At 45.4% G+C, this 137225-nt stretch overlaps 3 protein-coding genes and 1 long non-coding RNA gene across 16 annotated transcripts in view; 3 read left to right on the top strand and 1 right to left on the bottom strand.

Annotated features, from left to right (window-relative positions):
• The window catches only part of CLNS1A (chloride nucleotide-sensitive channel 1A), an 11873-nt gene extending 533 nt beyond the window's left edge, over positions 1–11340 (top strand). Inside the window, exons 2-7 of the mRNA XM_075117303.1 lie at positions 2234–2370; positions 4641–4751; positions 5495–5605; positions 6046–6219; positions 8076–8160; positions 10730–11340. Of these exons, the coding sequence (XP_074973404.1) occupies positions 2234–2370; positions 4641–4751; positions 5495–5605; positions 6046–6219; positions 8076–8143 (601 nt within the window). The 3' untranslated portion in view covers positions 8144–8160; positions 10730–11340. The remainder of the gene's footprint in view (positions 1–2233; positions 2371–4640; positions 4752–5494; positions 5606–6045; positions 6220–8075; positions 8161–10729) is intronic.
• A 2870-nt stretch (positions 11341–14210) lies between these two features.
• On the bottom strand, positions 14211–31984 carry AQP11 (aquaporin 11). The gene is made up of 3 exons (XM_075117169.1): positions 30816–31984; positions 23977–24093; positions 14211–15618 (listed from the first exon to the last, which is right to left on the bottom strand). Exons 1-3 carry the CDS (start codon positions 31408–31410, stop codon positions 15566–15568), a joined length of 765 nt encoding a protein of 254 aa, XP_074973270.1. The 5' UTR covers positions 31411–31984; the 3' UTR covers positions 14211–15565.
• Positions 31985–53689: 21705 nt separating this feature from the next.
• Positions 53690–59407, top strand: LOC142052046 (uncharacterized). The gene is made up of 4 exons (XR_012658690.1): positions 53690–54922; positions 55956–56453; positions 57380–57452; positions 59152–59407. It is a non-coding gene; the product is annotated as an uncharacterized LOC142052046 (long non-coding RNA).
• A 497-nt stretch (positions 59408–59904) lies between these two features.
• On the top strand, positions 59905–136717 carry PAK1 (p21 (RAC1) activated kinase 1). 13 transcript variants are annotated; one of them, XM_075115839.1, is made up of 17 exons: positions 59911–60024; positions 60303–60448; positions 89706–89784; positions 104830–105040; positions 110792–110892; positions 112227–112374; positions 113511–113548; positions 115471–115587; positions 115919–116093; positions 119564–119627; positions 120552–120600; positions 123196–123308; positions 129181–129298; positions 129761–129860; positions 131647–131843; positions 133346–133483; positions 135364–136717. In XM_075115839.1, exons 4-17 carry the CDS (start codon positions 104851–104853, stop codon positions 135448–135450), a joined length of 1635 nt encoding a protein of 544 aa, XP_074971940.1. In that variant the 5' UTR covers positions 59911–60024; positions 60303–60448; positions 89706–89784; positions 104830–104850; the 3' UTR covers positions 135451–136717. The 13 variants fall into 13 exon arrangements, with proteins under 13 accessions (XP_074971874.1, XP_074971940.1, XP_074972504.1 ...); XM_075116324.1 differs by lacking the exon at positions 59911–60024 and adding an exon at positions 97218–97265 and having other exon boundaries at positions 60312–60448; XM_075116242.1 differs by lacking the exons at positions 59911–60024; positions 60303–60448 and adding exons at positions 60708–60751; positions 97218–97265.
• The last annotated feature ends 508 nt before the right edge of the window (positions 136718–137225 follow it).

The following is a 137225-nucleotide window of genomic DNA, read 5'->3' as shown; positions in this document are numbered from 1 at the left end:
CGCGCGTGGGTTACGGTTGTGGGTGTCCCGTGGGCCTCGGGGTGCGGGGGCTGCCCTGAGCGGTGGGGGACCGTCGGGTGGGGGCTGCCGCGGGAGGACCCTCCCTGAGGGGACTGCGTGGATGATCCTGAGAGGGACGAGCTATCCTCCCCTGCAACCCGTGGGGGCTGGCGGAGACCAGGCTCTGTGCGTAGGCCTGTCTCCTGAGGGATCTTCTCCCCCGGGCCGTGGGGGCTTACCTCCCCCAAGGGGGGGCTCCCCCTCCACGGAGCTTCCCCCAGGGGCTCCCCCCCGGGGCTCCCCACCCCCTCAAGGGTTCTCCCCTTCCCCCGCGGTGACTTTGGGGACCAGCCCCAAGGTGTTTATGGGGGTCTCGCATGAAGAGGGCCCATCGTGTGTGGGAGGCCCCCAAAGTGTGCTCCGAGGGGTCCGTGTTCCCCCACCCCACCCGTTATCCCTGCTCGAAACGGTGTTTTTACACACCGCAAGAGGGAAGAGCACAGCGAGGGAGCCCGGCTAGCCTGCACGTTACAAACACAGCACCTCTCCCACCGACGGGGCTGTTGGTTTTCCGCTGTTATTAGCCACCACGAAGTCACTCATGTCGTGTTCATCACATGGACGCCGTATGTTCTCATGAGGCAGAAATTGGTTTAGTTGTGGTGGAAGGTGTTATCTGAGCTCCTTACGATTTCCTTTAAATTCTCTCTGCGTTATGCAGTTCAAGAAGACAGCTCGCTGATGAAGGCAACATAATTTTCTTTGACTGTGGAGAATGACTCTAAATATGATGCATTGCTCTAGTGGAAGGGCGTTGTTAGAACAAAAACATCACCCAAAACATGCGCTAAGGACTGAGTTGTCTTTTAAAGTCTTTGCGCTCTGAAATGCTTCTAAAATGGGTAATATTTGAGGGGCTTTACCCCACCTGAACCTGTTAGCGATGTCATATTCCTCTTGGAGGGGAATCTGGAATTTCAGTTACTGTTTTGTTTAGTGGTTTGGTTGCAGGTACAAGGGCTTCTGTTCGTGCAGTGTCTGCTCTCGACGTGTATAATGTTGAGTTTCCTTCTAACTTGCTTTCAGTAGATTTCTGTTGAGGCACGTACAAGTCTGCCAGCTTCCTCCCAGTATGTCCCGAGTGTGTTGCAGAGATTTTACCACAGTCACTTGCTGGTGATGAATAGAAAATGCTAGCGTTTGCAGGAGTGTCGTGCTGTGGGAGAACCGGGAACCTGGGAGGACAATGTGGCTTTGGATCCACGTACGGACTCGATGTCCACAGCTGTAAACATTGAGAACCAGCTGATCGAGGCTAGGAAATAAATTCTTTGCTCCCACATTGCTAGCTCTTGCTCTCAGCCCTATTTCCCAAGGCAAGGAGTCTTCTGTGACCTTTTCGTTGGCTTTTGTTCCTCCACAAAACATTGCGAGTGCCGCATTTTGCGCATGGCAGAGATCTCACTTTCTGCCCCTCAGTATTTCACTTCACTGTGTGACCTCATTGATCACAGACACCTAAAACTAGCTTGGGTTTGATATCTTGGCTGCTGGAAGGACATTGATCTTTCTGATTTGAAGGAGGTGGCAGCCCAGTGGTGCCAACTCATGCTGCCTCTTGCTCTGGTCAGGGATGAGAGTGAAAACGGGGAAGCAGAGGTTACAGCACGCAAGTTGTGAGAGGGAAGAAGCCGCAACCTGGCTTTATTAGCTCTGCCGATCACGGAACTGGTTGTTCTTCTGCACACAGGCTATAGCCACATCAGATCTATAATCCTCCAGAAATAACCATTGTGACTCTCCTTTCATAGTGATCTCTTTATCTTGAAAATATACAGAACGTTTGAGGTCTAAATCACACTCTGGAACCTCTGTAGTTATCTTTGGGATGATAGAAAACTACAGGGAGGAGAAAATGAAGAGGAAGGGAGAGAAATTCAGGTTTTAGTGCAAATATGCTAAAACTGAAATGTGTGTAGGGTGCTCAGCTTCACATTCCTTAAGAAAAGGTTTCTTTTACCTCAGCCATCGATAGTTATGCTGTTGCCTGGACTTGTTAGGGTGGATCCAGGACTGTATTGGCAGAGAGTGGGGTAAGTGCCTTGCCCAGAATTACTCCCTTCATTGTGGTTGGTTTGCCTTTCTGCAGGTGTGGGTCAGATACCTCAGATTCTTCTGTTAGTTTCCAATTTGTCTATTTTTTTTTTTCTCCCCTCCCCTTCCTCCTTCCTAGTCGCCTGTCTTGGCTGGAAAACTCCGGAGCTGGCTTCTCCTTGGATTATCCCACCATAAGTTTACATGCCGTCTCCAGGGACCTGAACGCCTACCCGTGGGAGCACTTGTACGTCATGGTGAATGCCAAATTTGAAGGTATGCCCGGAGTGTTGCTTAGCGTTCCCACGTAGTCCTGAGCTGCGCGATTTCCTCTTCAAAAAATGTAAAATTTTGGTTTTAAAAATGATATGTTTCATTCAAGTCACAGCTTGTATTTTTGTTTTCATTTCCCTGAAGGATCATTATTTTAGTAGTATAGCTTTGCGCTTGCTTAGAGTCACTTCTGAACTGTTCTGCTCTCAGCATGTGAATACCTACAGCTGGAGCCACTGAAATTGCTTCTCTGCTCTCTTACGCTCATTTGAAGCAATTTCAGTTCCTCTGCAGTCTCCCTGCGATTCCAGCTTAGGTATTGTTTTTGCCTTATTGAATTTATGTTAATGTTGCTACCCTCTCCAGGCTTCATGAATTCCTGCTGTTGTCCATTAGCCTGCCAGCTTTCAGGCATTTTCTCCCACAGCTTGCTTAAAAAAAAAGAAAAAGACAATAGCTCATGTTACCAGGCTTAATGATTCTTTGTGGATTTCCCACAAAACCAACCTTTTGACCATTCTTGTTTTGACCTAGAAAACCAAACTTTCTATTTCATTACGTGAAGATTTTCTATGTTTCTGATGAATCGCTTTTTTTTCTTCTGGCAGACCTGGTGGTATTTTCAGTGTGTCATAAACTGCCACCTCAACTGAAGAGTAACGAGTGTTAACTCCTGAGCAGGTCTCCTTTCCCCTTCATGCCTAATAGTCCTTGTAGTTAAAGGTTAAAATCTGGTGTTTCCCTTTCCTTTAAGTATTCTATATAGTGACAGTACTGACAAGTCCTTGAGGAGGCAGAAGCGTATTTAAGCTATTAATACTCTCCATTATTTCCTTCTCTCCTGTTACTAATATTCTCTGACAGTCTGTTGCTACAAATAATAAGAGAACGTGTATGTACACCTCTTGGTTCATCTTCCTCGCTTTTCTTAAACTGTGCTTAATTCTGAAGTAAACCAAGCCTAGTCTGAAGAAAGATGTTTCCAGCTTTTAATTAATTCTAATAATGGCGTTTGAAAAAACTGATATCCTGTGGTAGCCCTTGTATATAAAGCCTTAACAGGCTGATCTTTGTGGGGTTTTTTTGTTTTTTAATATATGAACTCTGGCTACAGTAAATCTTCTACAGCAAATAGAATATTTGTTTAGTTATCAAGCCTATCCCTGGCCCGGGATTTTAACTGCTGAATAGCGTTAAACCCAAGCCTCTCCACTACTTTGGCTGCAAGAGTCACCATTTCTTAGTTGGGTAGAGTACATTTTGTTCTTCCTCTGAAAGTTTCTGCTGTGCTCTCGTGTGTATGTGCCTTAATCTCACCCTGTTTTTTAGAAAAAGGCGGTCAGAGGTTGACTGCATTGAAAACAAAGAGCTGGGCTCAGCGGTGACAAGCTGTGCCTGCGGGGGTCAGTTGGAAAAGGATTGGGTAGCTTCTTTGGACACTTCATTTTTTGGGGGCAGCTGGCTGGCAGCTTCTTGGCTTCTTCATGTTCTTGGTGGTGCCAGTTTTGTACATGATAAAAGCCACTCTCCGTGGAACAGCCTTAGCTGTATTCCTCTTTCCCTCTAGAATGTAATTATGCACTTCTGAAGCTGTCAGTGCAGTGGCCCCAGCCACAAAGCGATGAACTGTAGCCATCTCCTGTGTGGTTTTTATATTTACAGAAAGTAAAATGTCCCATTGTTGCTTGCTTAATCATGTACGTAGTGCAAAGAAATCAGGAAGCAGAGTTTTGCCCAGCTGTCATCGGCTCCTGGTGCACTTTCTACCTCCGACGTCTGTCTGTCTGGCGAGGAATGTCAGAAATCGAGTAAAGATCTTCTGTAAATGTCACGGTCCGCTGTGAGAGCGGGTTGATTTCGTGACAGTAGTGTTATGGATCCAGTAAATTAAATTGATTTAAAAAAATACAAATATAGCATTGTGCAAGCAAATGATGATTGTGAATTGTGGGGGGTTTTGAGTAGTTGTTTTTAATAAGAATCAGGCAGTGTTCCTGAAGTACCTGAACACACCAGGTGACTGTTATGGAAATCTGAAGTCCTAAAATTATAAATAGAAAAGTTTTTGTGTGTGTTGCAAGTGTTGTTGAGATGCTGCGAGAGGACCTCGTATATCCCTAATGTGGATGGGAGCGGGTTGGTTTGTGCCTCTCACCACTTGTGTCCTGATTTCTGAGTTGATTACGTGTGTGTTCCTGGAAGAATAAACAAACGTGACTTTTTTCGGACAAAATAAACATGTTTCTCTTAAATCTTTTGATTCCCTAAAAAAGAGGAGACAAAAGAGGCTCCCATGGCTGAAGGCGAGGAGGAGGAGGAAGACAGCGATGACGATGTTGAACCAATTGCGGAATTCAGATTTGTACCTAGCGACAAATCAGCCTGTAAGTGAAGAGGGAAATCATGTTTTAGCTTAGTCGTGGCTATATATGGAAGACAGTGGGGTACAGAGGTGTAAATGACATGATCCTTTAGTTTCCTTCTATAACTACTTGGTTTCTGTCAGCTGAGAAGAACAAAGCAAATTGTTTTTACCGTGTTAAAAGCCAGAGTATTTTGAGCAGCTGCTTCTCAAGGAAAATTCTAGTGCTGTAAAACTGAAACTTTTAAATATAAACATGTGACACAGACCATCTTATCTATATACATTTGCAGAGAACTTGTATGGGGAACGTCTTTTTTAATTACAAATTCAGTGATATTTGAGTCAGCAACAGTTTCATTAGGAACATGATAATGTCCAGACGCTACTGCTGGAAAGCAGTTGTGTCCCGTCCGATGCAGAGCTTACAGTTTGATCCAAGTTTTAAGAACCTTATATGTCTGGTGCTGCAAGGAATCCTGTAGCGGGTAACCACAGGCTGAATTGTCCAGAGATAAGCCTTTGTCATCAATGAAATAATGGGAAGGTGCTGTTGAGAGGATAAAGCACCAGGCTGGATCTAGGAAACCTGGTTTGGGGCTTGCATGGCTGCTTGGACAATGTTTTCAAATAGGAATTCAGTGGTTGTTCTGGTAAAGGAATGTTCTTGATCTCTCAGATCGCTCGGTCTGGGATTTCTTGCCTGTTGTTCTGGGGTATTGTTGGAGAAACGAGGCAGGTTTGTGTTCGCTTGTGTCCCTGCAGTGGAAGCCATGTTTTCGGCAATGTGTGAATGCCAAGCTCTGCACCCAGACCCAGACGATGAAGATTCAGACAATGATTACGAAGGGGAGGAGTACGATGTTGAGGCCCATGGTTCGTAAGGGTTGTTTCTTTTGAAATTCCTACCAGTACTTGGATACGTGGAACTTCTCCTACAGTATCTGTCATGAGAACGGTTAAGAAGTTCCTTGTCATCTCGCCTAAACATTCTTTATGCCACAGGCACAGTATAAAAACTCAGAAATCTGTAATTTACCTGTCACAAATTACTGGAATTCAGCAAAAACATTGTTCTCATTCTCAAAATAGCAGCCTGCCTTGCTCCCAGTGGATGTGCTAGCACAAGGTCAGTGCCCGTGCTGTGGTGTGGTCCATTCACATCACTCTGTACATGCTGTGGCTGATGCAAACAGCCTTTTCATCTCCGTCAGTTAATCTGAGCGCACCTCGCCTCGTTGCTGTCCTATTCCTCCACCCCTGCTTGATCCAGGCTTCTAAACTCAGGTCTGATAAACATCAACTTGTTTTTGCAGAGCTAGAACAAGGTGACATCCCGTCCTTTTACACTTACGAAGAAGGATTGTCGCATTTAACTGCAGAAGGTCAGGCCACCCTGGAGAGGTTAGAAGGCATGTTAGCCCAGTCTGTCAGCAGTCAGTACAACATGGCTGGAGTGAGAACAGAAGACTCGATAAGGGAGTTCGAAGGTAAAAATGCTTTTGTTTTATTAAAGAATGTATGAAAGCAGTGGTTCTCCGGTCAGGCTAATCCATAAACACCGGGACTGAGCAAGTATCACGCTGTGGGTGATACCTTACTGCCCTGTGCATGTCAACAGGCATTTTATCCTTGTTCACAACCACAGGTTATAAAAATGCCTGTGGCCCTACAGGCAGCATATTGCCTGCCGTGGATCGAGGGCTGCTGTGTTACAGCACAGTTAAAGTTAACTTCTCCCACATTACTAGTGATAGGACAAGAAGAATTGGCCCCAAGCTGCGACAGGGGAGGTTTAGGTTGGATGTGAGGGAAAATGCCTTCCCTGCCAGAGCGGTCAGGCCCTGGCACAGGCTGCCCAGAGAGGTGGGGGAGTCACCGTCCCTGGGGGGGTTCAAAAATGTGTAGCCGTGGGACTTGGGGCCATGGTTTAGGAGGCCTGGGGCTGTTGGGTTGGGGGTTGGACTTGATGATCCTAGAGGTCTTTGCCAACTTTCATGATTCTATGAACGAGTGAGGACTACTGCGTTAAGAATTCTTGATTCTTACTGGTGTGATTTCCTGGAATAGTGGTAGGTAGAAGTTGATTTAGGATTAAAAAAGAAAATTAAACTTGTCAGTCTATGCTGGGATTAGGAAGCAATTTCCACTCTAAACTGGTAATAGTATTTTTCTTGAAAATACCCTAAATCGTAGGTTAATAATTCTCTTTACAGAGTTCAGTGTGAATTCAGAATAATCTCTGGAACAGATTTAAAAAACCTGTTTTTCTGAAGGATGCTGTCTCTTAATGCTGTTTGTTTTTCAAACATGTATTTAAGGAGTAAGGTTTCGTTTTGTCAGGGGGAAAAAAACCCATTCTCTCAAATTTTGCCTTTTCTGCATGCTGGCTTCACTGGAGCAGTACATAACCTGGGAGAAGAACGAGGAAGTAGTTCAGGACTCTTGCGTCTTTTTTTACTATAAACCTCAGTGTTTTAGTATGGCCCGATGTTTTTGAAGGATGAAAAATGATGCCGCTGGTGTGGATTTCTAGCTGTCAGCTTGCCCAGAGTAGTCAACAGAATAATGACCAATCTGTTTGGATCCACATGGACGATTTTTCTAAGCTTTATTTGCTTTGTCAGTCAGTTGTTTACAGGTTCTCTTTGTTCCACAACTTTGAATAAATTTCTGTAACGTAAAGATAACCCAAGGTGATGTACTTGTGTTTTAGCAGTGCCCTTCATCTGAAAATTTTTTCAGGTTTCTGAACCCCAAAATTTTGAAAATTAAAATAAATTGGAACAGCAGGTACGTCACATGTCTCAAAGCCGTCTTCATCAGTTTTATTTGCCTTCCTAGTCTTATTTGTTACAGTACCGCTTCTTGATCTGCTACAATTATTAATATCCCCAGGGCTGCTCAGTTTCAGAATTATGATTTTTTTGACATTGTAGCATAGAGCAGTTGTTCCTTTTTTTCAACTTTATGATGCCGACAGCAGTCTCAGAACAGGATCCAGCCTCTTCCTGTTAGAGCGTAATTAAAGCTATTAAAAGGAATCATGCTGAAACTTCATTTAAAAAATGAAATCGTTTTAAATCCGGTATTTAAGCCTTTTAATAAGACAGAGTGAGACGGGTTGTAGGAGGTGGTGACATCTTTAAGGGACTGACTGAGAGAGCTGGAACAAACCCACGAACCTGTGAGCACATGTTTCCTTTGGCCGCTTTCACAAGGTTGGCAAAGGAGCTTTGTGCTCTGGCCATCTCCTGACAACAGAGGGCACTCGCTCTCTTCCCTGTGATAACAGCGTCTGCTTGCGAGCCTGTGGCGTTACATAGCGTTCGCGGTTGTTTTTCAGATGGGATGGAGGTGGACGTAGCACCGGTAGTTGCGGGGCAGTTCGAAGATGCAGAAGTCGATCACTGAGGAGGACCTATGCTGCTGTAAGTTCTTCCGTCTTCCAACACCAATGCTTTTCAGTCCTGCAGAGCCTTCTTCCTCTGTAGTTGTGTAATGCAAATGATCCCATATCTCCTACGGGAAGTATCTTGTGGTGTCAGGATGATGGTGGTTTAGGGAAGGAAAAGGCAGCTCTAGTTATCACAAATACGGAAGGATGTTCAGTTTTCTGACCAAAATTGCCTGTTGGCATAAACCATCACGCTGTGTGGGTAACCCACGTGGACGTGCCTGTCTGGAAGACAAGTCAGCCATTTGGTAAATTAAGAACTGTCTGACCTCAGAGGCTCAGAGATGCGGATGTACGAACACTGCAGCCATTGCTGGCAAGTCCTTAGTATCCGTTATTTCACCCTTAGCGTGCAAGATTTCCCTGGCCTTTCAAGGGGGCAGAACACTTCACAGCGCTGCAAGTCCACCTCTTCCTTCACTGTAAGTGGCGCAGGAACAGTCCCCGGTAAAGTTACCGAGCAATCCGGATGGGATTGTTGTCAGAAGTGCACAACTTAGAGCCAGCACCCTGCTTAGGTGGTTGTGCCAGCGTGCCCTGTTGCCTGTCATCACCTGTACTGCTTTTCTCCTGTCAGAGGCATTACAAGATGTGCCAGCGTTTCCTCGCTGGCGCTGGGTGGGAGAGGAAGAGCAGCTTATTCTGGGCCTGGGTTTGTGGGGACGCGCAGGCACAGCGGGGCTGTGGTTCACATGCTGCTCAAGCAGTGGCGCGTTGTCCTAGTTGTTCTGCCTCACTAGGAAGCGAGATCACCAGCTCTGCCTTAAAGCGAGCGCAGAACTATCCCTCTTGAAATGTCGGAGAAAACAGTTGTGGGGCAGACAGCTGAAAGCACGGGGGAGAAAAAAGGAAAAGGGCAGGGGAGGAAAAGGGCACAAAGAGGAAGAGGACAGGCTGAAAAAAATCAATGGAAACAGGTTAGGTGGCTAGGGATTACAGTGTCACTGAGGAAGAGGCTGCAGTCCCCCAGAAGGGCTGTTGCAGAGGGGCGGTGCACATCTGCTTTCCTCCTCCCTTGCTTGTTTTACTTTGTTGCTGTTAACACTCCTGCAGTTCTGAAAGTCTCTGAGCAGCCCTGTGTTCACTTACTGATCTCAGCTGCTGCCACTCGTCCTGAGTTAGTATTTGTTTGGTGTTAGAGCTCCAACTTTTCTTCAGTTGCTTTTCCTACCCTGGGAAAGACTTTGCAGTGCACAGAGTTCTTCCAAAATAATAATAAAAAAAAACATTCAGGATATGGGTTGCCCTGCCACTGGATGGTTATCTTATTTGATAAAAGACACATTTTAAAATGAAGGAAAACTCTTCAGGTGTAGATGGGGTGACTCAGTGAATGGAAAGCTTGGCTCTGACGACTCCATTTCCAAGATGATTTCAGTCCACGTTTTATAAAAAAAAAACAATTAGAAAAAAATTGTGTTGTTGAAAATTGAAATTTGCTATTGTCCTGGTTTAAAATGAGCAGGGTTAAGAAGAGTTAGTGGCCCGTAGCAGAACTCTAAGGAGCCTGAAAGTGCTGGTGGAAGTGGTGTTGACTGATCTATTAGCAAAGCACAAAATACATCCTGCAAGGAGTAGTTTTGGCCAGTGGAATTCTTCCTGCTGCTTAGTGCGTGCCTTCCACGGTGCGGCAGGTGGCTGCGGGAGACCAATGCTGTGAGAGGTGGCCAGACAGGGAGTCTGTCTGTCCTGCTTGTGCTGATCAGGACAGATGAAGTGATTTGTGCGTGCAGCGTCAAGTGTCTGGGCAGCGGTTTGGGAGCTGCGGGCGTGATGGGCCTTTTTAAAGTAACCACCAGCCTGAGGGTGGTGACATAACTTAAAGAGGTTCAAAAACCTAGGGTATACGGCAGCAATAAATAGCTGAAGGTGCGAAGTGACAAGAACAGCCCTTGCAGGCGTGTGCTAATCACCCCACTAGTGAGTTTAAGCATGGTTCTACACTGAATATCGGGGCAGAGAGGGAGTGTGCTGCCATCTTCTCGGTATTCTGCGGAGCGGCTCAGCCCTTTCAGCCTTCTGAACTGCAGAAGCCATCTACAAGAACATCTTGTTGGTGATCCTCTAGAGAGCAACGCGCTGCCCTGCCTTTAAAGTGATGCCCTTGTGGGATGCTCCTGTTGCATGTCACTGCTTGTTACCCAAACGAGATGCGACAGTTGCCCGCTGAAGCTCCTGGAAGACTTGCTGACAGCTGATATGGGACATTTCCACTGGTCCTGTAATAAGCGGCGTTTTTGTCTGTCACATCACGAGGTTGCAGGAATTGTTCCGAAGCAGTTGGTGTGTCTGTGTGTGGTGCTGCGACGGGGTCTGCCGGGGCACGGGCATACGACTGCGGATGGGAAGCGCATGCTGTCCTTAGCTGACCTGAGCTTAGAGCTGCTCGCGCAGGCAGATATGCTCAGCCCTTCTGAAAATTAGAGGGTTCGTGGTAAAGTGCTGTCCTCTGTGACTGCAAACGAGGGAGAGCTGCTACTTAGGAAAGATGACGTTTTTATTTTAATGCCAATTATGTAAACTTGGTGTCTTCTATCTTTCAGATTCTTCTTGTGGCACTTCCAGAATAAGCTGCAAAACGGAAGGCGTTGCAGTGACTATCGGGAGTTAACCTTTCCTTTAATGACCTAAGCTTAGCCATCCAGGTCTATAAATGCTTTTATAGATGTTTAAAACAGAGTGACATTTGTGACCACTATGGGGTTATTTAAAACAAAACAAAAAAAAAACAATAAACCCTCTCGCGTCTAACACTTGAATGGGGCTAATCAGGGGTCGTTTCAAAGAAGCCTTTGTAGGAATTCTAGGACTTCGGAAATAAAACTGTAAGTAGAACAGAATTTTAGATTGTCCTAGAATTCTCCATATTTTTGTACCTCTTCATTGTGTCGGTGGAGTAGGATGGGAATAGAAAAGTTATGAAGTTTGACCAAAAGGAAATAGTCAGCTATGGATTAAAAGCAAAGCTAAATTTAATGCCCCTCAAGTAACTGCTTTATCAGTTCAGTCCTATCCCATCATTTCTCTGAGAGCAGCTTGGGTGGTAGAGATGGAATAAAGCCTGTAAAGCCCTGAAAAAGAGAACTGTTTTGTGTCTTTGTATTAAATGTTAACAACATTGTTAAATAAACTAAATTTTTGTATCTCACGACCACCTCTGCGTCACAGCTCTCAGTCCTTTGCTTCAGCGAGCGGCTGGCAAACTGAGCGGGCGGCAAACTGAGCGGGCAGCCCTTGAGCTTTAGCGCTCCCTCCTCTAATAAAACAAGTGCAGCAAAGGCGCTTTCGTCATTTACCTGGATGGGAGAATAAAAGGGCAGAACGCTTGCAGAATTAGTCTGTGACTGATGTGACGTGCCAAACCCAGCTGCAGGCTGCCACGGGATTAGTCCTGCAGGAGCTTTTAGTTTCACCTCTCTGCGTGGGGGCGTCTTTGCCGTGGGGCCACGGCAGCAAATTTCAGGGTTTTATTTTTTACCCCAATATTCAAATGAAAGTCTGATACTAAACTTGTTCCACTTTCATTTGAGTTGAAGTTGACTTGTGAGGTTGTTTTTCAGTAGAATTATGTTGGTATATGACCAGTGTTCTTCACCAGTCCTGCACTCTTGGCATAGTACTGAGTGGTCCTGCCCCGCTTTGCACCTTGGGATGTGGTTTGGTTTCAAGGTACGTGAAAATTATAACCACTCTGTTGAATATTCATTAGAAATGCCAGTCAAATTAGTGATGAGTTAATAGCGAGCTATTGGCATTGCTGAATGCATGAAGTATTTAGGACGTTCTGCAACAAGACGTTGTACAAGAATGTCTTTCCTAGCCCCTTTATGGGCATTCGTCTGTAGATTTATGTAAACGTATGCATGCTTTTGTTAGGGATACGGAGTAACAAAGGAGGGTGCACAGTGATCCTTTAGATTTTCCCCTGGGATTTGGAGAATCCTCCCATGGCAAGGCTTTGGGATGACAAAGGAGTAAACTCGACCTAACACAATGGTTTAGAAGAGCAAGCTCAAGCAATTCTAAATCACTGTTCAGCCTTAAAACAGGTTTGATTTATTTTTTTTTTTTTTTTTTAGTGTAAATCTTAGTTGCTGGAGTGTGGCCTTTCTTTTGTTTTTCACATTAAACTGCAGACTACCTGGCATGTACCCGGGGAGATGGGCAGCTGGACTCAGCTCGGCCCCTCTCAGTACTCACGCTACATCCGAGCAGTAGGAAGCTCCAGAGAATTTGGTCTGTACTAATGCAGAGCTCCAGGAGTGGACATTTTATGATGCTTCCAGTCAAATCCATGGACCGAGATTAGTTTCGGTCAGGCAGAAACAAAGCTGGGTGAGTCCTGCAGGCAGTGCTGAGAAGCGTCTTGGGTGGATTTACAAGTTTTATTTTTAATAAAACTTTGTGTAAGTGTTCTGGGAACACACTTCCTAAGCTGTCACTACTTTGAATATAAAGTATAGATTTTTGTCTGGCTACCAAAACCACTTAAATTCTTCAGTTCCTAACGGTTTGTTTTCGTTCTGTCCACTACTGTTTTTTTGCCTTAGTTCAGTCAATTTAAGGCTTGACCATTTCATAGTAACTTTTTTAAAAAAAATTCTACTTCTAGTGGCTATAAATAGAGGAACTACTTGTTAATCACCCACAGAATCCCAGACTGGCAGGGGTTGGAAGGGCCCTCTGGAGCTCACCCCGTCCCACCCCTGCTGGAGCAGGCACACCCAGAGCAGGGGCACAGGACCACGTCCAGGCGGGGGGTGAATGTCTCCAGGGAAGGGACCCCACAGCCCCTCTGGGCAGCCTGTGCCCCTGCTCTGGCATCCCCACAGCAAAGGAGATTTTTCCCATATTGAGGTGGAACTTCCCGTGTTCCAGCTTGTGCCCATTGACCCTTGGCCTGGCGCTGGGCACCGCTGAAAAGAGCCCGGCCCCATCCTCCTGACACCCACCCTTCAGATATTTATAAGCATTGATGAGACCCCCCTCAGCCTTCTCTTCTCCAGGCTGAACAAGCCCAGGTGTCTCAGCCTTTCCTCATAAGGGAGATGCTCCAGTCCCCTGATCACCTTGGCAGCTCTCTGCTGGGCTTGCTCGAGCAGTTCCCTGCCCTTCTTGAACTGGGGGGCCCAGAACTGGGCACAGATTTGTACCATTTTTGTTTTCAACTATCTGTTATGCCGAAATATACAATGTAGACATGGAGAATTCAGATCTGACCTCTTTCCTTTATGGACTTTGCTTTTGCAGGCCATAGAAAATAATGTGGACTTAGGGCCTCTAATCTAACAAACCTTGGCTGCCTGCAGGGCTGTAGCTCTGCTTCCTCTTTTCCCTGGCTGCCTGTTTTTATGCTCTCTGACGTTTATTTTTGAGACCTTTACCCCGTGGGCCTCAAGGAGATGTGCAAATCAGTTCATTACGTGAGGCTTATTTCCATAAGACATGAGACTAAAAACTGGGCTTCAGTACATCAGTAAAGGCAAAGCCCCAGGGAGAGGAAAAAAAAATCTATAGGGTATGGCTCACTTTAAAACCAGGTAAAAGGGATAAAAAGCAGTAAAGCAAGAACGTGACCGGCAGAAGCCTCCCAAAGCATGTGTTTTAGAAGCAGTACATGGTATAAAAGTATGTGGTTTTCAGCGGTCTCATGGATGGGGTTTCTGCTCTGAGCAGCCCTCCGCAGCCAAGTTATAAATAAGCGGATAAATGTAAAACCAGCTGAAGGATCGCCTCTTAGAGCCTCACAGCGTGGCGGTGCGTAGTCCGTGCCGGCAACAGTTTTGCCAAAGAGAAGGTTCCTTTAGTAGTTTCCTGCTCAGTAGTAGTTCAGTAGTTTCCTACCCACACTATTATCAAAGAGCTGCTGACCAAAGTTCAAGCTCTCTTCAGACTATTGGCAGCCTCTGTTTTTTTTATTTTATTTTAAAGACTGAATACAGGGTCATGGATAAGACTCTTTTCTATGGAAAGCACGTTCGAACAGTTGATTTCATTTTGCAATCTTAAAGGTACCTTGGAAAATTAAAACAAGAAAAGATTTTATTGCAACAAGTAAGAAATTACATGAAAATGTTTACTTCCCGAAGTCTTGCAAAAAAGATAGCTGACACCAGTAGCTGTCGAAGGCTCGGTTCATGATTTTACTGTGGAAAAAAAACCCTGTCCGATTCCCTCCTCTTGGAATATGGCCTGCAGGGTGACTCGGGTAGTGAGTCGAGGGGCCTACTGCCGAGATCTTTGTAGAACTTGTCAATCAGCTCTCCTTTCAAACCTAATAACTATAAAGTGAAAACTTGAATTTGGTCTTAAATTTATCAATATATTTCGGTATATATAAAAATTGAGGCATCCAGGAGAAGAAACCTCATTCTACAAACAGCGCTTCAGAGGAAGGTACCTATTGGTGCTCTTCACCTCAGCTAATGCTATAAAGGGCGTTTGTGCCAGTTTGGGTTTGTAGCTTTCCTGTGGTTTTAGCTCTTTTGTTTATTCTCTTATATTGCAAATTCATTTATTTAAAGAAAAATATCTGATAAGAGTTACATAAAATCAAGTACAAATCAAGTTCCACATGACTCATTCCTATATACTGTGTCTATTTTACTATGTGAAGAGGCAGCAGTAATCTCAGGTAAAGCAGGTTGGGTGGTTTTTTTTGCCTAAAATGCACTTTTATGTGTGCGTCTACAGAATTTTACGGTACTTCGTTACCACTCTGGCCAACCACGACACTCCGCAGACTATAGCGAGACAGGATGGGGCAGAGCCTTCTGGAAAGGAAGCGAGGGGTTACTTACCTGCGCTGGGGTATTATTAAAACAGGGCTGGTCCTACTGACTTTGACTTTTGGTGTGGGGTACCTCTAGAACAGAGCTGTGGAGACTCTTCTAGGGAGTGGTGCGGCCTTTCTTCCTCTCGGAGGTACGTGTATTGCAAGTTAGGAATATGATGAGGCCACTATAAGAATGCAATCTTCAGCTCCTTTTTTGCAGGTGCCTTCTATGGGAAGAAATCCAATAAAATCAAACCTTGAAAGGACTGGGTATTTCTCGAAAATTAGTTTTGCATGCTGTTGTACTAAAGGTCAGCAAACGGCACTTATGGCTAAAGTGACAATGTTTCAATGTTTCAACAGTCCTTCGCGTTCGTATGGCTTAACTGAAGGTGTGGGCGGATATTCCCAAAATCCCAGTACGCTATTACAAAATAAGTATTCGGATACAAAGTTGTAAGTCAGATATTTCAAACGTGAAATCTGAAAATACAACTGAAAGGTGGTGTGGAAGTCCTTGTCAGCAGTTTTCTGAAAGCTCCATGTCTGCACACGTTGAAAGTATTTTTTAGTATAGTGCTGCTAGATTTCAGAATCTGACGTCTCAGGATATCCGAGGAAGGATTTCATCCCATATAAGAGCCACAAGTATTGTACCTGGAACGAGAAATTACAGAAAGGACCTTTATTCACATGTGTGTGAGAAGGACACGGTATTGGTATTGAAAATAAACATCATGTTCACGGATTTGAGTGTCTAATATGCAGTACAGCAGGGCTTGCAGAAAAACGGAATCTTCTGGTGAAAGGGCTGGAGCCCCGTCAGTGCTTTTTGCAAACACAATCTTCTTCACAAAGAAAGCTTCAACAGACTGTGCAAGTGAGCCTTACGAGTTAATAAGCTTGTTTGAATTCTCTGTGTAAGCCGAGCCCAAGGCAGAGCAGTTTGACCAGGCGAATCCAACATGTGCTCCTTCTAGCTGGATGTCGAAATGGCTCAACCAGCAACTAAACCTCCACTCCCTGGCCGATAGGGTAAGGCTGCGTTTGCTACTTGTGCCTGCTTTGATAACCATGGCAGGTTTAGGTGCTGCAAATGGGTATAAAAGAATGTTGGGGGAGTTGGTTTTTTGGGGGTTTTTGGTTTTTTTGAAGACCGTTCTAGTTAAGGGTTTATTCTGAAGCTGAAAAATGGTAAACCTAGGGATTGTAGATTCTTCATGACAAGGGCACCTGAATACAGTATTTTAAGACCATTTCTTTTTCCTCCTGGGAAAAAAACCCAGTATATTCTGTTTCAGGAACCGATTCTGGTTGAGAGCGCTTCTCAGCCATTGCTTGTATTTTTTGAAGCTTCGTAGATCACAAAAACACTTAGCGGAAGGGGTCTCCAGTCCAATCTCCCACTGACTGCAGGACTACTGCCCATGCTGGATAGGCCAGCGTCCTGAAAAACCTCCACAGATGGAGACGGTAGCACTTCTTGTTGGTTGCTGGACCTTTCTTCTGAAACCTTTCCTGCAGTCTCATCTGGACCTCCACACCACAACTTGTGGCTTTGCATTGTCTGCCAGCACCCAGAACAGTTAATCTCCATCATCCTTCTAAGTACTCTTCAAATAACCATTGACTGCTCTTAAGTCACCCTTCCGCCTAATTTTTGTCAGCTTAAACAAGTCCAGTTCCCTCATCTTCACCCTCTCCTCACAGATCAGGTAGTCCGGGACCCTTCACCATCTTGGTAGCCCTCCACTGGACCCTCTCTCTTCTCCACACTTCTCTTGAACTGGGGGTCTCTAGGCCACCTCACAAGCATTGAGTAGAGACAATAACGTCCCGTAGTCTGCTGGCCCCAATTTTCTAAATCGTGTGGTTTGTCTTACTTGCAGAGGGAACAAACCATCGTAACAAACCCACATTCAGGACACTGGCGGACATACTGAGGAATATCAACTCCAATACTGACACTAGGAAACTGCATGTTACCAGTCATCAATCAACCAGATGTCAACCCACTGATTAGTACACTTTGAAGTCAGTGGTTTGGCCAATTTTTATTCCATCTAACAGTCTTTTTGCGTGACCCCTACTCCACTATTGAAAAGAGCCTAGTCCCATCATCCTGACACCCACCCTTCAGATATTTATAGGCATTGATGAGACCCCCCTCAGCCTTCTCTTCTCCAGGCTGAACAAACCCAAGTCTCTCAGCCTTTCCTCATAAGGGAGATGCTCCAGCCCCTGATCACCTTGGCAGCTCTGCGCTGGCCTTGCTCCAGCAGTTCCACATCCTTCTTAAACTGCAGGGCCCAGAACTGGACGCAGCACACCACATGTGGTCTCACAGGGCAGAGCAGAGGGGGAGGGTAACCTCCCTTGCCCTGCTGGCCACACTCCTTTTAATGCACCCCAGGATACCACTGGGCTTCCTGGCCCCAAGGGCCCAGTGCTGGCTCAGGGTCACCTCGCTGCCCACCAGCACCCCCAGGGCCTTCTCAGCAGAGCCACTCTCCAGCAAGTCACCCCCAGCCTGTGCTGGTGCGGGGGGTTGTTCCTCCCCAGGGGCAGGACCCTGCACTTGCTCTTGTTGAATTCCCCGAGGTTCCCCTGGGCCCAGCTCTCCAGCCTGTCCAGGACTCGCTGGCTGACAGCACGGCCTTCTGGTGTATCAGCCGCTCCTCCCAGCTGGGTATCATCAGTGAACTTGCTGAGGTTACACCCTATCCCTTCCCCCAGGTCACTGAAGAATATGTTGACCAGGACAGGACCCAGCACAGATCCCTGGGGAACACCACCAGTGACAGGCCTCCAGCCAGGCTCTGCCCCGTTGATCACGACCCTCTCAGTTCTGTTGTTGAGCCAGTTCTCTGTCCACCTCACTGTCCACTCATCCCACCCACACTTCCTTAGCTTGCCTGTGAGGATGCTATGGGGGACAGTGTCGAATGCCTTACTGAAGTCAAGATAGACAACATCCACTGGTCTCCCTTCATCGACCCAGCCAGTCACGCCATCGTAGAAGGCCATCAGGTTGGTCAAGCATGATCTTCCCTTGGTGAATCCATGTTGACTGTTTTGGGTAGCCTTCTTGTCCTCTACCTGCCTGGAGATGACCTCCAAGATGAACTGCTCCATCCCCTTTCCAGGGATGGAGGTGAGGCTGACTGGCCTATAGTTTCCCAGGTCCTCCTTCTTGCCCTTTTTGAAGACTGGAGTGACATTTGCTGTCCTCCAGTCCTCGGGCACCTCTCCTGTCCTCCATGACCTTTCAAAGAAGATGGAGAGTGACTCAGCAAGAACATCCACCAGCTCCCTCAGCACTCATGGGTGCATCCCATTGGGGCCCATGGATTTGTGAGGATCCAGTTTGCATAGGTTATCTCCGAAGTTCCCTGGCTTCTCTTTCTCCTCCTCATCGTCCTTAAAAGCAGGCATAGTATTAGCACGTTTCCAAATGTCAGGAAGCTCCTCCAACTGCTGTAACCTCCCGTAAATGATGGACAACAATGATATCGGCCAACTCTGCCTGTATTTTCATGTGAATATCAGTAGAGCTAATGGATCTGTGTTCATCCAGCTTCCCTGTCGCTCCTGCCTTGTTGCTCCCTCACTATTTACTGCCTTCTTTCCAAAACCTTGCTGTTGTACTCAGAGGTTTGGGAGCAAACTCTGCTTGGGAACACTGGGGTGGGCAGAAGAGAAAGAGTACCCCAGCCTTTACCACGTCACCCATCACTAGGTTGTCTCCCAATCCACCCATGCACCTGCATTTTCTCTGGACTTTTTTTGTGATTAGTGTATTTGTAACCTGTAAGTCCCTAGCCTTAGTTCCAGCTGAGCTTTGACAGTCCTGATTTTGTTCCTAAGTATGTGTGCAAAGCTTTTATACTCCTCCTTTGCTGCCTGTCCCTGTTTCTACTCATTGCATGCTCTCCTCTGTTCACAGGGAACCTTCTTGTCTAGTCAGCAGGGAAAGGCTTTGCGTCAAAATTCTCAGTCTAACTACATGACAGATTGTTCCTGCAGACTAAGAACATGTTACTGAGCTCTCACTAAGCTTTTTTTGAAAAATCACCTTTCCATGGGACACTTCTGCGATTTGTGGCAGCTTCTGAGGGAATCCCTACTGACCTAGCAATTCCCTAAATAAGCAGAGCTTTGTTCTCCTGAAGTCCAAAGGCCAAACAGCTCTGCTATTTACCTTCCCAGTTTTCCTCTGGACACCGACCTCTGGTGACAACTACAACCCAAGTGGCCACACTCACCACCCATCCTTCCCTGTTAGTGAGCAGGTCAAGTACAGGATTACCACTCACTGGCCCTTTAGTATTTGAATTAGACTTGATTAGTGACAGTTTTCTAGGAACTCCCTGGATTGCATTCACTCACTGCGTAAGAGTTTTGCTCTGCCAGATGATGTCTGCATAGCTGAAAACCCCTAGCAGGCCCAGGATCTGGGAGTAGGAGGCTTCTGCTAGTTGTTTGTTGAAACCCTGTTTTGCTACCAAGTCCCTGCGATGCGGATCACTTCACTGCACATACACTTCCAATTCTGATTCCTTTGCTAGGCTCCATGCTTAAGTGTACTGAACCTGATGGAACCCCCCGAACACCCTCTCCTCTCAGCAGACAGGTGAAAGTTTCACCTGTAGTCTTCTCCCTAGCTTATCTCCTTCATTTACGTCTACTGCTAAGCAACTTTTGTGGCACTTATTTTCTGTCCTGATGGTGAAAGAACATTTTCTACTAAGGAACAGTATTAGTCTTTCTGGTAATACTGATCTATAGAAATGGGCATTGATTCTGGTTTTATAGTGTTAGAAACCTAGCAGGATGCTACGCTGGCACCTGGCCAGGAAAGAACATCCCCTTTTACTGCCCTCCCATCCAGTAGCTTGTCACGACCTCTTCCATTCATAGCTGCCATCTCCCTGGTACTGAAAAAGAAGGGTTAGCTAGGTCCCCATCATTAGTAACAGTATAATCGTGGCTGGACAATTAACATGAATTCCTTTGGCAGCAAAACAGAAACTACCTTTGTTCCACTGGTACTTACTGCTTCTGTGTTCACGGTGCAGAATGTAGGCCTGCCTATGCTAAGTCATAAACACCTGCTGACATCTATATTTACTACAGGAATTAGCTGTTTTAATGCTACTGGAAAATCACCTTCACCAAAACGTCAGTGAAGCCATTTTGAAAAATGAGTTCTTAACTACAGTTCCAAGATTATATTAATGGAAGATCATAAACCAGCAGCAGATTTGTTTATCCTAAAAGAAAACTTCTACTTCCTCCTCCTCTTGTGAAGGTGATAATCAATCTTCCTCTTGTTCTAAGCATCGCTTCTAAGAAAATTGTTTTAAAGTTGATGGTTAAGAACTTGCTTACAGCTAGATCAGGATATCTGTTATATACCAAATGTCCTTGTCCCCATGGGTATTTGCTATGCCCATAAATGAGATCATATTGCACTTTGCACAGGCGATTTGAAGTTCCACAGTACGCCTGTGTATGGTTCTGCATATGGTAGTTATTACAGCAGATGACAAAAAAGAATTCCCCCAAATAAGTACAAAGTAATTTAACCGTCTAAGATGCTGATGCTGGGAAAAGTGAGACATCAAATTAGCATATCGCTATGACTCTGCCAGTTTCTAGGAAGTGTGAAACAGTGAAGCAGTATTTCTGCTGACACATGGATTCTCAAAGTAATTTTTATGATTAAATCTAAAATATCCCTTCCCTCATCATCTACTTTTATGATTCTGCTTAGAGGTTCTTTTCACAAGATTTTTATCATCATCATAACAGGTCATTTTCTTAGATGCCTCACCATTTGGTCCAATTTTGGAAGAAAAAAAGATCCGATTCTTATTTTCAAAAGGTGTCAAGAAAATTAATTTCTTGTTAGATTTGTAGATCTGCACTCCTGTATTCATCAACTCAGTTTTCAAACATAAGTATCACCTCTATACTTCCACCTCAGACCCCTTACATTTGTTTACAACTCTTAGTTTATCTGTGAAGCACCCTTGTTTTGTAACGAGATATTTGAATTTCCAATAGACTACTCGGCCCTTCAGGTGATCCACAGACCTGAGATCTGTAACAAAATGGTTGGCTACAGTAGTGACACTGCACAAAAAGTGATGTGTCCTCAGTATTCTCATCTTTACAACTGCTTTGTCTGGAGTTCCTTTCCCTCATAAATTAAGGGACAGCATTCAATACATTCTGTATGCATTTTCTATATCTTAACTGACGATAAACCCCTGTTTATGGATTTCCACAGAAATGAAACGTAAGTCCCTAATCACATTCTAAATTCCTCAAGCCTCAGTTCCATTGGAGTTAACGTCTGCTGATTTTCTTACTCAAGTCGAAATCACCTGAAGGCTTTCCTTCTGCTGAGTAGTTCTGCAGGATGCATCTTGCTAAATAAGTAGAACATGGTGTTTCAGAATTCCTCCTCTCTCCCTAGGTCACTTGCTAAAACGTTAAATCTCAAGTACTTATAACCTGGAAAATCTCAAAACAGTTATCGGGTTGAAATTGGTTCATATACTGGAAAGCTAAACCCGAATTCTGAGAGATAGCATGTGTTCTGTTAGGACGCAGGTGATGCTCATGAGCTTTGCCTGAGACATTTCATTAGCTACTAACTGGAACGGTGCATGGGCTTTTATCAAGCTTCCTCTATTGTTCAGTCCTCCTGTTTGGATATCGGATTTAACAAAATCATATTACAGTGAATTTTAGTTAGACTAAAAAGTCTGTCTCCATTTCTCACTGACTGAGAGTCAATGCAAGTAGAACATGCACAGACATGAACTCAAACAAGAAAAAGAAGTTATTTGTTACAGCTGGAGCCCTTTGAGATGTTTTCTGTGTTTGTTTCACATACTGTTGTACCTTCAGCGCTGTTGTACCTTCTAATAGGATTAAGAGTCATGGGAGAACTCGGGATTAGCAGACTGCTGCTTTATATACCCTCTAAGCAGAGAGCTCAAGATTTGTAGGGACTAACTGTAAACAACCAGCAGCATGAAGTAATACGTGGAGCATTTTAATCTGCACACAACTAGAAGTTGTGTCACTAGCTTCCCAATTAAAAGCATAGTTTAAGTTAGAAAACTTCCAGTTACTAATATTCCTTATTCTTAAACTAAGAACAGATTATTTCCAACACTAATGGGGGGGGAGGGGGGGAAGAGGAGGGGAACATAGAATAGGAATTTCAAAGTTTAGACACTTATGGAGATAAAAAAGATTTGATATTATAATAGTCATAATTGAGAAAGCATGTATTAAGCACTTGTCCTAATACCTGTGGTTTTTTTTTTCTTTTTAAATTAATCATACCTATGTTCTTGCATACTGTCACAAAGCAAGACACAAACTGTATGCTAACCAGTATGTTTCTCTTTTTGAACTTAAATCGGGCTAATATTTACTTTCAGGTAGCCTCTTCTCCTTTCTGATATTCTGCTAGAATCTACCAGTGGGCCTTTGGCCAGTGCCAGAACATGCAGCATACCTCAAACAGGCTGGATTTTAATACCAAGGCATAAAGTCCCAAACAACAGGCAGCTTCAAAAAGCTCACGTTCCCGAGTTAACAGCTGTTGGTTTATAACGAACTAGTTAACCCTAACCTAACCAATTATATAACATAATATATTGGGTTTGTGTGGCAAGGTTTTGGTAGCTGGGGGGGGCGGGGCTACAGGGGTGGCTTCTGTGAGAAGTAGCTAGAACCTTCCCCCATGTCCAGTAGAGCCAACACCAGCTGGCTGCAAGATGGACCCGCTGCTGGCCAAGGCTGAACCCATCGGCAATGGTGGTAGCACCCCTGGGATAACAAAGTTAAGAAGGGGATGGGGGGAAACTGCGGAACTGCAGCTGGAGAAGGGGGTGACCTTATATGAGAGGAACAACCCTGCAGACACCAAGGTCAATGAAGAAGGAAAGGAAGGAGGTGCTCCAGGCACCAGAGCAGAGATTCCCCTGCAGCCTGTGGTGAAGACCATGGTGAGGAAGGCTGTCAGATATCCACCTGCAGCCTATGGAGGAGCCCATGCCAGAGCAGGTGGATGCCTGAGGAGGCTGTGACCCTGTAGGAAGCCCACACCAGAGCAGGCTCCTGGCAGGACCTGTGGCCCATGGAGACAGGAGCCCATGCTGGAGCAGGTTTGCTGGCAGGACTTGTGACCCCGTGGGGGACCCACGCTGGAGCAGTTCATGAAGAACTGCAGCCTGTGGGAAGGACCTGCGTTGGGGAAGTTCGTGGAGGGCTGTCTTCTGTGGGAGGGACCCCACGCTGGAGCAGGGGAAGGGTGTGAGGAGTCCTTCCCCTGAGGAAGAAGGAGCGTCAGAGACAATGTGTGATGAACTGACTGCTCAGGGGGAGAAGGTGGAGAAATTGGGAGTGAAGTTGAGCCTGGGAAAAAGCGAGGGGTGGGGGAAAGGTGTTTTTAAGATTTGGGTTTATTTCTTATTACCCTACTCTGATTCCACTGGTAATAAACCCATGAGCTTTTCATTGTATTTTCTCTCCCTGTTCTAGCTGAGGAGGGGGAGCAACAGAATGGCTTTGGTGGGACCCTGGGATCCAGTCAGGGTCAACCCCCCACACCTGACATGGGTGTTTCTTAAAATAAACTGATCAAAACAATATATGTTAATTTGTGTATAGAACTGGTGTATAAAACTCAGTATTAGATGCTTGATTCACAAAACAGAGTGTTACAGCTGCTTTATGTAGAGCATTAAAGGAGTTTAAAATACACAGCCTACAAATGCTGTGTACAAATGCTGTGTTTCATTTTGCACATCTGCAAAATGAAACCATGATTCCAAATTACTTCTACGCATAAGTTATAATTGACTACTTTCCAGATTTCATTTAAAGCAGAAAAGAAGCAGGCTATCAAATAAAGAATACCTATTTCCTGATTTCTGAACCACATACTAAATAACACTCTCCCAAATACATAAAGTATTAAGAACTTACCTAAGGATGGTGCTATCCAATATACTAGTGAGTAACTCAAGAATTTGTCATAGAAACAATTTGCATGTAATGAAAAAGCCAATGCTGGGTTAAATATTGCTCCTGTGAGATTGCCACCTGCAACAAAATGTAAACAACACAAAATCAAACCATCTTTCTTAATATTTATTTTAAATTGATATTGAAATGCAGATACAAATACTACAAGGAATGTACACCCTGCAATAAAATGAATTAGCAGAAAACATTTGAACAGATAAACTCTTCTGAAGTTGTTTACCCAATGATGTTTTAACCCTTTAGCTTTTCTAAAATGCTTTAAAATAACTGAAGTGTAGGCTATAACCTCCTTTATCTCTTTCCAGCAACTACTCTTTGAAGATGTGGGTTTGGCTAATGTTGAATGTTTCTATTGATAAAACTACAAGCTGTGCCACGAAGAGCCTGCAACATGCTTTTCGAAGAGAGAGAAATTACACAAATATTAGGAAACAAATACTGAGCTTTCATTACATCCCCATGTCGCATGTAACACACATGCAAGATAAAGGAAAAAACTGTCAAGCGCTGTTCTTGCTAAGCTGACCTCTCCACTTTCTTACTGCACACTAATAATATCATATCAATGTACAGAATGCTAAGATTATCATATGGTAAGAATTTGGGGAAAGGCTTTCACAATCATTCCATATGGTGTTTGAAGAAAATAAAAGCGAATGCTTAAAGAAGCCAAGCATCTTTGCTTGCCTCTGACTCACCTAAACATTCTCTAAATAACTTGATCTGAACATACTACATCATAGAGACCAGACTTTAATTACACTGCAGATGAAGCTGGACGTAACTGGTTTTAATTCTGACATATGTTGTTTCTCTCATTGCAATCCTGCAGAAAAAGCATTACTCATAACAAAATTATCTGTATTTCTGTACTATTAGTTGCTAACTACCCCATATTTATTTTATCTATTAATCTATTCCCATAAAATATAATTGTGTCTGTCTAGTTTCTTAAAGCTTATTCTTGATTTTCCCAAATAGGTTAGCGTGAGCTTCAAACTTCTTTATACAAAGACCATGCTGCTGTAATCCTCATTGGTTATGAGCATGCAATGATTTACCAAAAGTTTTAGCAGGGTCTTTGTCATTTTCTTGTATTTCTCTTTCTATATACTCATTATCTCTTTAACTGTGATTACAGTTCAGGAAGGTTTTAATCTTTGCTGACCTACTCAGTTTACTCTGGCTCCACACTTGCTCTCAAGTGCAACTCAGAGTTACGGTGCAGTCTGTTCTTCCGCACCTTGACACATTAACAGATTCCACCGTTGCCAGGAAGGCCATCTACAATAATTTACTTTGCTTTAATCCATTTATGAATTCACTGCTTCTGCTTTCATATCCACAAACACATATTTAAGAGTAGACTTTTGCTCTCAGGATGCAGTTGCTGTTTCTGAATGTTAAACATTAGACAGAGTTTTATCCCTCTATTTTTTCAATATTCATTACTAAAAACTACTGGAATAACAACCACAGGCCAGGGCCACTACTATAAACTTATGTTAAAATATTTATTAAACATCTCAGTCTGCATACCAGAAAAGATAAACAATTTTATGGCAAAAGTGTAACACCTTTGCAGTTGTACACATAAAAACTTCAAAAGGTGAAGTAATGTGTGCTCCACACAATGTGTGAGAAAGTAATTTTAACTTTTGAAATTACTAAAGGCAAAGCCAAAAGCAGGAAGTAACTTGGAATTAAAAATACATATGTCATTTTTACCTTGATATGTGAGGCTCAGAAATATCTAACCAATGTCATCACTGTAATATTGCCTGTAAATGAAAAAGCCCTCAAAAAGTGTATTTTTTCTTCCCCTAATTAAATATTTTCCCAAAAGAAATATACAAAGATATTCTTTACCAACGTGTGTACGGTCTGCTCTTTCGCTTCTGAGTCATTCCCTTAATGTGAAAAGACATAATATTCTCTTTTTCCTTCTATTCAGTAGAAGCAGCAGTGAATGAAATATTGGAGCTTTTGTGTACAGTATGCACTATTACAAAAATTTGGTCTGTGTTGATATGTGAAAAAAATCCAAATACTTTTAACGATGAAAATGTAGAAGAAAAACTAAAGGCACAGCTTGTGATTTTGAAAATACTTGCTGTACAATCTGATGTTATTTGTTGCAGTAAGTTGCATGACATACCAAAGCACTTTTAATGGGCTACACACAACAGTGACTTGTCAACATTTATTTTAACTTAATGTAGTCAACCATATAAATACTATTTAATGTTTTTGAGCCGCATATGTGCATCAGTGCACTTAGATGGGAGTAAGCCATGGGGATACGGCCATCCTTCAAAATTTTACGTAAACCAGATTTGATATCGAGTAAGAGACATTTCTTCTTGCAGTTCTTTTTTAGACTGCGATCATTCCTCTTATAGGATACAGCTATCAAACATATAGTAGAACATAATTCATGGAATGAAATATGATGTACTATGTATGATATAGATTTTCTAACATTTCTAGTTCATTCAGGACTGTAATATACCTGGATCCTGAAGACACGATTCAGTTTTTAAAACCAGGGTGTAAAAATAAATCATTAGCATGAATTTTATTTTGTAAATTTAATGCACCTTTCCAAGCTCCTAGCTAGAACACCGTCAAATTAAAGTTTGAAAAAATCATTATTCATACAATATTCTAAACTATTTGCTGTTTTTGTAGGAAAAAGGAAGAATGCTCCTGTTTGCCTAAATTAACATTGCTTTGTTAATTGGCACTGGTTGTCTAGCCCTTTGGTGCTGGGTGAGCAAGAAAGATCCATTCCTCTTAGAATCATAGAATAATTAAGGTTGAAAAAGACCTCTAAGATCATCAAGTCCAACCCCCAAACCAACACCCCCAGGCCTCCTAAACCATGTCCCCAAGTGCCACATCTACATGTTTTTTGAACATCCCCAGGGACGGTGACTCCCCCACCTCTCTGGGCAGCCTGTGCCAGGGCCTGACCACTCTTTCAGGGAAGATATTTTCCCTCATCTCCAACCTAAACCTCCCCTGACGCAGCTTGAGGCTGTTTCCTCTCGTCCTGTCACTGGTGACTTGGGAGCAGAGACCAACCCCCCCCTCACTCCAGCCCCTCTCAGGCAACTGCAGAGAGCGAGAAGGGCTCCCCTCAGCCTCCCCTTCTCCAGGCTAAACCCCCCCAGCTCCCTCAGCCGCCCCCCAGCACACTTGTGCTCCAGACCCTGCCCCAGCCCCGCTGCCCTTCTCTGGACACGCTCCAGCACCTCCAGGGCCTTCTTGTCCTGAGGGGCCCAAACCTGAGCCCAGCATTCGAGGTGGGGCCTCACCAGTGCCGAGCACAGGGGCCCCATCCCTGCCCGGCTCCTGCTGGCCACACCAGGGCTGACACAAGCCCGGGGGCTGGTGGCCTCCTTGGCCACCTGGGCACTGCTGGCTCATGCCCAGCCGGCTGTCAGCCAGCCCCCCCGGGGCCTTCTCCGCCGGGCACTTCCCAGCCCCTCTGCCCCAGGCCTGGAGCGTTGCCTGGGGTTGGTGTGACCCAAGGGCAGGACCCAGCACTTGGCCTTGTTAAACCTCATACAGCTGGCCTCGGCCCATCGGTCCAGCCCACCCAGGTCCCTCTGTAGAGCCTTCCTGCCCTCCAGCAGATCGACACTCCTGCCCAACTTGGTGTCATGTGCAAACTTACTGAGGGTGCACTCGATCCCCTCATCCAGATCATTGATAAAGATATTAAACAACACTGGCCTCAACACTGAGCCCTGGGGACACTGCTCATGACTGGCTGCCAGCTGGGTTTAGCTCCATTCACCACAACCCTCTGGGCTTGACCATCCAGGTAGCTTTTTACCCAGCAAAGGGTACACCCATCTAAGCCATGAGCAGCCACCTTCTCTAGGAGGATTCTGTGGGAGACAGTGTCAAAGGCTTCACTGAAGTCCAGGCAGACAATATCCACAGCCTTTCCCTCATCCACTAAGCGGGTCACCCTGTCATACAAGGAGATCACGTTGGTCAGGCAGGACCTGCCTTTCATGAAGCCATGCTGGCTGGGCCCGATCCCCTGGTTGTCCTGTACTTGCTCAGGGATCTTACTCAAGATGAATCACTCTATAACCTTCCCTGGTACAGAGGTCAAACTGACAGGCCTGTAGTTCCCCGGATCCCCCTTCTGGCCCTTCTTGTAGATGGGCGTCACATCAGCAAGCCTCCAGAAGACTGGGAACACTCTTACTACCAGACGTCTGGGAAAGCTCTTAGAGAAGCACTCAAGTTCCTTATAAATTGTTAACAAAGAGGCCCAGACGGTTTCCTGAGAATGATCCAGCCCAGTTAAGTTAAGCATCTGCCTATCTTCACGCCTACAGACACGAACTTGGCCTGCTGGAGGCCGCTATCTGTAATGCCTGATTCAGAGGTCACCCTTCCTACTGCATGTACGACACACCGAGAACAGACATGGCTAGGCCTACGCTACGAGACCCGCAGGATATACTGTGGGTCATATATATGCACCAGACGCAGGTCATGGCCACCTGCCAGGCCCTTCACTATGGCTGCAGCTACTTGGCATGTTGTCAGGAAGCTGTGCTGAGGGGCTGTGAGAAGGGGCTCCTCAGCAGCAGCCACGAAAACAGAGGGGGCAGGAGAATGGAGGATATCCTGGCGAACACGCGTGTGTGTGTAGATGTGGGCAGAGGGAAAGAGGCAGCAAGAAAGGTCTGGGAACCAGGAAGGTATCCTACGTGTATCTACCTAACCTTCCACTGAAAGAGGGATCTGTTACAGTGCAAGCCTGTGACTTCACCAAAGAAATTTATAGCAGCAGCCTGCTCCCACACTTGTTGTGTAATAGCTCCATGATAGGAATCTTGGGGTTTATGCCCTCCTCCACTTCAGGAGGCTTCAATCCACATCTTGGACAGTAAGCACCAGGCTCATGACATCTGCAGAGGGAGGATGGTACTTTTCACCTCTCCTTTTGAACCTGAGTGTACAGCAAAGAGTGCAAACCTTAGGAAGCTTGGAGCAGAGTGAACAAGAAAGCATTAGGTTTTCCAATAACGAAGAGATAAAACTAGGTTCAGAATCTGCTCTCTGGAATGTAAAAATGAGAAATGGAAAGAAATAGAAAGAAATATGTCCAGGCAGCACATGGTACAGCACAAATTGTGCATGCAAAAGAGGCCTGGGCACAGTAGGTCTGATGTTTCCTAGAAGTATGTGAAGATCGATTGCACTGGATAGTTGTAACAAGTCCAAGTTTATGACAAGGAAGGGGATTTCGTACACAGCCTTCTCCCACTAGGAAAGGATATGAGGCCAGCTCGGCCAATGACACTGGGCATGAATTCTTTGTATGAACCAGCAAAGAGAAAAGCAATGTGACACATGTTATTTTATACAACTATTTGCTAAGCAGGAAAAGAATGTTAAGAATCAGGAATCCAGCTTTCTATGCTTGTAGAAGAGGTAGGATAATCTTTGGCTACACTTACTGAGAAATTCAGAAATACATTTAATGTGCTAAAATGCATTGACACCTTGCCTCTGCCTTCAAAAATTAATTTTAGAAAGTAGTTCAAATTGCCAAGTTAATTGTCAAAATTCCCCATGGGCTGCTTTTAATCTTTCAGATATTAGCTAATTTCAGCTAAACATAATGAGCAAAGGTTTTTTCATTAGTGTATCTGAAAATTCAACTCTACTTTATACTAGTATATGGTATTCTGTTAGACAGCATAATACAGTTAAACCTTTTGGACAAGTTGCCAATCACATTCCAGATATTTGCAGATAAAAGAGTGATCTCCCTCTCTCATAAATGGATTTGATAATTTCCTAGGTGACTTCCTCTGTGGTGGGGGCTGTAGCACAAGCAAGGAGCTCCATAACCACCTCTCTCACCTCCCTGTACCCCACACTACAGAATCTCCTTCCCAGTACAACCCACTCCCTACAGGGCAGTCCTCAAGTGACGAGTGACACAAGTCTGGCACTTCACTGGGGACAACAGGGAGCATCAACCATCAGCAGAAAGAAGTTCAGACTGACTTCCCTCAACTCTTCCTCCCCGCTGGTCCAGAGAGGCTGTGCAGGTGACAGTGTCCCAGCCCGGGGAAGCAGGAGGTAACAGGCAGGGACAAGGACGTGGACACATAGAGCATTACAGACAGAAGCCTCTTGTAAATGCTGTGACACAACAGGCACCTGGGTATTTTTTCTTTTTTGCGTTTGGTTTCATGAGGTATTATTTGATAATTTCTGCATGCATTCTACAAATAACCATTCCTGCTTCTGATTTAAGGATTTAATGCAGTTAAACAAACTGCACTGATATGAATTATGCATTACTGAAACACCAAATTTCCATATTAGCGGTCTGTACCCCGCCGTTGTACAATCAGCATTTTTCTGATGCAGACACTATGCCACTTAGAAATCAGAGCACAGAGTAGGAAATCTCTCACGCTACATATAGTCGAATTATGAAACGATCCTTCACTGAGATACTTTAACAGTGTTAACTGAAACTCTTAATGTTATTTACTTGTAGATTTGACACAATTTTAAATTCTTAATTCATTTCATTCTTAACCCTATACCTGCCTGGAATCTAACCAGGCAAACTTTACATAAACTCCAAATGAACTCTGCATATGTAGTACCATGCATTTGTTTTGGAGTCTAAGAAAATAGTCTTAACACTTCTAAGAAAATGAAAAAAAGAACACCTTCTGTTACAGCTTTATTGCAGGAACGGAGAGAAAAAAAAACCCACTGACCTGCATAAACGAGCATGGTGATGAGAAGAGCAGTCAAATGGACTTTGTATTTGGGATTAACACTTTCCACTCGCAGGACGGTCAGCTGGAAAACAACAGAAAAGAGCAGCTCTATGCAAAACGCCTGCAGCTCTGTAGTCTGCATAGGGTTGCTGCAGCCCTTTGAGAGTGCTCCAAAATGTGGCTCTGCCATTTCCAGGCTCCAGATAAAGTGCATAAACGCTCTAGCAAGTGCTGCGGCCACGAACTGAGCAGCGATCTTGAGTCCACCCATCTTGACCGATATCCCACCTTCCCACATTGGCTGCAAGGTGCCACAGGGATTGCATGTGCTACCAGTCAGGGTCAGGCCGTGCAGGACGGTGAAACCGTAGGTGAGAGTCAGGGCGGTATGCTGCTTCAGCTCCACACTGCTGAGCAGGGACAGCTCGTTAGTGCAGGCGCAAATCTGGAAGGTGCTAAACATCTCCAGAAGAAAAGTGCAAAGGCGCCGGCGGTAGCGCAGCCGGCGGCGGGTCAATCTCCTGCACAGCCCCACTGCTACCATGATGCCGGCCATCATCAGGAGCGAGGTCCCGACCCCACCGACAGCCATAGCAGGAGTTTCACAGGCCGAAGGACTCGAAGGAAGAGTTCGCCCCGGTCCAGCCCCACCACCTATGGGGAGAAAGAAAGCGGGAAAGAGACGGAAAACGACCACCCTTTCGAGGTAGGAGCCAGCTTCTTTCCCCAGCTGCCAGCAGCCTGCGAGATGTCTGACTCAGCCTCCGCCTGACGGGGAGCAAAGGGCAGGGGAGCCCAGCCTGACAGGGCTGAAAGGGCAGCGGGATCCCTTCCCTTCCTCTCCCCGCCAGGGAAGGGTTCAGGAGAACGAAGGACTCTCGCTGCGGTAAGGAAGAGACATTTTGGGGAGGGAGAAGGGAGCAATGCCTTCCTTCAGCCCCTCGGCGCCGGGGCGGAGGGAGCTCCCCTCAGCCCGCCGGGGAAGGGGGGAGCCGCTCCCGCCCACGGGGGAACAGGAGACGAGCCAGTTTCTCGGTCGGGCGGATAGCGCGGCCTCTCAGCAGGCAGGCAGACGAAAGCGGTTAAAGAATAAGCTCCGTCCACCGCGGCGGGGTGAGGCGAGGCAAGCCAAAGCGAGATGCCGCCTCCTCCTCCTCCTCCTCCTCAGCCCGGCGCTGAGGGACCCAGCGCGGCCCCAGCCGCCAGCAGCGCAGGACAGAGCGGCGGGACTGCGCATGCGCGCGCGGCACCAGGCTCCCCGGGTGGGGGGGGTAGCGAGGTGTGCGTGCCCTGCCCTTTCCCGCGCGCGGGCCCTTGGTACTGAGGTGAAGTGAAGTGAGGAGTGGTCCCTGCCCTCCGGCTGGCAGGCAGGGAGGCAAGATCAAGGTGGTATCAGCAGCTGCTGCTGGCCTCAGCCTGGCTGAAGGGTTTTAGAGAGGTTTCCCTTGTTCGTGGGGACCTCGCTGCGCAAGGGCAGGTGTGGGGGTTAATGCAATCTTTTCCTCCCACTCACTTAGCTGGGAGAAAGGCATTTGACAGGGTGCCAGGAGGAGGCAGGTGGTGATTTTTTGGCTTTGCCGGTAGAAGTAATGCTAAAAATAGGTGTTGTCCTCATGCTGCAGAAGGTGGTAACATTGGCTTTTGTAGCAGGCCCCAAATGGCCTTGGGATGGCCCTGAAAAATAGGCATGGCCTCCTTTAGGATAATTTTTTTGCCTCATAACTGAGAAGAGTAAGTCCAGTGTGAAGTATTGGTGTAAATGTTTCCAGTCCTATTAGGCTTGGGCTGAGTTTTACCTCAGTCTCTACCTCAAGTGCTATTTTGCAGTTGTGCCTCTGGAAAAGACCCTCTGGAAAAGGTACCTCACTGTGAGTGTTTTGCAGGGGGATAGAGAGAAATAAAATGCGTGGGCTCTGTGTGAGGGATTTTAGATGATGGTCTGTGTAGGGCCACGATGGAAAAATCACAAGCCGAACAGAGCTGCGAGAACACAACCTTGAAGAAGGGAGCTGGGAGGATGGTTATTGAACAAGATGTTGTTGCAATCCGCGGGCTGCTGTTCGCCGGCAGAGCACACACCTGGCAGGCCTTGTTGCACACACTGGCTGTGCGTGCGGCAATGTCTAGTCACTACTTTTCCACTGAATCCGCTGAGGGTGTAAAAAAGCGCGGCTCAAAGCGGAGAGAGGGGCGAAGACACAGAGCACGCTTTATGAACCACAAGGGATGCCCTGAAGGTGCTGCACCTACCTCCCTTCTCCATGATGACCCTGCTAATGGTCACCCTCCTGCTCAGCGGTGTCTGGGGCGTAGTCGGGTTGGTAAGATTTTCATAAAGGGAAAACAATACACTAGTAACTGCTTATGCCAGGCTATAATAGAGCAATAAATACTGTTGTGCTTTTTTAAATGTTGCGTGTTGGGTGAACTTTGTGCATAGGAATCAAAGGTTAGACTAGATGGTCCCTGAGGTCCCTTCCAACCTGTGATTCTGGGAATCCTGCGAACCTGTTACAGGCTCTGAGCACAGAAATCGTTGTGCCATGTGTCCTTTGACCGTACCACTTTAGTTTTCCCCCTGTAGAAAGAATAAATGCATTTTGCAGTGCTTTCTCCTGCTTTCCATCCTCTCTGTCACTGACTGGTGCTGCATTTTTAGGAGTGCCAAAATCCTGGTTTTATGAACAGTAAAACTGAAGCGCCGCTGGCAGCGGTTACCTCTGTGCCGCAATTAAATCCACCTGCAAGGAGGGACAAATGTATTTCTAAGTTCCAGTGTTTTTGCCACAAGGTGGCATCAAAGCTGACAGTTGATCGGACCCAGCAGGACCGACTTTTTCCTGACCGAGGTCTGCAAGGTGTATCTCTTGCAAAGAGGCAATACACAACAATATTGCTTCCAAGCAATAAAAGCAAACCTTTACTTTAGGTGAAGGTCAGCCTACCATAAAGATCAAAGTTGCAAAACACAGAATCGTTTCTCTAGGAGGGAGTGTTATGAAAAGCTCTTCCTCATTTGCAGCAATGTAGGATCATTGAGACATCTGGTCTTGAGAAGTTTGGGGCTATTTGGAAAGCTCAGCTTCCATGAGGATCATTTGGCTATGAGAAATAGGGATGTTTTTAACAAGAGTGGGAAAAACCCAGTAATTGAATGGTGACAATGTAGAGAGAGGAAAGGAGAAAATGGCAGTGTGGTTAATATTTGGCTTTTATTGTTTGTACAAGATTAGATGTCAAGAAATGTGAGGCAAGGCAGAAGACAACTGTGTTAAGTCATTACGTAAGTCCCAGAGCACCTTCATGAAGACCCTGAATTGAAGCAATTGCTTTTTTCAGCAGCGATGTTCTGTAACTGTAATATGGAAGAAAAGAAAAACCAGTTACATCCTTTATGTGTTTAAGCTTTTGGATGGAATTAAGGAATGTCCTGCTAGAAGTAAGGGTCAGCATAAGAAAGCTGGCTTTTAATATGTATACATAGGCTCCTCTTTTTTCTTTTCCTCTCACCACAGCTTTATGCACTCTGTTTTGAATTAATTGGTGACGATGTACACAATTAGAGATGTGCGCAGCACTAACTTGGAAAAATTATCTATTTTTCTTTCCTACAGTGGTATTGTAGTTTTTATTAAGCACTTGTATTAAAGTGACATCTAGACAGTGGAGTCTGTTGGTCTAGGAGCTCTCTTGCAAGTGAATGTCAGTTCTGAAGAGCTTATTTTCCAGAAAGGTAAAGCAGAAAATTGCTGGTAATAGCTTTACGTTTCATTTGGGAATAATTTGGGAATATAGTATTGTGTTACTTCCTTTACTTACATAGCTGAGCACAGCCGTGTGTGTTGTTCCTATTCTTGCAGGTTGCCAGAGAACATAAAAATTATCGCCAGTCTGTTTCAGAGCCTCAGACAGTTCCTGGTGCTTACGAGCAGTCATGAAGGCGTCATTTTAAAACACAGACTAATAAGGTGGATATGTCATTTAACAGCACGGGCTCGAGGTGCGTTACTGAAGTGTGAATGGGAATTGACTGCATATTTTTTTTAAGTATAGTTGCTGCCAATGATGTGAATAGGGAATCAAACAAGCCATGGTTATCTGTACGGCCAGCTCCAAACGTTTTACCTTTCTGGTGTGCATATATCTGTATTTTTTGACCGCCAGAGGGTAGTGTCATTCCAAACAATTGCTGTTGGCGGGATCCTGGAGCAGCTTTATTTTGCGTTTTGCCACTGGTAGGTGAGAATGTAGATCTTCTAGACGCAGGTGCAAGCCCTTAATTTTGTAATTTGTAAAAACTAACAATCAAGCTTGGAATGTCTTTTAAAATTCATTTTACAACATACAGTTTCTTGAAACTGAACAAGTTGGGCTCATCAGTTTCTTCTTCCTTGTGGCACTGCTGGCTCCGTGTCTCGTTCCAGGTTGTCCTTGTGTCTGCTCCATGTGCCAGACGCCTTCATGCTCCTGCCTGTGCTATACGGGGATGTATATAGTTTCCCTTTTCTCTGATACTCGCACTTTCTTTCCTCACTTCAAAGCCCTTCCACATCTTTTTCTCCCATTTGCTCTACCATGCATGTTAGTGCTTGCATTTTCTTTCATATTTGTATGTGTTCCTACTTTCCTTCTCTGCCCAAGCCCTCATATTTCCTGCTTTTTCGGTAGCAGTTACGCAGTTAACTGTTCTTAGCTCTGTGTATGGTTTCAGCGCCCTTCCTTCCTAAAATTCCCTGATCTACTTCCTTTTCCTATGGGAGGCTGAGTCATTCGGAGGGTATCAGCATGCCAAGAATTCTTAGATGGGTTTTGCAGAGGTGAAATTGGACATTATCGTGCTGGAAGTAACTGGCAAACGCATCCAACCAGTTTAATGTTAATGAACAATTGCAGAGGGGTTGAATCTGTAGTGCCGCTGACTGTATAGCAGGGAATTAATGCGCTCCTGTTTCCTCTGTTGTGGTTTAGTTGGTTTTCCCCCAAATCAGTAGCTTTCCACTGACATTTAAAACTGGAAATGGATTAGATACAGAAACTAAAAGCAGGCATAGTGCCTCCAAACAGAAGAACCTTGTTAAGCACAGGCCCTGGCAAGCTCAGGCACAGCTTCAGCATAGCTTTTCTTAGCAAGCGGCTGCAGAGGTTTAGGACGTTACCCTTTTCTGGCGGCTTTTCACAGCAGCTGAAGGGCTTAGCACCAGAGGGCACTCAGAAGCAACGCTGCACCTACACTGCTATGCAGATGGAGGGAAGAGCCAGGGATGATGCCGTTAGGGGAATTGCTTGGTAAACATGAGTGTGAGCTTTTAGGCAATATATCTGAGAGTGCTTGATATCAGGGCAAGAAATGCCACCACTGCACACGCAGGCTATTGCTGTAAGGACCCGGTGAGGGTATTAGCACAGACAGAAGTTTGAAAAATGTACAGGCTCTTTTAAAGTTCTGCCAATACCAGCAAATTAAACAGCATCAGGATGTTCCTGAGCACTGGAGCTCAGTTGTTTCTACTGATTCTCATTAATTCTTCTGTGGTTTTAGCCTGGGCCAATAAGCAGCTTCCCAAAATATGTCAGGACACGGTTTAGGGGATACATCCTGCCATCCCCAATAGGCAGATTGTGTGCTTTCACTAACTTTTGGAGGCTTTAATAGAATGGACATTGGGAGTCCTGCGCCAGTTGGCTTCAGGGGCAGAGACTGGCCCCAGACTTGTTTAATTTACTAAGGTGGGTGTAATCACTGTGACTAGGCCCAGCCATTGGACTGAAAACTCAGATTTGCAAACCCTGTTGGGTTTAGGCAGCAGCAACTGGAAAGGGGTCACCCTGGTCTGTTCCCCTGCTCTGCTACCAAAGGTTGCAGCCTTGCACCAAGGCCCAGAAGTTTATTTGCTCTTCAGTCATGACTGGCCACCCTGTGCGGTAAATGGGTACTACCACTTATTTTTTGTTTTCTGCTCATGCTTTTAGCTTTGATGGGAAGCACTTTTTTCCTAAAAATATAACAAGCAATGCTATTTGATCATAGAATCATTAAGGTTGGAAAAGACCTCTAGGATCCTCTAGGATCATCAAGACCAACCATCAACCCAGCACCCCCATGGCCTCCTAAACCGTGTCCCCAAGTGCCCTCAAGGGTCAACGGGCACAAGTTGGAACACGGGAAGTTCCACCTCAGTATGAGGAGAAACCCCTTTGCTGTGCGGGTGCCAGAGCAGGGGCACAGGCTGCCCAGAGAGGCTGTGGGGTCCCTTCCCTGGAGACATTCACACCCCGCCTGGACGTGGTCCTGTGCCCCCTGCTCTGGGTGTGCCTGCTCAAGCAGGGGGTGGGACGGGATGATCTCCAGAGGCCCCTTCCAACCCCTGCCAGTCTGAGATTCTGTGAAGTGCCACGTCTACACGTTGTTTGAACATCCCCAGGGTTGGTGACTCCCCCACCTCTCTGGACAGCCTGTGCCAATGCCTGACCACTCTTGCAGTGAAGACATTTTTCCTAATAAATCATGGAGAATTGAAGTCTCTAAACTGCTTTGTGTTCATCGTCTCTGATGTAACAAGACATAAACAAATAAATGTAAATAAAATCATTATTCTGTAATAATAGACACAGCTTTCAATGTTATACAAAACCAGATATTTTGCTGTAGAATCCTACCTGTTATTACTGCTGTAGGCTGTGTAGACTCAGGATTTTAAAGAAAATTTTTAATACAACTGGAGCAAAACCATCATTTTTAAGTAAAGGAGGTTTTGAAGTAGGTCCTGTTGGCAAAAAGCCCTTGTGTTAACTGATGCTTGATTTTCTTATGAGTGCTACAGTATTTCTCCTACAGGAGGATCTAACTTTCCTGGTTTTGACGACAAGCTCACAGGCATAATCCAAAAGGCTAAAAGCTAAAACAAACGAAAAACTGAAGGCAGAGGAAAAAAGCTTCACATTTTTTAAAGGCTCTTGTTTTTTTAAGCCGATTTCTGGGTGGGGCTTTTGTTTCCCTCTGGGCTGTGTAACACAAAATCATCCTTAGCTTTTCCTTTCCTAAATGTTGCTGTTAGCTGCCACGGCCCTGCTCACAATACTAAAGTGACACTTGCTAACAAAAATTGTGCAGTGTGCGGTCCTTCAGCTTTTGTCCATATCGTGTTGCTTTCCATCTGTTTGAAGCTTGTTCCAGAATCGAATTGCTTGCCTTAAAACATGATCCTGTATTGAACAGGGAGTCCCGGAAGTGAATGCTTATTGTCCTAGTATAGCAGTTGCACCCAACTTTCAAAATACTTTTCCATAGAACCATATTTCTAAGAAATGTAAATGCTGAAAAACCAGTAGAAGGCCCTGAGGTGAAATGACTAGTTTTCAAGTGTATTTAGAACAACAGTATCCAAAACAACAAACTGAATTCTCTGCTTCTCTTTATTATGCGTAGTGCCATAGATCAACAGAGTTATCGTTGCTCTGTTATCTCTTTACCTGTGGGTGTTTCTGAGAAAAATAATTACATAAGAGCAAGACGCAATATTCTGCTGAACTTGTAAAGAAAGGGAGATTACTGAATTCCGGCTGCTGTCACTGCTAATTAGTTTTCTCTGACTCTGTGAAGTGCCATGGAACAAAACCAACAAATAACGTGGCACTGCAATTTACAGTGGCTCAAATTTAGTATTTTTGTACAAATCTGGTTTCAGGGCTAGAACGAACGTTAAGAGGGACTACATTGTCTCGCATAGCACTAAAATAGATTTAAATATGCATTTGTGTTCTGCTGGGCTGAGTTTGAGGCTTGGAGTCCAGCAGCCTTTTAGCACGCCATCTTGCTTTTATCAAAAGACTTAAACTCTGTGAAAACTTTTAACCTGGTTTAAAAAAGAAACCCTAAAGCTAGCTCATTTTTGGCTTTGTCCTTCACAGATCTGGGTTGTGAGTGGCATTCACTGCACCGTGTGAGCGGGAGGGCTTGTGCTCGTAGTGTTTCGTTTCACACTTGCTACCAAAGCAGTGTTTTGGCCCAGGCAAAGCAGCTCTTGAATTAAGGTTTAATTGTAGGTAAACAGTACATTCGAGTATAAATCATCCCACTGATGTCAGCATACACCTGCCAAGTGCCCTTCTGAACCTGCTATCAGCCATCACCTTTGCTTGACAAGTATGGAAGCCTTTATCAAAAAACGTATGTTAGCAAGCGTGCCAGAAACTTCTTTGTGGGAAAGAAGTGAGTTCTTTTGTTCTCCCTCCCTCAATTGTGAGCGGTAATGACTCATGCGTTGCTTGTAGCCCTGAAAATACAATAGCAGTAGTTCAGAAAGCAAATGGGAGCTCTGCTTTTCTTTATGAACAGGTGATGAAAGATTTTAAGAGAAGGAGGCAGCCCATCTTAGAAGGATTCAAATCAGACAGCTGCAGCAGCAAGCTTGACCAAAGGTGAGTGAAGAAGCCGATATAAAGGGAGTAATCACAAGCTTTATTTTGCTCTGATGTCATCTGCTTCCCATGCCAAAGGAAAGACTGCAGAACTGTGGAAAAGGAACATGACTATGATTTATGCCTGATTTTATATTTATGTGTTCCGTTTGAGCTGTACCGTGCCTGTGTCCTGTGTGGTTTCCTTCAGAGAGAGCATTTTGTAAGCTCATCTTTGCTGGAGTCCCTGTTGGTGAGGTGCATTTGTTCATTGTCTGCGTCTGGTGCCATGGAGCTGAAGCAAAGGAAGTCTTCAGCGTTAGACAGGAAGATCAATTTGAGTGAGTGGCTCCCTGTGGCAGAAGTTTATGTCAGTGAAGTTGTTGCTTCTAGCACCAGGAGACATCTCATGCCTGTTTATCATTGCATTCACGTAATTGCTTTGCAAGTTTAATAAGATTAAAGCTTTATTAACACAACTGTGTTTCCCCCATTTCACTCAAGCAGATGCAGTACTTTATCTATGGGGGGATTGCCAGGTCTTTTGTTTGCTTATATTTTATACTTTAATATATATTTTTGTCCAGTGTAAGAAGAGGTGTTGAGTGGACTACTTCTATATAGTGGTCCTAATTTAGTTGCGAGAGATAAGGTAATCTGGTAGCAAAGCTCTCTTTTTTTTTTTTTTTTAGCTTTTCTATGAAAAGCTAAAAAAGGTGAGGTGTGTTAGTCAAGAGAGATGCAGTCTAATCCTTTTTGCTTAATTACTTGTCTTATGGTCTTGATTTGATTCCTGTTCTGCTTGTCTGCATCCTTCTCCTTGTCAATTTACAGCATAAACACTTGGGTGTATGGATCATCATCGCAGTGTGGCATGCAGTCAGATCTCAGACAGGATCTCTAACCCTAATGTAATACAAAGAATTGGTAATAACAATGATCTCAGAATATTAGATGAACATTAGAAGTATGTTTCACAGCCCGTTACAAGGTGCAGTAGAAAATGACTCATTTTACTGGGTAAGTACATCAACAGACAGTTAAATGCCTTGCCCATGATGACAGGAAGGCTGTGGATTATATGGAGGAACTAAGCAGTACTTGACTCCCAAGTTTGTACCATGATCACAAAATCAGAGCAAAGTATGGATCCCCCCACCGCAATGCTCCCTCCAGCCACTGCAAGTTATTGGTAAACCTGCGAACTGCGCTATCAGAAAGCGTTACCCAGCTCGTGAACGGAGAGCGCACAGTCTGCGCTGAGGTGACTGGGTATTGTTGGTTGTTTTTTACCTTCAGCTCCTGCCACTTGGGTGTTTTTGGCCAAAAAAGTAAGCAATGGCTTTGCTGTTTGCTCTGGACATGCTGGGCCCAAGCTGAATCAGCTGGAGCTCTGAAAGTTTTCATGAGGGTAAAATGAGGGCACTGAGTGTAAAGAGACTTTCTTTCCTCAGTAGATGTTAGGCAACATCCTTCCAGACGGATAATAAAAGGTAACTTGAAGGACAACATCGAGACACCAGATCTTTGAAACAACTTCTGTGCCCAGCCTGCCACTTCTCAATTATTCTGTTTTCTACCTTTGTATGAGTTTTAGCCCGTTGCGAGGTGCCATGTTAAAGTCTCTGAAGCCTGAACTTCCATGTCACCTTTAAACAAAAATTGGTTTGGGGTCAGATTCAGCCAGCACATAAGTACAGACAATTGCTAATTTTCTGTGATGCCACTAATGTCCAATAATTGAAGCTTTTGTTATAAAGATCCATTTTCTCCCACCTGCTCTGATTTCTAGCCCTCAGGATTTCAGAAAACAATTCCGTACGTGACTGAAATGAGTCTTCAGAAATCTTGGGAAAAACAGTTCTGAGAAGCACGAACGGCTGCCTTTCTTGTGAGCAGATAGCATTTCTGAACTTAACAAATAAGATAATTTCACCATAGTTGGAATATCACAGAGGAATTGGACTGAAGTGCCATCACGATTTCCTAGTCTGCCTAGTGCCCAAGTAACCCTGAACAGCAACTTTAAAGCCGATAGAAGATCTTTGATGGAAAAAAGCGACAGGAGCAATAACTGCTGTGCTGCTTAAATAAACACTTTTTTTTGACGAGATCTATGTGGTTATAGGCTTGGCAGTGTTTATAGCGAAGCCAGAGAGCAGTAATACAATACAAACAAACCATATGAAAACAATAAATGAACAATATTTTCAGGGCTAATTTTCAGGCAAGACAGAATCTGCTAATTGAATTTACTGATGACATAAAATTGGAAGACAATATCAAAACAAAGGAAAACTGGAACATCATATAGGAAGCACTGCATAACCCTGAGGATCGGAGTAATAGAAATCAGGCAGAGTTTGATAGTATGAATCAAAAGTCGTGTACTGGGGACTAAGGGAAAAAAATGTGATAGAAGAGAGGAGATTTGCAGAAAGAGTAGAGGTAAAACATCTGGCTGCAGCTGCCAGCTGCTAGCGGACTGTGGACCCACACTAAGGCGTGCCAGATGAAGGCAAATAAAATCTTAAAACATCTCTGATCGCTGTTTCAGAATTCATGGAGCAAGCGAATGCTCTGCGGAGAGATGGCCTGTTAAATGTAAAAGACAATGTTGACACAAGAACAAATGGAAAGACGTAAGTGTAAAATAAAAAGTAGAAGATTTCTAACCAAAACCCAAACACATCTATTTTAAGCTTTGATTCCCATGCTTCTAGTAGCAGAGAACACGAATTCATGATTCTTTTCCAGTCATGTTACCAGCTACGTTCCCAGAATCTCAGCTAAAATGTGTGGGCTCATTTGCTGTCAGTAATGCTTTTCCCTGCTAAAATGTAGCAACCTCCAAGAGACCCGGGAAGCAATCTTAAAGAAAAGCCAAAGTCAAGTTACCAATTGTATTAGGGTTCACTAAGCGGTGCCAGAGCAAAACTGACCCAGCGTAATTTGTCTGAACAATAAATATAAGTGGGAAAAGTGGATTTTAATTAAGCTGAGGATCAGAGGATCTCAGAAATGCAATGCCTCTCCTAGTCTGCTTTTGGCAGAGCCTTCAGCCCAACCCCAGAAAGTAAGGATGTGGGAAAACTGACTTGCATGTTAGAGCAAAACTGAAACTGAAGGTCAGCAAAAGGAGAAAGATGTATGTTTTCTTTCAGAAGTAAATATACCTTAAAGAGACACAGCCTGAGCTTTTTTGTATGAGCTAGGACTTAAAAGAAATCCTGGTTTTGTGGGATTCTGCATCACTGTCTGCAAAAGTGCTCGCCCCAGTCCAATTCCACAATCTCAAACTGGTAAACCACCAATAACAAGGATAATAAATACTTAAGATTCCAAGACACGGACTTGTAGTGAACCACGGAACTAGACTTGGTAATACTACTCAGAAAATTAATCCTGCTGGTTCTGAGGAAGAGAGAACATGGAAAATAAATTTTAAAAGAAGTAGCCTTTGCATGCTGAAGGATGCAATGCATTCAAAACATACTTAAAACATCTTCAAAACATAATAATTAGCTGCGTGGATCCCCTTGAGTGAGGTATTCAGCAAAAGCATGTGCAAACTTAGTTCCTTCTCTTAGTGTTTAAAATCTGAGATTAATCTGATGTCAAGAGTCAGCAGACCATAACTTTGCAGATCTCTTCAGAAATGTGACTGATCTCTTAGCAGGGTTATCACAACTCCTATAGAGACCATGAAAAAGCATAATTTTAAAAAAAATATTTTCCTTTAACCAGTTGTAATGAGGTCTCTGATTGAAGCTACCTATTTAGTTTTAATTAACTCTAGTGTTTTTCAGCCAAGGGTCTGTCTGGGGCTGACTCATCCCCACTTCCCCTGAAATTTCAGCCAGAGCTGTTCAGTCTTTTCCCAGCATGAAAAGAGAAGAAGAGGTTGTTTTTCAGTTTTAAAACATCTTAGAAGCTCGGATGCTTTTGCGTTTTTTCCAGTTTGGCAAGAGAACGGACTGTGTGTTCAGGACCAGGCCTCTTGGGCCTGTGAAAATTGACCTAAATTTGGCCAAGTCAGAAGCCTTTGAAAAAGAATCTCACTTCTCATGTTCTGGGGGGACGTGCTGAGCTTCAACAGTAAAATAAAACAGTGGGTGGGAGAATGACAGAAACTGGGTGAGAAGATGGTGGGAGAGGGGACATGAACAGGAAACTAGGCCTGGCCTTACGAAGATGTTGGATCAGCCATGGGGGAGTGGAGACAGATTTACCTACACGGGCTGGTGTGCGTGCGGAGAAATATATTGGACAAACAAATGAGAAATGACAGTATGTATGGAAGTGAGAAACTGGGACTGAGCAAGAGCTGTTCCCTTAGGACTGGAGAGAATACTTCTCCCCCTTCTAGGGTGTTACAAAAATAAGAAAGAAATGCTGAGGTTCTGTTATGATGAAAATCATAGACAACTATAGAATAAACTAATGTTTTCTGTCTTCAGGTTTGGCCACCCTACAGTGGTATGGCGTTGGAACGTGCATGAAATAAGGAGGGAAGAAAGGAATCAAGATGCTTTTGCTTTAAAAGGTGAATTACTGCCACATCCCTGAGATACCTAAATTATGGTTTTGTACCTTCTTCATGGTAAGATCTGTATTTCAAAAGGAGATTCAGTTTACTTAAGACTCATACTACCTAAATTTGGTGCAGAAAGACAAATGGCACCCATCTCCCCCTGAGTGGGCGTTGTTCTTCTTGTGAACCAAATGAGGAATCAGGGAGCTGTGGAAAACCAGCACCAACTCAGATAATTAAAATCCATTATAAGGTATATATGCAAAGGGCATTAATTAAGGTGGTGCAGCTGACATTCGCTTTGGCATTTCGCGGCCTTCAAATGCTTAGATTTGCAAATTTCATTAGTGTTTCTTTAGCGTGCTTTTTGTGTGTTTAATTAATGTTGTGTGTTGTTTGTATAGAGGTTGAGCCTGGAAGCCCTGGGCAAGTATTGTACAGCTTTGCAGTCACTACACAGAATAGCTGTCAGAAGCCCAGATTTTTCAGTTACCTCTGACTTGGGCTACATTTGAAAAACACCTGAGACCTATGACCTTAGTTTTGGGAACATGAATAGCGGTGTGTAGCCCCTGACTTGCCTGTTTAGACTCCGTGCTTTTCAGTACAGGAGGCGTGTTATGTCTCTCCAATTTCTGCTATCATGTGTTACCACCTTTGGGCTCTAAATTCTGTGGTGATAAAGATGGTTGGTAATAATTTGTAATATAAAACCTTTTAAAATCATGACGCCTCACGGGTGCACGTCGGAACTCCCCTGCTGGATGTTGCAGGCTGAGCGCTGTTAACAGACAATACAGATTGTCATTTTGTTTCATTGTAAATGCTTGTGGTTTTGAAGAAATCCATTCTTCTCCTTCCCACAGAGCTCAGAGTGATTTTGGGCATGCAGTAGTGACCGGGAAAGTTTCTGGCTTCTATACATTTCTTACGGTATTAGATAAGCTGCTTGGTTTTGTAACACATGAAACAGCTAGAATTGTCTTCCCTGAAATCGCCTGAGTGACCGTCGCTCATCTCCTCAGGCAGACAGGCGGTCAAGGACAGTCTGGCTGTCTTGTTCTTCATCCTGCAGTCCCCTCTGACTGAGCTGGGAGAACAGGGCTTCCTCAGGTCAGGAAGCTTGTCTGCAGAGCTCGCTCCCTCTGGATGCCAGCCATCGTTCTGCTCCAGCTGTCTTCAGCTCTCCGGGTGCAGCTCTTCAAAGTCAAAACATTTTTGGCAGCTCTGCCTCCCCCTTCTTTAAATTTCTTTGGTATGTTTCATACAAGGAGGTTGTGATATCCACTGAAGTCTCTACCATATCCTAGAAGCCTGGATAAAAGATTTAGTTCAAAAAAAGAAAAGAGTAGGCTAAATTTGTCATGGTCTGATTGTGTGGAAGTCGGTAGAGTTACACCTGGCATGATTCTGGTGTCATGCATGTGGCAAACGTGTGACTGAGAGGAGAATTTGGCTCAGTTTGCAGGCGTGCGGATGGACTGCAGGATCAAAACTTTCCTTTCCAATTGGAAATAACAAGAAAAGTAATTTCGCGTGCTCAGATAAACTTTGGTTTCATCAGCTGCCTTCTTTTGATCTGCAGTAAGAACCAGCGATCACACTTTACATGATTATTTTGTTATATAAGGGAGAAGTGCTAGTGTAGATGTTCCTAATGACGCCTCCCCTCCCTGCCACAGAAGGTGACACCGCAGCAAACAAAAATAGTGGGCATAGCTAGCAAAACTGTTCTCTCGCCATCAAAATGTAAGTAACACTTCGACATTGAGACTCCCCTGCTATATAATGCTTTCTCTGGGACTGCATTGTAAGCAAAAAGGCAAATTACTTTAAAGAAAACCCAAATCTCTGTGGAGTAGAGGTCTCAAGCATGCTATTTCTTCGCTGGCCACCCTGCTTGGTTGCAGCGCAACCAGCAAACTGCAGCTTAGCCAGTAAATCTCTCAGCCCCACTAATCTGGCCTTGGAAGTGGAGGCTTTACAGCAAAGCTGGAGAATTTAGAGGCAAGTGGAGATCAGGTAAGAAGTAAAAGGAGATAACCAAAATAGTATCAGAACAAGGGTATGTATTTATTTTGTCAAATAACTGATTTTTGTCCAGAAAAATATGATCTCTTGGGACTTCAGTGAAGTAGTTGGTGTGTTGCTACGAAGTAAACTGAGCCAAACAGGCAAAAATGAGGATTATGGCGAGAATGGGGACGTAAACAGGCAAGTTCAAAGTTCCCTATTTGTTTGGGGTTTTTCATGGTTGTGTCCCATGGGCCCATTAAACTGGTTGTTTTGTGCCGCGTTATCTACGTCAGACTAACAGCTAGTGAAGGAAAGACTTATGGAAAACGTGCAGGTAAACAGCAAAGGGAGCAAACTACATCCCGGGTTTGCCAAGCTCCACCTGGGCTGCTGACTAACAGATGTCGGGATGTCGTCACTGCGTGTGTGTAGGTTGTGCAGGTTTTCTGAGGCCTGTGTGATTTGGATATGCTGAATTGTCAATGCTTGGATGAAGGGACTGAGTGCTTGACATGGTATGCTGGTAGGTCCTGGGCAAGGGCAAATTCCTCTCTCCATATAGTATCTATAAGTCTACAAAAGGTCATGTTTCTGGTATGATATGAAGTAGACTGAGACTTAAGTAGCCTGTTTGGGAAGTGGTTTGCAAACTGGACCTAAAAGGGAAATTTCTCTGTCAGTCTTGGTTTTATCTATCTGATTTGTATGCTTGTATCTAGATATGCTCAAAAAACCCCCTGGGAAGTAGACAGAAAAGCTGAGTTCCTTGTTTGGATTGGGTGAGCTCTCTCCCAGCCTTTGGAGTGGGTGAAGGGTAGGACAGGTAGGCTGAGACAGTCAGAAGGCAAAGGGTCAGTCTGGAAAGAGAGGTAAGTTTTGGCAGCAGCCCAACACGGTTTGTCAGGCAAAACAGCAGAGTCTTACATTTGACAGGCAGGAGACTTGGTCTGTAGTTGGAATCTGCTAGAAGCATTCCTCGCACCACGTAAAGCAGTGATTTCAGCTGCATTTCTGCTCACTCTGAACACCTGCAAATAACCGTGCTATTAAAAAAAAACCAAACAACCCTGGAAGGCTAAAGAGGAGAGAACACTTTGGAAATGGAGAGCTTCCTATACAGTTTCTGAGGACTGAGGTTGCTTGCTGAGCTGATTTATTTTTCTAAGGCACATGAGTTTATGAGTTTAAATTTATTTTTCCTTACAAAGTGGGCCTTATAACCTGCTGCTGTTTTGTGATCATCTTAGTCATCACATTGTCTTACAGGATTTGGGGAAGAAAACAGGGAAAAGATATAGCTGCTGGCAATCTGTGTTCTGAATTTGATCAATAATAGCATGCTGCTTACTTCTTTGTCATGTTTCCCCACAAATACTCTGTTTCACCTGCACTTACTACGCATGAGGACTGTCTGCTGAAGGAAACTTTGCTCTTGTAGCAGGAGGGAACTACAGGCAGTCCCTTACAAAGGTGAACAAAAGTGTAAGTGGACTTACTAGTGGTGTGAATATAGTAGCAGATACTCTGAAGTTGATTTTTGTAATAGCTCGGATTTGTGTATGTACATATGGTGCAGAACGAAATAGAGGTTAAAAAAGAGGTGGTGAATTCTTGCTCTCCTACTTTCTGTCATAACACAGAATCATAGAATGGTTTGGGTTGGAAAGGACCTTTAAAGGCCATCTTGTCCAAAGCCCCTGCCATGGGCAGGGACATCTTCCACTAGACCAGGTTGCTCAGAGCACCATCCAACCTGACCTGGAATGTTACCAGGGATGGGGCATCGATCACCTCTCTGGGCAACCTGGGCCAGGGTTTCACCACCCTCATAGTAAAAAACAATTTCCTTATCTACAGTCTAAATCTACCCGGCTTTAGTTTAAAACCATCACCCCTTGTCCTGTCGACAGGACATAAATGACTATGAAGGGTACTGAGCAGAGGACAATCAGGCCTGCTTAGCTTATTAGCTCTTTTTCCTGGGTAGATTTGTGATTCCTGTTCATTCCAGAGATTAGTCATATATTTGCAATGTTGTATGGTTTTCCTCCATTTGTACACAAGGATGTGCTGCTCTCAGTGGAAATAAACACAAAGTAACTTCCTCCTCCCTTTAGTACCAGTGGTCATCTGGGAAGGGGTGTGTCATGCTGGAGCTGCGAGTTTGGCTTGGCAAACTGTTATTAATCATAACTCCAATCTTCAAAAAGGGCAAGAAGGAGGACCTGGGGAACTCTAGGCCAGTCAGCCTCACCTCCATCCCTGGAAAGGGGATGGAGCAGTTCATCCTGGAGGTCATCTCCAGGCAGGTAGAGGACAAGAAGGTAATCAGAAACAGTCAACATGGATTCACCAAGGGAAGATCATGCTTAACCAACCTGATGGCCTTCTACGATGGCGTGACTGGCTGGGTCGATGAAGGGAGAGCAGTGGATGTTGTCTATCTTGACTTCAGTAAGGCATTTGACACTGTCCCCCATAGCCTCCTCACAGGCAAGCTAAGGCAGTGTGGGTGGGATGAGTGGACAGTGAGGTGGACAGAGAACTGGCTCAACAACAGAACTGAGAGGGTCGTGATCAACGGGGCAGAGCCTGGCTGGAGGTCTGTCACTGGTGGTGTTCCCCAGGGGTCTGTGTTGGGTCCTGTCCTGGTCAACACATTCATCAGTGACCTGGATGATGGGACAGAGCGTAACCTCAGCAAGTTCGCTGATGATCCCAAGCTGGGAGGGGCGGCTGATACACCAGCAGGCTGTGCTGCCATCCAGCGAGTCCTGGACAGGCTGGAGAGCTGGGCCCAGGGGAACCTCGGGGAATTCAACAAGAGCAAGTGCAGGGTCCTGCCCCTGGGGAGGAACAACCCCCCGCACCAGCACAGGCTGGGGGTGACCTGCTGGAGAGCGGCTCTGCTGAGAAGGCCCTGGGGGTGCTGGTGGGCAGCGAGGTGACCCTGAGCCAGCACCGGGCCCTTGGGGCCAAGAAGGCCAACTGTGTCCTGGGGTGCATTAAAAGGAGTGTGGCCAGCAGGGCAAGGGAGGTTACCCTCCCCCTCTGCTCTGCCCTGTGAGACCACATGTGGTGTGCTGCGTCCAGTTCTGGGCCCTGCAGTTTAAGAAGGATGTGGAACTGCTGGAGCAAGGCCAGAGCAGAGCTGCCAAGGTGATCAGGGGCTGGAGCATCTCCCTTATGAGGAAAGGCTGAGAGACCTGGGCTTGTTCAGCCTGGAGAAGAGAAGGCTGAGGGGGGGATCTCATCAATGCTTATCAATATCTGAAGGGTGGGTGTCAAGAGAATGGGGCCGAACTCTTTTCAATGGTGCCCAACGACAGGCCAAGGGGCAACGGGCACAAGTTGGAACACGTGAAGTTCCACCTCAATATGAGGAAAAACCCCTTTGCTGTGCAGGTGCCAGAGCAGGGGCACAGGCTGCCCAGAGAGGCTGTGGGGTCCCATCCCTGGAGACATTCACACCCCACCTGGACGCGGCCCTGTGCCCCTGCTCTGGGTGTGCCTGCTCCAGCAGGGGGTGGGACGGGCTGATCTCCAGAGGTCCCTTCCAACCCCTGCCATTCTGTGAAATAATTCTGTTATGGTGGTGCCTACAAGCTGTGGCCTTTGGGGGTACCTTGGCCTTTGGGGTACATCAGATGGAAATCTTGATCTTGGTCTGTGTCATACACATGTGGTTCAGGTATGATTTTTCACATAGGAGCATTTAACAGAACTTTAATGACTGTATGGCCTAGGCTAGGCACATGTTTTGTCTGCTTAGTTTTTAAGTCTGAAATGCATCAGCCAGAGACTTGCATCCCTTGTGACTATGCAGTGTATGCAGAGATTAAGAGAGAAAGGCTGATTCCTGTCTTTTTCTGTTCGTGAAGAGAGATAATACTATGAAAAATGATGATGATTAGTAAAATAAGCAGCATTTCCAGCAGACCAACTGCTTCCTTGTGGCTGAGCAGTAGGAAAGCATCATCCTTAACCCAGATTTTATTACGGTGGGAAGGAGGCTGCAGTGTTGTTCTTATGGATTTTCTTAAGTTCTTCCTGTTGAAGGACAGTATGGGAGAAAACATCAGGGTGTTTGAGGGAGTTCCAGCTTGATGAATAATAAACAGTGATACCTGGCAGACCGTCTTCCCCTGTTGCTCTAGATATTATGCCCAGCCTAAGGGCATTCAGTGAAGGTGCAGATGCTGCAGCTGCTAGAGGGCTGTGTCTTTGATCTGCTTGAACAAGCAAATGTGAGCACCAGCCCGCAGTGATTCTCTTTCTGTGACTGTAACTTATGTAATTTATTTGTTCCAGTGGTGTTCCCTAACAGGAACATCTAAGGATCAAAATATTTAATTTTAAGAATGATACTACTGGAGTTTAGCTTTGCAGGTTCACAAGCACAGTCCTCCAAAATCACCAGCCAAGTGATTTATTTCTGGCTGGCAAAGTTTCTTGCACTCAGAATTCTGCACATCAGGCTGGATGCTGTCTTGGCAAGCAGTCCGGCTCCTGTATTGCTTTTAGCCCTACCCAGGATCCTCAGAGTAGGCATTCCTTTCTGTCCACTGAGGGTTGCGGTCTGGAAGATGTGCTCCAGGCACACCTGCCTCACAGGGGATAGCGCTGAACTGAACAGAGTCACTTACATTGGGGAAACAAGTAAATAACCAAGGATGCAGCAGAATTGTAATTAAGTAGTCGAGAGAACTTGCACCAAGACTAGCTCTCCTTTTCCCCTGGGGTGTGCTCTAACCCTTAGGCTCCTTCTTTTTGGCCTAGTAATTCCTAAATTCTTTGTTACTCTGTGACAAAAATCTAGTAGAAGTTTTCTTATCCTTATTTCCCTGGGCGTTTTCATGTTCATTTTCAATTCTACTTTCGTCTTAACTTCAGGCATTGATTGATACACTCCGGTAAGTATCGCCATGGCAGTTTAAGACGTGACTGTTCTGCCCCTCTGGTGTGGGTTAGTGCTTCACATCAGAGGTGTCAGAACAAACACGTGCTGGGGCTTCTACCTGACGACAAAGCCGAGCTCGTAGATAGATGATAAAGATGCATCTGAGTTAAGGCGCTGGATTTCAGAGAGGAGCAGGCAAAATGTAGGCACATGTTTCCTTCTGCTGACTTTGCTAGAGGGATGGGAGCTCCAGCCCTAGGTGACAGCTAGCAGCTGCAGAATGGAGACATCTTAAACTGATGCAGCTGTTGCTAAGTGACTGAGCCAAATTTAGCATTTTAATTTAGCAAATTTAACAAATTAGTTTAGCATCCAGGTGTTAATTTATTATCTTAACTATAAATACATTTATGTTCCTTTTTTCCTCTTTGCATTTGAGACTGCCTGGCAATAACAGGAGAAAATTAATTTGAATCCCTAATATTGTCATCCCTAATATTGTCTGGTTTCACCATTCTTTCCTAGCTGATCCTGTGATATGATTTATATCTTGCCATCTGATTCCTTAATTGCAATTTGCAATGAAGAAAACCATATAATGCTTGAGCTGCAAGCTAGTCTGTTAGAAGCAAATGAAATAATTATTTGGAAAACCAATCAGGAAGCATTCAAATCTTCCTTGGTGACATGCCTAGCTTCCTTCTAGATCGCAAACATCAGCGTTAAGATTAGCCTAGCATTGTGAAAGCGCTTACTCAACATTTCATCATCAGGATGAGTACTGCTGGATTTTGTGATAACTGCTCCTCTGCCAATGTCAAACGGATTTGGGCATAGCAGCGCTCACGTGCTCATGCTGAAACCTGGTCCGTCCTGAAACAGCATGTTAAAACAAGAGCTTTCAGTTGGATGCACTTTGCTTTGGGGATTGGCTGAGAATTCAGAGACTGATATGGATACCTTGCAACTGGATACCCATGAGAATAAAAGAGCTGAACTGAAAGAGATTAAGCAGCTTTTTGTACGTTCTCCACTGTGAAGTGTAAAGAACTGAGAGCTTCATTGTTTTATAACCACTTAAAAATTAAAGGGGAAACCCAATTACTTCAGCACGGTCCTCTTGAATATGGTTTTATTAAATGTGCTCTTCCCAGAAATCTAGGCATACGTGCAAAAAATAAGACATCCTCCATACACAGATTTCACAACAGAGCATTGTCCATCATGGAACTTAAATGTTCCCAACCCCACTTCCCCGTGAGCAAGTAGCTTTCCCACACTGTTTCAAACACAGTCTGCATACATCAGCAGTTGGCTCGCTTGCTGCACTCTTTGAAAATTATTTACCTTACGCCTCTAGGCCCTTTTTCTCTATACAGCCATTTACATCTTCCTGTCTGGGTCGGATAAAGGCCGCCATCAACAGAAAATAAGTTTCAGTATTGTGTTTTTCTGCAAGGCTGCTGTCTGCTAACACCAAGCCTTTGGACAGAGGCTGCCAATCTGATGGAGACGGCAATATTAAATGTTTCTTCACAATAGTTCACCTGCCTGCTGAAGATTAGTTCTCTGTATGACTGCACTGAGTCAGGTCTGCTCCACTAGGTTTGTATCTGCTGTAACTGGAAGCATCCAGAGGCAGTTTAAAGGATTGAGCTAGTCCAGGAACAGAACTGGGAGACAGGAGCGCCTGAATTCAGGAAGCATAATTGCAGTGGTTTTGCTGCACAGCCTGAGGCTACTGGTTGAGCTCTTACCTCATTTTCCCCATCTGCAACACTGCTCATAGGATGGTTTGGTGATTAATTTAATGCTGATGAAGATAATTATTTGGTAAGAATTGAATAATTTGATAAGCATCTCTACATATCCCAGAAAATGTGGCAAAAAGGAAAAGAAAATAGCCAGCCCCAAATCTGTTAATTAACAAACCCAGACAAGATGGTGAGATTCAGGACCAAAACCTCATCAGAGAGATTATTGCCAGTTACAGTGGTGCCTTTTGTCTAAATTGAAGATCCTAGATGAAGTTACTCTTCCATGACTAGTGCAACTTGACGTTCCTCTGGTTCCAGAGGCAGCTTGACAGGAATGTAAAATTAGAGGATGGCATGTTCCCGAAACCTCAATTTTATCCTGGCGGTTTTGGAAGATCTATAGTATGCTGAAGTAGCCAGTGAAAAAGCTCAGGGGGGTTGTATGTTATTTTGCAGTTCCTGCAGGTATATACGAGGAAGTAATTGGAAAAGATTATGCAATAAGATTAATTTATTCAGATTTCCTGTGTCCTGCAGAACAATCCGTGACTCATCAGCGATTTGGAGAGCACCGAGATGTACATCATATCAAAGGAATTCTGCAGGACTGGCTCTCTCGGCAGGCCTCAGGTGTGATCTGTATCTACAGTGTAACTCTGGTTTTAGTGTGACCAACCAGTATAATTAAATTACTGGTGTCACTGTCCTCAGCCAAATTGCCCTTGAGCTTTTATAGCTCCCTCTATTGGATTAACTATCAAAGCTGCTCTTTACCTGGCAAATGGGTGCTCCATCTCTCCAGCCTTTTGATGAGTTAATGTTGCTCCACAAATCTGAATTATCTTGCTGTTTTTATGACACTTTGCGTGCTCTGAGCCAGTACAGATGATGTTGCTGAAGACCTTTACGTTGCACTTTAATAGAATTTAACTGCACTGATATTAGAATCTGCCATGAAATATCTCAAATTCAGTGAAATTTTCCCCCAAACATCTGAAGTCAGCTGCTCCATAATCTTTGTGTTATGATCCACTTAGTCCATCTCGAACACAATGCAAATAGGTAGAAATGAAGGCTGGTGGGTTTGTATTTTCACAGCTTGTGAAGCATCTGAAATGCCCAGAGACTCCCTGGCTGTCAGCGCTCTGCAGTTTTTGGTTGCTATTCATGTAACCCAGTGAGGCGGAATAGCAGAGATAAGGGAGAGAACAGGGGAAGATTTCTCTCTGCAGTTTATTCTCCAGGGTTTTGTTCAGTCCAGTTTTAAATGGCTCAAGCTACTGAAGTGGTTCAAACTATGACATTTTGGCAGGGTGTGAAACAAAATCTGGCAGAGGTGCTATGACTGAAGGGCTGGTTTTGTTCTCTCTGAAGTGTGCGGCAAATCTCTCGCTGGCTTCAGTCAGAACAGGATCGGGTCCTCCGAGTCACTCAGTTTGAATAAGCTCAGCAAAACCAGGAAGAGAATCTGGGTTTGTTACACCATTACACTGTTACAATCTCTTTCAGGCTCACCCTCCTCTGTTTACAGTGTCCTCCAATGCAGCCAAGACTTTCTGTGTAGAAAAATGAGCTGCTTTTGTTAGGTTTTGAGTAATAAATAGCCCTGGATTAGTAGTCCCTGTCTGATGTCTCATTCAGACCGTCTGTTGCATTACCTAGCCTTTTTTTTTTTTTTTAGATCCTGATACTGGAAGCAGAAGCTCTCCAGAGGCCTACTTTAAAAAAATCAATAAAGAGAGGAAAAGCTAATGGATTTTAAAATTATTTTTATTATTATTTTCTTTATAAGGTAGCCCATTAAACTTGGGCAGTCCCTAATGAAAGGTAAGTTCACTGAAGTCTGTTTTACCACGCTTTCAAAGTCATCTCCCTTGTTGCCTTGATGTTATACCTTTCTTTTTTATTTCTCCCCACTTATAGGTAAGGGGACATTTTAAGAAATAACATAGTTCAGGATAATTTGGATTAATTTCACTTTTGGAAGTGTTTTTCTGGATTTCTTACTGGTTCGGCGGGAGTTGCTGAGCTCAAGTTACGCGTAAATCCATTTCTACTGTGTCTTCCACGTGCTTACAGACAAGGATTTATCTCATTACAGGTCTAGAGTAAAACAGACAGAATAAAATGAGTAGAAAATTATAGGACAGAAAGGTGGTTCCGAGTGTGTGTTATAGAACCATCGCAACTCTGTAAGCTGAATCGTGGAAGGAAAACCTGTCACAGAGTTGTCTGCTGGAAACACTGTTCTGGGCAGCAAATTTACATTTTGGGCAACATGGTGCTATTTTTTTTTTTCTGAATTCTTTGTATTGCAGTGAGAAGATGTGAGTCATGGTTCTGGGCCAGTCCAGAGAACCTGTTCACACCTGAGGCCAGGACAGTCACCCATACCGATCTCAGAAGGCTCTGACACACAATGTTGCAGGCCAGGGCCGCTTGCGTATACTGGCAGCTGGGCAAGAGGCAGCAACCGGAGCTCGTTCTGCGATTTCTGCAGGTATTTTGCCAGTCTGAAGATGTGCTCTCATGTGTTTGGGATGTTTGCCTTTACCACACTGCTTTCCACACTTCCTGCCCTGTCAGCAAGTTCCTTCATGCTCCAAAGGCCCAAGTGAATAAGCGGTATTTATGACCTCCCCCTTTCCCCCCCCCACCTCTCAGTGGTGCCCCTTTAGCTCTCCCTGGGTGCCTCATTCTTCGTCTGCAGCACTGCTGTAAAATACTGCCTGTATTTTACAAGGCAGAGATGCTGCCATAATTTCCAGTCAAGATGGAAAGCTGATCACTAAAGGAGTATCTAGACTAGATGCCTAGCCTTGCCTTAGGCTGGCTGGGTGGGATCAGGAAGGGAAAGGACTTTTGAAGATGAGGGGAACGATTCAGTAAGGATGGGGTGATGGAGGGAAGGGGGAACAGGAGGAACAGGAGGAAGCAGGACTAGAAACACCTGGGAAGAGTAGGGACAAGGATGGATAGAGGCTTTTTGGACTGCAGGCAGAGGGAAGTTCTGACACAGGGAGTATAGTTGAGAGATTAAAAAGAGGAAATTCTGACTCTGGCTTCATGCCTGCTTTTGGAGCACGTCAATACTGGTTTTTAATACCTGAAAGCAGGCTTTTCTGCTGTGGCGCTCATCTCCACAGATTCTTGCACAACCTAGGATTAAAATGCAAAATCATCAGTCAGGTTCTGGTGTGAATTCGCGTAGCTCCGGTGGCTGACCCAATGTGTTTGAAGCTTATGCCCCACCACCCACAAAAAAGCTTATGGCAATTGAATATGTTTTTTTACGTAAGATTACCAGTGGCTAGTCATATTTTTTCAATAAAAAAACCTCTTCAGATCACTGAGAAAACATACAAAATTTAAGTCAAAACCAGGATCCAGTACAGCTCCCCAGAAACTTACAGTCTGAGTTAGCAGCATGGCTCAAAACTGTGATATGTGTGCTTAGATTCAGCTGTTAGCTAATGAATCAAAGACTGACCTCATTGTTAAGCCATTACCCATCTGTATTTTATGACTTCCAGAGATACACAAGGCTTCCAGAATCAAATAGTCACTTGTGGCTTCCCTAGTATTCACCCCGACTTGCTGACTGCTCACCAAAGCACTGAGTGCTCTTAGCTGTCTCTCTGCAATTTCCTGGCTAAAGGAGATCTGGAATGTAAAAACGTATTCATCACCAGAGGTTTTGCCAGATTCCAGGACTTCAGTGAAGCAGCAAGAGATGTTTTAAAATTGGAATGGCATGAAGATTCCTCTGAGTTTTCAATCAAGTATAGGGTAACTTAACCAAGAAGAAAGTAACCCTTAAGGAGAACCTGAATGATTTGGGGTTTCAGCACCAAAGAATTGTACCAGGTTGTGATTACTGTTATACCTGTCCCAGACAGACCCTGACTCTTTACTGCAAGCCTCTTGCTACAGAAATGAAGGACCAAGTAGCAAGTGGGAACACGTCCAGTATGACGCCCTATCCAGAATGCAACAACTGGATATAGCCAAATACTGAGAAATGGAAGTGTGTAAGCTGGATTTTCAGTTTCAATTGATAAAACTGCAGACAGTGCTAAGATCAAACAAGTGTAATCCAGAGCCATCTTGCCTAAAATGGCGGCCGTGGTTCTTAGCCCTGTGTTTGAACTGATTCTAGGCAGAGAAATCTTAGCAAACCTGTCTCCAGGATGGCAGGAAATGCATGTCCATGTTAAATACGCACCCGATGCAATGCGCTGCTTCCATACTGATTCTAGAATCTGGAACTGATTCTAGCTTCCTTTGCGATGGGTATTACACACCATCTGACATCGGGATGTGTAAGATGGGAACTGGGGGCTGCTTCCCACCAGCCAGGTGTTCTGGCCCTTTTGTTATTTTGCTGCTTTGCTTTTCTGGCACTAGAACACCCTGCAGCTTACTGAGGAAATGAAAGATTGTTGCTGATGTGCTCTCGTGTGTTTCTTTAGAGAAAATGTTTACTCTTGAGCTTCATAGATTTGTATCCAGAAACACATTCCCCATTGCTTTAATCTGTTACCTGGACAAAGTAGAATGAAAAGGACATAGTTCTGATTTGGAAGTGTTTCATGTACATTTTGCAGAGCTGAACAAGCTTATACGATATGTAGGGCAGCGACAAATCACGGTCTGTCTTCTTCATCGCTTCACACCACTATAACAACATTATTTTGCTGGATTGACTTCTGATTTACAGGGTGAAAAACCTCCAGGCAGTAGTGTGTTGACCCACCATCACCTTCAGTTTTGCTTGCCAGTGCTTGCTGTTTCTACATTTTGCAGTGAGATCTTTGGCTGAGGAACTTCGTAATTGTGTATTGTACAAGACTCCATTTTTCTTTTTGTCTTTTTCCAATCCTTACCTGGCTACTAAGACTTAAAAACTTGTAATTAGTTTTCAAGTCATTCATGAACTCTGGTTTCTTCCTTGTAGGCTGAGGCAAATTTGTCTCCAATTGCTAGAGCAGATTAAAGGAGTGTACAGAAGATTGCAGGGGACTGAGTTGGTAGGTCATAACAAGTTGCTGTCCCTCAGCAGAGATTTAGCTTCTGTGATTTCACATGCTCTTGCATTCCCCCTGTGTTGTGTCAGCCAAGGTACTTGGGGATTTGATGTGGCTGAAAAACACCCGGGAAAAATATTAGGTGGACCAGTTCCTTGATCCCTTCCATTACATATAGCTGCCCAAATAGCTGTGCTGGCACAGTGCGGGGAGTAGCTCAGGCGCAGGGTAAGAACTATCAATACTGGTACTGCTGACAAAACCAAATCATCGGGCTGTGCCCTACGGCAGCTGGACTGCTCATTCTGCCATACGTCTGAAGGGAAGGAAAATGCGGTTCTTACATGATCACTGTAAAATCAATTGTTCAAAAGCGCTGGTCTTTGAGGCTGGGGCCTGGTGCCAGGCTTCTTCCCACAGAACACAAGAGACCCTTTTGAGGTGCAAGAAATCCCCTTTTCCCCTTGGTACTGGAAAGGGGCCATCTGACTTCACCCTGAGTAAAAGGCAAGATGGATCCTTTCCCTGAAAACCCCCTGAGCGCCTTCTGTGCTCTGAGTGCTTAGAACGCAAATAAAATGATCTACATTTCACTCATTCCTTTCTCAAGTACCAAATTCTGGTTTGCAGCGGCAGCTCTGTGTCCCGTTCCAATGCTGTTCGTGGATATCCCAAGTTCCTCTCCCACCTTTTGTTTGGGAACTCCCTCTGAAATATCCAGCAGTAGTTTCAGACAAAAGAGTCTTAAAATTTGGGTAAATTCATAAAACTATAAATATCGTAATCCCAGGATATCCCCTCAGGGGATCTCTAGGATTCCGCATTACTACAGAGTAGGATAATAATTAAATGCAAGAATAGAGTTCTGAACGTTTTGCTGAGATCCCTTGGCAGTGAAGATCTGAAGATTTAGTTGAAACAATTTCTGAACTGAGTTAACCTGCGTGTAGATGAAGTCTTTTTTCATCCTGAAGTGGCTTTAAAAGCACCTATAATTAAAGTCCTGGTTATTTCATGCTGCTTTAAGTACCTTTATACAGATATAAATACAGCGATAGCAGGGGCTGTTAGAGCAATACACCAGTTGTACGGGGCTTTAGGGCAACCCCTGCTGTTACCTTACACAGCCATTCTCCAAGTGGTTGAATGAACATATTTGCTAAAGTATCTTGTCAAACAAGGCATGTTTATGAGTATTTTGAACCAATCTCTTGCCTGGCTTCAAGATTTATTTTTCAGACTATCAGGGAGCATCCGTGACTCCAGGGCTGGAGCCCCTCTGCTGTGAGGCCGGGCTGGGAGAGTTGGGGTTGTTCAGCCTGGGGAAGAGAAGGCTGTGGGGAGACATTATTGCGGCCTCCCAGTGCTTAAAGGGGGGCTGTAGGAAGGATGGGGGTGATCTCTTTAGCAAGGCCTGTTGTGACAGGCCAAGGGGGGATGGTTTTACACTAAAGGAGGGGAGATTTAGACAGGATATAAGGAAAAAAATTTTTACAGCAAGGGTGGTGAAACCCTGGCCCAGGTTTCCCAGAGAGGTGGTCGATGCCCCATCCCTGGAAGTGTTCGAGGTGAGGCTGGACTGGGCTCTGAGTGACCTGATCTAGCGGAAGATGTCCCTGCCCATGGCAGGGTGGTTGGACTGGATGGCCTCTGAAGGTCCCTTCCCACCCTAAACCATTCTATGATTCCGTGTTTCTTAAAGGACTTTGTGATTTTGAGCGTGGTACAAAATGAAGTTACTCTTCAGGTCTGAAGGGCAACTGGTCAGTTTTAACTCCAGCTTTGTGGATCCCACGCCCAAGCTGAGCCACACAGTTTTTCTCCTCCTGCAGCGATCATGTATGCACAGCTCCCACGTAACTGGGGGATTCTTGATACGGGCTGATCGCGGCCGCCTTTGCAGCGAAGCGACCGACACGCTGCCCTGTACCCACATAAGCACCGTTACGTTGCAGCCAGACTGCAGACTGCGGCCGGGCCGTGCTGTGTGGTTCGGAATCCAATTTTCAATGTATCCAACAGAGGGAAGTAATTCTAAGCGTGCGGTTCCACAACAGGTTAAGCTGATCGAAATCAGCTCTGCTACAGCCCCGCTCTCCCTACCAGCCCCAGCCTCGTGTTCTCACTTCCTCCATTTGTTTATTTTTACGGGGTTAATTTTCTGCTGGTTTAGCTCCCAGACAAACTTATCAGGGGAACTGATAAAGGTTGGTACAAGGGGGAAGGGCAAGACTGTGGCAGCGCTGTCTTAATCTGTCGTTTATGGACAAGCTGCGTGGGTATAAAAGGCAGGTCTGGGGTGGTGACCTGCCTCCCTTTTGCCTGTATCTACCTGCTTCGCTTAACATTTTACTTTTGTATGTCTCGACAGCACATTCCAAGCACGCAACCCCAGCGTGCCCATGCTCTGTTCTTGCGAGCGGTGCAGCTGTACGCCTGTGCAATCAAATCCCTCCTCTTTCTCCCTCAGCAGAGCACGAGCGCTGAGCCGAAAACTCCTCTTAACCAGGGCGACAAGTTTCCAGCGAGCGTTGGATCACAGGGAGAGCAAACACCCGTATCCCCACGATGTAAGGTACAGACGTCTCGCCTCGTGCAGCGCAGAAGCAGGGCAGAGCCCATTTTATTCTCGCCTTTTTTGGATCTGCATGCACACGGTCCCTAGCACAATGGAGCCGGCTCTGCGATAGCACGGGCTGCTGCAAATAACAGAAATAAAGTCACTACGGTGTTGCATGCCAAGGGTGTAATTGCCGGTGACCCACTCCCGCGTTGTTGCCCCGTCGATGGCGTGATCACCCATGACTTTTACGTCCCAGGCCAACGCCGCTCCCTCCCTCTGCCCTCCAAAAGGTGCCGGATACGGCCCGCAGCTCCCAGGTGCGGGGCTCCGGGTAGCAGCCTGCAGCTGCAGCACGGCTGGAGCACAGCCCACGGATTTCCCGAAGCAGCGCAGAGGGGAAACAAACTGCGGGTTCCAGATCTGCTGCACCGGGAAGGTAACAGCCCCCCCCCAAACTTTTCACCCTGGGCCACTCGGCCGCGATGCTGCGCCCCAGCGGCGGCTCCCCACGCCCGGAGGAGGTGGTGGTGGCGGGGGGTGTCCTGCCTCTCCCCCCGGCTCCTGCCCCGTCGAACCCGGCTGCCCACCTTGGGGGGCGGCGGGGGGGGCCCCCCCGAGCCAATGGCAGCGGCTGGGGCGGGGAGGGAGGGGGGAGGCGGTGCCCGGCCGACAATAGGGGCGGCTGGAGGGCGGTGTGGGGAGCGGGGAGGGCCGGGCAGCACCTTGCGGCGGGCGGAAGGTGAGTCCCGCCGGGCTGGGGAAGGGGATTTCCTCGCTTCTTCTTTTGTAGCCGAGAAGTTTGCAAAGGGATCGAGCGGCCGGGTTTTTTTTTTTCCCTTTTTGTTCTTTTTTTTTTTTTAATCCCCCTTTTCTTTTGGGGGGGGGGTACCGAACCTGCCTCCCTCCTCCTGCCTCCCTCCTCCTGCCTTCCCGGCTCATTCATTTAACAAAGGGAGTTGTTCTTCAGCCCCCGGGCTTTGCAAGCGGGGAGCCGTTTGGGGCCGCATGCTTGGGGTCCCGGGCAGAGCTTGGGGTGGGAATCGGGGCTTAGCCTAGAGTTTCTCCTGAGCACCCGGTCCTGGCTTCGGTTGGAGGGCCGGGTGCTTTGGGCACACACAAAGAATTGAGGAGCTGGACCCTTGCTGGGCGGTGGGGAGATGCAGCCCGGGGCTTTGTGTGGCTGGTGCGCAGGGATGGAGAGGTGGGAGCGCGTCTTGTAACCCCCCCGCCCCCTCATTCCCTGCCAGTGTGCGTATGAAACCGTGGCTTTTTGCTATTAAAGTACTCAAAAGCAAAGCTGAACTTAGGATCGTGAGATCATTCAGATTGGAAGGGACCTCAGGAGGTCTCTAGTCCAGCCTCCTGCTCAAAGCAGGGGCTTCTGCCTGGGGAGTGGGTGGCAGTGAAGGGACATCGTGAGATGGGTGGCAACTCTGGGTGCTCTTTCCACTGTGCGTGAAAATGCCCCGATCCACAGCTCTCCCATGCCTGCAGCCCCTGCTCTTGCCGCTTTTGTTATCCAGCGGGCTTAAAATTCATGATTGGTGGGAATAGCTGGCTCCATCCGTGTGTGTGTCGTGGTGCATCTGCTCCTGCTGAGCACTGCTTGATCCTTAGTCCGAGATTACCCCCAGGAATTTTTTCTTCAGGAACAAGATTTGTAAATAGATGTCAAAACGTGGCTCTTTGCTGGGGACCTGTTACCGGCTGTAAGGCATATACACTTTGTGTGGTGATTAAGTAGTTTTTATGTATCTGTCTATATATATGTACAAACAACTGGAAAAGCTGTTTAGTTAGCCAAGGTTTTCAAAGTGAAAGCGGGTATTGTAGTTGGGTGAAATGGCTGTGTCGGGCACGGGAGGAAGAGTGTTCTCTCTGCTTGCGATTACTCTTTGTACAGTGACTCATGGATGCCTTTCACTGAACTACCTCCCCCTTCTCCATACCTGGAGTTTCCTGGTGTTGCACACATTACCTGACAAAGCAGGGAGCATCTTCCCCTCCGCTGTTTTAACATCTCGTAGTGTGGGTGTGTTCATCTTGCTCGCAGCTTTTTAGGATAAGGCTGGGAAAAGTCCTCCTTGTGGAACAGTTTGTGTGTGTGCATCACCACTGAATGCTTAGAAATTGCTTTTCCCTGCACGTTTTCTGTGGATAAGTCAGAGGAGTAAAGCTCATCTCTGCGCGGAGAACAGAAGGTACGGTGGAAATTTAAATAAATCTATTAAACTGTGGATTGCCTCTGTCTTGTGCCATGGGACAAAATTTGTTCTTAGCTGTACTGTGTAACAAAGCTGGAGTTCAAGAATTGGGACTGATAAGCGGGGTGGGTATTTAGTCTGTCTGAGTCCTGTGGGGAGGGACCAGCTTCTTTAAAAAGGGTGATATGACTACTGTTCTTTGACTTGGAAAGGAAAGCCGAAAATAAAATTGAAGAGGAAAATGCTTTTGTAGCATGACAGCAGGAATGCTTTGACTGATTTTAAGGAATATTGTGTGCTCTGGGTGTTGCTCAGAAGAGTAGGGAAATGTAAGGCTTTTGGTTCACGCTTTTCCATGCATCACGGGGATATTGGAAGAAACGTGTGACAAGTCCAGCATAACTTCCACAAGTGAAAATATATTGCCTGTTTATTGTGTTTCTGACTGCCTTGCTTGCACTGGATTAAAACCTGATGCTAGACCTCTTTTTGCCCAAGAGCTCAAAGAACCGTTTGGTTACTGCTGATACCTGCGTATCCTTTTCCAGGTCTGTGCAGACCTTTTCTCTCAACTTTGACTACAAGTGCATGAATTTCTCCTAGTTTGCTAATTAGTGTTTTTGGGTTTTTTTTAAAAATGAGTGAGCTGCAGTGTAGCTTCATTCCTTCTTTCTCCCTTCTGTGCACCTGTCTCGCTTCCTCAGCGTGGGAAGTTTTGTAATTTCAAAAGCCAGTTGTTATGGTCCAGTTCTCTTGTATTTTTAAGAATGTACAGAACCATCTAGAGCTGAAACAGATTTTTCTTAGTAGCAATATATAGAAACGATCCAGAGCTCCACCCTTAAAGTGGTCTGGGTTTACAGTTCATCCTGTCAACAGCAGATAACAGAAGTAAATAGACTTTGTAAAGGATCTGAAAAACAACCACCCTTGTGTGAGGAGGTACTAGAAGCAGACTGAAACCAGGCGACTAAAACGAGAAGTCATATTTCTTTAAACCCTAGTCCATCGTTAACCCTTTGACAGGTACAAGAACATCTCTTGTTGGCTTTTACCTCTATGAGAAAGCAAGAGAGTATTGTGTGCCAGAATTGTATTGTGAAAAGTGCCTTTTTCTGTGCCTGGCAGGGAGCTGAACTCATTTTCTCAGCCTGATGTCTTGGCCTGTATAGGAACTGGGGAGGACATAGACATGTTCTGCTTGATACCGAGGGCTGGCTCTTACAGAGAAAATAATTTGTCTAGTGTGTGGCTTTTCTTATGCACTTGCACAGCTCTGACCTGAGGGGGGGGAACTGCTTTGCACCCGTGTTCCCAGAGATGGGAGTGGCTGGGTCCTTCCCCTTTGGCAGCACAACTGGGACTGTCAGCAGATGCTCACTCATGCGGCACATAAGTCACTGTGATCAGTTCTTCCCTTCTAAGCATAAGGCATATGATGCTCTTTAGGAATTAATAGCTTAAAAATGTCTGATGCTGCTTTTGCTAACCAGGTTTTTACTCAAACTTAAGTCCAAGCTTGAAATTCCCGCCCTTGGGTGTGGCTGTGCACGGCACGTGTAGACGTGGACGTTGTGGACGTTATGGCCGTGAGGGGTAACGCTCAGTGCTGCCACTGGTGATGCCTGCTCCTGGCTTTGTGCAGGGGAGGCAGCTTCCTTTTGTCCTCTTCCTCCTCAGGCACATCCTCAGAGCTACAGACAAGTCATGGGGTCCTCCCACGTTCTGCCTCCTTTTCAGCACGTGGCAATGGGGCGTTTGTCACAGTTTCAGGGCCCTTCGTGGGATTCACTTGATGAAAACATAGGTGCTCAGAGCTGAAAGCGTAGATGCTCAGGGCTGAACAAGTCTCTCCAGGGTCCCAGTATGATCAGTAGAGAGGAAAAGGCCCTTCTAGGGTGTGGTCTGTATCATCCTCCAGTATGTGTTTAAAAATAGGTCAGAGAGTTGCACTCTAAAAATGCTGATTCTTTTTTGTAGTCACACCGGTCTCCTTTATCTCCCCTGTGTTGTCTTGTACGCGGCAGCAGGTAGCTTAGAGGAGTTTCACTTATTTCTCCCGCTTTGGGAATGCAGGCAGGCAGCATTGCTAACAAATCCACTGACAAAAGTACTGTAGGAGCACAGCTTTCACGAGTTCCCTTCATTTTAGCGCTTGTTTGTTGGGGTGGGGGAAGGGGAAACAAAAAGCCCCCATCTGATTAAGTGCATTTCCAGGGGAATTTGAAGCAAAAGTGGAAGTGTTCAGTTCTGGTTTGTGTACTGATAAAGTTCTGGTAAATTGTCCAGGCTCTAGAATAGCTGTTCAAACTGGCAACCCAGGTGTCCCGGCCTCCAGTTGTATCGCTAATGATGGCCTTTCTCTGACTCTTGTGTCTAGTCGGAGATGCAGGTTAAACAATAACTTTCTTTCCCTGATTTCTTTCCTCCTTGCACTCTTGTGCTCTTTGGACCTGCTGTATAGCTAGTTCACTTCACTCCTAAGCTGATATAACTGCCTTAAAGTCATTCTACTTCCTACTTCCTGTCTAGAAACAGTGAAGTAAAGTGGTGGCGAATCAGGCATCCTTTTATCATCTTAGTTTTAAAAAAAGGAGGAGAAAAGAAAGTTAATGGGATCGAAGAAAGGTCCTAATCTGGGAAAATCAGGCCAGAAGACTGCAGAAGTAGTAACCAAATGTACTTTCTGAAAATAAATAATTTCTACAGTAGCCTTTTGTGATCCCGGTTACCACGTGAGAGGCAATGCGCGCAGTGTATTGTGACTACCTTGAAGTGTATGACGTCTAGCTGCAAACATCTCCTTGATCTAGGTGGGCCTGTAGCTGTGGGACTACAAGCAAGTCAAGCGGCAAGTACGTGCTGTGTGCAAGTGGGGCATAAAACCGTGTTTCATGCCTTTTGTTCTCTTCTTTTTCCAGAAAGTCAATCAATACCTGTAATCTAAATGGAGAATGGGGGAGGAAAAGAATCGCTATTCATATTGTGTGTGTTTCTGGGGGCGGGGGAAGTCGTCCAAGTTTACCCTAAGGCTTTGTCTCCTGCTCTCAAGACCTTGATGCATGTAGTTACAGCGTGCCTGTAGTTACTGCGGATGGCATCTGATGACTTTACAGATGGCAGCGGAGAGAAGGAAAATCAAATGCAAAAGGTTAGGGCGCAGTTTGACAGACTGGCTTGCTGAGGTGTCACAGCACTGCTTTGGGACTTTGAGTTACTTTCTCTAAGCATCAGTAGGGCTTCGAACTGTCAGTCCTCTTAGTGACTCTAAGTGGCACACAAGTATTTCAGGTGATGCCTCTCTTACAAGATGAAGCCCATTTCTCAGGGCTTATGTTCTATTCAGGAAATAGGAGCTGGGGTGAGAAATACTGTTATTTGAACTGGTGCCTTGCTTCATGTGGTTTTTCTCCTCATTTATATGTAGAAAGCTTAGTGTAATGTGAAATACCTTATCATTTCTTTAGCATAAAGAATTTCCAGTGTGGATTATTTTCTGCACCTACATATTCCCAAATGTGCATTCTCTGCTGATCTTAAAATATGAGTGGCTTGGCCACTTAACCCAAACTCCTCTGTAGAAAGAGTAGAGAAGCGGTTCCTTTTGTAAAACTTGAGTTTAATTTCCCCAGTATCTGTAAGTGAACATTCTGCAGTTTCACCGACAAGTTCAACTTAAGGGCTTTGTGCCAGGATGAATCTATCATTTGCCTTTAGTAGGTATTTCAAGAATGTCTGATTTCAGTTGTGCCTTTGAGAGGCTAGAAGTCACACCTGAACGTAGAATTCATGGGCCTCCATAGTTCAGACTTGTTTGGGATGAAGAAAAAGCTGATCTCCTTCAGCAGCAGCAGGGAGAAATATTCCAGCCCCGCCTTTCCCAATCCTGTCTATGCTACTGAAGCTGCTGGATTCGTTTCCGCTCAAGGCCCGGTTCTAACCTCTGTGTAAGGTGCAGCATGTGTTTGAGACCGTTACTGACCTCTGTAACCCCAGCGTGGGGGGGGGGGAATAAAATGAGACCAGGCTCGTAATGTATTCTTTGCTTTTCTAGTTCAGTAAACTGCTCACCTGAGTCTGAACTCTGGTGTCCCTTCCTAACAGGAGGTAGATTTAACAGTCAGGTAACAGCTGCAAAGACCACAGCACAAAAAGGAATTAGCAGCAAATGCAAAAGCATCAGCATTTGAAATGCAATATTGATTAGCTCATTAAAATTAATAAGACACTCAATTAGAGAACTCCCATTACATTTTGCAGTTCTGGAAACAGAACAATTTATATGTTCTTATCCTTTTAGGAATACTTCACTCAAGACAAACTTTAATGTCATTTCCTTTGCAAACCACAGAATGTGTTAATTGTTAGCGGAGCCCAAGTTTGTGTTTTATTTAGTAAAACATTGTTTTTAGTAGAGTGGAAGGCTTATTCACAGTATTATGTACTAAAAGTTGCTCTAACTGAAAGTGATCCAAATTGGTGTATAATTGGGCTAATGGCACTGTAGTTAGGGTCAAAAGCCCAAAGGCAGACAGTCGTATACTGGCTTACTGGCTCGTTTTCAGCAAATCAGACAACTCTGTTTCAAACCAAAGCACACAGAGGGGAAACCCTTTGATTCAAGCTCAAGGAACATGTTTGTGAAAGGGAACGTTGGTTTGTAAAAAGGAGAATTGTCACATTTTCCCTAATCCTTAAGAAATATGTATATGGCCTGCATAATACAGAAACGTGATTTTCAGGCTACAGATTTAATTGCCTTGTGGAACCTTAAATGACTTAAAGCTGGATTTCCAACCTGAATCTCTATGCTTTCCTAAGTATTGTACTTTGTTAAACAATATCTTTAATAAAGGGTTTGCTTTAGAGGGTTCGAGCCACTTGACTCAGGGCACTTCTTGCTGAAATGAGAAATTGCTCTAGGAGTACTCGGTTCCCGTGCAAGAGGTGGGCTGGAGGAAGATTAAGGTGTAAAACGAAGATCCTGGAATGATTTCTAAGTGGCTGGCACTTGTCACGGATGCAGCCACTGCTGATTCTCTTTTCCACAGGAGTTTGATTGAATTCTCTTGCCACGCTGCCCAGGAGAGCTAACTCTTCTGCTTAACCACAAAACATTAACGGCAAGCTTACGGTTCACATCCCTGTTTTGCCCTGCCATCGTGCTCATCTTCAGTTCCACTGTGGAATAAGGTGCGAGTTTAATTTCCGTGTTGCTTCTCTGGCAACGTGATCGCAGCAGATCACAGATGGTAACAGAAAAGCTTTGGGAGCTGAACTCAAAGTGGTGGCCTAGAAATGAATGGTGATAATGCCGCATAGCCCTTCATCGAAACCACCCCTTTTCTGATAGCCAAAGTAATTGGTAAGGTTCTTTGGTAAAATGTATGCATGTTGTGGGTGTGTGCTAAGGTGTTTGATGCTTTCTGTTAAGCTCCGAGATTCTGGAGATGTGAAAGCTATGCAAAAATCTGTGTCATATAAAAGAGACTTCTCCCACTCCTCTCTGCAGAGAGAAATGACAGAATTTGATCCAAGTGTGCCTTAAAGACTTAGATAATGAAAGTTAAGCACACAGAGGCTTTGGTTTGAGCCTCCAGTTCCTAATTTCGTGGGGGGAAGTGAGGGTATCTACTGTATCTTAACAGTAAGTTGTTAATATTATAACTGAATTCTCCAAAATCAGTGAAAGCTTCACGGGGTAGCCTTACAGAAAGCCAGAGGAGTTGTGAGGGGAGGAAGGAGGGGGAACTGCAGCACCAGCGACAAGTATTGTGTCACCGTTATGTTGAGCTAATTAAAAAAAAAAAATCTTTCTTTTAATTTCTGGCTCATCAAATTTCTTCTTGTTGCATCAGTCTGTATGTCTCTGTAATAAGGCATCTGGTAAAAATTGCAGTCTCTTACATTTGTATGTCTTATAAATTCTTCTACACAGTTTTGACTCCCTTGGCAGCAGAGAGAATGATTAAAAAGGCTGTACCAAATTTACAAAAAGCAGCAGGAGTCTCGTCCACTACCAGGCCAGTGCCAACAGAGTCTGAAAGAGTGGGACTAGTACTACTTTTCCAGGCCTGCTTTAATCCCTTAGTTATGTTCCTAAACCAGATTTTGAAGCGTATGAACAAAATGAAACTGATGCTGTATCTTGATGAAGCTGTCACCTCTAATGTCAGACTAGCGTCTCTCTGCCCGTAGCTGGGAGCCCTGACAGTCATACTGAGCTTAACTTGCAGCACGTATGTGGGAACTAACCTCTGTATTCTTCCTGTTTGGTTGGTTTCTTTTCCCTGTCTCCGTTCCTTCCTTACATCTCTTAAAGCCTTTTTTGGTTGTTTTGTTTGTTTGTTTTCCTTTTGCCTTTCTACAGAAACATTGTTCATCTCCTGCCTATCTTTACTTTCCCTGGCCACCTCTAAGACTGATGAGAAACAGAGTTCTCGTACATCTGTGATCCTGAAGATACCAGGCAAGCACAGATGAACGGCAGGGAGGTTAAGGTATTTTGTCCTCCACCCCAGTAAGAAGCAGCCTCTTCAGGGCTTGGGAGGAGGATGAAGACTGGATAGGGGATGAAGCCTTAGGTTCATTCATTGCCTTCCTCTAGCGAGCAGGCAGTGCTGCTGCTGACGTACCTGGAAATATTTAAATGTGTAGATTTCATTTAGAAAGGCTGAGGGGGTGAGGGTAGGGAATGGCAAAAGCAGGACTTTTTTTCAAGAAGAAAAGGCAAAAAATTTAGATTGCTTCCAGGCTCTCCTGAAAGCCGGAAAGTAGAATGCAACCAGTATATCCTTCTGTACAGGGAGACGGTCTTAAAGAAGGATATGGTATATTCTTCTTTATATATAGTATAACCTTCTTTATATAAAAAATATCCTTCTTGAATGGAGGCAGACGGTCACAGGCAGCGTTTGAATTCTAGGTTCAATAAACGCATATCCTTCAGTTAGGCAAGGCAAAACAGTGTCATTTGTTAGAATTCAAAACCAGTATCTAAATGCCTCAACGACTTGTCATCCAGTGACTCACTGCTCTGTCATAGTAGGACTTCTGGCTTTCCCATGAAAGTTATACTTGCTGAAACAGCGTCCTGCCAGCTCATATTAACGGTCCCCAGCTCCCAGGCTCATCTCCAGTTTACTCATGGTGAAGAGGGGTTTTGGGGGGGACAGGGCAGGAGAAGGAGGCAAGGGTAGGTTCAATGGTCAGAAATGTCATTGCCTCTTCCTTGTAGACTTCTGAGTGCCGGCTCTTTCGTTTGTTCCGTGCCTCTTTCGCTTGTGTTGCAAAAGAAAAACATTCAGAAGTGATGAGCTGGCCATACTTGTAAGAATTTAGTCATTTACTTGGTCCAACCAAAAATGTCTTTTCTTGTGTGCTGTGTCTTCTTTTAAAATTATTGGCTACTTTAAAAAAATACCAGTGTTGAAATGGTCTCAGCTTGATTTCCTTCATCTCCTGCAGCTGATTAGGGGATCATCAGGCTCATGGGATTTTTTTCTTTTCATTCACATCATCAATTTTATTTTAGATGCTCTTTGCTTTTTTTTTTTTTTAAGAGCTGTTCCTATCTAATACTAGGTACATCCTGCAAGAGCCCTTCCTGCCTTCTGATCCAATACTTATTCATCCTGGGACCTAGTCCAGATGCCACCAACAGTGCTTGTGTGGGCTTTTCTTGTTCGTTTCAAAAACATTTGATCACATGCCGACATGTGGCCGCATTAGATGCACCGTTGTGCAGTACAGGAGGTGATGGTCATGGAGACTAAAAGAATCTCACCTGAACAGCAAGTGACTTTCTGCTCTTAACGTCGTACCTATTTCTGTCACCAAGCTTTAATTTCAGTATTACAGTGGATGTCTGTCATATCTGATAATGTTCCGTTTGTCTTTGAATCCCACCCTGTTATTTTGGCTCAGCATCGAGGAGCAGTGATTTCAACAAAGTGACCTCATCTGACGCGTGGTGTAGTTTTGTTTGGTTTTGAAGCTGTGAGATTCTGTTCCAACTGCACTTCCTGTAGCTGTAGGTAAATCATCGAAATCCAGTAGGATGAGCATGTGTGATCTCTGTGGTCCGCCTGCCTCCTTCCTCGTGAATTCACACGCTTTGCTTCTGCGGTGGGGCTCTTGTTAGCGATGTATTTCTTTTCACTGGGATGGGAATGGGGCGAGCGGTAAAAGGTTTCTGTATAACGCGTGACCTGTGCTGGTTTCAGCATAAAGACTCTTTGACCTCTGTGAGGGCTCTGATCCTAAATTCCTAATGAGCTACCTACAAATTTGGAAGAAAAGAGCCTGTGGTTGCCTTTGCATTCTTCTTAACTAACAGATGAGAAGCTTGTGTTTGCTTTTTTCCAAAAAAACATCCCTCCCACCCCCCAATCACAAAACTATAAAGCAAGGACGTGGCTGTTAGCAGCTGTTTTCCTTTTGATGTGGTCAACTCAAAATTAATATTAAAAGTGTAATTCTGAACTTGCGTTTTCTTGGAGACCGAATGCATGATGAAAGGACGGGAGGGTTCTCTCTCCGCCTGCTGGGAGCGTGCTCTTCGCTTGAGTTTTTCTGGGAGGCTGGATCAGAGGGTGAAGCTCGACACAGCTGAGCTCATCGTGGCACGCAGCCATCCGAAGGCAAGGGTGCTTTTCCCTTTCAGCGCTCGGCTGTGAGCTGACCTGGCAGAAAACTTCACAGAGCAACATGAGCGAATGTAGCTGTGGTGTAGTATTAAAGATCCTGGAGATCTCTGGAGGTTTGAAACCTGGGTGTAAGGACCGTTAGACGTATGGCTAGATCTGGTGGAGTTTAGCTTCACAAGTAAGTGCCTTTTTACTCTTGAAAGATCTGTCTGTCATTGTGGTACCCGCCGTACACGGCTTTTTATTTTGGTTATTTTGTTCTTACCTTCCTCTGTCCCCAAGCTCTCTGAACCTTTAGGCCCTGCCCAGTCAGCTCCTGCTGGTCCTGCTGGACCTGAAAGTCCTTGCTACAAAATGGATTTTGATTCCTCTCTAACTGGTTCTCTGTCTTTAATAAATGTCTTTGGGAGAGAGAGCCTGACGGGACATCACAACTGGATCATGTATATCTCCTCGCTCCCGTTGCTGTGTTGTTCCGGCTCCTCCTTTGATTCGGTGTGGAAGCATAACGCTTGTAATCCCTGCTGTGCTGTAGGGACTCCCATGCTTTGCCCAGTGGGTTCATTTTTAGTGTAGCAGAGCACTTTGGGGGTTTTCCCATCACCTACCTGCATAATGTCTTGCGTCCTGTAAGTGTTATATATCTTCCTGTAATCTTGAAAAGACGATTCAGAATTGAAAGGATGTTTTCCCCAGGAGGTTATAAGATGGGCCCAAACTTCTTGCTGGTGTCCAGCTTGAACTATAATTTTAATCCAAGACAGAATTAGGTTGTTAATACTGTTGCCAGTCACACTAACTAACATTTTTAAGTAATCCTACTGTTTTGTTTTGCTCCTTCTACCTCGCAGTCCTTCAGCTCCTAGTCAAAGCGCTATAGTTCAGGAGTCATCTCTTGTACAAGTGCTCCTGGCTTATTCAGGGAGATGCTGAGATTCCTTATCACCTTCCACCTACATACATACTGCACATAAAAGCTCCTAGTGAGCATAAAAACAAGACTATGCTGGAGAAGTAATATGCTTTCTTCTGTCATTAAGGTGGAAAGGGCAAGCACAGAAGCGGCAGGCACAGGGAGGAACAGGAAACCACATTTCTGGTATAGCACGATGTTGCTTTATCTCTGAATCCCCCGAAATATGTATAGAAAGACTTCGGCAACACTTGTGCCTCAGAATTCATAGTCAAGATGAAAACAAGACGAGAAACTTTCATGTTGTCAGGAACTGTGCAGCCGGTATTCAGTAAGATCGTGAGGCTGGGCTTGAAGGAACAAAAAGAAGTTGTGGGGTTTTTTTTCCTTCATTTTTCTTTTTTTTTTTTTTTGTGTTACCTGGGGACATAACTCTCCCAGTAGCCTGTGGGTTTCAGTGGGAACATTCAGGCACTGTCTTTGCAGCACTTAGGGAGCCTAACCTTGAGAACAAAAGTAGTGTGTTTCATGTGGTTGCATACTAAAAGAAGTGGGTAGGCATCTAGTGGGAATCCAGAAAGCGCGTGGGCGCTCGATTCCCTCGGAAACTGTTGGGATTTGGCACCTAAGCTGGTAAAGTATTTTTAAAAACTCTTCAAAATCTTTCTGAAAATTGGGTCTGATGTTGCTAATCAGTGTGAGGGGTAGGGGGATTTTTTTTCTGAAGTAATTGCGGCCTTTGATCCTTGTTACTTTCTAGCAGATAAACAGGAGGGAAATGAAGAAAAGCAACAGAAATTACTTTGGGGCTGGAGGGATTGACGCAAAAGGAAGATAAAAGAGTTATATACTTGTGTAGTTTTATAAAATGAGGAGGAGGGCAGGACTGTTTATGGGTTTCTGGAGAGTGTAAATGCCAAGAAATGGAGGGTGTGGAAGAAGGAAACTGTTTTGGTCTGCACTCTGCAAGTGCCTGTGCAGGCAGGTAGCTTCACACACAGCCTCATCCGAAAGGACCATTTTCCTCGAACTTGTGAGTGTTACAGGGACGTGCTGGTGAGGAACAGAAACACTTTGCGTGGCAGCAAGGAAAGTGCCTGCTTTAGTACTTCAGTCAGGGTAAGACATGTAAATCTGCAGTCGTTTGCACCTCGGATTGCCTGGCATCTCTCCGTGCCATCGCACTGCACAGAAGTTACCTTCCTTTTGCGTCAGCCTTCTGGATCAGGAGCCCAGACAGAAACCCCACTTCGGGCCCCGATAGCTCCTGTCCCAAACTTGCATTGTTAGGCTGGGATCTCCACCCTGTGTTAGAGCGGAGCTGGTTACCATGGTGACCCAGTTTAATCTCACCGGCCTCTCAGTGGTATCTGAAACCTCCTCCAGAAAGGAAAGGAGGGTGACAGCCGTGCCAGGACACAGGTTGGTATGAGGGGGAGAGCAGGGACAGCAGGCAGGCAACACAGTCTGTCTTGGGACTGCTTTTCTGAGATGTTAGGACTTTGCTTTTTATATCCATTAGGGCATAAATGTTATATACGTTAGGATATAATCCATTAGGATTAGGGCAGTTTGGGGAGTGCTTGATGAACAAAGGTGTAAAAGGGTTGCTTGGAGTTGGTAAAGCCATAGCAGAGAATATCAAGTCTATGAAGGATATATCATATTCTATGAGGAATATCAAGAATAGGAAGGTGTTAGAGACATCCCCCCACCAAGTGCACTTTTTGTAGCCAGTAGATCAGAGAAATTAATTTGAGATAAATACAAAAGGAGAAATTAGACCTAATAGATAAGTTAGACATTAATAAGTCACCGGGGCTGGACAGCGTTCAGCCAAGGGTCCTGAGGAACTTGAATGTGAAACTACTGAACTACTGGCCAAGCTGTATAATTTATCACCACAGATGGCTGCTGTGCCAGAGGACTGGGGAGTTGCCAATGTAATTCCTAGCTATAAAAAGGGCTCTAGAGGGGATCCTGGGAACAGCACACCAGAGAATCACACTATCAGGAATGGAAAGGTCTGTAAGAAGGATCTCGGAATCCATAGATGAATGTTAACTGTTGGGAAAGAGTCGGCATGGCTGCTGAAAATGAAAATCTTGCTGCCCTACCCCATGAAGTTCCGTGGGGTGTCAGTAAGAAGGAGTTAAAGTGGATGCAATATATTTGGATTTTCAGAAAACTTCTCTCAAGATCTTGAGCTCCTACAAGTTTGGAGGAAAGGTTATTTTTATAGTTTGAAAGCTGCATGAATAATAGGAAGTAAAAAATTGGGGATGATTTCACTTTTCAGGATGGAGAGGGAAATATCACTGCAGTAGCAACCAAAAAAAGCTGCCATCCTCATCAGGAAGGAGTTGAAGGGTATTGTTTTGCTTCTGTATAAATACCTGATGCACCTCCATCTTGTGCGTGAAGTGCAGTTCTGGTCTCCACATCTCCAGAAGGACACAGTGGCGTTGCAGAAAGGCACCTAAAAGGGTCAAAGAGATGGGCTGCCTGCCAAGGGGAAGTTAAAATGGCTGGGGCTCCTCTGCTTGGGAAGGAGGAGAGGAACATGGGTGAGGTTTAATCAGCAGGGAGAGCTGAATATTGTAGAATCATAGAATCGTTAAGGTTGGAAAAGACCCACTGCTAACCTATCACTGCCAAGCCCACCACTAAACCGTATCCTCAAGCACCACGTCTACCCTTCTTTTAAATACCTCCAAGGGATGGAGGCTTAACCACCTCCCTGGGAATATGAAACATCCATCAGCTCCCATGCTATTACAACCAGGGAACTTTTGACCAAACCAGATGGTATTTGATTTTAAAATAGATGAAAGAGGTTACTAGTGCAGTGGAGGAATTGGCACTTGTGGCCTCAGAATAGGTGGAATTTGGTGGTGGGGTTTGCAGCTCTCACCCATGCAGGGCAAATCCACCTGCATTGCCTTTGCAAGAGAGTCTGCATGACCCTTCCTTTCCTTCCTTTCCCCAGGGCTCTCTTCTGCAGCTTTTCATAGGAAGTGATTATCCAGGTGGCTGGCAAGCGTTCGACACTCCCTTGTGTGCATGCTGAGGGTTTTTTTTTTTTTCAATTATAAGTGACTTATCCTTCATAGAAGTGATTTTTTTTTTTTTTTAAATGCTTCCTTCAGCAGGGTGTGCATGTGAACTTTATTTTAATTAAGGGTGAGGAATCTGTTTTACATAACTATATCCCAGATTCTCATGAGAGAGTGAAAACAGCCCGGAGGGACTGATGAAGAGGCCAGTGAAATCAGTTGCCTCACCAATGGAAGGCCTGATTCCAATCTGTCTTAGGTCCTCTCTACCCGTGGGACTTGCTCTGGGCTGGCTGACAGCCAGAGGGCCTGGACTGATGGAAAGGGACTGACTCCTCATAGCTTTATTTTGGGTCACTAATTTGTGGTTCTGGGCAGATACAGGGGTGGCACTTGCAGGTCTGCCTGGGGGTCTTGTCCCTGTGGTGGGAATAGCCAAACGGGATGTGAATCTGCTGCCAAGCCCTTTCAGCTATGGCTTGATGCTAGCTCAGACAACTTCTGCGCCATGCCCAGTGCCAGGGTATTGCATTACAACGCTCGGTTCCCCCAACTCCTTAGAACAGGAGCGCCTGTTCGATCCCAGTCCCCAGCAGCCGGTTGGGTCGTGTCAGATTTAATAGCGGTGCTAGCAGGATTGGGTCAAGGTGGTTCTTTGAATGCAGACAAACAGCACTGGAAGTCACAAGCGAATCTTTTAGGGGTGGTTGTGTATTTCTTGGGTTTTTGTTTTGTTTGTTTTTTTTTTTTAAATGCTGTCAACTAAAATTTGGTTTTAGTTGTAAAGCCTGAAAGGGACAGGGAGCAGATGAGTAAAATGCTTCTGTACCATTAAGGAGGGAGAACCCAGGGTGTCTGCGTGGTCTTTTTTTTGTTTGTTTTTTCTTCTCATAAGAAGAAAGAAGCAATAAAGGTGTTAAAACACAATTGTTGCAGTACTGGAGGTAGGGCATGTAAATAAAAGAGGATCTCTCTCTGTGCGCAAAGAGAAATATGAAAAACAAACCACAAACTCTGTAAAGATGCTAATGGATTCTGTGAGTCAAACCTGGCATGTAGTTAGCGTCTGCTGCTTGTTTACAGTGGCTGAAGTGAGCATCCCTTTCAGAAAGCCTTGCGTACTGGAGGTAGTTTTACTACCCTGTTATCAAAATCTCACTGCGGTGGTTGAAGAAGCTAAACTGTTGATAGACCGCACAGTTGCAACCTCGTGGTGTCCTGCTGAACCCAGTGGTGGCTGGCAATTACTTTTTCTGAAGCAAAAGCCCTGGAGAGGTTGGGCATGTCTGTTTATTGCATCCCGCGATATAAAGGGTAGATACCTCTCCTTGTACCGGGATTAACACAGCCAAAAACATGGATGCCGTTGAGAGAGGTCCCTGTTGCTTTTGTTACACCTGTTCTCTGCCCCAGGAGCCATCTCTAGAGAGTGCCTAGAAATGTGGGGTTCTCTTGTCCAAAATAGTCATCTTACATAAACCAAAGGAGGGTTTTGATGCTCAACTCTTCCATTTTATTGACGTGGCAGTTCATGCCATTGATCCTAAAAGTGTTTAAGGCTTAAAATGGGTGGGCAGTAACTGGTGATGCCGGGGCTTTGTAGTTGTACACAGCTGATGGGCCTCTGCCGTCCGTCTCCTGTGAAAGGAGGAAACATTTTGGAGGAGCAGATCAGCGAGGAGGTGGGGCAAAGATAAGCTGGTCAAAATAGATGGATGTTTTTCAGCTGTTCAGCAGCGCAATGTAAACGAGCCCACTTCAGACAAAAGGAATCTGATGGTCGGGTCACAGCTTGGATGTGCTTTGCTGTGGGGTGAGTTGGAGGTTGGAGCATGTGCTTCTAGTGGAGGTCAACAGAGATTCACCCTGGTGTCAGATGGGGGAAGTGGGGAACAAGGTCAGTGTCAGTTGTGTAAATCTGAGAGGATGTGCCAAGGGCTTTAAGCACCAGATCCCCGGTCTGTGCCTTGCTCTGGAGTTGCCTGCAAAATTAGCATGGGGTTGGAGGGTAGAAACAGAAGACCCAGAACCAGAGCAGGATCAGAGTCTGGATACCCACGTGGTGTTCCTCCTCTGCTGTAAACTTGTGTGACCTTTCCCAACTCACTTAAACTATGTCCTCATTTGAGAACTATTGTACGCTTTCAGGTATTCTGTGTTACCTGGCAGAAGTTGTTCCTTCACCTGTATTAGTAACATTTTGTAACCAAGTAGTGTGTTATGGAGGGATGGTTTTCTGTTCGTGGCTTAAAATTTAGAAAAGGATCCTGAAATTTTATGAGCCTCTAGTGTAGGCAAGAAGGAGTTGACCAAGGGGCTGGGGTAGGAGTATTGTCCTTTTCTGCAGAAACTCTTGCTCATTTTCTCTTCCAAAGCTATTTCAGGGTATTTCTTTATTCCAAGCATTTGTTGATTCATTGTGCAGTGAAACAACAGATAGTTGGTTCTTTTTGAAAGCTGCACAGATTAGAATATGAATTAGAAATATTGAATATTGAATGCGTAAGCCAGAAGTGAAGAATAAGAACATCCTAAGGAATAATATGAAGTGTGATGTTTTCTGGACTGCTGAAGAGTTGTAAAGTGATGGTGAAGTGAGATTTTGCCTGCACAGATCTCTTAAACCTCAGTACTTTGAGCTTTGCTTCATTTTCTTTGGCTCAGAGACAGCCAGTGTCTGGAACTGAGGCACTCCGGTACTTCGCTTAGTGTCCCCAAAAGACCTGCAAACTTAGCCAAGCTTTTGGGCTTGAAAGAGATGAGCTTGAATTGCAACTGGGTGCCTCTAGTTCTGGGAGGCTGTAATGACTGCGACCTTTTGAAACCTTGTTGAAACTGGTTTTGTTGCACTCAGACAGGAATGTTACATTCTTTGTTCCACCTCCTAAAAGGCAAGCCTTTTTGTATAAGCTGCTTGCAGCTTTTACAGCTTGATATATATGGGTCAGGGGAGGAAGCAGGCATAGTCTGTTAGATGTTTTCAAGTGGCTGAAAAAGTCCTTCTGAGTGTGTGAAGGAGGTTTTAAGATCCCAGCTGAATTTTTGCAAATAACCTCTGTCTTGATTAGGAACAGAAATAAGCCCCCAAATTTGAATTGCTTCCAACTTCTGTGCACACAAGCAAGTGGGCCGACTCTACAGACAGACAGGCTTGTGTGGTAAAGGGTTCCATGTTTAATTCATAGAATCACAGAATGGTTTGGGTTGGAAGGGACCTTCAGAGGCCATCTAGTCCAACCCCCCTGCCATGGGCAGGGACATCTTCAACTCGATCAGGTCGCTCAGAGCCCGTCCAACCTGACCTGGAATGTGTCCAGGGATGGGGCATCGACCACCTCTCCGGGGAACCTGGGCCAGTGTGTCACCACCCTCATTGTAAAAAAGTCTTCCTTATACCTAGCCTGAATCTCCCCTCTTTTAGTTTAAAACCGTTAGCCCTTGTCCCACCACAACAGGCCGTGCTAAAAAGTCTGTCCCCATCTTTCTTACAAGCCCCCTTTAAGCCCTGGGAGGCCGCAATAATGTCTCCCCACAGCCTTCTCTTCCCCAGGCTGAACAACCCCAGCTCTCCCAGCCCGGCCTCGCAGCAGAGGGGCTCCAGCCCTCGGAGCATTTCTGTGCCCCCTCTGGCCCCACTCCAACAGCCCCGTGTCTGTCCCGTGCTGAGGAGCCCCGAGCTGGAGGCGGCGCTGCAGGGGGGTCTCACAGAGCGGGGCAGAGGGGCAGCACCCCCTCCCTCGCCCGGCTGCCCACACATGATCTTCCCAGGCACAGAGGTGAGGCTGACGGGTTGGTAGTTCCCAACTACCAACTACCTCATGAAAAGTGGCTTGGCAACTACACCAGCCAATTCCCTCAGGACTCTGGGATGCATCTCATCAGGTCCCATGGACTTGTGTATCTTCAGGTCCCTCAGGTGGTCACAGACCTGATCTGCTCTTACGGTGGGAGGGACTTTGCTCCCCCAGTCCCTGCCCTGCCATCCCTCCACTCGGGAGGTGTGGGAAGAGAAGCTGCCAGTGAAGGCTGAGGCAAAGCAGCTGTTGAGTACCTCAGCCTCCTCCTTGTCCATTGTTACCAGTTTGCCAGTCTTGCTCATCAGGCTTTCTTTGACCTTCCTTTTCTGGCTGACCTTCCTGTAGAAGCGCTTCTTATTACCCCTTGCACCCCTTGCCAAGTTCAGCTCCATCCACGCCTCGGCCCTCCTGACCCCATCCCTACACAACCGGGCAGCGTCCCTATACTCTTCCCAGGATACCCGTCCCAGCTTCCGCTGCCTGTGCATTTCCTCTGCCCTTCAGTTTGACCAGCAGGTCTCAACTCAGCCATGCTGGTCTCTGGCCTTCGTTTCCTGATTTCTTACACCTGGGGATCGAGAGCTCTTGTGCTCTATGGAAAGCGTCCTTAAAGACCTGCCAGCCCCGTTCTGCTCCCTTGTCCCTGAGGGCAGTTGCCCAGGGGGCCCGATGGACTGACTCCTTGAAGAGCTGGAAGTTTGCTTTCCTAAAATTCAGGGTCCTGACTTTGCTCTTTGCCTGACCCACATCCCTCAGGTCTGCGAACGCCACCAGTGAGTGACCACCGCAGCCCAGCTGCCTCCAATCTTGACATCATCAGCTAGCTCACTTCTGAACTTTTCCTTCCCCTGGAAGAAAGCATCCAGCATCTCCAGTTACCATTACTGAAATGTCATTGTTTTTCAAACAGAACAGAAATGTCCGTTTGGTGATTACAAATAAGGTAAAGATTTGCACTGCCTTTTGAAACCATTGGAAGTGCTCTTCTCTATGCCTGGACGCGTTAAGGTACATGTTTCACAGAATCAAACTGATTGAGGGTGGAAGAGATGTCTGGAGGTCATCTGGTCCAACACCCCTGTGTTCAAGCAGGGCCATTCAGAACCAGTTGCCCAGGACTGTGTCCAGACAGCTTTTGAATATCTCCATACGTTCAGAAGGTGGAGACTCCACAACCTCTCTGGGCAACCTGTGCCAGTGCTCAGTCACCCTCATATTGAAAAAGTGTTTCCTGATGTTCAGAGGGACCCTCCCGTGTTTCAGTTTGTGCCCACGGCCTCTGGTCCTGGCACTGGGCACCACTGACAAGATCCTGACTCCATCTTCTTGGCACTTTCCCTTCAGGTATTATTTATATAAATACCTTAATATAATATATATAATAAAATAAATACATTGATGAGATCCCCCTGAGCCTTCTGTTCCCTACGCTGAACAGTCCCAGCTCTGTCAACCTTTCATCATAGGAGGGATGCTCCAGTTCCTTCAGCGTCTTTGTGGCCCTTTGCTGGATTCTCTCCAGTACGTCCATGTCTCTCTTGTACTGGGGAGCCCAGAACTAGACCCAGTACTCCCAAGTGTGGCCTCACCAGTGCTGAGTAGAGGGGATCAATCACCTCCCTTGACCTGCTGGCAATACTTTACCTAATGCAACCCTGGATACCATTTCCCTTGTTTGTAATAAGAGCCCATTGCTGGCTCGTCTTCAACGTGGTGTCCACCAGGGCCCACAGGTCCTGTTCTGCCAAGGTGCTTTCCAGCTGGATGGTGTCACGATCCACTGTTGGGTTGCACAATTTGGCAGAAGTTGAGCCCCCTTGCTTTCTAACCAACCTCAGATAATTCTGGGTGGCTAGGGGCAGCTGGGCTTAACTTTGGAGTGATGTTCAATTGGATGTGTTATAGTGACCAGGTTTGTTGTATTCTCGGGAACAGAATTAAGACTCAAAACGGAGTCAAGTGCCAAGTCACTTTATTTGGCCGCCAACAAGTACGCGAGAGAAAAGGAAAGAAAGAGGAAAGAAAACGGAAAAAGAGAAACAGAGAGTTACAATAGCTACCACCACGGATCTGCGGCGTCCCGTCAGTCCGATGTATCTTCAGTCCGGTGGGGGAACGTTCCAACTGGTCTCCGCTGGTTCTACCTTTTATAGCACTGCCCCGTTGCATAGTCAATGAGCGGGTTTGCATAGTCACACCTCCCACTCGGCAGTGGGGTGCATGCGCAGTATTGTCACTAGAGAGTGCTCAACGGTTCCAGAGGGTTCCAGGGGGTCCAAGCCCCCCTCCCATCTGTTGTAAGATGACCCTGAGGCCAGGCGCATGTGCAGAGGACTGGGCCTATGTGCTCTGAGACAACAAGATATATAGATATATATGTTCCTGCTGGGTAGAACTTCCTTCAGTTGCCGTCGTGGTGAAGCCTTGGTAGTCAAGCCATTCTGCCGACAATGTTGAGACAAGTTTCTAGTCCCTTACAGATGGCCACCAGCGGGTATTGGTGCCTGTGCTTCTTCCTCCCCAGGTGTGTAGGGCTTCGCCCTTCTTGTTGAACTTCATGACTTTCTATCAGCCCATTTCTCCAGCTAGTCAAGGTCCCTCTGGTCCCAGCCACTCCTCCCAGCTTTGTGTCATCTTAAACTGGCTAAGGGTACACTGCCCCATCATCTAGATCATTAATGAAGACATTAAGCAGGACTGGACCCAGCACTGATCCCCAGGGTGCACCTCTAGTGGCTGGCCTCCAACTAGACTTTGTGCCACTGATCCCCACCCCCCAGGCCTGATCATTCAGCTAGTTTTTAGTCCACCACACTGTCTGTTCATCCCGGCCTGTACATCAGCAGCTTCTCTATGAGGATCTCATGGGAGGCAGCATGAAAGGCCTTCTTGAAGTCCAGGTAGACAACATCCACTGCTCTCCCCAAGTCTACCAGGCCAGTCACTTCACTGTAGAAGTTTATCGAGTCGGTCAGGCATGGCTTCCTCTTGATAAAGCCATGATGACTGCTACTGCTGATTTTTCTTGTCCTTATTGTGCCTGGAAATCGTATCCAGAATTAGCTGCTCCATCACCTTTCCCAGCGATGGTGAGGCTGGCCAACCTATAGTTTCCTGGGTCCTCCTTCTTGAAGATTAGGAGTGACATCTGCTTTCCTCCAGTCTATGGGCACTTCTCCCAGTCACCATGATTGATTAAAAAGTATCAAGACTGGCCTCGCAATGACATCTGCCAGCTCGCTCAGCACTTGTGGGTGCATCCCATCAGGGCCCAGGGATGTATTTTGAGTCTCAATATGTAGGTGTGAACAGAAACTTCTGGAGCAGGACCAAGGCCTTAAAAAAATAAGCCTGTTCCTCAGTCCTCCTTCTACCCCTTCTCTTCCTCTTTCCTTTGCCTGCTGACCTCAGCACTCAATTCCTGCAAAAGGCACTACACTTGCATGGCAAGGCAACTGTGGGTTTGGCCTTAGCTTTAAAGCCTGCCAGTAATGTGGCTTTAAAGCCAGGACACCCCTTTTGCAAAGGTTCTCCTGGTGCGTGGAGCTTCTCCTGGGGTGGCGGTGTCATGCACACATACGGTTTGGTGTGCGTAGCCCGCGCGATGCGTTTCCTGCTGTGCCTGGCTGAGGACGTCAGTCTGCCACCAGGACCGACTGTGCAACTTTGGCTCAGACTGCCTCGACTCATGCTGTTTGCTTTGGAAATTATAGTTTCAATTGCTGCTGATAACCCAGCTGATTGTTGTGTTATACATTTAGCAGTGTCTTTTTTTAGTTCTTTCCTTAATTACTTATGTAAACAATTTTAGAAGACTTAGCATTAATTTTGGGGAAGCTGGCATATCAAAGGCTGTGAGGCTAGCAGCAGGTGCTGTAAGTAATCACTCTTCTAAATTAAGCAACACTTTCCAAGGCAGTAGGTTAATTTCTGGGTAAGCAGCCTGCATACAGATTCTTCGAATCACCTGGGATGTGACCCAGCAAGTGACTTAGGGCTGTGTGTAGCTTTAATCTCATAAGTTGTCTTCCTGAAGCCTTCAATTTTTAGTGGAAACTGGGGCTGTGCTTGAGCTTCTGTTGAAATAGCGCTATCACATTGAAATCTCTGTCACCGAGAATCACAGAATGTCCTGAGTTGGAAGGGACCCACAAGGACCATCGAGTCCAGCTCCTGTCCCTGCACAGGACAACCCCAAATTCACACCATGTCTCTGAGGGCCTTGTCCAAGCGCTTCTGGAATATCGCCAGGCTGGTGCTGTGGTGCCTCCCTGGGGAGCCTGTTCCAGGGCTCCACCACCCTCTGGGGGAAGAGCCTTTTCTTAATACCCAGCCTCACCCTCCCCTGGCACATCTCCGGGCCATTCCCTCGGGTCCTGGCATTGGTCACCAGGGAGAAGAGATTGCCTGGCTCCGTGCTTGTCTTTGTAGCTCGGTCTGCCCTGCATTCGGAGGTGTATTTGCAGCACAAGCAGGAATGTCACGCCCTGGAGTCCAGGGTATGTATGTGAGTGACTAATGTTTATGCTGAAGTCTGTGCTGCTGTGGATTTTCTGTACAAGAGCAAGCAAAGTAGCGTTTGTGAGCTTTGTGCCATTTCCACCTTTTCTGTGTGCAAGTGGATTTCTACAAATATATTTCCTCTAATATCTCTAGTGGAGATCTCTTGGGATCCATAAGCAGTAACGGTTGTCCTGCGGGGCAGATTCTGCTCAAGTGATGCCGTCGTTAGCCTCTCACTGTTGCATTGTCACAGCTCCGGCCAGCAGTGTTCTTGCTCAAGGCTAGGAGGTCACCCGCAGAAGTGTGGCTTGCTCTTCGAAACCACTCCAAGCCCACGAGGCTGATGGGGTTGGTGGTGGTTGTGACTCGATCACTGCGTGATTTTCATAGACTCTACGGGGCTCTGAGGAAGTTGGTAAGATCTTTACTTCTGTCATTACACAGAGCGTGTCTTTGTCTCACTGGTGGAGTAGGAAGTTGCAGTTCTTACAGACTCAAGCTCCCTTTAGAATATATCATCCTGCATGGAGATTGTTCCAAAAAAAAAGGGGAAAGGGGGAATTTGTACTTCAAAAGGAATCCCATGCAAAGTGGAATAAAGCTGAAATAATGTGTTTCTTCCAGGGACTCAAGAGAGCAAAAAATGGATTTTTGGTGCCTCCACGTGACTGTAGACTGGGACTTGTCCCTCCTCTGGCTTAGAGTTGGTGCCTCTTGTGTCTCTGGATGCTCAACTTAGTTATCAATCTGCTGCTTGGAATCATACAACTAGTGAATAGATCTAAAGCCACTTTTCACACTCAGCTTGATTTTTGCTATGGGCAGTCATCTTCAGAAATGCTCTTAGGCTTGAAGCTCAGTGTTGGGATAGAGCCCTTTCAGGTTTAAAAAATAATAATCTGGATGACAGGCTTCTGAATGTTGAGCTCAATTCTTATGGACAATGTTACAGAATGGCGTGGATTTTGTATTTGGCTTAGGGGTCTGTAATCTCTTTAAATAAATCTCTTTTATCTTCTTGCTTTCTAGATTAAAACTTTACTGATCTGTTGGCTCTGAAGTCTTGAAGACGGGCAGTTCAGATCCTAGTGCAGTCTAACAATCCAAATGTTAATTCTACTAAACCAGAATCTTGCAGTATGAGCAAAAATATTCTTTCAGTCTCTGTTCCTAGAGGTGGTTGCTTCTATTTAAACAAACACCTTGAACAAATGAAGAGTAGGGGTTGATTCCTCCGGTCATGTCTGTCAGGTAGTGGCAGGTTCTAACTCTATGTTCAGGAAGCCTTGTCTGGTGGAGAAGGTCCTTTCCTCCAGCTTGAAGAACCCGATTGAGTTTCCCGCTCCATAATGGAAACAAGACGGATAAGTGACTTGGTTTTTCAACAGCTCAGCTTTACTCTGAAACCTGAAATCTCTGAAATCTCAAAGTCGTCTTGAAGTGACATTCCAATTCTGTGGCAATTGGGACCAAAATATCTTTTAAAAGAAATAGTGAAGAGAGCACCGTACTTGCTGCTTAACACTGACTCCGCGCTGTAGGGATCTTCTGACAGTGATTGCCCTGTGGGTTTAACACACTGGCCGAATGCATCTTGATGCACTCAGATTGTCTGAGTGTTCTCTGTGAAGCTGTGAGATGCCTGCAAGACTTAGAGAGTTGCGGGCTGAGTTGCAAGTCAACCCAGAGAGCTGGGCGGACGGTCGTTTGGTGATGGGAGCATAGAAACATGCTCATCCTACACAAGTTTTCTGGGCAGCCTTTTCAAAAGGGGTCAAAATTTGATCTCTTTTAAATACTGTGGGGTCAGAGGCAGCAAAATCCGGTTTCTCAGATGCTTGGACTCTGCGTGGGTTGCAAGAATTGAAAGCGTTGGGTAATGCAGTCACCAGATACTTAGCAAATTTCTTTCAGGCTGGCTTGCTGAATGGACTTGTGGAAGAGAAAGCAGAGAACCGCACATCATCTGCTCCTCTGCATCTTTCTTACTAAGAACTGCCTTAAACTCAGTCTATCCACATCTTTTTTCCAAGCTGCATGAAGAATTTGTAATACTTTCTGTTATCAAAAGCAGAACTTGAAGAAGAAATCCCATCCCTGACAAAGATACGAATGCTGCATCAAGAGACTTGGACACATTAATAACAACAAAATATTACTCCACCAGTCTGTCCTCTGAAATAAAACATCAAGCAAATTGCTGTAACATTAGACTGAAACTTGGCAATTACGTTTGTGTGGCAATTTGATTCTGTTCTCCTAAAATACCCCTGGACAAGGTCCAACTGTAGCTCTGCTCTGATCTCAAGACTACCCTGTGAATGCCCTGAACGCTCACACGCACATATTAAGCAGCAAGCTCCGACGGCGTGGTCTGCAGAGTTGTTAGAAAGCTTCAAAATCTGGCTTGCTCTCCAAGGGCTTTCCATTTGGGAAAGAGGAGCTGATACCACCTCAATTTTAACTCTGGAAAAGGAAGGGAAAATGAAAAGCTTCAGAGAACCAAGGTTTTGCCTAGGCTGTGGAGCCGGCCGGGTGTCTTGTTCTGGCTTGCCAGCCTGCCTTCTCATTTGGGGCTCCTTCTGAGCCGTCAACGACTGCATTCCTGCCGTGAAAATAAAACCGCTTTCGGTGTAGCCTGTGAACCCTGGTCCCCCACGACCATCCTCAGTCACAGTTGTCGCGATGAGTGCCTCACTGACCAATATAAATGCACAATCTCCTCTCTTTGTCCTTTCACAGTCATTGCTTGAAAAGCTTTCCGCTGCTTTTCCTTAAAAATTACTTTTGAAGGTAAGGGTCCCTTTTGTTTTATGGACTATAAAGCGTGCATGAGAATTACAGGACAATTGCTGTGTTAGTTGAAATACTGCAGGCTTTCTGGAGGACAAAACCCTGCTCCAAGCAGGAGCAGTTCAACTTCACTCACTCAAACTCCAGGGGCCAGGGACGAGGAGTTTTCTCGGTTTTCCTTTCAGCGGTGACAGTGGTATCTGTGTGGCTGCTGTTTATTACTCTGTAAGTAATAGTTTAATGGACTTGCATGCAATAAATTGCTATTTCGTGTTGTTATGTGGTTTTCAATAGTATGTCAGAGAATTACTTATGCCTTTTAATTTGCATCATTCAAGAAGGCAATATTTTAAAAATGTGATTATATCAAGGGTTCGTCAAGGGGAGGGCAGGCAGGCTTTTGCTTGCTCCAGAGATTTCCTGTGTAGAGAATGTAAGTCATGACAACTATGGGAATCTTTTTTTGCGGCCCCTCCTCTCCTTTTTTATTTCTTTTTATTTTCTTTTATTTTTTTCTTTGAGTCAGTGTTCTTTCCTACTCCTGCACTCAGATCATCTTGAAAAATGACTAGTTTCAGGGTAAAATGCAAGCATACCAGCTAATCTGTGGAAGTCTCGTCATTTCATAACTAAGTGCTGCTTTTAAATTGGAACCTGTCTTGTCTCTCAGCAGCTCGTGCACTTCATTTGACTCTTGCTCCAAAATGAGTCACGTCTCAATTCCTGAAAGACCCACTGCCCCTTGGCTATCTCTTAAACTTCTTTTGTTTTGTTTGGGGTTTTTTCTGGTGGTTGTTGCTGGGGTGCTGCTGTGACAGCTAAAGAGTCTGTACCAAACCCTTACATACTCTGTCCCAGTTGCTGCACTGATTATGTACAAGGGTACAATCTGGCTTGCACCGTAGGTGTTGATCCAGTCACGTGCAAGCCCCTGCTGCCTCCAGGGATCCAAATAAAGGATCCATTTAAGAATTAGATGCCACAGACCCTATGCTGTTGTCAGCGAAATCAGTGCCTTCAGTCTGGGCAGGATCCAGGCCCCCCGTTCAGAGCAGCGATACTGAACGAAGCCCTTGGCTCATGGAACACATGGTAGTTGCTTGGCTTACTACAAAATAAAGGTCGTATTGGGTTGAACAGGGCTGATAGCCACATTTCCCTCAGGGGAAATGTTCAACACGGGCATATTGTTAACTAAAGAAATATTGACTGGATAAGAGTGTGGAACAGGGATGGGAAAGACTGTCAACCAGTAGCCGACTGGTTTCCCGAGCACCCATGCTGTTAGATCTGGGTGCAAAGGCACCGTGTGGGCAGCAATTGGCTGTTGGACCTCAATGCCTGGCTGTAAACCCATCCACCTCGTGCCAGGTCACGCTGGGGGTGGCAGTAGTTATTCTGGGGCTGTTCTGGAGGTATCTGTGGGAGATGACGACAATTTGGGAGGTGGTGCTGGGAAAGAGGTTCTAGAAAAGCGTCTGTGTTGTTGGCGTTACTTATCTAATCGCTAATAACGGCGGGGAACCAAACGTGGGGGTTATTGCACAAGTTCAGTGATGTCCTGGATGCAACTGCTTTGTGGGTGTTTTTGCTTTTAAGAGTCTGGTTTGTTTGGCATTGAGTAGCTTTTGGAGATGCGTTTTTAGACACTGCACTTTTGAAGTCAGTGTGCTGAAAACCCTGTTAAGGTGGAATTGCGAGAATACCTGCGTATGCAGACACGTGTTGGTTGAATTCAATTGTTACAAAATACACCCTTGGAAGCCTCATCTCGGATGTTGTTGGCACGTCCTTCACATTTTGCCAATTTTCAGAAGCTGTCAGGTAGTACTGTGTGGGAAGTGCTACAGGGCATGATGGGATAAATCCTGAAATTCTAATTTGGGCCAGACTCCCACTGTTTCCAGTGGGTGGCTTGCTGGCGTTAAGGCCAAGTCCCCCTTAGCTATCACAGATGACCTTTCTGTCTTTCTGAAGTCAAGGAGGCTGAGAACTGGTGCCTGTACCTTGTATTACAGATCAAACTGCAGGATTGCAGCCCTTAACATTTATACATGCGCTTGGATTTATGAACAAGAAGTTGGTTAAATAAAAACATTTCCAGTAACTGTTCTTGAGATTCTCAGTAATGCTGGTGAAATGCCAGAGATCTGGAAACAGAAATTAGCTGGTGATTTAGAGCAGTGCATAAAAACCCCTCTCATTCTGTAGGGCAAACGCCGACGTTCTGAAGAATGTACTTTTCACAGAGGGAGAAAATATAACCGCTTTTATTTTAAAATGATAACTTTAAGTTCTTTCAAAATATCAGCAGAAATGTATTGAAACACTGTTCAGATAACTGATGGGTTTTTTTAAAAAAATGTTTCTATGAAATGCCTGCAACTCTTGTCAGAATATTGCTTTCCAGTAGGACATACTGAATTGCATAAGTTTTAGAAGTTAATAGTTTGGAAGTAGGTACCTGAAGGTCCTGTCTGTCACCAAATAGTTGAGATCGTATGTTGGTCTGGCCTGTTCTGTTTCCGCAAGAAAGAGGAAAGTGTTGCGTTTGTGTTGGCAACACTCTAAAAACCAAAACAATATCCCAACAGTAAAAAAAATGATTAACAGGTTTTTGGCCTTTTTTTTAAAAACCATTGCTGTGCAAGCCTTGCCTGGCAGGAGGTGTTCCCAGCTGAAGTAAGAGCTCCTTTACTTCGCTCCTGTGGAGCATCATCATTAAAGTCTGCCTGAACCCATCTTGGTGTCAGCCTTGGGTGTTGTGCAAGGGCAGCCTGAGAACTTGCTCAGCTGCAGTTGAAGCTCTGAAGCCCACACTCTATTTTCTTCCTTCCCCACTTCCCCCTAGGTGGTCTCTGCCTGTTTGTACTCCAAGCTCTGGAGGGCTCTTCTGTCCCATCACCTGGGCCCCAAGGGGGCAGAAGGGTTTTCCCATCCCTCCATGCCCCCTTTACCCTCTGCCGTTGAGTTCCCCATCCGGATTGCATAGGCAGTTCTCTCTTTTTTTTTTTTTTTAACTGAGAATGTGTTTCTTGTGGTAACTGAAGTTGCAGAAGCACCTGGAAGGGATTTTTTTCATGCTGTGTGCTCTGTAACTACCTGAAGTGCCTTTCCTTTAAAGAGGTGATTGACTGATCGGAGGAGGGCAGAGCAAACAAGAAGTACTCGCCCTTTCCACCCCCCGCCCCTCGTGCCTCCGAGATCACAGACGAGGTCTGTGTGAGAACTGGGACAAGGGCTTGCATCTCCCAAGTACCAGGACTGTACTCCACATGTTAAAACTCAAAATAAGGGTGTTGTAGTACTGATTCCAACTCTTTTACTGATTTTCTGCACAAGGTTGTCACTTATCACCCCTTTTAATTTGTCTTCAACACTAAACTGGGCCCTTGGATGCAGTTGACTAGAAACACTTTCTTCAGATAAGTAGTCTGAATGATGATCTCGCCTTTAGAGCCTCCCCGCCACTTTTTGTGGCTTGTAATTGCAGAATTAGTGAGGTTGGCAGGAACCTCTGAGGATAGTTTAGTCCAACCCCACGCTTAAAGTGGCAGCTGGAAAAGTTTGTTCAGGGGCACGTCCAGTGGGCTTTTGAGCACCCCCAAGGATGGAAACTCCATGATATTTCTGGGCAACCTGTTTTGTGGTTTGGTTCCCCTCCCAGGAGAAAAGCTTTGGGTTTTGGTTTTGTTTTTTTGGGTTTTTTTTGCTTTGGGGTTTGGTTCCTCCCCCTGCCCTCTCCTTCTTACATTTCAATGGAATTTCCTGTATTTCAGTTTCTGCCCATTGCCTCTTGTCCGGTTGCTGGATACCACCAAGAAGAGCCTGGTTCCGCCTTCTTTACACCTTCATCAGGTATTTATGCACATTGATAAGATCCCTCTGAGCTTTTCCGTCTCCACACTGAACAGTCCCAGCTTTCTCAGCCTCTCCTCGTATGTCCGATGCTCCAGTCCCTTCATCATCTTCGTGGTACTTTGCCGGACTCTCTCCAGTATATCCATGTCTCTGTTGTACTGGGGAGGCAAGCACTTGACCCAGCGCTCCAAGATGTGTCTTCCCAGCCCTGAGCAGAGGGGAAGGATCACCTCTCTTGACCTGTTGGCGGTGTCCTTCCTAATGCAGCCCAGATGCAGCAAGAAAGGTCAACAGCAAAGGTGCTTTGGAGCCTCGTGGTCAACTTGATGTCCACTAGGACTCCCAGGTCATTCTCTGCACAGCTGCTTTTCTGCCAGTTGGCTCCCAGTCTGTGCTGGTGCCCGGGCTTATTCCTGCCAAGCGGCAGGGCTTTGCATTTTCCTTAGCTGAACTTCACAAGGTTGGTGTTGGCCCGATTCTCCAGCCTGTCCATATCCCCCTGAGTGGTAGCACCCCCAGCTGGTCTGTCAGCCAGCCCTCCCGCTCTGCGCCATCACCCATAATCTTTCCTTTACGAAGAATCCAGAGCCCTATGTGAAGTGTTTTAATGAATCAAATCTCTCGACAGTTCTTGAAAAGTATATAGTCTGATTTTTCCCCAGTGAGCAGCAGAGATGAGGTGACTTCCCTAGCACTAGAAGACCATTAAATACTGCACCTTGTAGTGAAGGACTTCATCATTATTATTTAAGACTTTAATTCCTTGAATCTCTGCTACTTCCTGCAATACCAGCTCATGCCCTATGCTAACGCCATAGCAACCTGCTGAAAGTGTCACTATGTAATGTTGCTTGTTGGCCAAAAGCTGGACGAGGAATGCTTTCTAGGGTAAGAAATCCATGGGGTGGGTAGTAAAGTGCAGCAGAATGTAAGAAAAATGCTATTGTAAATTAATAGTATTGCAAAGTGATTTTTTTTTCCCCCTAAACTGTGCCCCAGAGGAAATAGGGGCATCAACTGAAATTTTCTCAATGCTTTATCTATACGCCCCTCCCCCAAAACCTACACCCTAAGCACAGTCTAAACCTCTGGGCTAACAGATGGTGTTGAGAGGGGGAGGGAGGGGGAACAATTTGCATCTAAATAGCTGACATAAAAAAGGGTCATGTCCCACAGACCAGCCCCACTCACCTGCTGTTTAAATCCCCCTGAGAAACAGGCAAATGCGCTTGTGTTTTTTTAAACGTCTGCTTTGGCTGTACTTACCCTCTGAAGCATTCTGTCCTAGAAAAGCTGCGAGCCCATGTATTTTCCTGGATGGGGACTGTGTTCTGGCCCCAAAATGATGAACTCTTAAGGATTTGGTTCTTTGAATGCAGTTGACAGCTGTGCCACTTTTGTTCAGCCCTCCCATCAGAGTGACTGCTGTTGGCTGTCGTAATTAGTGCAGGTGCTAATGGTATAGAAAAATTTCAAACCAAAAACTACGTCTTCCCTCAGCTTCATACTCGCGTGGCTGCATGAGTCAGACACGCTCTTGCCATGTGGTCCCGTGGCCCAGTACCGCAATATTCTGCGCTGGTTTTGTGTGTGTAGGTGAGGTGGGCTTTGGCCCTAGTGTCCCCCAGGCTGCAGCACGGCGGCGATCCTGATCCTGCGGCGGCGATCCTGATCCTGCGGGACGGTTCGGTGTTGGACGGCCGTGCTTAATCCTGCATACGTGCAAAGCCAAGTTGCTCCGGCTTTCTGACTGCGTACTGTGAAAATTTGCTAGGTTAAAACTAAGACCATGCTGCTTTGTAATGATTTTTTCCTTGAGTGTAAAGGTCTAAAAGTTGCCCTGGCTGTTGTTCTTTTGGGGGTGGGGAGGGGAAAAGAAACACTCACCCACCGCTTCTGCATAGTCATGGAGGCTGCTCTGGGTCTACCCCCTGTCCTAGCAGCAGGCAGTGAGCTTTTGTCTCTTCAGGCAGACTTCCTCAAAGTTTAAGCCTGTAATAAGGAAAATCTTCCTACTTCACCATAATCACGTGCACTGTTGACACACTGAAACCATCCTACCTGATTTCCCACTGGTAGTTGAGGGACGCAGGCAGTGGAGGAGGCAAGAGGGCTTCACAGCTGGAGTTTAGTCTCACTACTAAATACCAGGATGAGCGAAACCTGTTTCTACCCACAAGTTCCTTGGAATTCTGCACTCAAATGTTAGAAATAAGTAACATGAAGATATTCCAAGTGGTTCAGGAGCTTTGTTAGTTACATCTGTTGGCATCTTCTCCACCTCCCGATAAGCCAGGGGCATTCGGAGATTGAGTGTGGCAGACCTGAGGGCTCAACCGGACACAGAGCGGTGAAGGAGATGGCTGGGGACCCACCACTGTCTTCTGTGCGGTGACCTGGTAGAACAAAACTTCTGCAGAGGAGGATTTCTATTTCTGGAACTGAAAGTCCTTGAATGCCTTCTTTCTTCAGCACAAGCCTAAAGGGAAATCATGAGGTTATCCTTTTCTGAGCTGCCTGGCCCTTCCTCCCACAAGTGTCTTGGAAGAGGAAACGGACTCAAGAAGTGCCTTCATTTTCTTTTCTCTTTTGATGATTTCGATGGAGTGAGTGGTAGTGGCTGAATAACTTGTATGCATGAGGTCAGCATGGATTTGGGCAACAACCTTGTTTATATGCCTCTGGGGAGTCGGTTTATTTTTTTAAATTAATACGGATTCCATTTAGTTGAAACAAGATCCGGTGTGTGCATGCTTACAGAGGTGACTAGCCAATGCGTAATACCAAATTAGATGAATTCAGAGCTGTGTATTGTACTTTATAACTTTTTATAGCCTTTTTTTGTTGTTGTTGTTAGTACTTTATATCACTTGAGGATAATTATGTTTTATAAACAGTCATATGACGCATACTCCCTGTCTGGGAGCAAACAAAATAGGTGAGTTACTTGCGCAGGGCAAGTTACACACAGAGACATGCGCACATACACCCCTGTGTTCTATGTACGTGTATATACATATGTTTATACATGCACACGCTCTACCGTGCTACATACTCTGCCTCTGCCCTGCTCCTGCCGCCTTCCTTGGGACCCCAGGTCAGTGACGCATGCAGGTAACTGGCTCTGGCGGCTGTGCTGGCTGGTGGTGCTGTCTCCTATGGAAAAAATGCCTGTTATGCAGCAGAGCTGTACAGAGCATGTGAGAGCAAATCCAGAAATGGAAGATGATTTTTGAAACATTTCTTTTCTCTCTCTCTCTTTTTTTTTTTTTTTAAATAAAATCAGGTAAACTGCAGCTGTAGAAGAGGCACGTGTTACTTTTTGACAAAGGAGGCAAAGGGTGGAAATAAGAGGAAATAAGAGGCGCCCTTTGAGTTGGTATTTGCAGGAAGTGGGGTGAAGAACAGGAAAATTGTATTTGTTGGCCTGAGGTGTACACTTATTTTACTGTTTTTTCTTTTAATTTCTTTTCTTAAGTGGCTTAGCAAGTGGCTGACTGACATTGGAACATTTATTTCTCTGTCTTCCTGGGCTTTGCAACTGGGAGAGGAACTTGTACAGAAAGGACCATTCTGGTAGTTTTCAGTGGGTTGTTTTTTTTTTTTTCCAATCACTTTCTGGTCGTGGAACTAAAAGATGAAAAAAAGATGTGCTGGGTTGGGACCACGCCTAAAGCAATCCTCGGGATAATGGGATTATTTGACTGATTTTTTACCTAAAATAGAATTCTAACTAGATTGTTTTGAGCATACATTCAGCTCTGGTTTGTTGTTATTGGTCTAATTGCCTCCTAAACTAGAGATACCAATATTCTAATTCACTGTCTTCCTCTGAGGACACTGACATTAAGACGTGCTATGTAAATGGTATACAGGCATGCAGGATAGAAAACAGTTTTAAAGGCATTAGCCAAAACTTAGTTTTTCTCTTTACCTGCAGTGTCTTGACAGAGAGAATGATGAATTGATATTGTTCTGTATTTATTTATTTCTCTGTCCTGACAGGTCTCTTTAAATGCTTAGAAATGTAGTCTGAGAAAAATGCCAATAATCACAGCCTTTGAGGAAGGAGCAGTTAATGAATCTCCAAGGAAATACCCAGAATACGGATACTCTGTGGGGGAGAGAAGGTTAGGAGCCAGCAGAGCAGGGGCTGGAGACTGTAAATCATCTCAGATCTAAGATAGAAGCTGTCTGCTGATAACATAAGATATTAAAATGAGAGCCTTGCGGGCTGATTTGCTCAGGGCTGCTTTTTGAGAGCCCATTTCAAAAAGTCGTGATTTGGGATTCGTCCACTTCTATTTGAGATATCTTGGTTCAGCTTTGTCAGAACAAAAGCATTAGGTTTTTGCAGATTCTTAATTGTGTTAAGGATTGAAACCCTCGGGGGAAGTTTCACCTATGGGGATGTAAATTCAAACCATGCTAGACATTTAAAGAATATATCTTAGGCTCAAATCCAATTTTTATTTTTAAGGCTAAAAGGGACTTAGCACAATGGCAGGCCACAGATTTGGATGTCTCTTTTTATAACATTTGACTAGAGACACAGAGGCTTTCAAAACTTTGAGGCTTTAGTTACAGTAGAATATTTAGGCTGCTCAGATAAAACTAGATATACACTGAAGAGCATTCATAGAAAAACGACAGTTATTTCCAGCCTGAAGTGACTTTTCTTAGAAATAAAAGCAGCCAAACAAGCGTATCTTGGGAGGCTGTGAATCAGCACCTGTGAATACCAGCAGTACGAGAATAACCAGGAGTGGAGGAAAACTCAGCTCAGAGGAAACTACTGGAAAGAAAGAGTGGCAGGAGCACCCTCAAACTTGCAAAGGAGACAGTTCACTTAAGCCATCAGGTCATCCCCTGTTCTGGATTGATTTGCAGGATCTCCTTTCCCACAGCCCACGTATTTCACTTCACCGCATCCCTCTGCGAGGAGCGTAGGAACAGGAAAGGAGGAGTTAGCGCAGGTTGTGCCGCAGTGGGTGTACGAACGCGAGCTTCAGTGAAGAGGCAGGATGTAAATGACATAAAGTGGATGGAGCAAAATTGGTTTGGGAAGTGCAGCCCCATGCATTCCTCCTGCGTATGCTGGGGACCAGTGCTGAGGTTTCTTGCGGGCTGTGAAATAGCTGTTTCCAAAATTCACTGTCCTGTTTGTGCTGAGTTTTATAGCGAACAGAGCTGTTGCTGTAAAGCTGAGCAGTGAAATTGTAGTGTGCTACCTACAGAATTTAAAATATCTCATTTTACACTCTCTTGCCTTGGATTTACAATAGGAGAGAGAGGGAGTGCGGGCAGGTAGCCTCGGGGGGATGCTGAAATGAGAATTGGTTTGAGTGCCTGACCACCAAGGAAGCGTTAGGGTTATGGGTAGGTAGCAGGAACCTCTATGAGAGTGTGCTGGTAGCAAACATCCTTGAATCTTAATTATCGGAATTAAGGAAGGATGATCAGAAAACTCTGCATCTCGATCTGCTGCATGGTGTGCTCTCGTAGGGAGGCTAATTCACACGCTGATGACCTTAGCGGGAAGTAGCTGTGGGACTTGAGCTGGGTGACTTACAGCGATGGGAGGGGATGCTCCTACTGACAAAATGCCTTGGCTCATATGCCTTCCTAGAACATCGCTCTTCGGTTGTCGTCAATTTGGAAATCTGGTGAGTTTTGGCTAGCACTTAGAAGAGGTACAACAAACCCTGTCTGAGGAGCTTCTTGGCTGCTCAGTAGTGACCGTAAACCAATTTTTTGCATTTTAAGTACAGAGGGGAGATGCAACCAACCAGACAAAGCAGTCTTGAGATGAATAAAACATGCACGCTGGCAATCCATCCATCAGTGAAATCCAAATTCTGCTGAATTTGCAGTTCTTACTGTTACTAATTTTATGATGTAGATGCTCGCCCACTGGGAATTGGATTGAAAGAAGCAAGTCACTTGCTGCAGATGCTGACAGGGCTGCGTACAGGAGCTCGATCAGTCTCTGCTGGATTGAGTTTTGTGGCTGCAGCCGATGTCACCGCTTCGTGAGAGAGAATGAGTTTTAAATAGGTAGCAGCGAAGGTCCGTTCGTCCTATGTAAAGCTACTTGGGTAATTGTAGCAAGAACACAGGATAAGGTCATCTGTGCCCCAGAAAGTCTTGCACAAAGATATTGAGGAAAACCTTGCCTACTGTTTCTGGTCCTTTTATTAACTCCTAATTACACAGCGCCTTAGAACGGGCCTGCTGCTGTAATAAGTGATGTTCTTATATTTTCTTTTATTCAACGCAGTAAAAATAGTTCACTCGTCTCATGGGCCTTATTTAACTGAGCGCTAATGCAGAGTTGTGTTGTAATATATTGCAGAAACAGCAGTTCCTTTGTACCAGTCTGATAGAGCTTTCTTTTCTCTACTGACATACAGTAAGTATGACTGGGATCTGAGTAAATGATGTGATAAAAGGCCTGATGGTACCTCCTTAAAACAAATGGCTGCTCATTAAATTAAACGATGATGATTCTAAATGGACTAGCGAATGCTCTGCAGTCCATTTGGTGCAAGTGAGGAGGTCTAGGAACACGAGACCTTGCCATGGTATCCTCACTACGCTTACTTCTGTACGTACTGGGATTATAAAGTAGGTACAATGGGGCGTTTTGCTAGATGGCTTATAATTATCAACACAGAGCTGATGCTCTGCCGACAAAGGAGGCTCTACTGTGAAAGCTCAATCAGATGGAAACACTAATCTACCTTAGGCTTTTTCATTTTGCCTTTTAAATGAACTGCTTTTAGAGCATTACGTGTATCATAATTGAAGGAGCAATCATTGCAAACTTGAAGCAGATTTATGTGCAGTTCTCTAGTTTTTTGTCTTTACTGATGCTAAAATAGCTCTTTCTGGGTATTTGACCGTGCTTTCCTTGTCTCTTAATTCAGTTCATCTACAAATAGCTCGTGTTTGATGCAGAGCTCATTCTGTCTTGGGAGAATTATTCATTCTTCCGCTTTCCCCAGCTTTGAAGGAGAACCAAAACTTCAACGAAGCAATGTGAAACTGAAGCGATCTTATAGATTTTGTTTTTTTTTTTTTTTTAATTGAAAACTACTGCCAGTATGAAAATCCTGGCTGGCAATTAAGAGAATGTGGCAGCTTTGCCAGTCGTTACATAAATACTGCAGAGCACAGGGCTTCCTACTGTCATTAGCTGCAGTACACACAATGGAGCCATACACAGGAGCCAGCGCTACTCCGATGATAAATGTTTGCATTTCCAATTAGCGCTGAACTGTTGCGGCATTTCCCTCTCAGTCTAATTGAGGCTCTTGGATGCCTTCATCAGCTAACGATGCTCGTGTCGTCGTCTTGCTCTTTAGTCTCCCAGTGAGAAAGGAGTTGGACGAGTTTTGCTCTTAAGAACATCTGTTTTCTCTTTGCAGGTCTCTGTCTTGGTGTCTCTTCTCTTCAGAAAGACTCACATTTTGCAGGTTAATGCAAACTTTCTGCTATTTACATACCCTGGCTTTTTGCGAACCGCTGAGTTACGGCGTCGTCCGCACGTGTGGGATGTTGTTGACTTGACCTGACCATGTTCCAGTTTTCTGACATACTTCTTACCCCTGTCCCCATTGCTAAGTGGCAAACGCCAAATCTCTGTGTTTAACAAGGTGCGTGCCTACATGCTGCGCTTTTGCAAATGCTTACATGTATTTAAAACGTGAATACCTGGTGCTGGGAATTATTCCATGTTAAGGGATAGTGGGGCTGAATTCTGAGCCCTGTGCTCTATGTTCTTCTTCTGAATTGGAAACTTTTGAATGGAAAAATGATGAATGATTGGGCTGCTTTTAGTTGCTGTTTCTGCTAACGTGCGGTTTGGACTTAGAGCCAAGTAACTTAGGTGGAGAGTAGTGGGGGGGTGTTTAACTGCATGTGTTTAATATATTTTCTTTATGCTGCATCTAGTCATTTCCTCTGGAACACAGATTTCCTCCAGGAAACCTGCTTATATGGGCTTTGGGTATGCTTTAACATAAGAGGCCTTGATTTTTCCCACCCTGCTTAGCAAGCTCTGACTCCAGTGGCTACTTTTGACTTGTGCGGTTAATGCCCTGCCTTCCTGTGAGCAAAAGTGGAACCAGGGCCAAGGCCGCCCCGGACCGTGCTGGAAAATGGAGCCTGTACTGACATCTGCAACAGCAAACTTGCTTGTTCAGGCATGTAGCTGGGGGAGGGGAGACAGCACTTCTGGAGATGAGGAAATACGGAGTGTGATTTGTGGGCTGAGAAGTTTTAAAAATGATACTCTTGGTTCCTTCTGCCTCAGCTTGGATTTTCTTTTTTTTTTTTTTTTTTTTTAAATATGGATGTAATTTATTTCTCTCGGGCTGTTGAAAAGCACTGTTAGAACAGGGGAAGTGCTTGGTCAAAGTGAGCAGGCTGCTGCCCGGGGATGGGAACAACTGGAGCTGGTCTCTGCAGCTCTCAAAGCCTGAGCTACCCAACTGGAGCACAAGTAAGGCGAGCTCATCGTGTACTCCTGGTACTCGGGCACAGCAGGCCTTGGCTGCAAAATGGTTATTGTTTGACACAGCTGGCTATTCGTGAAACAGCCAAAGCTAAGTCAGAGCGTGCCAATTTAAGCTGGCCTTGCCTCTGCAGTTTTGGACTCCAGCCTAATCTGGTGGAAAGGGCTTGACCTGCCACAGCACTACTGAAACCTCCCGTGTGTCTGGGTTGCTGCCACAGCGGTCACGCGTGGGCCCGCACCGCCGAGGCTGGCAAAAGCTGGGCCTTGAGATTTAAAACAAAACAGAAAGAAGCATCCTTAACTTTCCTGAAAGGAGAACTCCGCTCTGTTGCTAGGAATCGAGCGGTTATAATTAGGCTGTTCTTCTTTAGAAGCATCTCTATGCAGAACGATGGGTTAGCAAGTGTATCTGCCCAGGGAAAGGTTTTGCAACTCTCCTGCCCACAAGTAGTGCCCGTTGCGGTGGTGTCCATGTCCTCCTGCAAAATACAGGCTGGGGAATCCCACCTGGCAGGTCTTGCATTTAGCCCAAACAGTTGGGGTTGGATTAAAGTGGGTTTTTTTTGTGTTGTGTTTTTTTTTTTTTTCAAAAGGACCCTTCTGGCTTTTAAAATTCCAAGCCGTGGAGTCCTCCAGCATTCCTGTTGGGCTGTAACTGGTCAGTCATCCTTTACGTCTAGCACTATGGAAATAATGCTGGCACTGGAGCAAGACTGCAACCCGTTGGCCAGCTGCCACGAGAGAGTGTCTCCCTTCCCCCTCCCCACGCCCCCCACCCTGGCTGTAGCAGTGGATGCATTCTCTTCCAAATGTGTGCTTATTTTTACTGATGATTGTTTCATTTAATTTAGTGGTTTCATCTGCACCTCTGGGTGTTGGCAGCACCTGCAGGGACCTAACAGGTAAATTCTAAAGATAGAAGAGCAAACTCTGCTGTTTTATAATTCTTTCTTAATTAGAACTTTATGAAAACCTGGGGTTTTGGTTGTTTTTTTTTTTTTAAATTCACATGTAAATGTTGGGTCTGGGCTGATGCACTGATGGCCCTTGACACTTTTTTGTTTAATTGGCACACTTGCACAGCACTCAGACAGGCAGTAGCTGGCTGGGGAGACAGCTAGATGCTACAGTTACTGGGGAGGTTTTTTTAATCACCTCTAAATGTGACGATCAGTCTGTCCTCCCTCAGGGTATGTGTATTGCTGCTGCCCTTTTGAGTGATAGCACGTCCCTCACATCCCATCCTCTGTCCGGTGGAGGAAAAGGACACCTCTGGCCTCTTTTTCAGGTGGAACATGTGTGGGGTGCCTTTCCTTCAACGTGAGACTGTGTTTGAAACTTAGTCCCACATAAAGTGATAAAGAAAAAAATGATGAATGTCTTTTCATCCTCGAAACCCAGCTGGCAAACTGTGCCGTTCGTTTTCTGCTGGGATTTGGATGAAAGTGTGGCACACGGGGAGGGAATCTGCTGCTTGCAGTGTGTTTGAACAGGGCAGGGGATGGCCCCTGCTCCTTCCCACCAGGGCAGTGCAAGGAGATTTTAACTGCGTGTGTGCACGAGCAGACTCTAGCCATGGTGCGGAAGGGTGCAGGGATACTGGTGCAGAGGTAAAACGCTTGTTCTGATTGGGATGAACTCAATTAAAAGACAAGACTCCTTCTGCCTTTTTTGTGGGCCGGACACCCTTTCCTCACCCTGGCAACAACAGAAAAATACCATCTTGGAAAAATGTGAGGTTTCCTTCTGGTAGTAGACAGAGAGGGGAAAACAGTTGCTGAGCATCTCCCTCCCCCCTTTCTTGTTTAATATAGTTTATTCATCTGTAAGTTGTAGTGAGTAACTTACAACTACTGCCTTGCCAGACTGCATGAATTATAGATGGCTCTTTTATGAGTTTTCGTGTTGACTCCAGCAATTAGTATGCGTTGGACATAGTTATCTTTATGGCATCTACTGTAGCGTAGGTTTCAGCTCCTCTGACTTTTTAATTGCTTTCTGTTTGAGCGATCAGTCATCTGCCTGTCTTGCTGAGGAATGCAAAGAAAATACAGTCAGCTTGATAGAAACTTATAGTTCAGTGTAGAGCATCAGGTTTGAAATGATGTGGTTTACCAGAAGGAAAAATGACATAAATAGAGGATCTTTGTTCTCTTTTTTTTTTTTTGTCCTTTCGTGTGCCTGTGTGTTACACACAGTAGCACCAGAAGGCTCCACATATGTTGGGGTCCCACTCTGCTAGATGAATGGTTCAGGAGCCTGTGCCTGTATTACAGGAAAACTACAGCCATAAACTTCATGATTTTTAGGCCGTATCTACAGTCCTGTGCGGATCTTCACACGTCTGTGCGCTCCGAACTCTTGGTCGCCGCTGTTGGCACCTGTGGGTGCCGTACTTTTGTACGGAGCCGCCTGCTCCGTCTTGAGCTGCGAAGTGGTTTCCTGAGGCTCCTCTCCCCTGTGCGTGGTTGCCTGTCGCTCCTTCCTGTCTGCAGCAGTGTTCTGTAGGTGTGAAAGGAGAGTTTGTCAGGCCTGCTGTTCAACTCTGCTGAGGCTGGGGTAATCTAATTTAGCTAACGGGCTTCAAAAGTTGATGGGCAGGGGCAGGGAGCATTTGAAGGCCGCCATAACTTGACTTACGGCAGTCACAGGTTGCAGTATGTAATAAAACTTTTAAGTACTCTGTGCTGAAACAACTCAAACTCTCAGTGCTCTCAAATTGCTGCAGAAGCATAGTCCTACATCACGGCTCTGCCTTCCTAGGGGTGTCTATGGGGTTTGGTTCGAGCGCTGCTATTTGAACATATATAGTAGTTGAGGGTAATTGTGTCTGCAGCTAAAACATGTTCCCTCATCTGACTCCGGTTGAAGAGTTCACGTGCTGTTTCATTGGTTCCGCTGTTGGCTTCATCACTCTGAGTTTCTCAGAGCAGAGTCGTGCCAGTGCGAAGAGGTGGCTCGGACCAGTGGCCGCTTGGCATTCCTGCCAGGACGGATCGCGCCGAGCAGGGTGACTCCCTTCCGTGGCGTAGCGCTGATGTTATGCCGGCCGGTGAAGCAATTGCCGCGTGCTCTGAATCTGAGCAGGGTCTACGCGAGAGGGGGTTGTTTAAAGCCTGCTTACGTGTGAATTGGCAGGAGATTATTTTAGGAAGAAGAGAATTTGCACAGTCAGCTGGGCTATGGTGGCCGCCTCTGCAACAGCTCGGCATGGCTCCGGGCTCTCAGCTGTGCTGTAAAGCCCTGGAGAGGCGGGTGTAATTCTGTCAGGACAGGGTTTCATCCACATACTTTGAGGCCAACAGAAGTTTGAAGTATAACAGTGTTGATTTTGGGGATAGACCGTGTCTCTGAATCACAGTGGGAGGACCCATGTATGCAGGTTTTTGGTTTTCCCTTCAAATCTCTAGTGGGAAAAGGTTTTGGGGAAACCTTTACGATAGTATTGGTATTACAGGGGATCTCTCTCACCCCCCATTTCCAATCAGATTAAATAGTTCTTGTAACTCTAAACATAGGACTTTGATGAGGAGAAAGGTCTTGAGTGATGGGGAAGAAAGGAGAGGGTGTAGGCTTTGTCCACATAAAAGTTGTGGTTATCAAATAGGTGTAAAACAATATTGTTAAACTATGTAACTATGTAACATAGTATATGTCACATAGTATATGTAACAAACTATGTTTGTTAAACTATGTAACTTCTCAGCAGTTACTTGCTCATTCAGGGAATAATGTAAGATAAACAAGAGCTTGTAACTGCCAGTGTTTCTAGCCCTGGTAAAACAGTGATTCACTTGTGCTCTATCCTTTCCGACTGAACGATTTTGAAAAACCCTCTTATATTGAAGAAACTCTGAGTAGATGCCCCTGGGGTTTTGCACTGGTGGAACTGAGAGTGAGGATGCTTGACATCTAGAGGTTTTTATTATGTTTTCATGGTTGGTTTTGTTTTTTGGTTTTGCTTTTTTTTTTTGTTTTATTTTGCTTCTGTTCTTTTTTCCTTCCCCCAGCACTAGGCCAGCCTCTGCCTGTAACTGGGGGGGGGTGTTACTTCCTCGTCTCACTTCTTTTTCTCCAGCCTGGAGCCACACGCTGATGTATTCTCTTCCTTGTACCGCCCTTCAGCCTGATGTTGCATCTGTTCCCCAGTGCAGTAAACTTTGTTCTATCCCCTGCTTAGTCCCACATCTCTGACAGCAGGTAGCAAGCACCGATTCTCACCTACTCACCTCGCTGCTTGGTGAGAGGGGGACCCAGCAATGAGGCAGTCTCCCTGCCGTCTCAGTCATGCCTGCAGCTCCAGCCAGGCTGGCCGGTGGGGGAATCTTTGGATGCACCTTTACTCAAACCCCTGGGGGGCTAAACCAGGGTGTCACAGCAGCAAATGTGGTGCCTGCTCCTGGGGAGGGCCGTTTGGCAAGCACAGAGCTGCTAACATTTGTTTTCCTTCTGCTTCCCTATTTGCAGCTTATCCTATCACCCTCCCAGCAATTTGCTTTTTCCAGGTTAAATAAGCATCAATGCAAAGAACGCAGCTTTTACATGGCCCTTCTGCTTGTGTCATTTCAAATGCTTTACTTGTGCCAGTTCAGTACCAACCACCGATGCTGCGATGTGCAAAGCCCGTCAGTGAGGCATCAGTGTCTTCATGTTGCACAAGATATGCATGCAGCAGTGGCTGCCAAATTTACCAGCTGGGTTTTAGTTTAGACTTTTTTTCCACTGCTTAGATGGGGAGGGTAGTCATTTGCACCACTTCGTGGCTGGCACTCCAGCTCTCACTTAGTTCTGCTCTGTTTTATACTGCAAACCAGCATGAGGCTGAACGTGAGTGACGGGAGATGCGCAGGACACGTGCCAAAACACGCCCAGACAAAAGCACAGCTGATTTCCCCCCACCCCTCCAAAACACCAAAATCATTAAAATCAGTACCCCAAGTGCTAGTCTGTCATATAAAATTCCATTGCACAGTTGTGTCGGGAGGAAGCGGGGCTGGGGGCAAACCTCTATGAAGCTCCCTGTATGTGAAGGCTTGTCCAAAGCCTTACGGTCTGCACAGTACTGCCAGCCCGCCCGTTTAACAGCAAGTGAGAAGAAACCAGGAGCCAAAAAAGTGGGAGGAGAAGGTGGTGCTGCAGACCAGCCACGGCTTGGTAGGCAACAGCTAGGGGGCTGCTGCTTTCAGCAAAGTCTAATGTTGCCCCTGAGTGCCTTCCGTGGGCCTTTCTTAACTCCCTGCAGCTGTGAGAGCAGAGTGCCCTGGGTCCAAATCTCTCCAGTTAACGCTGAGCATCAGTAGCTTGGCCAAAGAAGACTTTGAAGACTGGCGGGGCGGCGTTGTGTGGTCGTAGGTCTGTCGTGTGGTTGTGGGATCTGTTTGGAGTGTGAGCCAGTGTGGTTCCGCTGAGTCCAGCCTACGGAAAAGCAGTTCCCTGGAAGCCAGCAGCGATGTCGGCGTTGAAACCGGACTTCTCACTTGCGGAGAGCAAACCGCTTTTGACTTTCTGCCACCCAATAATTCTCCCTGGGTGAAACACCTTCCCTTACTGCTTGTGAAATTCTTAAGGCTGTTGAACTGCCTTTTCCACCCAGACAAACGGTTCCTGCTTTGGTCTTTGTTCTGCAGTTAACTCCCAACTTTCTTTTGAGAACATAATGCGGACAAATTCCAGTTTCCAGAAGGATCTCGCTGCAGCCAGGCTGTGTCTGGAGTAACGCTGATCTCATTTGGGTGGAACAAGCTAGTTGTTGCAGAATAATCTATTACCCTGTTCCAAAGCTTCCGTCTTTAAATCCTCACAGCAGGGATTATTTACTTAAGGATTTATGTGTGTGTTGGGGATCTAGTTTTGTTTGACCCTTCCAACAGAACAAAATGCAGTCAACTTTCCGGCAGTTCGATTTGCAGCTGGAGCGTGGTGCTACCGCAGGAGGGCCAGGGCCGGCTTGGGACCGTGGCCCTGCGTCTCCGTGGGTACAGCTCTGCCGCTTTCCTGCCGTCCCTGCCTCTGAACCAGTTCAGCAGCTTTTTAGCAAAGGAGCCTGAGCGGCTGTGTTGAAATTCTTTGAGTGCAAATTTCAGTCTTTCTGCATCGCGCTGTGCTGGAGGCAGATACAAACTTTTTGACATAGTTTTTAGTGGAACCAGCACGGACCTGAGAGGTCTTAGGAGCTCGGCAGCTTGTTGGCTCCTCTTGGGTGTCCCTGCTCTTTGCTACCTTGTATTTACCACTCTGCCTCCCCACCCAACGTTTCTGCTCCGTGGTTTGCTTGAGAATTGGCTGTATCCTGAAACAGGCTTTTCTTGATGACTAATAACTCCTATGTTTGAACATAGTCTTGTTAACAGAGAAAATTTGGTGCTCGAGTAGAATTTGTTGCGCTGACACTTGGTCTGTGTTGCTCTGAGGTTACAGGCTAGCCTGCAAATACCTTCGTGTGTTTTAATTGACAGCGTGTGATTCTAGTTCTTGAAAAATAAATTATTTCTTTTTATTTCTTTTCTTTTTCCTATTCCTAGTAACGGCCTTCCCAACTGAAGATGTCGAACAATGGAGTTGAAACAGAAGACAAACCACCTGCTCCTCCGATGAGAAATACCAGCACTATGATTGGATCGGGAAGCAAAGACGCTGGGACTTTAAACCATGGCTCAAAACCTTTGCCTCCCAACCCAGAAGAAAAGAAAAGGAAGGACCGATTTTACCGATCCATTTTACCAGGAGATAAAAGTACAGTATCTTGCCTCTTCTGATAAACCTCCTGTCTGAAGGACCTTAGTTAAGCGCCTGATGCTTAGTAGCGGTTTAGGTTTTAGAAAACTTTGTGTGTTTGTTTCCTGCACAACTGTCTCGGTCATTTTGGGGTACATAAAGTGCTGGCTGCAGATCTGTTTTTCTTCCTAATGATTAATCCTGCCACATTTAATCCATCCCACTTACTCTGTTTTGTGCCTTTTTTTCCCCTTATATCATTAGAGCAGCATCCCTGAATACCGGGACTAGCTCTGCCACTTCCCAGCCTGACTTTGTCCTTAATGGTCTCAAAAAACATGCATTTTTGTACCAATTACAAGCTAGCCCTTTAAAGCTGGCATTGGCAATCTCTTTGGTGGGGAGTGGGGAGAGGTTTTATGCTTGTTCATCATTTTAAACAGCAAATAATTTGAGCTAAGCATGACTAACAGGCCGTCTCCTGCCAGGCCTGTCATACGTTACTGCATGCTCACTTGCTCTGTTCTAGTGTTTGGGTCAGGCATTGTCTATTCGCTCATAAGAATAATCTGCTACTGCAAATTCTTGCATGTTTCTTGCAAACTGAATTTTTGTCCTGTTATCGGGAGCGCAACAGATGGAAATGGAGATAGGAACTGTGAACTGTACGTGAAATTCTAATTTTTAAGATCAGGATATTTTAAAAAACTTTTTCTCTCTTATATGAATCTTTTGAAATGATGTAAGGAAAAAATCTCCATACGCTAATATGAGCTGGTTTCTTTTATATCTGGCCTATTTTTTGGAGTTCCTCTTTCTAATACATCAGGTTTTTTGCAAAGTCTGCATTGCAATGGTATCTGGACACTGGATAACAAAGGCAAGCCTAGGTATCTTCAAGTTCCTGGGCTTCAGGAGGGAGGCTGCCTCCTTAATTTTTGTTGGCGAAAAGTCTAGTTGGAGTGATACTTCCGCTAATTGAAATAAGCAAGATCTAGGATCCTTTTCTACAAAATATTGCAACATTTATAATAATAATAATAGTAGTTATTATTATATACCTTCAGCAACTTTGGATTATTTTAGAAACATGGATTTTTGATTCTGCAATCCAGAAACCCGTGAACTCTGTGTTAAAAGTTTTGCTGGATTCGGTTAGAACTTGCCATTATGCGTATTAATCCTAAAGAGCTGCAGGATTTTTCTGTCGCCTTACTTAAGGGAGTGGGGTTTTTAAACCTCTAGGCTCAGCAGTTGCAGAGAACAAAAAAATCAGCTGAAATTTGTAAGAGAGTAAAAGAAATACAACCTGAAATGGTGGCTTGAACTGGAGTTTAAAGGACAGCTGCAGTGAAAGGTTCAGGTAAAATCAGGGACATGCTGCCACTGATTTGAAGATGCGTGCATTTACTGAAGATTGGCCAACGTGGCAGATGCTTCGAGACATGAGAGATTTTTGCGTAGCCAAGCCCAGCAGAGCCTTCTGTTGCAATACACCTGCCCAATCGAGAATGGTTGCGTCTGTCCTCTATTTCCTGTCGAGCAAAAAAATACCTTTAACACTGTCACCTTCACTTCAGATCGATTGATTGATTTTCGTCTTATGAAAACTTCTTCTAATCTCGTGATGACAATTAAATTCCCAGTGCCTCCTGCAGCTTAAAATTAAATTCCCAGGTGTTAAGATAGTCTCTTTTGTCTGTGCCTGAAATAATGTGGGGGTTGTTTGTTATTTGGGCTGGACTAAATGGGGAGTTGGTCACCATTCAGTTAGAGGAATGTAGTTTTGGGCAAATCCATGATCTTGGATCCTAACCCGGGGAAGCCAGTGATTTGTGTTTAACCTCTGCTGGGGTTGCGAAGAGCCTGCGAAGAGCCTGCAAAGATCTGAAATGCTCAGCAGTTAATTTTGCTAGCAAAAGTGGACATGGGCTTTTATGTTGCAGCCTGAGAGCTGCTGAAGTCGATGCTGTCAATCCTTTCAGAGAAGTGGTAGCTCTTTACGCTGGCGAGGGAACAGTTCTGGAGCTGGCACTTTATGAAGGATAGGTGGGAAGGATGGGTTGTGCTTTATGCAAAGGTGCAGCTCAAACACGTGGAGTCCTGCTGTGGAGCAGGCAACAGACCTGCTGAGAGCTTGTGCGTCCAGATCAGAGGGGAAGCCAACAAGGGGGCACATCCTGAGGGCGTCTTTTACAGGTCACTGGGTCAAGAAGGGCAGTTCTAGCTGAAGGCACTTTGGAAAGGGTCTTTTCCAGTGCGCTACCCCTGTGCATGAACAGAGCCGTGGTGTAAAGGACACATGGGGCTTAAATCCTGGGCCTCATACATGTTTGCATGCTTCCGTTGAGCAACATCCCCTTGCCAGGGTGCTCTGGACATAGTTTAGGATGTAATTTATAGTCCTGATTTCCTCTGTCCCAGCCTAATCCCCCAAACCAGTATTTAAAAAAAACCTGTCAGCTTAATACTAGGTGGGTCCTATCCAAACGGATGCAGAGCTTGTGTGACTTGTTGGTTTCAAGAGGAGTTGAGAACATCTGAAGTTTCTTGGGCTCAGGGCTCATCAGTGTCCTAGTTGGGGGTATGAATTTGGTTTGAATGCGGCACATTTAGCTCTTCTGAGCTTTGTTGACCTTGGCTGCAGCTTCGCACAGAGGCAGGGTTTCACCCACAAGGTGACAGTTTGCAGCGGCTGGGAGCCCTTTCTGTGGTGACAGGAGGAGTGCTTTACCCAACCTTACCAGTGGAGAAGACCTTTCTCACCTCAGTGTGCTTCAGGATGGGCTCACAGGCTTGCTTCTCAGTGGGACGTTGTGCTTCCTAGCTGCAGCTCAGAGCATCATAAGGAAATTCAATGGGTGGCTCCTGTAACAGCATCAAATGTGTGAGGTTTTGAGTGAGACGGTGATAAGGTGTTGTGGGAATAAAGCGCTTGGTGGTAGGTAGGACTTCTTAATCAGATATATGATTCCTTTTTTTTTTTTATTTAAGATTCTTCAAGGCTTTTGACTCATTGCAAGGATAATATAATCACTGTAGAACATGGATTAAGTGTTTAGCAAGATTGGGAGTGCCCATCTCTTTAATTCTTTTTGTCTTATACCTCCCGCTATGACATAAATATCTGCTGCAAAAAGCAATTATGTTAATAATGTTTAATATATTTAAGCTTTTAGATCTGTCAGATTTTGGATCAAAAGCTTCTGAAGTCCATTGTCCTCCGAGACTGCTGGAGGAAAATCTCTGAATTCGTGTGCCAGCTTCATGTGTGTTCACATGGTGGTGAATTCAGTCTGGGCGCTGTAAAACCCTGAGTGTGGCAGGCAGATTTAAAGGAGTCTACAGGGCAATTATGGTTTCACCTGCTGCAACGTCATTGCTAAGGCAAAGTGGTTTCAGCGTGATTTCTGGTGTCTGTCCCAAAGAGTTGTTGAGAGTCAGGGAAAATGTGAAGGACTGAGAAGTGTAGGAAATGGTTGCAGGAAACTAAGATATTTGGGAGAATATTAACTTCTTCGGTGGGGTATGAAAACAACATAAGCCATAAATGCAGAAATATCTCTTCCTGTTTCTATATTGCATTTGTAGCCCTACTGAAACTCTCTACCTATGTGTTGAAGAGAGAGCTGGAGTGTTGATGTGACAGAGGCCATTACATTATTTAATCAGTCCCTCCGGAACTGTTTGTACTGCTCTGTGTAGCTGAGGCTCGTTCAGGCCATCGCCTCCTGCGTTGGATGAGTTAGCAGTCAGCAGTCATCTCGGTTTGCCGGTTGAATGGATACTGGAACGGTTGGTTGCAGAGAAGGTTGTTGGGATTTGGGTGTGCAGCAGGGAGCTCAGGCTGGCTGAATGTAGAAGTTGAAAAAAAGACTTAAGTGTATTGACTTCGGGGTAGCAACTTAATACCTTTTGGCTTTTTTGGGGATATGTTCGTATCTACTATGGCGGCCGTCCGGGACCATACGTGGGTGTGTGTCACCCATGCAGCACTCCTGCACAGTGGTGCTCATACAGGTGCCCTCTCCTTCCTCACTTGCGTGTTGGGCTTCTAGGCTGAGCAGACACCTTACTCTTTGGACTGGAGAAATCACAGAATCACAGGTTGGAAGGGACCTCAGGGATCACCTAGTCCAACCTTTAATGGACTGGTCCTGTAGACAGGCCTATAGAATTTGGTGCTTCTGATGGCTCTCTCTGCATCTCTTTTTCTCTTGCTTTCCATCCACCCCTAGTGCATGCAGCTTTTTCTGTGTACCTGCTGGATGCAGCTGCTTGTTCCTTCTTTGGCAGGCCTCCGTGCTGCAGATGCTCACCATCTGCTAACCAGCAGCTGCTTCTGACTCCTTCTATCTCCCCCCTCTGTGATGGCTCCTCCAGCATGGCAGCTTTCTCTCCTCCTTCCCCCTGGCAACTCTGTCGCTCTTCTGCAATGCAGCTTCCCCCGTCCCCTTTGTTTAAAAGAGGAATCGAAAACAATCTGTTCCATCTTTGTGTCCCAAATGGAGCATCTGATCCTTTACTTTCTCCAAAATTACTCTGTGCAACGGTAACTCTGTAATGACGCAGAGAACAGTGCCAGAGCTGGCACGGAAGGAAGCAGGATTCGGTCCTTTGGGGCAAGCTCTGACCATCTCTACACGACTGACCACCAGCAGTGTCTTAAATAATTGCAGTATTGAGCACTAGCCTCGCAAGTTTCTGAAATACCTGGGGTTTGGTGTTCATGTTGCCAAAAACACACTGGGGAATGTCAGCCATGAAACAATTTCTATTTGGCTTTAGATACAAAAGGTAGCAGCTGGGAAACGTAAGTGGTTTAGTCACCTTCTGCTGGCTCTGCTTATTTTATAACCGCAAGCAGCAGCGGCAAATCAGAGTAGAACGTCGCTCTTCCTTAAACTGATCTCAATTTCTTCAATACAGGAAATATTAAAAGGAAGGTGGAGTCCTTAATATGTCATGAATGTGGATTAACTTAATCCAATGTATAATGATAATCTTTTTTGAAGACCTGACTTGAAAATTTGCAGGGTGCTTCTGCTTTGATTTATTTCCTTTCCTGTTTCTTCATGACTTCTGCTCATCGCTTCTGACAGATTCTGCCCTCTTGCTCTGTGTCTTCAAAGCTTGTTATTAAAACCACGTTTAGTTCATTTTGTGAGCAGGAAAATATAAACGGTTTTGCTCGTAGAAGATTTTGTAGCAGAAGCGCACGTCGTATTTGGTTTTCTTCATCAACTCTGTTTTGAGGATGCAGGATGAAGGAAGCGACTTATAAGCAGTATTTGTAGTTAATTTTGTCCCTGTCAAAATATGGGGGGGTGAATGTAGATTTAACAGCACGTTTTTTTAGAAGTTGCTTAAAACAACGAACAAAAAATTGTGTTCAAAACTGCAGGGCTCCAAATTTCTGCCACTTGTGGTGCTTTTGACGCTGCCCTGTATAAGTTTGAGTGAATATTTTAGGTAAATAGCTCTTGTGCTCTTGAGTCTAGCCCTACCGGTTGATACTTGACATACCCAAAATATCAGTTTCCTTGTCTTATGCTTGTCCCATGTTACAGAACTTTGATTTTTTGTTGTCCCCTCACTGTGGATTCTCTTAAATGAGGCAACAAAGTTTTAAAACTTGCTGTTTGTCTGCCCCAGATCAAACTCCTATCGCTAGCAAAAGGGGGGTGTGTTTGGGTAGGTAAATTGGAAGCTGTTGGGGAGATTTCAATTCTTGATGGATTTATGGAATTTTGTTGTTGTTTCTTCCAGCCAATAAAAAGAAAGAGAAAGAGCGGCCGGAGATCTCCCTCCCTTCAGACTTTGAACACACAATTCATGTGGGGTTTGATGCAGTCACAGGAGAATTCACAGTAAGTGAATCTGGAGGAAAGGAGAACTATGTGGTTTGGCTTATGGCTAGGAGGAGCCAGGACCCATTAATCTTTTATATAGTAATGCTGGAAGGGCTATTACCATCATCTAGTCTGATCTCCTTTGAAACACATCTGCAGAGGTTACCCACTAATTCCCACTGAGAGACTGTTTGTCAGGCTTGGCACATCTCAGGAGCTCAGGCTGCCAGCAAACTTTTCCTTTCCTGTTTTTGTGGCTGATGTGGACAGCAAAGCATGGTATATCTCTCCTCCCTTCCCCTCCCCTCCTCTTCTAGAGCTGGATTAGGTCTACAGCATATTCTGTGTCAGCCAAACGGGGCTCCGAGAGTTCCCCTTTAGGGGAGACCCTGCCTATGACAGAATGTGGATGTGCTGTCCTAAGGCTAAATGGCAGATGCTTTTATGAGTTGCTTTTTTTATTGACACGCAAAATGCTAGGAAGGCAGAGTTGTCTTTCATCATATTATTCTTCTGAATTTGATTATGAGATAGTATTCAATAACAGTAGAAGTCGTTTGTGAGCAAGCTTTGCTCCCCTAGCCTGAATCGTGTGTACAGTTGTGTTCTGCATGTCAGCCTCTAGGCTTGCCCAAGTTAACCTGGATGTACCAGTGGGGCATTACCTGCGTGGTGTATCCAGCCACCCTTTTGAACAGGGAGGGTAACCTCATCGATAAAGGATCCCAGTCACTCACCACTTCGTCTGTACAAACAGTTATTCTTGCTGGTGGCGAAAAGCACAAGTCACTTGTACTCCAGATGTATCTATTTTCTGACTGAAATGATGTCCCTGTAATGAAATTCAGAGCTTCATATGGGAAGTTAACATCTCTGCTTTCCCAGCTCTGGTTACAACAGACACCAAACCGCTATTTTAACTCTAGTGCTACAAGAAGACCCAAGTGAACGTTGCATATTCATTGTCCTAAATGCTATACAGCGTGTGTTACTTCTGTAGTCTTTCTTGGATGTGTGTAAATATGTGTATACCTGTGCATAAAGGTTTTTTTTTTTCCCTTAAGGCTCCATTCTGTCTTTTGAGTTTTGGCCTCCAAAGGAGCTGGGACTCACCCAGAGCCCTGTGAGCAGAGTGCCTTTGCATGTCCATGTAAGGAACATGTGACCTCTAACACAGGCAGTGGCTGGGAAGGCATCGATCCACTGCCTCTTTTCCTTTCCTCTCCTCTTTTCTCCCCGTTTCCCTCACAGCACTGAGTAACCCCAGAAACTGTGGCAGAACTGTGGTGGCGGGGGCGTGCTGTGAACCACATTAGGCTGACTGTGAGCTGATGAGGTGTATCTCCCCACAGGGAATGCCCGAGCAATGGGCGCGTTTACTGCAGACTTCCAACATCACCAAGTCGGAGCAGAAGAAGAACCCCCAGGCAGTGCTGGACGTGTTGGAGTTTTACAACTCGAAGAAGATCTCCAACAGCCAGAAGTACATGAGTTTCACAGGTACACGGTGATCGTCTCGTATGGCTGATTTCTCCAGCTTACCATTAGTCGCTGCGTGTGCAGTTTCTTGTGTTTAATCAACAAGTAGATCTGTCTTTTCAAGGAAAATATGAATGAGACTCTCTGGCTGCTCAAGCACCCCTCTTCCTTTAAATTGCGGTTCTGTTAATCCTGATGCCCAGCATAGCTGCAAAAGAGGAGGTCAGTCAACTGGCTAAATCCCCAAAACACATAGGTGTTCTGACGCTTACAGCCAGCATCTGGAAGGCAGATCCTGGAGGGCTGGTGTTGGGTTCCTGGTGACGGAAATCCCTGGAGAAAACAGGTGGCTAAATTTTGCACCAGTTTCCGTTTCTGGCGTGGGTGTGGGTGTTGCTTAGTGCATGCCTGGGGAGAGGGTCTCTCTGCTCCTGTGTGCTTTATTTGAGGAATACACCTCGGCTGCTAGGTGCTTGACAACAGTTGGCTGGATTCCTCTAAAAATCAAAGCTGCCAAGGTTTTGTGCCTTCTTTGTATATGTTACCTGTTCACCGGAGGACTCCTGCAAGCAGCACTCCTTTTCCCTTTGAACTCTAACTCCTTCCCTTTCTAAATATTAATCCCTGCTTTGGCTCTTTTTAAGAGTTTAGAGCCATGTCACCAAAACTGGTATTAATTAGGAGGGCTCCAGGCAGGTATAAAAGCACAAATCTTCCCCATGTATGCCTGGAGAGTCAAACAAGAAGCCCACCAGTTGACTTGTGGGGTTCTCTCTTGCTATTCCATGAAGTTTAGGTGGCTGAGACTGGACACCCTGCAGGCCTTGGGCTCACCGCAGTGCCTCTGCTGGTGATTTAGCTCATTGATGTTATGTCGTGTAAATGGATGGAGGACAGTATTCCTTCAGGTGTTGCCCGGGGAAATTCCGCCCTCCTGCAGCAGGGATTTGGGGCCATTGCATTTATCTGCAGAATCTTTTCTCCTCTCTTCCCATATCTCCAGGTGTCAGCTTGTTCTGGGGAGCTAAAGTAATGCCTAGGTTTGGGAGCAGCCTTTTTTCCTGCTCCTTCCGAAGGGAGCTCGTCCCTTTCTCCTCTCCCCACTGCTGCTGCATTTACAACTCATTTATAACGGCATTACTATCTGTCTCTTTCAGATAAATCAACAGAGGATTACAATTCATCGAATACGTTGGTAAGCCTTATACGTTCTGTCTCAAGTTTGGGGATTTAAAAGCTTGTGTTAAGTAGTTAACTGCAGGTAAACTTTTAGTTTGCTTAGTGTTTTAAAATCAGAACTATATATTTGTATAGTGAATGCATTTTTGTAAAAACAGGTATGCTCCTTCCACATTTTTTTCAACTGGGGGAGAATCAAGTAGCCAGAAGTAGCTTTTAGTGAATTAGTGAATAGAAATAGTTCTGTTTTCATAGAATTCCATCTGTTCCTGTACCTAGAATTTGATAACCGTTCTGCTTTCAGGTTTTATATGTCTCTATAAACATCTGTGATATAACAAAGTTTAATTACTAACCTGCAAGGTCTGATTGACCAAAACTAATGGAGGTGAGTGTCGATTAACCAAACTAATCTCCAGCAGAAAAGGAAATAAAAGGTTCTCCTCCTCTTTGCTTGACCTTTACTCTGGCCGTACCAGGGCAGGAACCGCTCCTGTTTGCTTTGTTAGGAGACACAATATGTTTCTGTATGTTCACGTGGGATGGAAGAAACAAAACTTTCAATTTAAGATGATTCATAAAAACCCACAATTCCCTCATCTCTTGTTTTCTCACTGCCATGCCATTATCAAGAGTTGGCTTGTTCTGCTCCCTTTCAGAGGCAGCGTGTGCAGATCTGGCTGTTTAGGATTCTCCGCAAAGAGAAAAGGAGACTGTTTCTGCCGTTGTTCGCTATTACATGTACGCCAGTCCTCGGGAGTTTAGAATATCTGAGGCAGTTGGATTTTAAAGTAAATCCTGGAAAAAGTAATAGTTACCAGTCTACTGAGATAGCCTGATGTTTCTGGAAGACACTGGGTAACCTTTAGTTTTGGGGATATCCAGGAAATCCCCAGTACATAGGTGGTTTTACTTGTCGTTTTTAACAGGCTAAGCTTTTGTGTTAAGGCAAGGGCACTTCAGCAAGTATATGTCAGGATATGTTAGGACTTTGAGTATTTTAGGTTCAGTGAAATACTACGTCGTTTTCCCCCCCTCTCAAAAAGAACTTAAATACTTTTTCCCCTGCCACTCTTAGGGAACTGATGATGCATAAGCAGAACTGGTCTAGTGGGTTGAGGATCTCGCCAAGTTTATTTTGAAATGTTTACAGTGTAAAGGATGCCATGAACTTCAAATCCAGTTTCAAATTTAAAAAGTTAAAAGTGACTTTGATTTCTAATCAGTCATGCAAAAATTCCAGATAATTTTTTTAACCACTTATGAAACTTTTTTTACAAACAAAAAACTTTAAAAAAATCATTGTTCCTATTTTTCATAAAATTTTCTTTTAGAAAGGAATTTTAAAAGGGATTTGAAAAGATTTTACCTGATTCTGCTTCCAAAATCTTTTATTACTGAGTTCTCAGTCACAATACCAAAGCTCATGTTAACTTGACCACCCAACTTTTAAAGAAAGCATTAAGATTTTGATGCAGATTATAACATTTGAAGACTGAAATCTCCAATCTGCGTGACTGGGATTTGAAGCAAGCAGCAAAACAAAAGAGGCAACATAAATAAGGGCAGATACTTCCAATGGCAGAAGTTGTCCCCAGAGTTGCTGGGTCTGCCGTGTGGGTGTCGGGAAGGCAGTGAGAGAGCCCGGGTGGGTTTGGGTCCTTGGGAAGAGGATTGCCGTCACACAGGCAGATGACGAGCTCGGTGTGAACCGTTGCGTCAGGCAGTGCTGGACTGCCCCTCCATTTCCCACGAAGGCTCAGGATCTTTGGGGTTTTGAATTTTTCCGGATATTGTAACTTGTTAACCTGTTCTGATTATTATTTTTCTGCGCTTGCTTCAATGCAGTCTCTGTTAGGAGCTTAGTCCAATATTTGCGAATTTGTTTACTACAAGCAATTGGGTTTTTATTTTTGCCATTTGTGTAACCACATGCAGAATGTGAAGGCTGTCTCTGAGACCCCTGCAGTGCCCTCAGTGTCTGAAGATGAAGATGATGAAGATGACGCAGCTCCACCCCCTGTGATAGCTCCACGACCTGAACACACAAAATCTGTGAGCAGGAACGCTTCCTTCAGCCCCTGCCACCGTAGTGACGGTTGGGTCTTGACGGTGGCTCCTCATCCACGCTGCGTGGCATGGTGCTGAGCCCTTCTGGGGAGCAGGAGGGAGGAGGTGGGAGCCACTCCTGCCAGCGCACCTTCATATTATCACGTGCCTGGTTGGGGCGGGGAGGACAAGAGAGTCCTTGCTTAGTGACATTAGCTGTTAACAAAGTAGCTGTAGAAATGCGTCCCCGACAACAAGAACAATAATGAAATTAACAGAAGTGTTTAAGTCTTCATCAGATTTGTATTAATATGTATGTTTTTCTCAACAAAATTAGATATACACCCGCTCTGTGATAGACCCCCTTCCTCCTCCTACCAGAGATGTGGCGACTTCTCCTATTTCTTCTCCCTTGGAAAACAGCACAACGGTGCCTGACATGCTGGTCAGGAACACAGAGAAACAAAAGAAAAAGCCAAAAATGTCAGATGAAGAGATCTTGGAAAAATTAAGTATGTCATTTTTGTTTTGTTTTGTAGGGTTTTTTGATTGATTTAAAAAAAAAAAATTAAATTCCAGATCCTGCTGTGTTGATTTCTCAAAATCTTAATCAGCTGAAATGTTTTGACATTCCCATTTTGAGATCCTTTACCGAAGACATTGCATTGTGACTGTGTGCCAAAACTGGGAGCAGATGTAAGGGGGGAGCGCAAATGTAAGCTGAGCACCGGTGATGCCAGCTGAAGACCCCAGGGAGTTACAGACCCTCAGGCTCCGCAGAACATGTGCTGAATAAGAAACATCTACTTAACTATGAAGTCTGAGGTTGTTCCACATCCTGATACTCCGTAGCTCTGGAGCGGGGTTGATTATATTGAAATGTTAGATGTAAGGTGAGCAGAGCTTCCTACTGTGTCTTAAAGATGGACAGAAAATTAATGCATCCCCCCAAGTTCACCTTCCACGATACCACGATATAAAGCGACTTGGTTATTTTTAAGTGCCCTGACATCGTGTGGGTACCCAAATTAGTAGTTGTTTCTGATAAACATGTCCCTCTGTTGTGTCCTGGTGTCTTTAACAGTCCCTGCCTTCAGTTCATGGGTCTTCTAAAGTGCTCCTCTGCTGCCTGGTGTTCTTGGTGTTCTGTGGCATATCCAACAGCTGAACCAGCTCTTCTGGGCAGCTGGTTGTTATCCCGAGCCTGGGGCCTGTTTTTATTAGGGTAGAGCATTTCTAATTCTTTGAACCACTAATCCTGTATTAATTACATACATGCCTTGCTTGTCAGTCGATGTAAATTGTGTTAGCACCCCTACAGTCAGGCTGGTCTCTTCAGTTGAGGGTATAAGCCTAAAGGTCAGTATTTTATGAAGCAAAGACTAGTAGCTAGATGAAGGAAAATTTAATCTGAGGGTATAACTTAAAAAAAAATGGCATCTGGGTACCTCATTCCTCTGAATAAAGCCTAAATTGAATTGATGGCATGTTAACTGGAACTGCTTGCTATTGGAAAACTCATACCCATTGTTTCAAAGCAGCGACTTCACTCACTTAATTATCAGGACCTTTGTATCATTAAAGATTCAAGCCATTTGTGTGACCAGGTAGGGCAAGCAGGGACTGTGCCAGGAAAAAGGTGCTATTTTAATACCAACACCCTGACTTCTGTAATGAAGAGAAATGGAAGTGCCACTCTTAGGAGTGGCGGGTGTCAGATGTGCCTTCTTGGCTTGCTCCAGCAAGTAGTGTTCAGTGCTGAACTGACTCTTCAGCATTGAAATGTTTTGTTATAAATATACGGGTGTGTGAAGTTCAGCGGCTGCTCTTGGGTGTCACCTTCTAGATGTGGGATGGTCAGAAATATACGATGAAGTTTAATGCTGTTGTAAATTGGTGTTTTTCCACTGAGGGCAGTGGAGTTGTACTTATGCGAAGACTTATTACCCTTTCATGTTTTGGTTTGACATGTGAATGAAATGACTAAAATCTAAAAGCATATATATGTTTACACATACTGAAGATAGACAAAGGTTAAAAGGAAGCTGATAAATCTCCCCCTCTTAGCATTAACACAGCATCGAGGCAACCATTAATGAATCCTCGGCTGGCTTTTTGGGAGGTAGGAAACACTGCCGCGTTTTACAGATGACACCGTTAAACAGGGTAAGATTGGCAACTGCCTTTTGTCACTGCGGCACTGTCCTGTCGCTGCCGCAGGGAAGCATTTGCCCCTCTCACAGTCTGAACTTGTAGCCTGTGCTAGGCTTTGAGGGAAACTTTACAAATGTTTGTTCAGGAATGCTTGTCCTCAGGGCTGACAGCACTGCTTCCATAACGTACAGCGGGGTTTATATAGTCAGATTTCTCTTCCTGCCCTCCTCTCCAAACATGGACCATGTTCCCTTCCTTTACCTCTGTCTCCTAAATCCTGTGGGTCTGGCTGCTCTCCAGTAGTGTCTGAAAATAGCCACCTCTTATTCTGCTTGCTACTGGATTTCTTGGCCTAATGACCATGAGCAGTTTCTTTGCCAATATACATCTGTTTAGGCTCAGCCCTAGACCCCTGTGAAAGCAACACCATATGTTGGCAGCTTGAGTGACCTGCAAACACCAACTCAGATGCAGCTCTGATCCCTTGATTAGCCATCATGGTGCTGTTAGAGAGGAGACTTGCTCCCAGCTGAGCTCTAGGAATTGTTGGCTCTGATTTCTTCAGCCTAAAAAGGGTGTGATTCCTGCCTGCTACAAGGGTGTTATGGAGATCAGTTAAAGTTTGCAGGGAGCGTTGAGTTTCAGTGATGCCCCTTTTGTCAGCTGCTCCGGTTTACCCCTTGGCAACCTGCCATACCATTTGCAGGGCTCCAGCGCATCTATACAGCCTGCCAACCACCTGCCCTTGTGCTGAGGGCTCCCTCCCCTCATACAGAAAACATTGCGTTCCTCGGGGATACCGAATCCATCTTGAGCCTGAGCGGCCCCTCGCTGCCCCGTGTTGCAGAACACCAGGCGAAGTGTTTTTCCCTCTGAGGGATGCAATAATACTCTTTATTCTGGCTGAACAGCCACCTTAGGGGAGAAGGAGCTGAGATCGCCTTGGGTTGCTCTCCAAAACCAGAGCAGTGCTGCCAGTCGTGTGGCAACTGCTGCTGAAACCTGTACTGACTATAGGGTTCCTGGAAGAGCAGCTGAGCATTGCCCAGGCCAGACCAGGGGAGATATGGCTCTGAAGGGTCTCTCCAACTTCCCCATCCCGAGTCTTGGGTCAGTAATGACTATGGTCCTGCTGATATAGATACATCGTAAATTACTTTTGTTCTGCCAGAAGTCGTCGTGGTGGAGGGAAATCTTTGGCTAGATTTGCAACAGACTGTTGGCTCTGAGATGAACGAGGCCCTGGCCTCCAAATTCAGAGGATGTTCCAGTGCAGGGGCATCTTAGGTCATCCCATGTGTAGAAGCTGGGGGTGACTTGCAGGTTTCCAGCAAATAATTACATTTCTGTGTACGAGGTCTACACGTGCCCATCCCGTGCCTAGCAGTGTGCAGTCACTGGCTGCTAGTGAAGATTAAACGTGCTTAATGTCTGTGTTCCACCATTTCTGAGGGGAAATACCTGTGAGAGGGAGGCTGTGGGGTCCCTTCCCTGGAGACATTCACCCCCCGCCTGGCCGTGGTCCTGTGCCCCCCACTCCGGGTGTGCCTGCTCCAGCAGGGGGTGGGATGGGATGAGCTCCAGAGGTCCCTTCCAACCCCTGCCAGTCTGGGATTCTGTGAGAGGGGAATGCCACAGTTGGTGGGTGTTTAAATAACTGAGGACTTCCTTGGTGTTTGTGTGCCTCTGGATTTCTGGCAGGTGATTCACGAGGCTCAGCTGAGCCTGCCGTGGCCGTGGGGCTGCTCTTAAAGTACAGGTGGTTCTTACAGCTGTACAAAAAAGTACTTATAACATCCTCTTGGGTTTGTTTCTCCTTTTTTTGTAGGAAGTATTGTGAGTGTGGGTGATCCAAAAAAGAAGTACACGTGTTTTGAGAAGATTGGACAAGGGTTAGTATATGCTCCTTCTCTGTTCTCTACCTTTCCTTATGCTAAGAAGGGAGCACTGAAACCAGGCTAAATTAGTTTGCTGAAAAAGCTGTTGGTGATGCTGGAGAGTTTATTTTGTTTGGTTGGGTTTTTCTTCTTCTTTGGTTTCAGGTTTGGGGTGGGTTTTTTGGGGGTTTTGGTGGGTTCTACCCCTCCCCGCCCTCTCCTCCCTTTCCTGACAAAGTCTTGAGTCACAGGGACCGGGGTTTTTGTGCAATTGTCTTTTAATGTAAGAAAAGATGTCATTAGATGATCAGGTTGCTAAAAGTAGCTGCGATCAGGGAAGGAACTGCTTATTTTCAGCATACAAGACAGTCTTCAAATTACGGATTTACTTTCTGAATTAACTCTCCTCAATGGCAGTGTTGTGCTCCTCTTAGCAGGGTAGGGGGAAAACAGGGGTTGGGGGAGAGGCTATGGTGAGGCAAATAACCGAGAAATCTGCTGTCAGCTCCATGTGCTGAGGCTCAAAACTCTCGTTTCCCTCACTACAAATGCCACATTTGTTTACTTTAGCTGATCCTATCTGCTCCGTAATCATGTTGGGCAGTCTGCAAGCCAGGGCGGTGCAGTCATGCCAGTTTAGATGGGATCAACTCACGGTCCTACAACCTATGCTGCATTGCTGGTTTAACAGCAGGGGTTTGGATGACCATAGTGTCCCATACTAGGAGCCTTGTTCCCCAGAAATTCTCTGGCTTCTGCTCCAACAGCAGTCTCCGCTCAGAAATATATCAGGTGATATTTACCACTGGAATTATTGCATGAAAAGGAATGGGACTGAGGGCACCTCAAAGAGACAAGTGGGAAGGGCCAGGTGTTAAGCTCTCACTCTTGCTATGAGGCACCACTAAGTGTTTTTTTTCTTTTCTCTCTTTCATTTAGAGCCTCAGGTACAGTTTACACGGCAATGGATGTAGCTACAGGACAGGAGGTAAGTGCTGCCAGAAGACCACAGCGGTGGCATTGGATTGTGTGTGGATTTTGGATTGTGTCCTAAAAGTTCAAGTTGATGCTACAAAGTACAGTCTTTCAGGGGTTCATGACATCTTATTTTTGATGAGGTATTTATTTCCTTACTAATGAGGCATGGTCGAGTGGTCTGGGCAGAGAACTGGAAAAAAATGATTTCCCAGGTTTTGATTCCTGAATCATTTCATATTTGTAAAGAACCTTTCTGTGACCACAAAGGCTGGAAGCAAATGTTCAGACTGGATAGTTCCTCGTGGAAGTTTCTCTCTTCACCCCCAAGATTCCTGCCTGTCCCCATTTAAACTTTTTTATATGCCCTCTGCTCCTTTGCTTCCTACGCTTATACTAGTTGACTTGTGTAGAAATAGTTCTTCTCCCGCCCTTTGCCCACTTGCTTCCTGCCCTTGAATTGAGAGACGAGGAATGTCTGTCTGTCTGGTTTTTGAAGTTTTTTTTGCCCTTCTTGAATATTGAAAAGCGCCCTGTGTGTTGCATGCATCCATAACAAACTAGTAGTGACAGATATGCAGCATCTGTGGAAACCATTATTGCTGGATGGAGGATTTTTAAAGAGGAAAGTGTATGCATTATCCCAAACATATTACAGAAGTCTGCAGCAATGCATATCTACTCAGCATTTGTTCAAAGTCAGGGTTAGCCACCAGTAAATTTCTTAACTTTGTTTTCTGCTGAAACTCCTTCACCCCCTTTTCTAGTTCCTGAAGAGTTAATACAGTTTAAGTGCAGCCCCTGAGGAAGGGGTGCTGCCTTTATTTGGAAGCAGTGAGAAATTTTATAGGAGCTGGAACTCCTCTGTTGGTTTTCTGCTTTCTTTCTGGACCCCTTCCGTGACCCCCATGTGAATATTTAAACCCTTATATTACAACAAACTTTTAAATCATTCCCACTACACTACTGTGATCGGGCCCTGGATTTTTAAATTTGCATTTGGGATCCCTGTAACCGTGGCATGCTGTTGACCTGTTCCTTTCTGTGAAGAGCGCTGCTACCAATCCTTGAAGCTAAGGAGCTCAGTGAATGGCAACATGTTTTGGAAGCACTAGAAGGCAACTCCTTTATTTTGCACTATACAGGAGCCTTGGGCAGCTCCCAGGGTTAAGAATACTGAAGAAGTTCACTGATGATAGCTATCTGGTGTAACTATGGCTGTTTATTTTGTATTCTAATGTGTGGGACAGTCTTAGATAAGGAAAATGCCCCTATATTCACTTGGACCACGGGCTACCTCTGAACAGGAGTGAGGAAGTACAGGAGCCTCTCTGAAGCTCCTTCAGTATTGGTCTGGGATTTCTTTATCTACATCAGATGCCTTCCCTCCCTTCATCTTTCATTCTCCTCTCTGGTCTTGCACAAAGAGCAGCATAGGGTTTTGGGGTTTTGTCTTCTTTAAGTACTGTTGGCAGCCCTCGTAAATACTGTGGAAAACCAGCATGGTGTTTGCCCTTGCCTTCTCATGTGTTGGGATTTTTCTATAGTCTCCCTGGCTATACTATCAAAATGCTAATTGTCTCCATCTATATTGGCGCTCTGGCTTGTTTCTTTTAATCCTTGCTTTTGTGAGCTGGAGTTACTGGCTCCCCTCCATTCACCTAGGCCTCTTTCTCTGCAAGTAGCAGTTTTGTAATGGCATAATTACATTTAGTTCCCTTTGACTAAACATTGTACCAAATACAGTTGGGTTGTAACGTCTATGGAAGTGTTTCTGCCTCCTGCTGTGCTGAGTAGTCTTATTGACTTGAGGGCTTGTCTGAGGGCCGTGTGCTCTTGCCAAGTGCTGGTAGTGTGGAGAGTAGAACAAAAGAGTTAAAAACTTGTTGTACCCTCCTGCCTTCTGCATATATACACACAGAGTAGGTATCCTGAAGCAGGCAGAAAGCTACTAAGCCAAAGGGCTACAACTGACAAATCCATCCCTATTGCCCTTAGTTGTGACCGGGAATTAAGATGAATCCAACTAACTTATTTTCAGCCTTTTATCTAAGCACTGGTGCTTCTTCCCCCCCAGGTCTTGCTGTGACAGAAAAAAATAGAATTACCACCTCAAAGTACTAAGCTTAGGCTACATTATTTACCCCCTCCATGCATGGCCGCCCTGCTGTAGATTTCTGGAAGCAGAAATTTGTATGGTAGCAGAAAAAAATGCAAAAAAACCACCTTCCAGAAACGTCCAATCCAAAATAAAATTAATAAGAATCATTTAAGAAATAAAAAGGTTTTGACATATCAGTCCGTACTAGAGTAAGGGGATCTCTTTGTTGTTACCAAGAAGCTGGAGATGGTTATCCAACTGTAACATAAAGGTCCAGTAGAAATATAGTAATTCCTCTTGTCCTCTTTGGCATTAAGTATCCTCCAGCGTGTGTGGAAATGGAATGGCTGCAGGAGCTCACAGAGTTCCTAAATGGCCGAACAACTCGTGATGAAAAAGCGTTTTCCCGCTTCACGTGAATGTGGGACTAAAATAATTACCAGCAGCGCTGGCAGGTTTCTAGGGGACTCCTGTAATAATGCTTTACTTGGTCTTTCTTTGCTGCAGGTCGCAATCAAACAGATGAATTTGCAGCAGCAGCCCAAAAAAGAACTGATTATTAATGAAATCCTTGTGATGAGGGAAAACAAAAATCCCAACATTGTCAACTACTTGGACAGGTATGTCATGATTTGAAGAGTTCACAAAAGGACTCTGGAAGACGCTTCCTTGTTACTCTCTTGAGTCATCCTGTCTCAGTTTAATGCAGCTATAGGACGGCCTTGCGTTGCTTAATGCATGTGGCAACGTTGGGGTGTGCGTGCCTTGGCGGTGTCTCTCCATATCCTAGGAGGTCAAGGTGACTGATTGGCATTAACGGGGTATCTAGGCTCTCTTCAGAGGTGCTGGCAGCAGAGGCATTAGCAGTATGCTGTCGGGACTCCATTTTTCATCTCTCTCCTTTTCCAAATTTGACACAAGCCATTTCCTTCCTACTAGAGGAGAAATAGAAATATTTTGAACTGTTATTTGTATTTGCTTTCATCTTCTTTCCTCTTCCGCTGAGCAATGCTGACATAGAGCTTGCGGAGGAGCAAAATCCTTCCAGGGATAGATGGTGATCTCGCCCCTGAGGCTGTCCACCAAGGTTTTCTGCATAACAGTGACGAGGGTGAATGACATGTAACACGTAACCAAGCAAGGCCGCTTTCTTGTGGCTGTGAGTAAGGGAGAAAAGGAGACCTGGCACAGAAGACAGAGGGAACAGGGTTATTCCCTGCTCAGAGCCGGGCTTTGTGGGCTCATACACATGCTGTGGCATTGCTGCTCAGCCTTGGATATATTACACCCATATGGGTCAGCTCCTCCTTGAATCCCTACTACTCCTTACCTCAACAGCAGCACCTCATCTATGAACAGATCTGCTCTGCTTGTTCTTGAGCTGGTGTTCCTTGGACTGGGACAACAACAGAGCAGAAGCAAGCAGCGCAGTGACTCCTGTACTGAGTGTAAAGAGTTCTTAAAATAAGCATGTGTAGCAGTGAAAATTCTGGTCACTATAGCGCAAGGCAGTAAAATGCCCAAGTCTGCAAACAAACGTGGCCGTGAGAGCCCCTCTTTCCCACAGGATGTTAATGCTGTGCATAAGGGTGATGGTAGCAATGTCACCATCATCAGCTGTTTGGAAGTTGACCGTTTCAGAAAGAGTAACTGGAAAATGCGCTGCCTTTGGAAGTGCAAGAAATTCTTGAGTTTTCCCTGTTCGGATTCCAGTAAAACAGTCACAAGCTGTCAGCACTGGAATCCGGGGTGTACTGAAAGCCCAGCAGGAGTGGCATGGTGGCTTGCATTCACGGTCAACATAACATCGGTGCGTTGTGTCAAGCCTGTGTCATTCACCTTATGTTAAAGATACAGCTAGTTCCAGCTGAGCTGCAGCAGGATTTTCAGTCTGCTGCACTCACGTCAGAATCCAGCGGTCCTGATGAACTCGGGTTTGGCTTACTGTGGGGAAAAGGGTGCTTAGATAGGGCGAGCTGCAGGCTTTAATCTTGGCAGCTTGTTTTTTCTATAGATGCAATTGAGGGATGTGACCTAGAATCTGTTTTGTAAATCTGAGAGAGTATTTGCACACTTGTTTGCTCTGCGTGTATATCAAAATCTCATCAGCTGTTTCTCTAACAGGTTTCTTTAACAAGCTTTTAATGTCTTAACCAACAAAAGTACTTCTTGTACACTGCAGCGTCAGTTGCGATGCTGAATTTATATGGTGCTGTGTCCTATGCATGGCTGTAAAGAGCTGCTTTGTTGAAGGGACAGAAAGTCTGCTCCTGAGATTTTGTGGAAGGGGTGTGGACACAGGGGAGCGACGCTGGGCAGACACCCTCTTCTTACAAAGAGCAGAAGGTTTTTACCTCTGTAAAATGAAACAAGTGGTAAAGAAGAGTTAAGAATTGAATCTGGGGTGAAACTTTATTCCTTGTGGCTGATTAGAAGCTTTGTTTTGGCAAAAGCGTTTGAGCAACACGTTCTTCCCATTAGAGAGAGCATCGCTGAGTACGTGCACTTGCCTTGTCTAGCCAGTACATCCCAGCTGTAGGGTAGCTGCACGTCCTGCTGTCTTGTTCAAACTTCCAGCAACAAAAGCTGCTGCTTTTGTCCTCCACTTTCTCTTACTAATGTTTTTCAGAGGGATTAGCTTTTGTTTGAGTACTGCAAATGGACAGAGCGGCCACTGGGATGAATGTGGGGGTTCTTGTGCCTATTATGCCACTTCAGCTTTGCAACTGCAGGTTCCTGTTGCTGGGGAGCTGCATCCCTCCTGCCTGGCCTAATGTGCCTGTTTGCTTCCTGAGTGCTGAATTAAGCTGACATTTGAATGCCGCTTGCTGGCTTCAGCCTACTGTTGTCGCAGAAGGAAGTACGAGGAAGGATGCGCTTGCTGCTGTGGGACCTGGTTTCTTTTTTGCGGTTCTCTTTCTGACAGTTTCTCCCCTCCTGAATCCCTGATGGGAGAGCTGCAAGATATTCATCAGTATAACCACCTCTCTCATTTCTATTTGCCTCAGCTCCTGCCCTTATACAAGGGTTTCCTGTGCCTTATTCTCTCTTACTTGCATGGCCTACTTTCTCGTGGTTAATACGGCCTTTCTGCTGCAGTGTAAGCAACCAGTGTTGCACGAAGGTGTGCTGTGGCCTGTGAGATAGTGATGTGGCCTAATTCAGCTGTACTTGGGAGCTGAATTTGGAAGCACCTGGCTCTGAAGACAGTGACACTAGTTCTCCTGTGCAGACAAGCAGCAACTTGTGCTCAGTTACCTGCTGGATGTGCCAGTTTCTTTCTATGTGTGAAAAAGGCCCTCAGAGCCCTCCTTCTAAACTCAGGCATTTAAACACAGTCATCAGATGCCCAATGCCCAGAGCAGACTCCTGCCCTTTGGCTTCTTTCTTTCTGAAGAACTCTCCTTAACCTAATAAACCCCACAAATCCTCATTTTAAGTGGTAGCCACTAGTACCCTCACCCCAACCCCAAACTCCGCTAGGGCTGGAAGGTCAACGCTGAAGATGTATGACAGTCATGCTACAAGAAAACACTGATTTCTTTCCGGGCTAACTTCATGTTCGCATGTTGGAGGCATGTTACTTGTGCAGAAATCTGTAACATGATCTTGCTTTTCTGGGAAAACCCAACTTTATAAAGTTTATCAACAAAAAAGGGCTGTGACTGACTGATGTGTGTTTGTGATAGGAAGGGCTTAGTGGGCACCTTCCTAAGGTATCCAAGTGGAAGCTGAGGAACACCTTACAGGAGCAGACATTACCTGCTCTTGCAGTGGGGGAAGAGAAAGCTGTAGACCATGTCCTTCTTCCTTAAAGACTTTCATCAGCTTGTTTTTACTGCCAGCCTTGTTTTGGAAGGTGACTGTGGATGATGAGGTGCAATACCATGCTATGACTGACATCACATGGCAAGCAGCACGTAGGTGTATGGACTTCCTGGTGGCACCCCTGGAACTGCTGAGAGAGTGGTTTTGAGGCATGCCTACAGCAGGCAGCTCAGTGACTGAAACTGGCCTCTGCTGCAGCAAGAGAGTGAAAAGATCCCCGAGACATCATCACCCAGTCTTCCGAAATGACATTTGCTTGCGGCAGCTGGTGGGAAGCCACCGTTAATTCCACCTTCCTGTGTGTTATGTCAGATCTATCAATTACTGAGGTGTCCGGGTCTTGGCACATTCCTTTGGCTGCTCATGGCACAACTTGGGTTCACAGTGTGGTGTTCTTGGCTTGCTCCATCCCCTTTGGCCGTGGAGAGATACCAGCTTGCTCCCAGCATGTGTAACCTGAGATTGTCATGCAGGAGTGGTGGAGCCCATTCTGCCCACATCATTACAGTCAAGTGGGTTTGGGCTGCAGAGGGTGTAAGTGGCAATGAAGGGAAGCACTGTGATGTCCAGGGTGACACTGATTTGTTGAGAGGATGCTGAGAAAAATGTGGATAGAGCCTGCTTTCGCAAGAGTGATGAAAAAGAAGCAACAGCATAGGGGCAGGAAGGAACGGTGTGAATAGGGTGGCTTTCAGAGCCTGTTAGAAGGTAGGTGACCTGCAGAGTTGGCAGAAGCGCTTCTAAAAGCAATTCTGCTGCTCCTCTGTCACTCTGAGGGGCTGCTGTGCGGGTGATACTGGTTTTGCTGGGGTCTGTGCTGCTGGGAAAAAACTGCCAGTGCATCAGCTTCTCTTGCATAGTAGAGTTGGAGACCTGTCTGCTCCAGGAGCATAGCCCCGTGTTGTTGGGCTCCTGAAAGAAACTCCAGGCTTTGCCTCCCTGCATAGTCTTCAGCAACACCAAGCAAAGATACCGTCTTTGGCTCTGATATTAAAAGCTCTCCATAACTGCAACACATCTGTCACACAGCTCAGACCACAATTCTTATTGTGGGGGAGTTTTTTCATCAGCTAAGGTGTTGGTAGTGTGTCCTTTTGGGGTCAAAGCCTACCTCCTGCCCACTCCTGTGATGTCTCACTCATCTCTGTCTACTTCCCATGCCAAGCTGGGCTTAACTTCTTTCTCCGTCACTGTTGCTTTCTAGCTAATTGTTTGCTAGATCCTGCCCTGCTTTTTTGCCTTTGGCTCCTAGCAAATTCACTATTCGCTCTTCAGCAGGATCAGTGTTTCGGAGCAAACCAAACATCTGCTTGGTCAACTCTAATGCCAGCAAAAGCTTTTAATTAGATTCTCGGCTCTCTCTCTTGACTGATCTATCATAGAATAGAATAGAATCATTAAGGTTGGAAAAGACCCTTAAGATCATTGAGTCCAACCGCTAACCTATCACTGCCAAGCCCACCACTAAACCGTATCCTCAAGCACCGCATCTACCCTTCTTTTAAATACCTCCAGGGATGGAGACTCAACCACCTCCCTGGGCAGCCTGTGCCAATGTTTGACAACCTACACGCTTTAAATATGGGAGGACAGGCTGAGAAGGTGGGTTTTCAAGCCAGTGATTCCTTCCTTCAGGAATGTGTCATCCTGATATATCTGTCATGGACGATCGTGTTGATGTTTTTCCAGATGGGCCCAAAAAGGCAGAAGTGGTTGGTGGTTTGGGTTTGTTGTTTGGGTTTTTTTTAAAATGAGTGAATGCTGACGTCTTCATCCCAGGTCTTCTGCTTTTAGATGTAAGCACACACACTCCCAGCAGAGAATAATATTGCAAATGGCTGAGAAAACTTGCCTTCACCTCAACTGACTCCTCCCCATCCTCCTACAGGCCTTTTTGGACAAGACCTGCCCTTTTGGGCTTTCCTTTTTTATTTTAAATCTTTAGAATTGCTGTTGTATCCATCAAGATGTTCTCATTTGCCCTTATGAACCGTTCTGAATTTTTCATACAAAATCCCAAGCAAGTTTTGTACCATGAAAAAGATTGAGGTGATTTTCAAATGCATGATGCTTTAAAAAAAGTGTTCTTTCTCTGTTGCTCACGAACAGTGATCCATTGTGTCACTCAGGATTGTCCCTGGGCCTAGGTGAAGGAGGCAGTTGCTTACATCAGCAGGATTGCAGTAGTAACGAAGCAGCCCCCAGCCACCTCTTCTGCTGCAAAAGCCCCTCAAAAGCCGTGCTATGTGCCAGATGGCTGGGCCTCATGCTTGGACCCCATCCTTGACTAGTAGCTCCTCCCCTTCTCTCCCAGCGGCAGCAGGAGTTGTAAGGTCAGGTCTCCCGCTTAGTTGGGGCCCTTTTCGTGGCAGAAAAATTCAGCCTTGCTTTTACAGCCAAGAAACTTGCAGCTTGTTCTCCCATTACCTCTCTCCTCGACTTTCTGCACTCACCCTTCCCTCTGCTCATTCAGGCTATGATCGGATCCTCCCAAGTGCAGAAAGTACCACAAGTGCCTGGTGCCCCAGTACTGTTAAATACGCTGCCCAAGCCTCATGGTTTCTCTGCACTTCTAAGACAGCTTTAAAACCCAGTGCGTTCTGGCTAGGTAAATGGTAGCACGCTCATACTTGCTGATCTTAAAATCTGATTTTGGTTCTTCAGTTACCTTGTAGGAGAAGAGCTTTGGGTGGTCATGGAGTACTTGGCAGGAGGCTCCCTAACAGACGTTGTGACAGAGACCTGCATGGATGAAGGGCAAATTGCAGCTGTGTGCCGAGAGGTAAAGCGGCACTCGCGCTCGGAGGGAGCTGCAATTGGGAAGGGGACGCGGGCTTCCCACGACCTGTCCCTGGCTCCATAGGAATAGCTGTCTCCACCTTCTGTAATGCAACACTCATTGTTTCAAAGGATGGATTTCACCTGGGAGGTTGCAGCGTACAATCCTAATGCAAGCCTAATATGTTTCACCCTAGGGGGGAGGACTGGAGTGCAAAATGGGGTTGGAATCCCCTTGGTTATCCCTGTTCTCCAGGTCTTTTGGGACTAACCTGTCCGCCTAGGACCTGCTGATCTCAGTGGGATATCTCTCTGTAGCCCTGCACATAGATTTATGAAAGACTCTAATATACTAAGCCCTTGCTACTGAAAATGCACGTTGTTGGAGTCTGTTAGTTGGCTAATTGCGACTGGTGAACAATTTCATGCACAGTGAGAATATCTCAATTATTTTATTCTTTTTCAGTGTCTCCAAGCTCTGGAATTCCTCCATTCAAACCAAGTTATTCACAGAGACATCAAGAGTGACAACATCCTGCTGGGAATGGATGGCTCTGTCAAACTAAGTATGTGGGGAGCATTGCTGGTGATGAGTTATCAGCCCAGGCCTGTTACCTGCTGTGGGCCAGCCCTGTTGGGGAGAGGGGTGTTTGAGATGCTTGATGCTGTGGCGATGAAGAGGCTGTAGAAATAGTCTTGTAGGTATTTTTGTGGCTTTGGTATTAATGGAGATTGGCAAGCATGAATCCTTGTGAACTGATAACAGACTCGAAGTAGGGTTTGGGGTTCGTTTAGCTTCGGGCCATCTGTTTTTGTGGAGTAAAATAACAGTATTTTAATGCTACTGCAGTCTAGAAAGCTGGGTTTGAAGGTGTAGGGCCAGAAGCCTTTATCTGTGAGCGATCTCTTCAGCCTGGAAAACACTGCAGGTACTTGAGGGGCAGGGGTGGTGGAGGGAGATTGAAAACTGTGTAACTAGAAAACATTTAATCTTACAACACCAACCCAGACTGGACTCTAAATGTTGTTTCCTCCTTGTGTTATCACCTGTAAAGAAGACCTTGAGGCTGTTCTGCCCTCGGGTGCTAAGGTAGCTGTTGTGCCTGTCATTGCCCATGCAGAGATAAGCCTAGAAACTAGTGAATTATTATCTTCCACCTATAGCTTTAACAGAATTGTGCTTCCTTTCCCTCCCTCCCAGTTCTGTTGGCTAGCACCCAAAACGCATAAATAAATCTATTTTTGTCAGCGGTGACAGCAGATATGACTCAAAATTCACACAGTGCAGATATGCTGAGTAAGAAAGTGGGGGTTTTTTGTATATAATTGCTTTTTAGACTAAAGCTGTACTTTGGTACAGTCAGATCTCTGGTGAGTTAGTGATGAATAGCTGATCAGGGCCAAAGTGCTCTGTTCTTATGGAAGAACTTCTTTCAGCACAGTATGCAGGTACCGGGCTGTAGTTTAGAGAAGTCCCTGTGGATATGATGCAGTAACCTTCTGGACCTGAGCTGCTTATTGGCTCTGCTGGAAATTTGCTCTGTTTATGAACCATATGTACCTTTCCTGGTCGTTACCCTTGATGAAAACTCAGCTAGGGACCGGTTTTGTTTTCATCATCCTGCCTAAAATTAGACCCACGGTGCATAGGGGGTCAGGATGGGCAGTGCTTCTTGCTGTGTTGATTCTGCTGGGCTCACAAGAACAGAAGTAGGGGGTTTTTTGGTAAGTCAAATAAAATCAGACATAGGACCCAGCAATCTTTATGTGAAGGCTTTCCATCTTTCTATCTATTTGAAGAAAATAATCAGTATAAATTTAGGTACTTTAAATTTATTCTGAACACTGCTCTGTAAACAAATCCTGTTTGAGGGATGATATATCTACTGGGGAAGTAATATCTCTGGGACTGAAAATATCACCAGACAGCACAGTAGGTGGGTTGGGGGCGTATCTAGATCAGTCTGTGCATTAATTTCTATTTTCACATACCCAGGAGCAGGCTTTAGACCATCTACGACATAGTGTATCACAGCTCCATAATGCTGCACACACAGTCAAGTGTCGCAACATCCATATACGGTTATTTACTGGTTCCCATCGCTCACATACACAAGTCAGCAGCTCTGTAATCCTCATGGCCTCAGTGAGTCAGATTTAGAAACCTAGCTCTCAACACTGTCTTCTGTATTAGCCACAAAACCACCCCTCCTTTCACAGTTGCAGCAGCAACGGACCAGGCAGTGTAGCCGGGTAATGTGTACTACAGCTCTGGCATCAGTAAGCGTTATTCTCGGAGAAACTTGCTGATTTTTATGTCTGTTCCTTCCCTGCCCCTCTCTAATTTTCCAGCTGACTTCGGCTTCTGTGCCCAGATCACTCCTGAGCAGAGCAAACGCAGCACCATGGTGGGGACCCCGTACTGGATGGCACCTGAAGTGGTGACACGGAAAGCGTACGGGCCCAAAGTGGACATCTGGTCGCTGGGGATAATGGCCATCGAGATGATCGAAGGAGAGCCCCCCTACCTCAATGAGAACCCCCTGAGAGTAAGCGAGTCTCTTTTGCCTTCAGGTCTTCACTAAGCCTGCTGATGAAACTGGCTCTAAAGGCGGCAGGCGAATCCTCCGGTGCAGTTTCACCACCTGCAGCCCCGTATCTCCTTAGATGTTGCAGTGAGAAGATTGAGATGGTTTCAGTTAAAAGCCATAGTTTGGTCTGGGTAGCAGAGGTGTGGGTTCTTCCCCTTGCAGACCCTCTGGTCAGATCTGATGCGTTAGGTCATGCACACTCATAATTTCCCACTTTCTGGAGGTGCTGATAGATGGAGATGGTACGGAAAGAGTACCTGATGGCGCCAAAGCAGCAAACTTCTTGAATCCTTGTGCCCTGTGAGTGGGGAAGGGTTGTCCTTTATCTTCAAAAATACGATATGTTACTATTCTATAAGCGGAGCTTTCTCCTGCTGGCAGATTGTTCCTCCTTGCGTGCTCCAAATAAAGTTACAAGCTTAAGAAATCTTCAAACAGGGCTTAAGCTTCCTGATGTCTTTCCCTTGTTGAGTTTTTAATGAAAGGGGAGCTGCTCTCAGTTTGTAGGGATGTAATTGCTCTTAATATAAGCCAGGTTTATGGCTTCTCCCTCAGCTACACAGGATGAGGGGATCTAGAAAAATTCTGTTTAACTTTGTCTCCGTCTCTTGCGCTGGAAGCGATTTTTGGGGGAAAAGAGCAGCAGCAAAGGAGAGTGAAAGGAAAGAAACTGGGTGTTGAGTTGAACGAGGGTGGTTAAGCAACAATACTTTGGCCTCGTTTAACTCAACCTGTGCCAATTCCCAGGCTATCAGACTGCTCCCATGGGATGTGCTGAGTGATGTGCTCAAAGGGCCTGCATATTAACAAGTCTCTGACAGATTTCCGTTTCCTTTGAAAATCTATCCAGGAAGTTTCTCACATGAAATCTTGACATGGATGAATTCCATTGATTCTCAGAGGGGATTTTTTGTGAATGCTTCATTCCCAAGCAGTAGCAAAACTGCTTGTTTCTGCAGGATGTTAAAAGCTGCTTGAGGGTCTGCTGGACATCTTTTGTAAGGAGCCAACTGCATCTTTATAGTGTTGACTTTTTAGGCCTCTTTCACTCAGGCAAAGTACCGACAGAACAAAATCTATTTATTCAGGGGTACCTCCCCATGAGGTTATAGTTATTGCAGGAGTCTAGCACTGGTAGAGTCATGCCAGTTAACTTCCCTATGTAAACATGGTCTGGAATGTTGTTTTTGTCCTCCTAATCCCTTGAGAGGGCTGCAGGATCCAAACCCAGATTACGAGGGTAAAACAATAAAGGATTGGATCCCATCCACATAAAAATAGGACTGGCAGCTGTTCTGTTTGCAGAAACTTAAGCATTGATTAGTCAGCCTGATATGGTGGGGTTTTATTTTCCCCATTTAACTGGGGGGAGGGAGAGGAGAAATGAGTGTGTCTGTAATCCGGAGATAGAATCCAACCGTCATAACATCCTGTATCTTTGGTGCTTGTTTTTGCTTTAGGCCCTGTATCTCATTGCTACTAATGGGACTCCAGAACTGCAGAATCCAGAAAAGCTTTCAATCCTATTCCGAGACTTCTTAAATCGCTGTCTTGAAATGGATGTGGAAAAGAGAGGTTCTGCGAAAGAGCTGCTACAGGTAGGTGATGGGGAACAGGGCTGAATCAATATAATGCAATCCCGAGTGAGGCCAGGCTTAGAGTGTGGTTCAGAGATCTGGTTTGGGTTCCTAAATACTTCATTGGCTGAAGGCACAAGCACAGCTAAGGTAACCTGCCAGAACCCCAAAACCTAAATCTATAATAAAGTGTTAACAGACTACTCCCTTTTTATGCTGTACTTGTTACTAGCAGCAGCTGTGCAGTGTGTTCTGTAATCAAACTCAATAGCTGTGCCCCAGGCCTGCCAAATGCTGACCCCCTTCATTCCCGTGACCCCTTCACAGAGCTGGCCCTCACATCGCATGTATTGTCATGGTCTGGCCTTGCTTGTTGGATTTGGACGGCAGGAGAGCTCCTAGCTATCGATGTTCTGGTTGTCTTCCTTCTGGTGGAGGGATCACAAAGCTCTCTGGAACATGTATGGCTTGCATTGACTGGAGCAGTTTGGTATGACCACATTTTGCCAGATACTACTCCTTACAGAGGTGATGGAACAAAGCTTGTGAGATATCTTAATCATAGAATGGTTTAGGTTGGAAGGATCCTTTAAATATTCTCTGGTCCAACCCCCCTGCCACAGGCAGGGACACCTTCCACTAGATCAGGTTGCTCAGAGCCCCGTCCACCTGGCCTTGAACACTTCCAGGGGTGGGGCATCCACCACGTCTCTGGGCAACCTGGGCCAGCGTCTCACCACCCTATCATCAGTTATTCCACTTAAAGCCTGGTGTCTTAATGTGAACTCCTGGTGAAAGGCGAGGGCCAAGCTGCCAGGCTTTTCACCAACATGGATGAGGGGAGTGGTTCGTGTGTTCCTTCTGTCAAATTTGCCATGGGGGTAGAAAATGTAGCTCTTTATAAAATAAATCTGTGATCAGGGGGACTTAGACCTCAACTGTGAGACAGTTTCCTTTTATGTTTTCCTTTCTTTCCACTAGTTTGTCTAGTGGATTCAGTTTTGGATCTGTTGCTGCCTTCTGAGGCAGTAATGAAGCATTAATCACTGGCAGAATGGCAGTAGTTGAAAGATCACTTTTTCTTCCAGCCCTTCCAGCCCCAAAATATCAGACAGCAGTAATGTTCTGTTCCTTGGAGCAGGACAACGTTTTGACTGTAACATTTCTGCCTGTTTTTAACTACCTTTTAGCCTCTGATTTTTTTTTTTTTTATTTCCCCCCCGTCTCTGAAGCATGTTGCCTTGGGTGACTGATCCCTTTGGATGCTCAGAAGTCCTGTGGGATATAATGGCTTTTTGTTTTCTGAACAGCTTGTGAACTTGCCCTACATGCCTTCCCTCTCATCTGAGAGCTGTTTTGATAATCAATATTGTTTTACTTAACAGAGCACCTTGTGTAGGAGACTGACTGAATGGTTCTGTGTTGCAAGCTCTGTGCTGCTCTCCTAAATTCCAGCTGCTTTGCAAATTTCTGATATCCGCAGAAGGCCAAGGCAATGCTTTCACCAGACCTGTGACAACAGGGGAGAGAGAAACGAGAGGTGATCCCTGCAGGAAGCCCTGTGCCTTGTGTTTGAACTGCACAGGTTGTTTTTAATACACCTTCCTTCCACACAGAATTTCACAATAGATTTTGCAAGACTTTATAGTTCCCTGGAGGAATTCACTGAGTTTTGCTTGGTCTTGAACATGTACAAACACTGGAGACTTCAGCATGTGTTGGGTGCAAATCTGTTCATCACTTGGGGCAAGCCCCAGAGGTTTGTGGTGCTTTCACCTGTTCAGAGATTAGTGTAGGATGTTAGACTTCATATGGGCCTAGGTGCCAATATTTTGAGTAGCCACCAGACTTCTGGGCCATGTTCTAAAAAATTTAACCCTCTTCTTTTTCCTTCTTCCTAGCACCAGTTCCTGAAAATTGCAAAGCCTCTATCTAGTCTCACTCCTCTGATTATTGCAGCTAAAGAGGCAGCCAAGAACAACCATTGAAGTGGCGGAGTCAACACAGTCATCGTGTCAAGACTTTTAGATGTTCATTTCAGAGACTGAATTACCTGCCCCTCTCCCCTTCTGCTCCTCCTTCACAGCGGTGTTCTTAAAACTTTGACCTGCCCCGAAGCGTGGCAGAGGTATCTTTCAGCTGAATGTGGAAGGGCACGCAACAGGCACATCGCTGATCCTACATAGTGAACTCTCTTTCCATCCTCGTGATGGGGGCGAGAGGGGAAGAGTAGTTTGTATGGTTGAGAAGATCTTTCTGAGAACGTCTGAACCTGACTTACACGTACCGAAGCCAGTTTGTTTTCATGTTTCTTAGTGTGTTTATTTTTAAAAAGAATGTGGAGCCTTAGACTCTTATCCAAGTTTATCTTAATAAATTAAATCTTTTGCTGGCTGGACTCCTCCTGCTTCTGGCAAGCTGCTGTGACACCGCTGGGGCCGCTCTGTGCTTTGGATGACTTGAGGAGGGAAGGGAGCAGGCAGCAGAAGTGTCAACAGTTGTAACAACTGAAAGGGGAATGAAGGCGTGAATACGCATCCCTCTTGCAGCACTGCTGGATGCTTTGAGGGAGCATGGAGAAAGCCTCTGTGTGCTTCCTGCAGCCGTTGGAGACCTTAACTCACGGATAATCTTGTTGCCACATTGTGTGAATCGGGGCTCCCCTCTCCCCCTTTAGTTTCACCTCAACTACTTAAACAAATCTCAAACATTGCTGATGTTCTAGAAGATATATCACAGGAAAAATTGACAGCTCTTTTAGGGTTATTTTATCAGCTCTGTGAGGTTTCTTAGAGACCCTTGCCCTGTATGATAAAGCAAACAGAGCAATTAACTGTTATAAAGATAAGATTTGCCTGCAAAATGATGTTGAAAACTCTTGTTTCGTAGAGCAAGTCCAATGGGAGACAAACTGATTGTGGATGCTGCTTTCTTGGAGACGTGGGGACGTTAATTTTCTGAAATGATAGTGGTTTCTTTATGCTACTGATTCCTTTGGTTGCGAATAGTCTAAAACAACAAGAAACCTGGAACTACTAGAGGGATTGGTTGTAAACACTGGGCTTATGTTCAACTGTGTAACAATTTTATTGTTTTTTTTTTTTTAATAAAATGACTGCTCCGTTTCTTAACTTGGGGCTGAGGGAGGATTGGAGAATTCACTGTCACCGGACAAGTCTGTCGGATGGGGTTATTGTTCATATCGTCACTGGGTGCCTGAGCGTGTTGGATAAAGTGATATAACCTTGTCTCTCACCTCTTCTTCTGTAGTACTTTGGGACAGCAAGTGGCTCTCAAGGGTGTAAATTTACACATAAAGAAAACAGATAAAAGATCTATGTTATAACTGGGGGAGCTGCTTTCTCTGTACTGCTTTGGTCAGTTACAGGGTGAGTTTAAACCCATTCTGGATCAACCTCTCATCTCTCTCCAAAGCACCTCCGTGGCACAGAACCTCATTCCTGCTTCTTGCTGAGACCTGCCGCTGGCTCAGCCCTTCCATCCCTGCAGCTGGGATTTAATTCAAATATATTTTCCTGTCTGCTCCACAATACACGACGGCTCTTAGTAGTCACTAGTTTCACCACGTGTAGATAGAGTTTGTGAGGTCTTTTGCTTCTGTGGTGCCTTCTCCCATCCTTTGTGCTCCAGGGTGGTCACTGCTTGACACAGGGCTGAAGTCCATTGCCAAAATCTGCAGCCTCTCTCCCTTTGTGTACATATCTTTCATCTTCCCCCTAATATTAAGAGTTTCCCTTTGCAA

This window comes from Phalacrocorax aristotelis, chromosome 1 (genome assembly GCF_949628215.1).
Source record: "Phalacrocorax aristotelis chromosome 1, bGulAri2.1, whole genome shotgun sequence".
Taxonomy (NCBI): Eukaryota; Metazoa; Chordata; class Aves; order Suliformes; family Phalacrocoracidae; genus Phalacrocorax; species Phalacrocorax aristotelis.
This window is presented reverse-complemented; position numbering and strand designations above follow the sequence as displayed.

Excerpts from the sequence above, each read along its gene's own strand:
- AQP11 (XM_075117169.1), bottom strand. The coding sequence starts at position 31,410 with ATGGCTGTCGGTGGGGTCGGGACCTCGCTCCTGATGATGGCCGGCATC. Across the intron at positions 24,094-30,815 it reads CACCATGCTCGTTTATGCAG|GTGGCAATCTCACAGGAGCA; the intron begins GTCAGTGGGTTT and ends ATTTTGTTGCAG. Across the intron at positions 15,619-23,976 it reads TTGGATAGCACCATCCTTAG|GTACAATACTTGTGGCTCTT; the intron begins GTAAGTTCTTAA and ends TTCTCGTTCCAG.
- PAK1 (XM_075115773.1), top strand. The coding sequence starts at position 104,851 with ATGTCGAACAATGGAGTTGAAACAGAAGACAAACCACCTGCTCCTCCG. Across the intron at positions 110,893-112,226 it reads CAGTCACAGGAGAATTCACA|GGAATGCCCGAGCAATGGGC; the intron begins GTAAGTGAATCT and ends ATCTCCCCACAG. Across the intron at positions 123,309-129,180 it reads ATTGTCAACTACTTGGACAG|TTACCTTGTAGGAGAAGAGC; the intron begins GTATGTCATGAT and ends TTGGTTCTTCAG.